This window comes from Seriola dumerili, unplaced genomic scaffold, assembly GCF_002260705.1.
Source record: "Seriola dumerili isolate Sdu_G_001 unplaced genomic scaffold, Sdu_1.0 BDQW01000017.1, whole genome shotgun sequence".
Lineage (NCBI taxonomy): Eukaryota > Metazoa > Chordata > Actinopteri > Carangiformes > Carangidae > Seriola > Seriola dumerili.
The window spans coordinates 10,100,149-10,220,334 of record NW_019174272.1 but is presented as its reverse complement, the minus strand read 5'-3'; the positions used below and the strand labels follow the sequence as shown (position 1 = coordinate 10,220,334).

The 120,186-nt window shown below is 40.9% G+C and overlaps 12 protein-coding genes and 1 non-coding gene across 20 annotated transcripts; 5 read left to right on the top strand and 8 right to left on the bottom strand.

Moving 5' to 3' along the window:
- The first annotated feature begins 1,825 nt into the window (after positions 1-1,825).
- LOC111231930 (adenosine receptor A2a-like) lies at positions 1,826-10,207 on the top strand. The gene is made up of 3 exons (XM_022759214.1): positions 1,826-2,091; positions 5,849-6,580; positions 8,089-10,207. Exons 2-3 carry the CDS (start codon positions 6,243-6,245, stop codon positions 9,098-9,100), a joined length of 1,350 nt encoding a protein of 449 aa, XP_022614935.1. The 5' UTR covers positions 1,826-2,091; positions 5,849-6,242; the 3' UTR covers positions 9,101-10,207.
- An 8,631-nt stretch (positions 10,208-18,838) lies between these two features.
- Positions 18,839-23,360, top strand: upb1 (beta-ureidopropionase 1). Its single transcript, XM_022754084.1, has 10 exons — positions 18,839-19,066; positions 20,221-20,392; positions 20,532-20,619; positions 20,717-20,811; positions 20,887-21,045; positions 21,137-21,306; positions 22,007-22,088; positions 22,207-22,249; positions 22,561-22,715; positions 23,113-23,360. Exons 1-10 carry the CDS (start codon positions 18,963-18,965, stop codon positions 23,194-23,196), a joined length of 1,152 nt encoding a protein of 383 aa, XP_022609805.1. The 5' UTR covers positions 18,839-18,962; the 3' UTR covers positions 23,197-23,360.
- Positions 23,361-24,293: 933 nt separating this feature from the next.
- On the bottom strand, positions 24,294-28,303 carry gucd1 (guanylyl cyclase domain containing 1). Its single transcript, XM_022754097.1, has 6 exons — positions 27,751-28,303; positions 27,527-27,611; positions 27,125-27,290; positions 26,925-27,016; positions 26,577-26,818; positions 24,294-25,610 (listed from the first exon to the last, which is right to left on the bottom strand). Exons 1-6 carry the CDS (start codon positions 27,755-27,757, stop codon positions 25,519-25,521), a joined length of 684 nt encoding a protein of 227 aa, XP_022609818.1. The 5' UTR covers positions 27,758-28,303; the 3' UTR covers positions 24,294-25,518.
- Positions 28,304-29,161: 858 nt separating this feature from the next.
- On the bottom strand, positions 29,162-33,256 carry LOC111229778 (P2X purinoceptor 4-like). The gene is made up of 12 exons (XM_022756252.1): positions 33,108-33,256; positions 32,802-32,949; positions 32,648-32,719; positions 31,682-31,754; positions 31,486-31,582; positions 31,312-31,392; positions 31,034-31,175; positions 29,983-30,119; positions 29,812-29,905; positions 29,649-29,714; positions 29,444-29,548; positions 29,162-29,294 (listed from the first exon to the last, which is right to left on the bottom strand). The coding sequence occupies exons 1-12, from the start codon at positions 33,248-33,250 to the stop codon at positions 29,262-29,264; spliced, it is 1,191 nt and encodes a 396-aa protein (XP_022611973.1). The 5' UTR covers positions 33,251-33,256; the 3' UTR covers positions 29,162-29,261.
- Positions 33,257-34,309: 1,053 nt separating this feature from the next.
- Positions 34,310-37,726, bottom strand: LOC111226840 (zinc finger and BTB domain-containing protein 26-like). Its single transcript, XM_022752139.1, has 2 exons — positions 37,681-37,726; positions 34,310-36,410 (listed from the first exon to the last, which is right to left on the bottom strand). Exon 2 carries the CDS (start codon positions 36,377-36,379, stop codon positions 35,033-35,035), a length of 1,347 nt encoding a protein of 448 aa, XP_022607860.1. The 5' UTR covers positions 36,380-36,410; positions 37,681-37,726; the 3' UTR covers positions 34,310-35,032.
- Positions 37,727-38,529: 803 nt separating this feature from the next.
- On the bottom strand, positions 38,530-49,117 carry LOC111226791 (sushi domain-containing protein 1-like). 6 transcript variants are annotated; one of them, XM_022752107.1, is made up of 18 exons: positions 48,761-49,114; positions 48,510-48,650; positions 47,471-47,626; positions 46,978-47,130; positions 45,682-45,861; positions 44,719-44,898; positions 44,388-44,567; positions 44,025-44,204; positions 43,726-43,905; positions 43,413-43,592; positions 42,569-42,733; positions 42,303-42,397; positions 41,968-42,154; positions 41,762-41,855; positions 40,537-40,792; positions 40,406-40,445; positions 40,190-40,283; positions 38,530-38,819 (listed from the first exon to the last, which is right to left on the bottom strand). In XM_022752107.1, the coding sequence occupies exons 1-18, from the start codon at positions 48,792-48,794 to the stop codon at positions 38,801-38,803; spliced, it is 2,514 nt and encodes an 837-aa protein (XP_022607828.1). In that variant the 5' UTR covers positions 48,795-49,114; the 3' UTR covers positions 38,530-38,800. The 6 variants fall into 6 exon arrangements, with proteins under 6 accessions (XP_022607828.1, XP_022607836.1, XP_022607835.1 ...); XM_022752115.1 differs by lacking the exons at positions 43,413-43,592; positions 43,726-43,905 and having other exon boundaries at positions 48,761-49,111; XM_022752114.1 differs by lacking the exons at positions 44,388-44,567; positions 44,719-44,898 and having other exon boundaries at positions 48,761-49,111.
- A 7,165-nt stretch (positions 49,118-56,282) lies between these two features.
- On the bottom strand, positions 56,283-59,512 carry LOC111229842. Of its 2 annotated transcripts, XM_022756329.1 has the most exons (5): positions 59,251-59,512; positions 59,011-59,174; positions 57,291-57,533; positions 56,968-57,177; positions 56,283-56,888 (listed from the first exon to the last, which is right to left on the bottom strand). In XM_022756329.1, exons 1-5 carry the CDS (start codon positions 59,487-59,489, stop codon positions 56,689-56,691), a joined length of 1,056 nt encoding a protein of 351 aa, XP_022612050.1. In that variant the 5' UTR covers positions 59,490-59,512; the 3' UTR covers positions 56,283-56,688. The 2 variants fall into 2 exon arrangements, with proteins under 2 accessions (XP_022612050.1, XP_022612056.1); XM_022756335.1 differs by lacking the exon at positions 59,011-59,174 and having other exon boundaries at positions 59,251-59,307.
- Positions 59,513-59,646: 134 nt separating this feature from the next.
- LOC111229835 (immediate early response 3-interacting protein 1) lies at positions 59,647-60,870 on the bottom strand. The gene is made up of 3 exons (XM_022756317.1): positions 60,722-60,870; positions 60,208-60,309; positions 59,647-60,096 (listed from the first exon to the last, which is right to left on the bottom strand). Exons 1-3 carry the CDS (start codon positions 60,810-60,812, stop codon positions 60,041-60,043), a joined length of 249 nt encoding a protein of 82 aa, XP_022612038.1. The 5' UTR covers positions 60,813-60,870; the 3' UTR covers positions 59,647-60,040.
- An 838-nt stretch (positions 60,871-61,708) lies between these two features.
- On the bottom strand, positions 61,709-72,920 carry LOC111228088 (mothers against decapentaplegic homolog 2). 2 transcript variants are annotated; one of them, XM_022753893.1, is made up of 11 exons: positions 72,791-72,920; positions 71,332-71,742; positions 69,788-69,877; positions 69,360-69,553; positions 67,635-67,769; positions 67,193-67,267; positions 66,258-66,311; positions 65,837-66,049; positions 65,529-65,666; positions 64,542-64,686; positions 61,709-63,967 (listed from the first exon to the last, which is right to left on the bottom strand). In XM_022753893.1, the coding sequence occupies exons 2-11, from the start codon at positions 71,565-71,567 to the stop codon at positions 63,844-63,846; spliced, it is 1,404 nt and encodes a 467-aa protein (XP_022609614.1). In that variant the 5' UTR covers positions 71,568-71,742; positions 72,791-72,920; the 3' UTR covers positions 61,709-63,843. The 2 variants fall into 2 exon arrangements, with proteins under 2 accessions (XP_022609614.1, XP_022609623.1); XM_022753902.1 differs by having other exon boundaries at positions 67,205-67,267.
- A 573-nt stretch (positions 72,921-73,493) lies between these two features.
- LOC111227422 (very low-density lipoprotein receptor-like) lies at positions 73,494-83,190 on the top strand. The gene is made up of 21 exons (XM_022752886.1): positions 73,494-73,577; positions 73,786-73,941; positions 74,321-74,536; positions 74,649-74,867; positions 75,363-75,578; positions 75,686-75,915; positions 76,524-76,653; positions 77,092-77,282; positions 77,578-77,764; positions 78,447-78,659; positions 78,768-78,951; positions 79,030-79,231; positions 79,420-79,584; positions 79,921-80,121; positions 80,579-81,128; positions 81,248-81,367; positions 81,620-81,727; positions 81,869-82,102; positions 82,261-82,642; positions 82,969-83,074; positions 83,167-83,190. The coding sequence occupies exons 1-21, from the start codon at positions 73,514-73,516 to the stop codon at positions 83,188-83,190; spliced, it is 4,098 nt and encodes a 1,365-aa protein (XP_022608607.1). The 5' UTR covers positions 73,494-73,513.
- A 2,964-nt stretch (positions 83,191-86,154) lies between these two features.
- Positions 86,155-90,182, bottom strand: rchy1 (ring finger and CHY zinc finger domain containing 1). The gene is made up of 9 exons (XM_022755854.1): positions 90,018-90,182; positions 89,425-89,544; positions 89,130-89,245; positions 88,499-88,577; positions 88,358-88,402; positions 88,195-88,253; positions 87,766-87,795; positions 87,250-87,370; positions 86,155-87,029 (listed from the first exon to the last, which is right to left on the bottom strand). The coding sequence occupies exons 1-9, from the start codon at positions 90,066-90,068 to the stop codon at positions 86,817-86,819; spliced, it is 834 nt and encodes a 277-aa protein (XP_022611575.1). The 5' UTR covers positions 90,069-90,182; the 3' UTR covers positions 86,155-86,816.
- A 364-nt stretch (positions 90,183-90,546) lies between these two features.
- Positions 90,547-90,617, top strand: trnag-ccc. Its single transcript has one exon. It is a non-coding gene; the product is annotated as a tRNA-Gly (tRNA).
- A 406-nt stretch (positions 90,618-91,023) lies between these two features.
- On the top strand, positions 91,024-100,125 carry LOC111227761 (nucleolysin TIA-1-like). Its single transcript, XM_022753463.1, has 12 exons — positions 91,024-91,216; positions 91,983-92,079; positions 92,323-92,421; positions 93,515-93,569; positions 94,076-94,163; positions 94,956-95,031; positions 95,270-95,378; positions 95,468-95,563; positions 95,929-96,013; positions 96,492-96,630; positions 96,986-97,137; positions 98,710-100,125. The coding sequence occupies exons 1-12, from the start codon at positions 91,188-91,190 to the stop codon at positions 98,846-98,848; spliced, it is 1,164 nt and encodes a 387-aa protein (XP_022609184.1). The 5' UTR covers positions 91,024-91,187; the 3' UTR covers positions 98,849-100,125.
- The last annotated feature ends 20,061 nt before the right edge of the window (positions 100,126-120,186 follow it).

Genomic DNA, 120,186 nt, shown 5'->3' with positions numbered 1-120,186 from the left:
TTATAGCACAGTGTCATTTAAAATGTCTGATTTCAGTCACTGCAGAGCTGCTGCTGACGGCTGTGAGTGAATTGTGCCTCAACACACCAAGTTCACTGTATTTATTTGCATGGTTTCCAATCCAATCATTGTAGCGAGGTCATTTGCTTTATTTGTGTGTATATGAATTTATTCCACAGACAGTGAGTAGCTGCACTGAGATAAGCTTTTTTTTTTATTCCACACTAAACTCCTGCCTTAACAGTTCAGCCGAAGCTTCTGCCAGTGAAACTGTGACACTTCATCTTTCCTCACCGGGCGCGTGTGTCGCCGTGGAAACGGTTTCTGGAACAAGGTGCTTCTTGTTTGTGCCTCTTCAGGAACACTAATAGTGAATGGTGGTCATGGACTATTTTCGGGGAAGTTGGTCGAATTCCCTCGTGCGTCTGGTGAAGGTGACTACACTCTGTTTTGATCTGGATCAGATGAAGCTGGTATCCATAGCAACACATCAGAAACCACAATTTGTACAGCCGCTTCTGACACTCAGTGATTTAAAGTTAGCACAAGAGCCTGCAGCAGTGGCGGCCTCTGTTTGTGTGCGAGTGAGTTATTTAATGACGTTTGAAAGCATCGGCTCTCCGTTGACGGATCCTGTGATGCCATAACGCTGAGGATCATCAGCCAACAGGTTTATTGTGTTCTGCTCGATTCCACCACTGGCCCACGTGTTTTACACAGAAACATGTGAGAGCCACAGAATGATTGTGAAGCCTCTCCATCCTGGAAGCGGAATGTGTTTTGATCACGCTGTAGTGATCCCGGGACTTTACGAGGTCCACCGTGTGCCGACGTGGAGTGATTGATGAACAGTGAGCCCGGCCTGCTGAGAGAGAGAGAGAGAGCAGACGGCACATTCCACCTCCACACAATGCAGCCACGAGGGACGTGTTACAGTGTTTGTTGATGCCCTTTAAGTGTACGGCTTTACCACGAGGCAAATGTGAACATGTGCATTATGACTTAATTGGGTCCACTTCATCATGCTACATTCATTTTTCTTTGTTTACTTGAAGATGCTCTGAGAATTCCACTGAACCTGCTTTAATTTGTCTTTTTGTTTCCATGTTGCCTTGTTTTTGTTTTTTTTTAACAATCCATGCTACATTCGTTTTTGGTGTGAAGTTATTTTTTTTTTCAAGAGGAAATCCTGATCACACTACATGCAGTGCTGAAATGTTCCCATGTCAAAGTTAAAGCTGAATGAATAAACGCGTTTGTGTGTGTGTGTGTGTGCGTGTGTGTGTTTGTGTGTGTCTGTGTGTGTAAAGGGACTAAGCTACAGTATTAAGTGCACACAATGATGATAATCAGTTGTAAAAAAAAAAAAATTTGCTGTCTGGTTTTATGTTGCTTTATTTTTTCTGGCAATAGTTATTAAAGACCATTTGAAGCAGCCATGTTTGTTTCATCACTGTCTCAGAAAGCGGTTTCAACTTTACCTCGTTTCATTTTTACAGTAAAAGATGAATGGTGTGAGATGTTTGAACAGTATGTAGACTGTGTCAAGGCTCTGGCACTGAGTAATAACTGGATACTTGGCAAAATATCTAATTATACTGGACTATTTGACTCATTGCTCTGAAGTGTCAGAGCAGACACACCGAGTTTAATGTGTCATGACAGACTCATCTGAACACAGGGCAGCTTTGAGCAGATCCGCCCCTGGAGAGGAAACGGACGCACTATCAGCCTGGTGTGTGTGCGTGTGTGTGTGTGTGCTTGTGTGTGTGTGCGTGAGAGAGCGAGAGAGAGATAGATAGAGGGAAGGAGGGAGGGCAAGAGCAGGTCTCATCTGTCTGAAGTCCATCACTATAGAAGCAGCATCACTTCTTCCAGACGGAGCCGGAAGCATCGATTAAAGCTTCAGCAGCGCGTTAAAATGAGCGGAGGGTTGACTGATGAAGTTTCACAAGTCTCTCAGCGGGAAGTGAAAACGATCATTTGCATGTTTATTTTAGCGCTTTCAACACCTCATCGTTAAAAGCGCTGTCGGATATTATAAGTTCATCAGTCACATCTGCATTTAGTCCGAACATCAAGAACAAGAAGGTGAGTCATTTTAACCAACACAATGTTTTGTTCTAGTAAAACCTGGATTTTAAATGTTGGAGTTAAGATGTATTATCAATTCGTTCAGAGTTAATGCGATCTCAGTCTTTATACTAGGACTACCTTACACATGTGGCAGACTAACATGAGTAGTGCGTGAGTTGTACAACAGCTGAAAGCGTGTAGTGACTGTGGTTAAAGTTGTCGGTTGCCGGTTTCCTCACCTGCACAGTTCAGCGCAGTGAACACAGCTCTCCTGCAGAACAGTGGGTCCGTGAAGTCCCTGAACCTTCACCAGAGTTTCAGAATTATTACTAAAGCTCTTCCTCGTTCAGATAAAAACACACTTGATCATATAAACCATGTGGTCTCAGTGTCCATCACCTTCATCGAGCTTTTAGGAGGGGTGGAGCACAATGTTGTGAATGCCGTTGTAACACTCTCCTAATAAAGAAAACAATAAAGCTGTGAATACAAGACTTAGACAAAGGGTGACTCTGCAAACCAGGGACTCAAGATGTAGTAATAATAAAACTAATGATGCATCAATTAGTTTATATTGTACTTAATTACTGCAATTTCTCTATAAAGAAAATCAGTTAATAAAAATATGAAAAATCAATTGACACATGATAATCCTGGGGATTTTGGTGCCACTCAAGAGTCTGGAGCCGATTGGTTTCATCACCTTCACCTTTACGTTCGAGCTAAATATTTATTTAGGCAGGTTTAAATCAAGCAGGACTAAAGTTGATCCAAATCAAATCCAGACTCGAGTCTCGTTTTAATCTGCAATAGAGGACAACGACTAACACCATCTCACATCTTAGAGGTTTGAAACATTATTTTCAGAAAGTCCCATTTATTAAAACTAAACCAAAAGTGCCAGAAGCACTGAAGATGCACAGTAGAAACAGTGACAAGTTGCAGAAACATGACAAGAAAGCCAACTCTTCAGTCACAAGGTTTTTACCACAAAAGGTTTATGTAGTGGAAAAAAGTTGTGTCTACATCTCCTCAGTATGATATGATGTTAAATGATGCATCGTTATAAGTCTCTTCTTTTCCATATTAAGGGCCCAGAGTGTCAATTACCACAACTAAATTCACACAAACAGGAAGTCACTGGGGGTCTACAGCTACTTGTTTTCAGGGCCTTATAGTGTGTTAATCTGACCACAGGGCTGAGTAGAGCAATAAAGACAGCGTTGCGTCACACAGATCTGCTTTCAGTATCATCTGCAGAGTTATTCTTTCTGACTCTGCGTGGAGCCTCTCGCTCAGAGGCTCTGCCGGAGCTGCTGGTGCTCATGGACACATTCTTGTCAACACAGCTGCCTGTGCTAGATGCTGCCAGTGGCCATGTTGTCACTTTGATCGTACATCATCCCCGCACAGTGACGGGGCGGCAGGTTTGATGTTTCCTGTGTTTCCTCTGAAATGGCAGCAGTTGGCCAATTGAGTGATTTGTTTTCTTGGTTTCTTTTTGTGGGCAAATTCACTCAAACTTGAATAGATTTGTGATGGCACTTTAATTCTTAATTCACATACTGATTATACAAAACATCTGAATCATGTATCTGAAGACAACCATACCTTCAAATTTCCCTTAAGTGGCCAACGTGAACCAGATCTCGTCCTTAAGAAAGACCTCACTTCCCCTGGTTTCACTATTAATCCCTGGAGCTTCACTGATGTGTTTCATAATTCCGTCTCAAGAAAGCTTGTTATTGTAGGATGCATTGCTAGCATGGGAGAATCACTGCTGTAGTTTTCAAAGATTCATTATTTCCTCTACTGTCCTCTGGGATTTTTGTTTTGGACTCACCGCTGCTGCATAAAACATTATAACACGCTGCAATATAACACCCAAACTCCACTGACATCAAGACAAATAAATACCCGGGGCTCACAGGAAAGAGACCAACACAAACTTTATTTGTAAGTCAAATAGAATGAACAAAAAAAAAACGTCCTGATAGCTATCATCCTTGAAATAACAAGTCTTTGGTATTAATAAAAAGGTCTCATCCGACCCAAAGGGAACAGCCTGACTGGGAGAGCAAAGACCTCTGTGTTCCAGCACAGCTGTTATCTCCTAAAACTCTGTATAACCTCAAGAAACATTCCCTCTGAGGGAATTCAGTCCCGCAGAAACAGCAGATTTCTATTTGTTAAGCCTTTTATGGCTGATATCAGGGAATCTAACTACACGTAATGACCAGGAGCCATTTTTATGTAACTTAGAAGATTGTCAGGAGTAAAGTTCTTCACTGTGACTGAAGAAAAGACACATTTACGGATCCCACAACAAGCACCGGCTGCAAATAGTGACTTAAAACTACTGTACAGTGATTTAAGATTTAAACATATTCCCTTGGATGACACATTGTTCATTACGATCCATGACGTCATACAGTCCTTCCAAAACATGCCTCAGAAGGTGTGTGCTCCTCTCTGTCACTGGCAGTCATCTAATTCTTCAATTAGCTTTTATTCTTAAACTTCCAATAACTAGAGCTAAATGACTAGAGGACTGAGGTACAGCTGGTCCCGTACAGGTGCAGTTTGGACTGAGGAGGCGGGACTCCGCAGCCCTGCAGGCAGTCCTGACAGGTGTTTCGAGAGATGTTCTCATGTCATTTTTTCCTTCCTGATACCTGAGCTTGTGTATTGGCTGATACTGAGTTCTAATCTGATACCATTGCATTTTTTTTTTTTTTTTTTTAAATACACAGCTGTAAACTACTGATCGTGATGGATGATGGATGATTGCTGTCATTGTTGCACGGCTCAGGTTAAACCCTTTGTAAAACATGAACAGATACATTAATCCTTCTTTTATTTTCTAATTTGACCTCCTATCTTAAAAAAAAAAAAAAAAATGAAATAAATAACACTTGCTACATGTTGTAACATGTTTCCAAATTGTTAACATATTGCTAATAACTNGTAGTTCTCCTCACATGAGTGCCACCCCATCAAAATGAAAGCCTTGCATTCAGTACACGTTGCCTTTTTACTGCTGGGACTTTCCAGTGTAACATGTTTCCAAATTGTTAACATATTGCTAATAACTAATGTTACTCTATTTACTGTAAATACTCTAAAAACAGTAGCTGCACAGCAAAGCTTCCTTTCTGTTTTAGGGCGGAGAAGAAGAATAGATTTCTGGGTAAAATGCTGTTTTATCTGGATGTGAGGCATTTATGATACTAGTTTCGTATTGGAACAACTCCAGTAGCTCTGATGACGTGTTGTCCTGAGTGTACAAACCAAACTTTTCAGTCTTTTTGTCGTTAAGCACTCAGGAATTCATGTGGGCTTTTAGGGCTTTTTAGCTGGAAAATCACATTGTCATTTTCTGATGAGATCTGTGAGAGTGAACCACAACAATAAAGTAATAAAACATGAGGCCAAAGGCCAAAACCAAAACAATTAGCTGAGAGATACAGCAAGAGCTGCAGTTCTGTCAGGAGCTTTACAGCCACATTGACACATTGATAATATCTAAAAAAAAAACCCAAAAACAACCTAAGTTGTGTAACACACAGTACATGGTGTTGACATGGTGAGTGTTTGTGTGTACTATGACTGCATCACATGTCTTGTCTAATTTGTCTGGGGACTGCAGATGAAAATGAGCTTTAACTCTGGGCAAACAGTAACTATGGTAAATATCTGATGCAATTGTGTGTCTGCTTCACTTCCTTCATTGTCAAAGCATTTCCTCTTTTTCATTTCTGCACCTCTTCAGCCATCAGCCAGCATCTCCAGCCACATAATGTTCCAGTGATCTGCGTTGTTGGCATCATCTCGGCCCCTTGAGAAGTTCATGGGAAAAAAACAGTGAGGGGAAGGACCTAAACAGAGAGGACCGCAGAGCATCTCTTTTCACCAGGAGAGCATGGAGGCGACTGTGCCCTGCGTGAGGACGACGGTGGAATGACAGATTATTGTGCGGTTGAATAAAGCTCTTCATCAGCTGTTTGAGCGGAGCAGGTGTGGAGGAGCCGCTGCAGCTGCTTGCAGACGCTGGTGGATGTTTGTGGAGGTGAGGAGGCTGAGCTCAGCGGCTGCCAGGCTGCAGCTATGGTCGTTGAGGCGAGGTTTCCTCCCTCCTCATCAGTGACCTCGCCGTTTGTCTCACCATGCCGGACGACCCCGCCGCCTCCGTCCTCTACATCATCCTGGAGCTGCTGATTGCTGTGTTCTCCGTGCTGGGCAATGTGCTGGTCTGCTGGGCCGTGTGCCTCAACAGCAACCTGCAGAGCATCACCAACTTCTTCGTGGTGTCGCTGGCGGTGGCAGACATCGCCGTGGGCGTCCTGGCCATTCCCTTCGCCATCGTCATCAGCACCGGCTTCTGCTCCAACTTCTATGGCTGCCTGTTCATCGCCTGCTTCGTCCTGGTTCTCACACAGAGCTCCATCTTCAGCCTGCTGGCCATCGCTATAGACCGATACATCGCAATCAAGATACCACTCAGGTCAGTGACCCGGAGGACACCAGTCTGCACACTTTGTTATCCGTCAGAGAGAAACAGTGGGAAGTTTGGTCCCATATTCTCATAAGACTCTTTAATTTAACTTTCCGGATTAGTTATAATGTCTCAATAAGAACTTTTGGGTTGCCAGGTTGTCTCACTTGAACCAACATCTATGTATATCTGCAAATTTCCCCACTCCCACTGTGGGACAAATTTAAAAAAAAATAATCTTATCTTCATTATCAACATGGACTATGCAGACTTGATAGAATAAAAATGATGTATTAACAGTGATAGCTGCACATTAGAGGGATTATTCATAAGTGAGAAACCCATGATCACAGAAAAACCACCAAAGAGATTAGTCACAGCCCGGCAGCACAAAAGTTCTGCTGAACTGTTTAATTAATAACTGATATATAAAGCATTAGTAAATTATTTATTAACTATTAAGAAGACTCGTTAAACCCTTTATAAAGGTTTTCTTCATCAGAAAATGGTATCAAAAGAAAAAAGATGTTTTAGGAAACAAAATAAGAATGTAATTTTTAAACAAAAAGAATGCATTTAAAATGTACCATAACTTGTTTTATTTCTTCTTCTTCTCCTTTCTCTGTTTCTTCTAATCTGTTTCTTACTCTCTTGCAGCGAAGGTCTCACAATATAACTCCATATTTCATTTCTATCAGTAACGACATGACTTTTGAACCAGAAAGTCTTGGCTGAGGAAGTGTGTCCAGAAATGGCGTCTCCCGCGAGGCCGTGTCCCCCCAGAGCAATCAGCAGAATATTGCTTTAATTGCTTATACAGACTGTGTAACCCTCCTCTGAGCCTCTGTGTAATCTTACTTTATTACTTTGCTGTTAAAACATGCCGCTTGTCAGACTGTTTATGTTGAACGTCAGCTTTGATTTAGCATTCAAATCTGCGAAGTATGGTACGTCTACAGCCATTAAACCTGTCACCTAATGACATGCCGACCAAAAAGGGGGATGCTGCAGCTCAGGCTGTGACCTCATCGTACTAAACCATTCACCCTCGGTCCCGCATCGAGCTCGGCCTTCCTTTTTTTCACACAGTCTCCTCCTCCTGCTGAAGATACGTGAGGGTTCGTCTATGTTGTTTTTTGCATCCCTGATGGGGGGTTGTTTTTGCAGCATTACCCTTTGCACTTTAACATCTTGAGAATGCGATGGAAACGAGCCAAATATCTCAGCTGCTCTCCCACACTTTGTTACGGGCGCACTCAAAATAGACTCTTCCTTTGAGGAGTTCTGAAAGACTTTGTTCATTTATCTTTTTTCTCTTTTAGTTCCAGGATGAGAAATGCTTCCACCGAGTAATCCAATCAGATGAGCCGATTATAAATCAGGAAAAATTCATTCACATGATATACAAAACACGATTAATTCAGAGTACAGTTTTTATTAGGGGTTTGCTTCTGGGGAAAACACATGCAACCCTAAGATGGTTTTGAGCTGATGCTCGATGTTTATATCGTCTCCAGGTACAACAGTCTGGTGACAGGCCAGCGAGCTCGAGGCATCATCGCCATCTGCTGGGTTTTATCCATCATCATCGGTCTGACCCCAATGATGGGCTGGCACAAGCTGCCCGGGAGCAGCAACAGCACCTGCAGCCCCGGCCTGATGAAGTGCCTGTTTGAGGAGGTGGTGGTCATGGAGTACATGGTCTACTTCAACTTTTTCGCCTGTGTGCTGATCCCTCTGCTGCTGATGCTGGCCATCTACCTGTGCATCTTCATGGCAGCCCGTCACCAGCTCAAGCTGATCGAGGTGAAAGCGGTTCATGGGGAGAAGTCGCGCTCCACGCTGCAGAAGGAGGTCCAGGCTGCCAAGTCTCTGGCCATCATTGTGGGGCTGTTTGCGGTTTGCTGGCTGCCGTTACACATCATCAACTGCTTCACCCTCTTCTGTCCTCAGTGTCCTCGTCCGCCGCTCTGGATCATGTATGTGGCCATTATCCTGTCTCACGCCAACTCTGTGATCAACCCTTTCATCTACGCCTACCGGATCCGGGAGTTCAGACAAACCTTCCGTAAGATTATCCGGCGCCACATCCTGGGCCGGCAGGAGCTGCTGGAGAGTGGCAGCAGTATGCGCAACTCCACCCACAACAGCATCACAGACTCCATCAGACTCAAGGCGAACGGCCTCAGCTTTCAGCTTTTCACTGAGCACAGCAGCAGCAGCAGCTGTGAGAGCTCCTACCACTGCCCTACTCAAGTCTCTCCTGTAGGGGGAGGCCTGGTGGCGGTATCCCACCCCCCTCTGTCAGTCATCATCTCCCACTGTCCTAAGATGGAGATGTGTCCATTGCAAGCCCTCAGACAAACTCAAATCCCAGTGGCTCCTCATCAGCAGTCTGAGGATGACTGCAGCGGACCAGCAGTCATGGAGGATAAGGACAGACAGAACCTCGGCTCTGCCCAGGTCGCATCGCTGTTCAACAAGCAGGACAGGAGGAGCTACTTCAGCGAGGTGGCAAAGGTGTCCTGACGCAGGGACGTCGATGTCAAAGGACTGGGATAAATCCCGATCCACAGTGGAATTGGGAACACTGTAAATTGATCATGGACAACGAATGTCACTGAGATAACTTAAATCTCCTCACCACAAAAAAACTGCCTCCACAATTTAAACATAGTGACTTTTTAATTTAAACCATTCTATTTTTAAGGTGCAGGCACTTCACACATCAGAAGCAGCTACAACATCACGAAATGCTTTCTCTTTCTCTTTGTGAATAGTTAGAGCTCATTGATGCACTTTGACCAGTGAATTTGTGAGACCGACCAAAGCTCAGCCAACATATAGGAGAGGGACAGTATGGAAAAAGCATTGATCGTCCCTCTTTGTTCAACTGCAGGTTGACAGATGCTCCCTTGTGTGTGAATCAGTTTGCTGTTACTGATCTCAACAGTCCTTTAGTTAAAGACAAATCTTGTTATTAAATTATTGATACTGTATTTTTTTTTTTAATTTCCAGGGATGTTGATGTAAACACTGTCTGATGGATTTCACCACAAACCACCACTGAAACATGAGCAGAGGATTATTTCTTAAACAGTAATGCAACATCACTTACAACATGTTTTAGCTTCCTCCCGTCCTGTCGCCCTGCAGGATGCACAGACACCAACCTGCCAAGCAAAGTTCATGCTTAGAGATTTCTGTCGTTCACATTATAATTTCAGCTTTTTCTGCAGCAGTTTATGTGCATCACCAACAGAAATGAATGGGTTATGGTTTTATTTTGAGCCCTGTGCTGTTTCTAATTGGACTAGAAAAATTAAGGACAGTACCTTCACCAATGATGGATAAAGCTTCACATAAACCTCAGAGTTGGTGATGTAATGCTAAAATGTAAGCTTTGTATTTTTGTGATAATGTGACTTGATTGTTTGCTTATTTAAGTCAAATTTATGATGACCTCTGACACAGTTTGATGGTAAATAATTTGTAAATGATTACATTTTAGACTTCAGTCAAACTCATGGAAGAATTTTCTGTTTCTTATTATTTCTGATGATTTCATCCTCAGTCCAGTGCAGCTATTACCTTCTGTGTTTTCACGAGGACACTGGCACAAAGTCCTGTCTTGAAATAAACCATTCCATTGTTTTCAAAGTGTACGTACTGTATTTACATCCAGCAACGGACATGCAATGTTCCCAGTCATTCAGTAGCTGTAGGAACGGTTCCAGGCTGCCCATTTGGCTTGTCACCAGACCGGCTCATGTTTCATATCAGATCTGCCAGTCCACAGAACTGAGTCAAAGATCTGGTTTGCTCATTCTGGGAAATGGTTAGTTAAGCACTCAAACTATCTTTGGAGTTCTTTATTTTCCCAGCTTTCATTGCAATTCCCTCGTGAGTTCAGGTTACAGGGAGCAGAGTCTACTTCTTTTTGAAAACCTCCCCTGGGGACTTTAATGCTTTTTTAAAGATTCACCACAGAGACCTCCTGAGTCCTCGTGCTCTGATTTGCTTGTCCCCTCAGCTGGGTCATATGAAGATTTCATTCAAGATTTTTATACTATTGCAGCTCTATAGGAGATCTGGTGAGAAAACTCAGTTGTCAGTGCAGAAGATCCATACATGCTTTCTTATCTATTTGTAAATCATTTAGTTTAAAGCTGCTCTAATAAATATTTTATATCAAAGGAATATTTTGACATTTTGGGAAATACGCTGCTTTCTTCCCTACGGTCACCAATCAATACTAACTATGGAGCTACAGCCATCAACCTTAATGCTTACCATAGTGGGAACAGAGCAAAGAAGTAGGTTCTGTAATGGAGTTTGTTTTTCTTGCAAACTGAATAGTAAACTTGGACCGACTCCCTCAGCTCCAGAATCAAGATGAAAACTCTCCGTCACAGGTATCACAGCAGAGCAGAGTCGGGTCGAGCCATTCAACGTATTAGTTCCAATCTGTGGCGGGAAACAATAAAACCTTTTTTAGTCGGTCTTGACATCACTTCCCAACAAGTAGCTATAAAGTCCAGAGTGTTGGTCTGTCTGTGTGTGGAGACTCCATGGATACAAACAACAGCAGTCCCTTGTCCTCTCATTTAACAGTCTTCAGCTCTGAAAAGGAGGAGAAGAAGAAGAAGAAGAGGATGCAAACTGTGTGTGTGTGTGTGTGTGTGTGTGTGTGTGTGTGTGTGTGTGTGTGTGTGTATTTGCCATCTCGACAACATGTAGGCCAGTACAGCCTCTCCCTCAACACTTATTTAACAGCCTCTATTGTTGCACTTTGTGTCCAGTCCAAGCTTGTTGCTCCCTGGGCTCAGATGCTTTAAGCTGCTGGAAGTGGCAGCACCAGAGGAGTCAGGAGCAGAAAATGTTTGTCACTATTCTGTTTGGAGGTTAGTAACGTTACTGGATATATCTATCTAATCAACGTGGGATTACATATATTTGAAGTTTGATTATTGTATTTGAGTTTCCTGGAAAACTGCAACATATAATAGATATGTTGGTAAATAGTTGCTTTGTTTCAGCAATCAGTATTTAGTTGTGAACTGTTTTTTTTTGCCAGAGTAAATGTCTGAGTACAGGGACAAGAAAGACACTTGTTTTATGAAATAATCAAAGTGCAAATTTTCTGCAATATTCTAAATGTCTCGACAGACAGCGGGATGGAAATGTTGAATCTCAACTGTAGGCTGATAAACTTCCTTCATCATCTAAAGGAGAGGTGTGGTCTGGACTTTAAAGGTGAAATTTGTTGTGGTATAATTTCCACTGGGACTAGGGGTCAAATGTCCCCCCTTACTTTTCAAAATACCATTTTGGCCCCTTCACTTTTATTGGTGGATTTTTTTGTATGAAAGTCTCTCTGAACCTTGTTCTCTTACTGACCATTGTCCAAGTGAGAGAAGATTTAAAGATTTAATGAAAATGTTGATGCTCATCTGAGTCTCAGTCAGTTATTACCTTGTGCTCAAAGCAAAAAGCTTCAGAGACAGCAGCGAGTAGAGCCGCGAGTGCTCTGCAGACTAGTTTTGCCCTCGAGTGTTCCTCTAAATTTGGCCCTAAGTTACTGGTGAAGCTTCTTGAGGCTAAAGCAGCACAGTCAAAGTTGTTGTCAGGTAGTACTTTAATTAGTTAATATTATGCTCTCAGTCTTTGACTGTCAGTCAGTCAAAGGTAAGGCAGTAAAGCTCAGTGCTCTTTGTTGTAGTCATGTTACATACATTATCTATCATAAAATAAAGTAGGTTTCAGTAGGTCTGCATTCACAATAGAGATGTTTACTTTGCATTTATTTTTTGTTAATACTGTCATTATTATAGAAAGCACAATAATCAATTCATCTGGTCTAAGACCACTTTCCCATTCACTTGAATGAATCTGTAACTCTGCACTATACTAAACTACACTACACTATACTACACTACACTACACTACACTGCACTACACTACACTACACTGCAGTATACTAAACTACACTACACTACACTACACTATACTACACTGCACTACACCACACTACACTGCAGTATACTAAACTACACTACACTGCACTATACTAAACTACACTGCACTACACTGCAGTATACTAAACTACACTACACTGCACTATACTAAACTACACTGCACTACACTGCAGTATACTAAACTACACTACACTACACTACACTGCACTACACTGCACTACACTGCACTACACTGCACCATACTATACTATACTATCTATTACTGATTTATTGCAGGAATACTAAACTCAACTGGCAACTGGGCTGGACCTGTATTAGCTAAACGCTTTATCATAAAGCACCTGAAGAACCAACTCCCATTTTTTATGTCAGAAAAAGTCAATTAGCAATGACTTGAATAAATCATAATATATAAATAATAAATATGTACATCTGGTAAGATTTGTAAACCAGTGTCATGTACTGATTAACAAACCACTACATTCTTTTTGATTAATTATGTAATAAGAACTAAAACCCACGACATTCTTGTCGTAGAGTGCGTGGACCTGATGGACAGCAGTGGTTCAGTGATGAACTTAGAGGCGAAGCAGCACAGCGAGGCTCTGGCCAGTAGCGTGCTGGTGGAGAGACAATGCTACGTCCTCCTACAAGTCTGCAGTAAGTCCGTCTACTCCGACCTTCAGCAGAACTTTAAATGTACAGATGCCCAGATAAATAAAACATTCTCTCAGTCTCTGGCGTGATTGGTTTGATTCCAAGTTTGAATAGGCTGTCTAAGATTTGGAAAAAGGTCAACAATGATAAGTGACAGCACAAACAAATTATGGTGCTTTTTAATGTTTTAGAGGTACCGTTAATGTTTGACTGACACAATCATTGTCATCTTGCACGGTATAATTGTAACTTTGGAAGGAGAATGTAAATAAACATATATAATAAAAGTTGTTCTTAAGTATATCATATTTTGATTTTGGTGGACATAGACTGTTTTGTGGGAAATGTCTGATGAACTATTCTTGCCTCTCTGTTTTATTGCACATTAAAGTTCATGACTTTACTTCCTTTCAGATGATGATACTGGGGGTCAGAAATACGTGTCTCTCCTAAACAACCACAGCCAGAGTCATCCTGAGTTTACAGGTAAATACAACCATCAACCACACAACAGAGGAGAACATCAATACTGAACCGCACTGACTGACCAGCAAATTTGAAATGGCTCTCTGAGGCCACCTGCTGGTGAAACCCATCTCTACAATTAGAAAGATTTCCACACAAAAAATAAGTTAATTTTGTTTGTCAATTCTTCTGATGCAGAGCTGTTGAGGAACCTGTCAAACCCAAACAAGGGGAGGGACAGAAAGATGAGAGGAGGATGGACACAGAGGAACAATCCGGCCAAACAAACCAGGAGAAAAAAACATCTCTGCAAATAACAAGAGCCACCAAATGAAGTAGTTTCTATGAGTCATGACACTGTTCTGTAGAAACCCTGAAACAAAACCTGATGCATTTACACATAAATAGACCAGGTATATCCTGTATTTATGCATCTACCTATTTAAGTCATCAGTAATAGGAATTTGGCAAATCTATGTTTTCCATTTTACCGACTGAGTTGTAAGTTCTGTAACGGTAAATACCAATTATTATACAACAGTTAGCAATATGATAATAATTTGATTGGACGAGAGGCATTACATGAGTGCTGAGATAGAGTACAAAGCACTGGGACTTTTAACTACGTGTATCACTCTGCTTCACAGGTGTTCTATTAGCTGTTAATCAGCGTCACATTAACGGTCGTTGTCTCTCTTAGATTGTAACAAACTTTGCAAAGATGAAAATGTTTCCAGAAATAACATTTGAATTAAATGATGTCTGGTTGTCAGAAGAGGATGAAAGGAAGAAGCCTGGATACTCCAGCGCACACCTGAGGTAACGTGTAGACAAAGTAGCAAGCTAGTTTGCACTGTGCAGGTCAGGAAAATGTTTGTGTTGCTTAGCAACAGTCCAGTGCCAGTCTATTTGCGGAACTATTTGTGTTGCCGTTGCCAAATAAATGATACAATTAACAAACAAATCATAATCTGTTGTTGCTTATTTAACTAAAATGGAGACAAGCACAGCTGATACACAGCTGATTACTGATATTCAGTACAACATCACAACTTCGAAAAGAAAAAGTTCTCATAATGACGGATACCATAAAATTATAGATTAACTGTTAGATTATGAATGACTGGTTGTTTCACATTTTTATTTCTGTTGGATGCAAATTGTTCGGTTTGTTCTCAGCTACACAGCCATTACATGTGGGAGTTATTCTATAAACTAGATTGTGTGGTACAATCTGCTTTAATTTAGCTGTGCATAACCTTTGACTGTAAACTCTAATGTTATAACTAGGCCAACTTTGAACTTATGAACAGCAGGTTGCAACACTGACAAACTGTACAGACTATGGCTATGTTCGAAATCACTCCCTATTTACTTTGGTGCACCACAGGGTGTAAGTCCATGAGCGAGCCAAGTGTCTGTGGTTAGTTCACATCTGTAACAACAGCAGGACAGAGAGGTGTTTAAACAGTAGAGATTACAACTAGAAAGTTGAATTTAAATGACTTTTAAAAAGAACATTTGTGAGTTTTATGGATGAAGACGAAACTGTAGTTTTTTTTTCTGTGCACACAAAGTAATTGTTGTTTGACTTTGTTAAAATCACAAAGGTATCTAATAGCAACTGCTGTGGTGTGCCTTAGAATATGGAAAACAAACTCCAGGATCATGCTTTATTAGGCATAGTGTTACAGAAGATAGTAGAGAAAAAGTGATGTCAATGTCAACTGTCTTTGTTCTTATATTTTTTATACGCTGTCAGCTCCTGCACCCGATGATACATCGCCTGCCCCTGTAAGGTCAGTTTTTTGTAATTGACCTCACATTTTGGTGTAACTGAAAATCTCTAACTCCTCCACATGCTACCTCATCATCTTCTCCAGGGAGTATTAGTCCTGGAGATCCTGGCATGTACTCTTGTGAATCCCAATTCCCTGCTCTGAAATGTTCTTTTCATGAGTTCTCTGTGTTGGTCTCTTCATTACAAAGGTTAGTTTTGATTTACTGTAGGTCCTGTCTCAGCTGATCCACATGTAACTCGTATTCCTTGGCTTTATTCTTTAGCCTAGCAACCTCAATCTGTGCTTCTTTCAAAGAAGTTGTGGCACTAAAAAGGGTTGAGTGCTTTTAAGTACCTTATGCTTGTATTATGTTTTTGAATCTTCCTTGGTACCACTTTCTGATAAGACACTCTTTATGAGATAAACCCTAATCTAACTAACCCTAACTAATCCCATATGCAAATGCAATATATGTACACACTGAATTTCCATATATGCAATATACAGTATGTTTCTATTGTATATGTACATATAAAAATTGTAGACGAAACCTAACCCTCCATATATTGACATATATATCTAGCCAATACAAATATATACGTTTATGTTTGTATGCTTATATTGTAGACTTATACTGTATGTTACATAAACACATATCCATCCCAAAGCCTCTCAATATATTTTCACATTATAAACAGTAGGGTCCAAAAGTCTGAGACCACTTTCCTTGAATAAGAAGATAGACATGTGTAAAATTAATGAGAAATAAATACAAAAAATAAAACATATATAAATATATAGATTTTTTTATATGTATGTTTTTTAATAAACTTGCATAAATGAATAAAAATATATAAACACATAATTTTTTATATAGAACACACATGTTGCAAGCTTACTGTATGTGTTCCATGTAAAAATGAATCATATAGGTATTTCTTAATATATGTACATATATTAATTGACTGTGAAGGAGTCACTGCTCCAGACTTGTTTGTGTTCTTGCAGATGAGCCCTCGGTCGAGCCAAGTCCAAGTCAGGATCCCCTACATATTTCAACAGTGAGAGGACACCTTTAACACTGTGTGTCTTTCTCTGCCTCTTCGACACCTTATCGTTCTTTTCCTGCTCTTCCTTTTCTGCCTACTCTAATTTACTTTTTAACACATCTAACTGTCCAACAGTCTACAGAACCCTTTTTATTTTGATCCTGGTCAATCAACCAATAAACAGCAAAATATTAGTTTGCAATTCTATGAGTGACAGTGGAATGTTCTTACCAGAAAGACAGAGGCGTTCTGCCTCTGTCTTTCTGGTAAGAATTCTGGTAAAGAGAATTCCTGTAAAGACAGACTTGTCGGTATCCTCTCTCACCAATCCTGCAGTGACTTGACCTCGTCCTCAGGCCTCTGATTCACACTCCTCACCCTCTTTGTTAGAACATAAATTCCTCTCTCTGACTGTACATTGCTGCTTTCTCCATCAGAATTGAGTCCGCTGTCGGTTTTCATTGAGGATCCTCTTCATGACACCAAAGTTGTGGTGGCAATTCATGTCTAGCAAAGACTTAGAATCCAGAACATGTCTTTGAGTTTTATTGGTACACTTGCAGGCGGGCACATGACCCTTCGCAGAGTCTGTGCCAGGCTGAGAGCAACTTCCTCTTACCATAAGCTTGGTTATATGGATGAACAGGAAATAGATGCAGCAGGTTATCAAGACTGTGGCACATTTACTTGCACTTGCAAAACAACTCTATAAATAAATGAGAACATAATTTCGTAACACAGCACTTAATTGCTGACCATAGCATTTAAACTGCTGGTTATTGTATTTTTCCCAAGTGGCAAACTCAGAGGCTGAAAAACGAAGCCAACACAGAAGTCCCCATAGACTCCCATGTTAAAATGTCCAACTTTACAACAGAAATAAACCTGTTTACAGCCTGGTACAGGCAACAAACAGGTTTGGTGTCTATGGCTAATTTCCTCCTTCATGACAACTGTATGGGGGGTGAATTTTTATATAATTCACTTGTTTACATTTTATTAAGGCTTAAAGTTCTGCATAATTGAGGGCATGGCCGCTTGGAGTGACAGGTGGGTGAGTGTATCCTTGCCACAAACATGGTATACACCAAAGTCCCGGCTCCACACGCCACCCTCCTCTTTGCCCATTTTTGGATTAGCCAGGAGTTAGGTGGAGTCAGGTTGTACCAAGATGGCGACAGCAGAGCAGCTCAAACTTTAAAACTGCTCTTCAGAAACCTATGGGTGACGTCACAGAGGCTACATCCATCTTTATTTATATTCTGTGGTTTTTCCTAATGCACTTTCTTAAGAACTACTTTTGGGTTGTCATTGTATTCAGTGTTTTTGAGTTGCAAGTGATGCCATCATTTATCATATGAATTTTTCCGAGAAACATTTGTGGTATTTTAAATACTTTACTGTAAATATTAGGGTAAAAATACAAGTAATACATCATAGGCACAGGGCTACAGCATTAGGCGTGAGAGAGATTAACAGAGTGCAGCAGGGATGACATATTTGTGGACCAACCCGGGAGTTAGCATGACCCTCCACAGTTGTCTTTCACAGGTGCTACTGCAGTAGGCCTCATTAAAGCTGACCACAGTAGACTATATGAGATACATCAGGAGAAAAACACCTGGACCAGCACAAATGGGAGAACACACACCACTGTCATATCAGTCATCACTGCCAGTTTAAAGTTTAAAGGCCAAAAATGAACCTGAACCACCTCCCTCTCTATGGTCACGAGGTCCTGAGTGTCCATGGAGCTGTTCAGGGGGTCAGCAGAGACACTTTTGACAGGAGTCCTTTCGCAGTTGCTCTGAAACAGCCACAGGACAATTTCACTAGAAACATTGTTGTCTTTGCAACACTTAAGGCATAAGGGAAACTGTCTCCTGTGGCAACTTCAAGCCACGCCCCGTCCCATACAGTGTGTTATGATTGGCTGGGTCGTACAAGCCAGCCCACTTTTTCTTCTTCTTTATGTTGCAGCTCATTACTTGGCTATCTGCAGGTCATTTTACACTGAAACCGCTGCAGAAGATACTTTATATATGTTTTTGGTTTTCAAAAAATCACAATTACTGTAATCTTAAAAAATGTTATTTTCACAATCACTTGGGTCGCATTAAAAAAAAAATCCTGCTCTGAATAATACTTAGTACAGTATTTGGGGAAACTTATTCAAGTTACTACTTGTCGCCTGCTGCCTCTGGCAGCCTAATAAAGTTGTGCGTTGCTTTTCTGTGTAAGCCAAACTCCGACAAACAGACTGACTGACAGTGAGTCAGCATAAGGCGGAGAAACTTGGGTCAATTAATGATCAACTTCCGCAAACTGCAGCAGGAGGGTTAAATCTGAACTCAGTCACAGTGCGTGAAAACACTGAGGATTATATAACGAGCGAGTCAGATAAAACGTGTAACGAGACCTGCACCTGCTGTGACGCTGTGAACCCGAAGAAACCGCAGACATGTCCGCGTGTGAGTTTGAATCCCTGGAGAAATCTCTGGAGTCTCACCTGCCGGAGCCTGAGCTCACCGAGGTCAAACGCATCTTATTCGGGAAGGAAACAAAGTGAGTATTTGGCAATTGCAGTGACCTAGACCTTTATACGTTATTGTCTTTCAAATGAATTTGTCCTGGGTAAATTATTCTGCAGCGAGGACTTCAGTCAGAGCTGCAATGTACAACACATACAACCTTTCACCTGGTCAAACACATAATTCCTCAACAAAAAGTTCAAAACTTCACACATGCAGTTTGTATGTCCTCACCATTGTCTATTTGCTACAAACTCAGTAATAAAAACAAACTAGTGCTGCAATTATCTTCATTATCTATTAATCTGTTGATTGTTCTCTTGATTCACTGGTTACTTGCTTGTCAATAAAACATCATAACCTTGATTATTGTACACATCTGGATTATTTTAATTATAAGTTTATCATATTGATTTGTGTTGTATGTGGTGCAATGCTATTTGAGTTTATCATATGATTTCATAATTAGTTGCTGTACTTTATTATTTCATATGAAATATGCAGGTGTAACATTTAAATTGGTTATTTACAACCCCTTCATTGTGGAGCATTTTTGGTTCCCATCTTCCATTGTTTGCAGTGGGACAGGTGTGAATGTGACAGTCTATTGGATGCACATGTCCAGCTAATAGCAGATTAAAGTTGAGTCAATTGTCCTGCCGTGTCAGTGGTGATTATAGAAGACAGTTAAAGAAAATTGTAGCCTGCTTGTCACCCACAGCCCAGAGAGCCTGGAGAACGCATCTGACCAAGAAATATGGGTGACAATATCATTAAATAATGACAAATGCCTGATATATGTTAATTCTACTGGTGAAATATTCAAATTGCTGATGTCCAGCCAACTGTCCAAAACTCAAAGACATTCAGTTTACTACAGATATAATAAAGAAAAGCAGTAAATACAACCAGCAAATATTTGTCTTGATTTTTCTTGATGACTTAACTAATTGATTATTAAAATACTTGCTGGTTAATTTTCTGTTGACCAAGCAGTCAAAGCCTTTGCTTACTTCTCACTACTGACACAAAGCCTGAGACACACAAAGACATTTTAACATGAAATAAAGTATGTATCTATCTATCTATCTATCTATCTATCTATCTATCTATCTATCTATCTATCTATCTATCTATCTATCTATCTATCTATCTATCTATCTACCTTGTGCCCATCATCTGTTACAGGAAGTTGGACCTCCCTCCGTGTGCTGTGGAAGCTGCTTCTGAGCGTGACTTTGAGCTGAAGGGTTACAGGTTTGAGGCTACGCAGGAACAGCTGAGGCCGGCCAGGAAGATCCGGGTTGGACTCATTCAGCACCATGTTGTTCTGCCTACTGACGCCCCCGTCATAGACCAGGTCAGGACTTAGACACATATTACAGACCAAAACACATGCTCAGAGAGACCTATGTGGGGTAGAGATGGACATGATACAGTAAGACATTTGATAGAATGGATTTCTTGAAGTGTTAATCCTCTGCATGTTCCCACCACAGATCAATGGCATGCACAACCGGATTGGTGAAATGGTGGAGGTAGCAGCCATGTGCGGTGTAAACATCGTCTGCTTTCAGGAGACCTGGAGTGAGTACTTTCAGGAGTCACAATCACAGCTGTAAAATGATATTGTAAATCAAATGTTCCCAGTAAAACAGACTGACTGACTGCTTCCTGTCCACAGCCATGCCCTTTGCTTTCTGCACCCGCGAAAAAGAGCCATGGACAGAGTTTGCAGAGTCTGCTGAAGAAGGAAACACCACACGCTTCTGCCAAGAAGTGAGATTACACAGGTGTGCCACACATATGATTCCCTGCAGAACATAGGTCTAAAAACGCTATTTCTATTATTAGCTGGCCAAAAAATACAACATGGTAGTCGTTTCCCCAATTCTGGAGCGAGAGGAGCTGCACAACACTCTGTGGAACACAGCAGTGGTGATCTCCAACTCTGGAAATGTGCTGGGAAAGAGCAGGAAGAACCATATTCCCAGGATTGGAGACTTTAATGAGGTTAGTGGGGGATCTCCGTCAAACTGTATGATCCACAGCAGCTGTGCAGAATTAGGCAAACTGCTTTGCTCACTGTGTTTTCTTTATGCAGTCCACATATTATATGGAGGGCGACACTGGCCACACAGTGTTCCAGACACAGTTTGGGAAGATAGCTGTGAATATCTGCTACGGGCGCCATCACCCTCTCAACTGGTTCATGTACAGTATGAACGGGGCTGAGATCATTTTCAACCCCTCAGCTACTGTTGGAGCCCTGAGGTAAGGGACTAAACAGAGGGAGTATTATTTCTGTCATGGCTGTATTAAAGGGATAGTTTGGGTTATTTGACGTGGGGTTACTCAGCTTCACTCAGCTGACCTGCAGCTGCAGTGTAATACCTAGGCGCGCTTGTGCTTAGGAATTCGTTAGTTCAGCGTTTGAAAAAATGTAGTACCAAAGGACGGGCGTCTAAAACACGTTTTTTTGTGCTGGCCCCGTGCACAGCAACACATTGCTCTGCCAGTCTGCCGGTGTTTCCTGCTGCCTGTCCTAACTAGCAGCGCGCTGATCTTAATCTACTACAGGTAACATACTGACTATGCATGACTACCTCACACCATTGCACGTCAAATAACCTGAACTATCCCTTTAACCTGCACGAGGGCCCCACACTCCTGTCTGTGCACTGTGTTCAGTATTCCTACGCTGGTAGAGTCATGTCTCCATATTTGCTGTGTGATTATTTTATTAAATATTAAGTAGGTCTAGGAACTTAAGCAGACTCCACCTACCTTAAGGCTCATGACAGTTGATAATGTGTTTTAGTAAGGCATATTCCCCAACTTCAGATTAATCAAATTACTGTAAATGAAATTAGTAATGTTATTATCACTTATTGCTGTCGTTATATATTGAAGTTGTCATTTTATATTATTATATTATATTTCCATCAACAATAAAGGTATTTCTTTTCTGCAGTGAGCCCATGTGGCCAATAGAGGCCAGGAATGCAGCAATAGCTAACCACTGTTTTACTTGCGCAATCAACCGTGTTGGGACGGTAAGTCCACCGTAATCTGTCTGTAATCACACACAGATCCTAATGTGTCTCTGATTAATTCACAGCATATGAAGTAATGTTAAAAAAAAGTGTCTTTGCATTCTTGTGTTTGATCCAGGAGAATTTCAAAAATGAGTTCACATCTGGTGATGGAAAAAAAGGTATGAGATTTACCTCACATAAAGATGCTTTTATTTCATTTAAATTGTGACTATGGTACAGTATCATATAGTGAGGGGATGTAGGTGAATATAAAATTACATTGTTAAAGAAATGTATGTGTGAATGTTACTCAACCATGAAACATATAATCCTGTAACCATGACGTTTTGTGCAGTGTATAAGTAATTGCCTTCAACTAGCCCACTTCATTTTACTTCATTTTTTCCCAGTCAGTCAGTTTTGATCCCACATACAGTGACTGTGAAGCTGTAGGAGAAACAGTTTAAGACGGCTCTCCTGACTTTTGCAGCTCACCATGACTTTGGACACTTCTATGGATCCAGTTATGTGGCTGCTCCTGACGGCAGCCGGACCCCGGGGCTCTCTAGAACCCGTGACGGACTACTGGTGGTAGAAATGGATCTCAACCTGAACAGACAACTCAGTGACAAATGGAGTTTTAAGGTAAATTCAGCAAATCCTCACATTTCAGAAGCTAAGATGGACCCATGAAATGTTGCAGTGTCAATGTCAACTCGTTGATAATTTAATGATTTCAGCTCTAACTTTGGATGTTGTTGGCAAGTTTAATCTATAAGCTCTTCATATGTTTTGTTTTTATATAAGCTATATGATATATGTAAAGTAATTATAGCTGTCAAACATTGCTGTGGAGTCAAAAGCACAGTATTTCTCTGAGCTGTGCTTATATACAGTAGTGGAGTGAATGCGGTTACTCTCCACCACTGCTAACAAAGCAACATATTCATGAATTGCACATATGATTTGAGGAGGCACTGATGACTGGATGCAGTTATTCTGCTGTGATAAACATAGCTACTGACTGTACTTTACTTTGCAGATGACTGGGAGGTATGCTGAGTATGCAGAGGAACTTACCAAGGCTGTTAGACATGACTTTAAACCCAACATAGTGAAGGAGTAGAAGACATCCCACAGATTTACTGTACATTAACCGGAGTCCATTTCAGTACTTGTGTTCATTTATTGTTCCGTCAAATCAAAATCTGTAACACGGATTCATTTTGCCACTGTTGATTCTCATAAAACTAAATTCAAGGTCAAACCACAGGCCTGTTCTTCATTTCAGGGTGAGTGAGTTCGCGTGCTTTCATTGTTGACGATTTGACAAACCCGAATTCTTCAGTTCTGAGCAGCAGGATTAAAGTTTTTCTGAAATAGTTGTCAGAGAATTATTATCATACAAATATTGCTGAACAGTGGCTATTGGAGCTACACCTGACTGTTAGGGGATAATGCCTAATGCTGCATTGCAACAGTAGCACAATAGTGATGTCATTTACATAGCTATTTCTATCTTCATGGTTGCTATCTGCTATAAGATACTGGTCATACCAGAGAGGAAAAATCTTTTTTATTTTTTTATTTTAAAAATGTTTTCAAGGTGAACCCCACATATTCTCATTTTCAGATTTGAGACACCGCTTCTTTTTCTTAGGAAGCACAAACAGAGAAATGTCGTTGTAACCATTGATTTAAATGACAGCATGAAGGACTGTGTGTTCATGTACACTGGACTGTCCAGTTAACTGTTATATGTTAGGGTGGTGAAAAACACTCATTTGTCATTTTTAGAACAAAACATTTAGTGACTGCACACAATCCCTCACATAACAAACTGACTTGGGGATACTATGAGCCGATCAAGTTATCAGACCAATAAAAATACAGCATTTAATTATGAGAATTCAATGGGGGTGGGGGTTTGTCATCAAGTTAGTTTCATAAATGATAAAGTTCTTATAATTTACTGTACAGACTTTAGGTTTTCATTTCATAATTAGAAAATGCTTGAGGGAAAATACAGAGGGTACTTCAGCTTCAAACAAGAGCACTTGTAAGAAAAAAAACAAACAAAAACAGATGAATGAAAGGAGAATTAACATGATCAATCTAGTGACATATGAAGAGCAGCTGTTTCTATTCCCTTAATAATGAGATTTACTGCTGTGATGCCTGATTAAACATCCATGCGCCAGGAAAACTGACAAAGATGGAGCATGTGTTCAAATCCTTTAATTGTAACATATAATAAATGCAGATCTATGTTTAATAAAAAATAAAGTTTGTGGTTTCGAATGTGCAGTTTAGTCTTACCAAAAAGCACAACCAGGAATTAACACTTTTTATGGATTCAGAAAAGCAATTTCATGGTAAAATGTTCAATTTAAATAACACATAATTATGTCTGGTATGAAAAGTGTAGTGCAAAAACGTATACATAATACCAAAAATAGAAATAAAACTGAGTGACAATGTGTAAATTAGCTAGTATTCACTGCTTTCCACAGAGAAAATTACACCTTTGTCCTTCCACATAATCAAAACAAGCAAACAATGCATTCACCTCACCAGTATGTTGCCATGGACACAAGCTGTTGAGACATTTGTTTTCCCTGTGAAGTGAATGAAACTGGTGAGTTCATGTTTCATTGTGTCCATCCGCTATCCATGTTCTTCTGCAGGCAGATTGAGACCCATAGACAGACTATGGGAGTATTGCATTGAACTAGTTTTTTCATTTGTTGCGCATGTCACACTTGAGGGCATTAATTACCTGAGACTCTCAAAGCACAACCACTACAACTCCTGTTTTCCCTGTTGATTGAATCATCTGAATAAAAAGTGAGTAGGGGGTGAGTTAGGAGGAATCCTACAAGGGCAAGTGGAGGTGAGGGCGGTGACTACAGATGAATCCCGTCAGACTTCAACACTGAACAGAACAATTACATTTTCTATACAAACTGTCGTCATCATCAGCCCTGAATTACATGAACACTATTTCCTGGTAATTCTAGGTTTTGATTCCCACATTTCATCCACTGTAGTTTCACAAGTCTGAAAGCCTCTGCTCAAAGTCTGACATTTCAGTAGATTCTATCTATGAGCAACTGCAGTCATTAAAATTCAACAAAGACAATAAAATTCATTTGAACTATCTGCTCATGTCAAAAAGGGAAATAAAAAAAATAAATAGATTTTGAATCCTCGCTGTTAATCTATCACGGGTCAAGTAGTACTGACGGTGTAAGAGGGAATAAGAGAGCGGTGATTCTGCAGCAAGTGTTAGAGATCTTTTTCCTGTGAGCAGTCGGGCTTATTAGCACCAGGGGAGGATAGTCCAGGGGATCTGCTGACAGTCCAGGACTGGAGACCTGCAGCAACATGATATCAATACAATGATGAGCTGAGGAAGAGTGAAATCCAAATCCATCATCACTGTCCATCAACTCTCCTTAAAGATGAACAGGATATCCTCATCTGTCCCATAGCTCCGCCGAGCCTCCTCAAAGTTACTGACGCTGGTGCAGCACACCCCTAAAAAACACACATAAACACACCTGTCAGTTCCAAACTGAACACATTACTCATAACTATCAGTCATGGGATTACAAAACCACTTTGGTCCAAAAATATCTCAACAACAATTGGCCGAACAGCCATTAAATTTCATACAAATATTCATTGTTTCCAGATGATGAATCCTACAAACTTTGGTGATCTCTTGACACTGGTGAAGGTTGGTGTTTTGAGTTAAATATCTCAACTACTATTGGATGGATTGCCACAAAACTTGGTACAGACATATTATTAGATAATATTTTATTCCACAAACTATTGCTTTGAATTAATTCAGTAATGGTTTCCAGTACATCCACAACTCAACAGTCTACATTGCTGCCAAGATCAAGACTTCGAAGCTGCTGACCGAAAATGGACTAAAATGTGCTTTCATGTAAGGCCACAACTCATAATTATTTTCATTTTAAATTAATGTGTGAATTGTTTTTTTATTCACTGGTTAATTGTTTAGTCTATAAGATGTGTGGAAATAATCAAAAATGTCTGTTCCAAGTTGTCAGAGCCCCAGTGTGGAGTAGTCTTTATTTATTGTTTTTTTTGTATGACCAACAGTTCAAAAGTCAAATTGTTGTGTAATGCATAAACATATGAAAGAGAGACAAGCAGGAAATCCTTAAAGTTGCAAAACTAGAAACCACAAATGTCCACAAGCATTTTTGCTTGACAAATGACTTAAGACTTCTAAGTGATTATTAACTTTGTTAGGAATTAATTCTCTGTCTATCAACTAATCTCTTTAAATACAGAGAAGAGAAACAGGTATTATGCCGTGTCCCGACCTCCTAACTTCTGACATTGTCTCTTGGTATTATAATTTCATAATATTTTTTTCCCTGTAGCCCATTGTTACTTTATCTGTTTTTTTTATTCAAATACATATACCACATTCAGCTTGTGCTTTGGATATATGAGATTACTTACTATCAGAATACGCAGGGTTGTTGTAGAAAATACAGCCTGTGGTCCTGTTGAAGCCACACACGACCACAAAGTGACCTTGGTACTCTGGCTTCCTACAGAAACACTTCTGACCCACGGGCAGGAAGCAGCAGTATTTGACAGGTGAGGAGCACAGTTCACACGTCAAGACAACAGCGTTGACCAGCACTATGGCAACGTGGCCCTGCTCCAGATGAGACTGGATTTCCTGAACGGTTACGGAACTACAGAGAGAAAAAAAAACACAGATACATTTAACGTTAGGTTTACTTTGTGTAAATCAAAAACAGGTGGCTTCTCCAAGTGAATAATAATTAACAGAAAACTCACCATTTCCTCACCACCACACCTTTGCTCTCTGCTTTGAGGAAGAGCTCATTCACTCTGTCTTCTTCTGTATCAAAATGCTTCTTATAAAAGGACTGCAAACCACACCAAGAGAATAAAAAGACACTGTCACACACACAGGCCTAAAAAAAAAATTCAAATAACTTCAAATTAGGACAGTACCGATAGCTAAGACTATGTACCTGATTCCTAAAACCCTTATCAACGCCCAGAGTCTGCGTGCAAAAGCAGTGTCTGATTCCTAGATGGCACATGAGGTAGGCCAGGTCAATAGTCCACACACTCTCTGTCAGCTTCAGCTCCCAGCATGCTCTCTGAAACTCCTCGTCACAGACTGGGTGGAGGTACCTGCATGATCAGACAGTAAAAGATGTCCGTGAATCCCTTTGAGTTAACTACAGTGCACACTTGTTGCACTTGTAACATTTACAAATGTAAGGCAGTTCAGTGTTACTACAAGGTACAGTTTCAATATGTTTTGTGTAGAGACGATTCATTATTACGAGGACATTTAGCTGAGTACATAATGCATAATGGTCGATATTTTATGATTGAATAAGTAAGCAACTTTACTGGGCACTTACTTCAGGACCATCCTGGAGCAGGCTAACCCACAATCCCAGTGGTACAGCTGCCGAATGACAGGCACATTCAACAGGATGGCATCCTCTGAGAAAACCCGTGGTGTCATTATTACTCTTTGTAAACAACTCAAACATTATTAAAAGTGCAAACTGACGATGCTATACAAAAGCAAACTATGTTAGCTCAGTTAGTATGGGTGTTAACATCGGTTCATGTCACTCACCTGTCATTCTGCTGTAATCTTTCTTTGACAAGCGGCCAACTAGCTAACTCCAGACAAGCTGGTCAGTCTTGTTTACAGCATTGAAAGCTGGGTTGGGTTTCCTCATCGAGGCTAACTAGAAGAAACCAGCTGCCCAACTGCAACTTTAGCTGTTAGGCTAACAGTACTAACTAGCCTGTTTCCTGGTTCGCTGCTGATACAGCGAGGCTAGCTCCTCCACAAGCACCACTACTAGACATACAACGACTAGTTAGTTAAACAAGTAAAGGATAAAAATGACAAAAACTCAATTTTGGCAAGTTTTTATGCCAGCGCTTCCATCTGAAGGGCTCCTCTGCCTGACTCTGTTGTTTGCTAGCATACTGAGAAGCCTCTTGTGTTTGGTCGTCAGCTGAAGCTGTGCTGCCCCCGTGCGGCGCGGGGGAGGCATCGGTCTGGGACTCAGACTTCATATATGGATACAGAGCGGTGACAAATTGAAGGAAAAAATAACATAGCCATAGTGTCTTAAGGTGTTGGGCTACCATGTCCAGTCAAATCACGTCAGTGTTCGTTTGTATAGCGCCATTTCACAACATAAGTTATCTCAAGGCACTTTCCAAATAGAGCAGGTCTAGAACTTCTCTTTAAATATTATTTACAGTGACCCAACAATTCACACCAAGAGCAGGTGACAGTGGCAAAGAAAAACTTCCTTTTAAGAGGCAGAAACTTTGAGCAGAAAACCGGACTCAGGGTGGGCTGCCATCTGCCTTGACCGGTTGGGTTGGCAGAAAGAGAGAGAGAGAGAGAGAGAGAGAGAGAGAGTAAAAGAACAAGACCATGCAATGACATGCAATGATAGTAATATTAATAATAGTGAGTATGGCAGTAACAGCAATAATAATGAAAGCTAATATCAGTAATAATAATAATTATTAATTATAGTAAATTTAGCAAATTTAGCAGCAGGTGTTAAACTGTATCATGGACGCCGTAGGTGGTTTGAAGTTGCAGATCCAAAGTCTACGGCTCTGGAGGCAGGAGGACCTGCAGAGAAAAATGTGCCACCAGACTAGCTTCAGTTCTCCTTGGTATTGATTCTCTGAACTCTATCGTAGGGATGAACACTATTCTTCCTAAACATATTCCCTCATTTGGTGTTTTGATGATGGTGGTAGAGAGCGCTGTGTAACATGTCGCCTTTCAAAATCTCCCATAAGTGTTGAGTTGGGCTGAGATGTGATGACTGTGAAAGCAACAGCATATGATGTTCATCATCTCTATTCAAGGGCTCTGACACAAACCATTCAGTGACCCCTTATGACCCATGGATAGATGCATTGTCATCCACTTATTTTTCAGGTTTTTCCTTTAATTTATCACCCATTTGTAATCTTATAACATTTCTTACTCATACTCATTCTTTACATTTTACATTTAACCCATTTTATTGAAGAATTCAAATTATGCTGAGGACAATTTTTTAGAGCAGGTTCAGATCATGCTGTAGAAATGTCATTGTGACCATGTTACTGAGTTCCATAGGAGGTGCCCATTGACATCTGTAGAAATAGAAAGCATCAGTACAATGATTGACCTTAAGAAAGTACAGTTAATCAATATCCTATTTAATATGAATTACTGCCAGTGAGGAATGTATGTATGTGCTGTATGTATGTGTTAATGTGAAACTGAAGGATTAGTCACTCACTGCTTCAGCCTCAGCATCCTCACTCAGATATGTGGCTTTAAGTTTGCCGTAAAGATCTTTTTTCTTCGTGCATGTCAACATGATCCAGTCAGAAACTACGGGAACCTGAGGTAAAATAATTAAAACACTCAAATTCTGCGTATCATCAGAAAACTTTGTGTGTGTTTTTTTTCTCCATGTTGCAGGACTGAACATGTCTACTCACCAAACTGAGGAATGACAATGCTGCACCCAAGTTCACTATAGTTGGTACAATACTAAACTTCCCAGCCTGCAAGATAAAAGAACCACCCCCAAGGTGTTGTCAATACAAAGAGAACAAACACTTAGATTAAGATGTTGCAACACAAGATGTATTCAGTCCTCACTGTTCCAAATACAATGACGTCAAACCGGATCCCGTATGCTTTGATTAAGGTCCTGGTTTCCTCTCCATCTGGAGCTTTGTAATATTTGGCGAACCTAAAAGCAATGTTCACTTTTTTCAGTTTCGTCAGCTCCATCCATTTATGATAAGGATGTGTCAGAAATAGTTTTACCTGAAGTTGTATCCAGGGGCCACATTATTGACAGGGTTTTTGTTGTCCAGCCTGTGGAAGCTGTACTTGGGGTAACACTTCCCTGCCCACCAGTCCAGGTCACAGCTCCAGTCAATAATAATGCCAAGGATGCCACCCTTTATAAAGGAGGTGGGAGTAAGTCACACTCGTGCAAGTAACAAGAGAGAGTCAAGTCTTAACCTTCAGGTCTCAAGAAAATCCAAGTTACTGTAATGAGAATCAAGAAAGTCAAGTCGAGTCCCTGCTGTAAGTCAAGCAAGACAAGTCAAGTCACTGCTCAGCTCAAGCAAGTCATCAAGCGAGTAAAGTTACAAAATATTCTGATGATCAACCTGTTAAGTTGAATCAGTTAAAGACAGTGGTCGTGAAAAGTTTAGTTTGTTCCACATTAATGAAAACTGTTGCAATCTGACTGATATTTATGTTACATATGTTGTGGCAGAGTCCAGATCTGTGACAGCAGCCACCCACTGCTACAGTTATCATTATCAGTCTTATCATTATCATTCCTCGTCCAAGGAGGTTATGTTTTCACACTGTCTGTTTATTTTTCTGCAGGATTACCTCAAAAGTCCTTCCTTGTAGGTCGCCAGGTTTGTTGACATCACACTAGAAATCACCTGATCATGTTTCAAAAACAAAATGTAACTTATCAATATCTAGAAAAATGCAAATGTTTAATAAAAAAAAGTCAAGTCCATTTGAGTCATCAGTCAAGTGTCAAGTCATGAAGACCAAGTCAAAGTCAAGTGCAGTCTTTTACCAGTTCTTAGTCAAGCAAGTTCCAAGTCCTCTAATTTGTGACTTATGTCTGACTTGAGTCAAGTCATGCGACTCAAGTCCCCCACCTCTGCTTTATACACAATACAATAACGTGTGTTTGAGTGCAGACAAACCAACACCGTAATCACTTGTGAAAGACCTGACGACTGGAAGTCAAGGGACATAAGAGATAAACATGTATGGAAGGTTACATGATACAATAATGAACATCTTGAAAAGTGGTTGTTATATTTAGTTGTGGGTGTACCTTCACAGCCATGTCTTGAAATTCCTCTCCAGCCTCAGAAACAATGTCTTTGAGGCGGAATATGGGGCAGTCAGGGTCTGTCGCACGGCTGAACTGACACCTCTTCAGGTACGAGGAGTTAATATGTGGCAGTATGTTTCTTCTGGAGGAGGAAGGAAGACATGCATGATATAACCGCGCACGATAAAACTGTATGTTTGCATATACTGTACTGATAAGAGCCGACAGCTCTCTACCATGTCTATCTCTTACCTTCGGAAACAGTGCACTGTACTGACCTGTGAAAGTTGAACTTCGGGTATGTTACGCTGTTTTTGATTAACACGGTAAAGTTCTCTGCTGCAGCCAGAAGTGCATGTCTGTGGGACAGGGAAACAACATGTCAAGCAAACCACGATCTACATTGTACTGTACTTTACTTATAAATAAGATAACATTGTATATATTCTTACTGGGGCAGCTCAGTATCTATTTCAAGAGGGCACCATGAGAACACTTGGCAGGTCTGGACAGTTGAGGAATAGTTGACACAGAGTCCTGATTGTATACCTGGGTGGAGAATAAATGCCAGCTGCTGTTTGGTGTATGGTATGACATAAATTTACCTGAATCATTTTAGCATTTAAAGCTGATAGATCAAAGGCCTACCATTGCCCCGAGGATCGCTGTGTCCCTCGGTACAGTCACAGTCATCCGCGCAAATCGTTGATGGACTTGGAAGCTTGAAGAGAAATGGTCACCTGTCAGCACATTAATCAGCGTCCAAAACTGTAGTAACCCCGCTGGCTGTGTGCATGTATGTAACATTTAGATGTGTCACTAAAGTTACTGAAGACATTGAATGTGAATCTGAGACTTGGGCCATGCCAGCACATAAAAACCTGGTTCAAAAGCTTAAACAATCATAGTTCTGAAATGATTCATGGATTCATTGATTTGAAAAAAAAAAATCAGCAAGAAAGTTGATAATGGATAAGACACATGTCACAACTGGAAAAGCACAGGTGTAATTCATACTATTAACAATAGCTTTTTTCCATTTAAGTCTATCAGTAGGCAGTGCCATTTGTTTTGCAAGACAAATCTTGATCTAATGATGGTTCTAAAAGGAAAATTAGGCTCTGTACCACATTTTATGACAATGCTCCCAACAGTCAGGACATTTCACTCAAAACCATAAATGTAAACCTCATGATGGCACAAGAGGAAAAGTCAGAGGAACACCAAAGTCAATATTATTAATAATATTGATTAATCAATAGGATTCATCCCCAATGGATGAATCCTATTGATTGACCAGGAACAAAGCGATGGACACGTCAGAACGGTAGAGAAACACTTGTTGGTTCTAGCTTTGTAAGTGTGAGGATTACATCATCCTCACGAGGATATTAACGGGGTTTGTATCATTGTTTTGACAAAACGAGCAATTCAAAGATGTAACCTTGAGCTCTGGAAACAAACTTACTCGTTGATATGTATTTGATATGCAAGAATTTACAGATTAATCAGCAACGAAAAGAAATAATTAGCAGCAATATTGAAAGATACATTACACATTTACCTAAACTGTGATGACATATTGTGAATCAACAAACCACATCCATGTCTCACCTCAGGACAACGTGTCTGCGTTTGTTCTGGGGTGACAACCATATTTGTCATCACAAAGAAGGAATGGTCACCCTGTTAGACACAAGAGCAGCACAAATGTCACAAGGCAGTGACATACTCAAAGTCATACAGTAGTAAAACACACACATAATACCTTAGGAGGGATAATGTAGTCAGCCACGTCCCAAAATCGGGGGTCCATGTCAGATGCATTGGTTAAGGCAAAACCTTTCACTTTGGTGGTGACACTGCTGATGACGGAGTCCGTCTCCTGGTAGGCCTTCTGCACCACACACACATACCTGCACGTTTACAGTAGGATTATACGTTAACAATGCAATCAGATCACAGGTCACCACACACTTACAACAATAGTTCCTCACTAGTTTAGCTTCACATTCAAATCTCACCAAATACCAAGCCAGTACAATGTTCTGCCACTGATTTTTTTGTTACTCACCCCACCACATACAGCACCACCAGCAGCTGCGTGAACCTGAATGCACATCCTAACCGTATGCTTGGAATAACCAGTGTTTTTGTTGTTTCATAATCAAACACATAATGCAGACAGCCCTGGCAGCAGCCTGCAGACGTGCTCATCGCTGCACCACACACCAGTGATGGACTGTGTCATAACGATAAGTGGACATAGCTTATTCAAATCATTGTATTCAAATAATAGTCACTGCATGAACATGTGACTTCTTTTTAAATGTGCTGCACTGTGGACATAAAGTATGTTAAAACCCTGTATATTTTCTTGGTAAGTTCAGACTGTACTAATAAATGAGTCAGAGATGATTCAGTGCAGATACAATGTCAGTTTGCACAAAGCTGGTCTGCATCAGTCACACACTAAGAAGATTGTACTTGGGTATTGTAGGGCAGATATTAATGACATCTGGTCAGGTTCTACAACTGTAAATTGGATATTTTGGCTTATTTCAGCACATCGTCACTTATATTTACTTCTGATGTTGTAAAATAACAAACAGATAATAAATTCCACTTTCATAAAATAAGTTTAGTTAAGAACTGTCTGCATACTGTGTGGCATCAATTTGAATATCTAAGTTGGTGTACGATGAGGACAGAGGCTACATGTTACCATATACATGATGAGAAGGGAACATGCCACACAGCCCTAACCATGGGTTGTTGATATCACCTGTCACTAACAATCAATAACATAGTGCCACTTAGGACACAAGTTACTGATTTCATGTTGTGAAAGGAGCGTGACAAGAGGGTGAAGCTGTCCCTTTAACATGCAGAAAGTGCACTGCTCTGTAGCAATGACGATACTCAGAGAATACCCTGCAGCAAACACAATGAAACCTTTGTTAAAACAACTCACCACACATTTACCTGCCACTTTCAGATACTCACACTGTAAACTCTAACTGATTAAAAAGCTTGTAAAACCAAGCCTCCACACTGAAGATGGTATTAGCTCAAACATTTATGCTCATTATTCTTCTGCATTGTCAATAAAAAACACCATAACAGTGAAAACACTAAAAGATCTCTTTTACTAAAGTCTTATTACTACACAATTTAACATGAGGACTGCAGTGTTATCATTTATATTTTCAAAATATTGATGAGCATGTATGTTGGAGAGAAGTGTGCAACGACATGAAGAGTGTGAAACCAACATAGGTTAAAAGTCAGATTTAATTTCATAACGCACATTAACTTTCAGGAACAGAGGACAGATACAATGTCACTTTAGTCCAATAGTACCTCAGATATAAAGCCTATATAAAAGAGCCAGTTCAGTTCACATAGACACTTTGGCATCCCATTTGTCATTGGTGTAGCTTGCCTTCAATAAAATATTGTTATAACCACCTTCTTTCAAGTTTCTTTTACTTATGGAGTCCTTGTTGTCATATTCACACAGGTAAGACAGAAAACTACAGTAGACTGTATACACAATATACAACTGTATAGTTTCATTTCTGCAATGTTTTTTCATTGGACACATTAGACACAAAGATATGTTAATAAAAGTAATGATACACAGTCATTATGGTATGTGATTCAGTGCTAAATTTTCAAGTATGATATGAAGGCATCTACAATGTACTGTATAAAAAAAAGAAGAAAAAAAGTCCACAGTAATGAAGCTACAGTGAAATGTAGATCAGGAAAACTTCATCTTTCATGTTTATGTTCTCCAGTTTAAGCCATCATTCGAAAACCAGCCGTCACATCTTTTATAATGTAATCGTTGGCTTAATGCTCCATCTTTGTATAAAGTGTTAAATTTACGATGACTCGTTTCACTGATGTCTCATCCGGGGGAAAATCTGCATCATAAACATTTAAATAACTGATAGTATCCAACAAATCTATTTTAAAAAATGCCCACTGATTTCATATTCGGCTAAAATCAAAGTCAAGCCCCCCATCGTGCAAGGTGCCTTCGTTTGCGTTGTCAAAGCTGTTCTTCCCGTGGATCTGTTTGAGGTGCTTGCGAAGAACTGGCTTATGAGCGAACACCATGTCACAGTAGTTGCAGCGGTGGGGCTTGTCCCCACTGTGCAGGTTAAGGTGATCCAGCAAAGAACACTTCTGAGTGAAGGTCTTACCGCAGATTTTACACTGGAAGGGCTTGATGCCAGCGTGGACGCGCATGTGTCGGTGCAGATTGCCTTTTTGTGTGAAAGTCTTTCCGCACAGGAGGCACATGAAGAGCTTGTGCATCTTGAGGTGGTTGGCGTAGTTCTCCAGCTGGCGGAAGACCCGGGCGCATTTTGGGCACTGGTGATACCACTGCAGAGGCTTGTCGTAGTTCCTCTGGTGCGTGCTGTGTTTGTCTGCAGGAGGGGAAGGAGGAGGGGGGGTGAACGGGTACCCGGCCATGCCAGGTGGAACCGCCATCTCACTGCTGCGACTGTCCACAGTAGAGTTGATGAGCGAATGCTGTGGCTCAGGGGAGTGGAGAGCAGCAGGCGGGCTGGTGGGGAAGTGGCTGGTGATGGAATTTTCTGCTACCTCAGACACAGACTCCACCTTTACTATAGTGATGTCATTCTCTGCCATACCCTGCCTTGGGCGTCTGCTCAAAATCTGGAGAGGGGACTTAGGCTGTATGATCACATCATCATCATCATCCTCGTCTTCATCACCGTCACCATTGTTGTCGTCCTCTACCTGATCCACCTCCTCCTCCTCCTCTTCCTCCTCCTCCTCCTCCTCCTCCTCCTCCTGATGGACCATCCGCATCTGAGTGCGCTCTTGCTCTCTCTGGGCCTCGGACGATGAACCTTCCTCCTTCTTCTCCCTCCTCACATCCACATCCACATCCACCTTCAGGTGAGGTGTAGCCTGAGGTTTGATGAACTTGCTGAGGGCCTGAGTGCACTGCTCCACAATGTGGCCCATTTGAAGGAAGCTGGCCACTGTCAGGTAATGCACCAGCTCCAGCTCTGGAAACTCCAGCTGGCCTGTGTAGCAGGACAGCAGCAGCTGCCGTCCCACCTCCGCCTCCTGAATCATGGAGATCTGGACTTCCCTGGAGTCCTGCTGAAGGATGAACTGGTCTCTCAAGAAAGAAGAGCCTGCAGCAAACACCACCTTATGACCAGGGACCTCCAGCTGGTTGATACGCACAGTGACATCACAGAACCGTCTCTGGTGTCGTAGAAGGTTCATCTTCTGCAGCATGGAGTCCCCAAACGTGGCGAACCGGAACTGCAGGATCACCTGGTTCTGGGCCATGGTGAACTGGAGACCAGCAGCAGCTGTGCACCTGTTTAGGACAAATACAGATTGTATAATCTCTCCTAAACGGCTGTACACTATAAATTGTGTCAATTTGAATTAAATGAATTTGAATCAACTATCAGCAGACAATTTATTATAATACATAATAATAACATAATTAAAATAAACTACATTTATAAAGCAATTTTCATAGAAGAGATATAGCTCAAAGTGCTTCACAATAAAAAATGAAATAGTAGCATAATAGTAACATAACATAAAATATTTCGCATAAGAATACACAACTGTTGTCCCTCCACACATTAAACGCGTAGGCGTGAAAGTTCTTCATTCTGCATGAAGAAAGACACAGCGGATTATAATTAAAGACAAAGATCTAATTAATATAACTACCACCACCTGCGTAAATCGCAGTCATGACCTCCATGACCCAATCTTCATCAAACCTAGTGCGTGCTGCTCTCATGGATCAGGTGAGACTGAGCTCATACAACCAGACTCTATTCAAAAATCTGCTTATTTAACACAAACAAGCGCGTCTGTAGTAAGCCCGCTGTACACCTTTATGTTTCAATACACCTATTTACGAAAGTCGCTGTCCATTCTCAGCTCGGCGTTCATAAACTCAAGCAAATGTTAATAAAAATGATTTAATTAAATCAACTTTTATTGCTGGCGCTAAACTAGCGTTGACCAGTCAGGCTCACTGAGACGTTGCCGAGCAACGTGAGCTAACAAGACGAAATATCGTTGAATAATGCTTACAGCTCAACATTGAATTACATAAAATTGTTAAATAAGCTTTAATAGATATAATGTTGGTAAGATTTGCAGATAAACAAGACGTTCATGTAAACTGTCTAATTATAAGCGGGGGTTTCCACTTTTGTTTTCGCTGTCCGAGTTGACTGACCTATGGCCGCCTCAAAACTAGCTTAGCACTACCGGTAATGTAACATTTAATTATTGGCTCTCTGGACGAAAAGGTGTAGCCTGTGTATTACTCTGTGGGCTACAGCAATAGAAAAGTTATATAGTACAAAGCGACCCTCCATACTTAACGTTAGCTGTACCCATGTCAACAGTAAATTACAAATCGCCTCCGTATGTCGCTTTGGCCTACTCCCCCACTCTTTAGCGAACATCTCAGGCTATCTGCTAACGTACAGCCCCGTAGCTAACCAACTAGCTACTGTATGTTTTTGCTGTTGTTGACACTGTAATAAGTGCTTTGTACCTGTTAACCCGTCTAAACAAACCCGTTAAAGAAGGTTTGTTATCGGTAGGATACTGACCTGTGTTGTGTGGATATGAACGCGCTGCTCCGGATGCAAAACCCATTTAAAGGCCCAGTACAAATGCTCCTCTCATGCCCCCCCCCCACTCCTTTGAGCTGCTTTACATGAACAGATTCTTTTTTAAAATTTTATTAGTAATGTCTCCCCAGTAGTGCCTAGTAGTAGTTTCTGAATGTCATTATTTCTGCCATGTTTGCTTCTCCCCTACCATAAGCTACATTTATCACTTTATTATCAAGTACTTTTAGAGCCCTCTTTGCCAGTTTCTCCGTGTGGTAATTTCAACATTAATTTCCAAAGAAAACTGTACCTCTTCACCATCCTGTGTAATCTTAAGAGCAGTATGTGTAATTTCTACTTGGAGATTTGTGTTGATGACAAATTCCTTGTTCTATCTAATGAAGACCAAAAATGATTACAATAGTCTCTTCAAAAAATACAGTTTGTCTGTCAGTCTATAGGAGATACATTGACTTTAAACTGAGGTGTAAATACCTCATAATTCAAATGACCAGTGCTGAGGGATCACACAGACATTACTTAATTTTAAATTTTAATCACAATTGAAAAAGGTTGGCTAAATATATAACTAAGACACGACTCATCCTGATTTAATGGATTAATTTACGCATTAATTAATCTGCAGCTGAATGATATAAGGGGCCTAGAGGTCTTCAGTAGCCCTGGGACATGCAGAGGATTTAATTTTGTCAGAACTGGTTTGGTTTGGTTGGTTTCAGGAGGTCCACAGTTTGACACAAGTTTGTCCCTTCACCCAGCTCTGACAGAGCCAGGAGACTGATGCAAGGTGGGACCTCTGACCAAGGGAGAGGAGGGAGCTTCAGGTTTAAGTTTGGTCAGGTCTGCTCTTTATTAATATCAAAGCCTAAACTGTCTCTGACATAACCATGTGTGTAAATGTGATCTTACTGCCTCGCATGTTGTATGTGAGGCAGTGAGGAGGATTTATGTCACACATAGAGATTGATGCACTTCAGACAGCATTGCTGCTAAAGGCAGAGACAAGGTTTACTATTATTATTATTTACAAAATGTACAAAATTATGAGTAGAAAATCAAGACATGTATTTCATAGATCATCAAGCATTGAAGGGTGTCATGTCCTCTTGAAAAACCTAAAAAATGACAGAAACAAACAAGTTATTAAACCATATTTAGGTCATTTTTAGGTCAGTATTTGACATGGACTATACATTTTTGTGTGTTTGCTGTGTGGGTGTATTACTTTTAGGAGGTTTATAGTCAAATGTCATCCATTATAGGCTCTATCCAATTGGTGACATGCTAAAACATAATTCCGTTGTGTATTTATATGCAATGACAACAAAGAATCTATCTATCTTATTATTTAAAATTGTAGTCAGTTACCAAATCCACTGTAATACCCACATTCATTGATCAATTACTTTTGTTAAATACTGTACTTCATTTTTTTTATTTTGTCAATGTTAAAGAAAATGAACTCAAGTCCTTAGTTCCAACGGTTGATCAATGGTTACAGGCATGGTCAGACAGAATGCAATTACAATTGGGATCAAAGAAAGTAAGTAAGAACAAAGGTATTTACATTCAGAGACCTCTTGCAGTGTAACACCTGAGAGCCCTGGGGCCGGTTTCACAAAGATATTTCAGACTGGTCTTTAGTGTTGGGCCAGTTGTAATTTTGCTCATAAATTACTAATGCATGTAAGACTGTTTATACAAAAACAGTTTGACAAATTTTAAGCCAGAAAAATTAGACACCTTACCTCCAGACTAAATCAGGCCTAAGACCAATGTCACCATGGTAACAATGAATGACACTTGTGCAGACCAGTAGCACCGAACAGCGAAAAACAGGAAAAACCTTTTTTTGGAAACCTAATTTTTCATTTTATTGTTTCACTCTTTGCTGAATTTCCCAGGTAAAACATCCTTTTAACCGTTGAATTCTTCCAAAAGACAAACATTTTCTGCTGGGTTAAATGGAGATGTGCTTCCTTGGTCAGTCTTTTTTTTTTTGTTTGAAAAAAGGTCTTAATTTACCCAGAATTCATTGTACCACATCAGTCCAATTTAAGATTCAAGAACCAAACTGCTTTGTGCAACGGATGAATTTAGTCGTTTATCTGAAGTCTGACTATCTGTTATACTGTATCTAAGACACAGCCAAAGTCTATCTTTGTGAAACCGGCCCCAGGTGTCAAAGTCCCGACTACCCAAAAGGGGTATTTTCTTCCTTATCAGCCAATACAAATGGAAATGTGATCTATAACTACTGCCAACAGTCATAAACACTTTTGGAAAAGTTGTATTTTAATGTAAATAATTTCCCTTGGATCTGTAATCTGTTTCATATGACTGTATCTGTTACTTGGCCCTGTGTTTAATAATGTAAATTATAAATGGTATCATTTGATCACACATATATTTAAGCTTTGAATTAGTATGAGACCACTGATTCATTAATTAACTATCTGAAATGTATACTGTGTATCTTCCATACCAGATGCAACTGTATCCAACCAAAATGGCCAAGGCCACCAGTCCTACTGACGCAGCAGCTGACAGCGATGAAACCTTCAGGACATAGGACGTACCTGGAACAAGGACATGTTTTATGTGAGTAGTTTGTACTGAAGCACTTTCTATATTGTTTTGCATTTTAAATTACTTTCCTGTGTTACACCACAGCAGTTGGGTGATTTAGGCAGTGAATTACCTCCTATTTTAGCCCACAGGACACAGGAACTTTTTAAAGCCTAGGAGAGAAAACAATCATATATTTTAATAAATCTGCTGCAGTTTCCCAGTCAACACATTTTTATGCTGTATAATAATTATTTCACCCACTGTTTTCCAGTGACTGACAGCTCGTAAGATGATATAATAGTTCCTGCCATTCTCCAGTGGTGCATTATAGAAGCCTCCATAGTAGAGTCCATCCCCAACAGTAAAGTTCATCTCTGTCCCGACCTGTGTGAGGCGGATCTGAGCAGTTATGTACTCTGATGAGGATTTGCTTTTTCTTGAGGGGTCTGGGCGTCCAGGACTGGAACAATCAAACAGCATGATCTCCTCTATAGGAAGCACAAACACTTGGTACAAGCTGCCAAAAGAAAAAAAAATCATTTTGAACATTCTCAGTAAAACATTTTAACTTGAGTATATAATGTCCATATTAATGTCGGATAAACATTTGAATAATTATTTAGATAAACTATGATCTCATTTACGTAAAGTAATCAAGCCAGCACATCACAACTGAAAAAAATGAAATATAATAGGTTTATTAGTATCATCATGTCACTTTTCAATGGCTTTATATTCACTTACAAATTATTAGGCTACTATCCATATGGTCATAAATAAAGATATGTTAACACATGAGTGACATAAAGGTAATGTGTCACATGCATGAACGTGAGGTGAATGTGAATCAACTGATACTGGATTTTGTGGAAGATACTCTTTTCAATGTTTGTGAGTTTAAAAATTCTACTTATGATATATCATTGGAAATTTTTTTAAAACAAACACATAAACACACAAACTGGACACGGATCCCTTGGTCTGTTTTTAAAGGACTGTGACCAGGAGGATACATATTAAACTTAACATTTTACAGTGTAAAAATCAACTTGTCAGTGCTCTGTGGTGGACAAACTGTGTAAAGGTGATACTGTTTCTAAATGATCTCAAATCTAGTCTGGCTTTTCTGTACTGACTTTTCTTGTTAGTTATCAGCTGACATATTCACTGATAAATGCAATATATTAATATGCCAGCTGATATGCCTGGCTGATTTACCAGTCTAACTCTAACTCTGCTTTTCTGTGGTGTTTGTGTAACAGTGAATGTCATAGAGACATAGTGAGACATTGAGTTTAGCCATGAAAACTGGTTGGAGACTGATTTGATATTCAAGCATGTTCAGTGTAGCAGTGTGAACATGTTATGAACCAGCTTTATAAATTAGGTGCATTAGATTCAAAGTATGAAGGTGCATGACTGTCTATTTGTTTCATTTCCTGCTATATAAGAGTCACATACTGTCCCGGGCCATCTTGGTTGTTACCTTATTGGGTCCAGTGTGTTGGCTGATCTGCGTAGCCTCAAAGTTGGTATTGGAGTCTCAAATTCTCTGTAGTAAACAACTGGTGCTGGAGGTACTGTCAAAGGTTATTGTGTTTAATGTGGATTGCTCAAAATAAAGAAAAAATAATATATAATTATATCATTTCCAGTGCAGTGCAGTAATGGGAGTTGGTGGTACAGTGATACCTGGTAAACTGGTGTTAGTGGTGATGGTGGCTGTGAATCTGGCAGATACTGCAGTGATGGAGATGCTGTAGTTTGTGACTGGAAGCAGGTTGAGACAGAGCTCCAGCTGGTCGGCCTTGGAGCTCAGAAGCCGCTTCCTCTTATCATGAAAAGATCTCTGGTAGTCTCTGGATCCTACGTACGTCACCTGGAATTGTTACATGTAATGTGGCATCAGTCAGGATCACAATATGACTGAAAACACCTTTTCCCTATGCTGACAATTAAGTAGAAATAATCCTCAAAGATAAATACAGCAGCTGCAGTGAGAGAAGGATGATGACATCTCCTGTTACCTTGTAATCTTCTGTATCCTCCTCGTACTTCTCTGCTTTCCAATGCAAACATTTTTCATTGAGAATATTCAGGTGATTGATAGGTGGCTTTATTTCTGTAAGAGATGTAGGAATGAAAAGAGTGACCAATCATTTGTCATTAAATATATCATCCCTTGACAAATACATTCTAAATGCAAACAAGCATCACACCCATTCAGCAGCTTTTATTTTTATTTAATTTTATTTTTTAATGAACATCAGCCTACATATGTTCTTTTACTCACCTATACATCTCAAAGTAGCTTCCTGCCACACCCCAGAGACGCCACACACAGAGACATTACTGCCCCTCCAGCTGTGATACCCCTCCACACAGCGGTGGATCACTACACTTCGTTTATGCCACACCACCTCTGAGTTGGCAAGGAAGGGAACCGGGCCACATTTAGCTGAAAAAAATATAGTGGCACTAAATGACTGATTACCTCAAAAACAGCAGCACCCAGAGAGAAACCCAAAGCATAAAATCACACATCTGCATGTCTGCCCTAAAACACACATACAACACTGAGCATTTATCGTTTAGTACGTATTTAACGTATCAGTGACGTGAATTATCACACATAATGACTGAACTGTTGAATAGATGAATGCTCATGTATAAGGATGATCACTGTACCTTGGCACTTCACAGATATTTTCCCCCACTCTCCTGATATTGAACACACTGACATATTATTTCCACTCTCCAGGTAAAATCCATCCACACACTCATACAATACCACGCTGCCCGGTCTGCTGGTGTGGTCCCACAGGAGGTTAGTATGGGGGAGGATTAGTGGGGGACCGCAGCTTATTTCTGCACACAGACATGAGTTAGCACAAACTGTGGATTCACACATTCAAATCCTGACTGCTGCAAAGAGGAGATCACTTTTGCTGTATTAATATGCTTTTCTCATGTTGGGTTACTTCTTCTTTTCAGTATTGGAGCAATGCACAGATACATGAATTTTGCATGCATTTGTAAATATGGTTACAAATATTCTAATGTTAAAAAAATCAATGAATAAAAAAAAGAGAATCAGTATTTTTTTCAGTGTATCTATGATCAAACATTGCAAACACCTTCACACCATAGATCAATATCCTCCCACTGTCCATTCTCTCCACATACTGAGGAGTTTCTCAGGCCCCTGGTGTGATATCCTTCATCACACTGGTAATACACCACGCTGCCAATGTGCGATGTGCCATCCCATAGTGTTTTAGAATGAGGTTTAAACACAGGCTCCTGACAGTTGATTTCTATAACAAAAACACAGCAAGTCATTATGGGTAGTTTGATAGATGTTCGAATGTTGCAAGTTTAGACACAATTCCCATGTCTTAGCTTAAAAGTGTTTCAATGACTTTCAGGGCAGATAAATGTCATTATCACCTTGACAGAGCAGAGAGGCCTCATCCCATTCTCCACTGGCAGAACAGACTGATACATTTCCCTCTCCAACACTGCGATATCCAGATTTACACTGGTAAACAACTTGAGAGCCCACAGTGGAAATTTTATCCCACAGCATGACTGAATGAGGGATGGGTGGGGGCGCACCACATCGAACCTCTACAGGGATGGAAATGACATCATTTAACTGGTTATTATTTGACTGTGGACAACACAAGAAGAAAGTAATACCAACCACAGTGCTGACAGTATTTTAACAATACGGAGCAAGTTGTTACCTTTGCACGAGATGTTTGGCTTTGTCCAGAGACCATCAGCTGTGCACAATGACACATTATTTCCTTCACTGTGATAAAATCCTATTTTACAGTAGTAAGTCACTGTGCTTCCAGGGGTGGAGCTGCCACTGCACACTTGCCCAGTGTGTGGCAGTAATGGAGGATCCCCACATGATATCTCTGGGACAGGAAATACAACATAAAACATTTCGAGTAAATTCTTAACAATTCCACATCCACTCCATTCAACACTTATTACGCATTTCACTTATGCTGACTGTGGACTGTGTGGGCATGTACACACTATTCAGACAGGATAAGTAAAAACACAGTTTCATCTGTCTCATACACTGATTGAATTACCTTGACATGACAGAGCTGGGGGTGTCCACTGACCGTTTTCATTACAGACTGATACATTATGTCCTCCTTTGCTAAAAAAGCCTTTTTTACAGAAGTAGAACACGGTGCTGCCAGGAGCCGTGTTACCGTTCCACACACGCTCAGTGGATTCACTTACAGGAGGACTTCCACACAAAGTCTCTACAAGGAACAACATACACCACAAACTTGTACACTGGAATTCAGATTCATTCACTTTAGTTTCAGGAAATTTAAAACGTAAACAGAAGGAGAAAGACACAATATCTGTTTGGCAAACCTCTAAAATGAAATGATAGAGCTGTGACTGTACCTTGGCAGAGCACAGGCGGCTCTTCCCACTGTCCAGCAGCAGTACAAATGGAGACATTTCCCTTTCCAACATTATGATAGCCAGAGTTACACTGATAAACCACCTCAGTGCCAATCCTTGAACTCTTATTCCACAGCATATGTGAGTGAGGGAGGGCAGGGGGCGAGCCACAGTCAACCTCTGAGAACCAAAGTGACACGCTGCATGAAGTAAGTCATGAGTCTACAGCCATGCTAGCAGCTCAGTGAGGCTGTACTCAGGCACAGCCCTGCACTGAACTAAATACTAATTCCCAATGGCGATGCTAACATGCTGATGTTTGTCAGGTGTAATGTTTTCCAGGTTCTTTATCTTAGTTTAGCATGTTAGCATGCTAACATTTGCTTATAAGAACTTAAGTCCAGCTGAAGCTGATGGACATTAGTTTTGCAGGTGTTTGGTCATGAACCAAAGTAGACAAATTACAAGTATGACCTGATAATGACACAAGATTTAAAGTTAAGAGATCATTTAAGTATTCACAGTTCATCCTGATGTCACAGTTCACCAAATGTCGTGGCAGTCCATCGAACGCCTGTTGAGATATTTGATGGAGTCTGGAATAAAGTGTTGCACAGACACTGTCATCCATAGACAGAGGCCACTAGCACGGCTAAAGATATTACATATGATTATTATTGACAGTTTGACAGTTTACTGACAGTTTATAAAGGTATAGATTTAAGATCACATAATGTTATGTATTTCACCTTTACCTTAGAGGCATTTAAATGACTGTCACGAAACCCAGAAAAGCAAAAACAATCAAATACACACTCCTTTGTGGATGATGAATGTTATGAGCCCCAAAGCTTAGAGAAAGCAAAGTTCAATCTCCGTGTCCTGATGACTGACCATGAAGGGTTAGCGTGAGAAGAGGAAGCTATGGAGAGAGAGACTTTATCTAAAAGAATTTTTTGTTACCTTCACAGACTATAGTTGATCCTCTCCACAGTCCATTAGCTCCACACACAGAGATGTTGTCTCCACTCACCCAAATGAAGCCTTCATCACAGACAAATGTGGCTTCGCTGCCGTATGTGGTTCCTGTGAAGGACAGCAGCACCGTGTCCTCCACTGAGGCAGGCTGGCCACAGTCAACCACTGAGTGAGGCCAGAACATAAAACACTCGATTTTAGATCCAGCTTTTCCACATTCAGGACAAGAAAAAGTAAGTGAACCCTTTGTAATTATCTGCATTTATGTATAAGTTTGTCTTAAAATATGGTCAGATCTTCATCTAAGTTACAATTATAAACAAACACAATTTATTTTAACTAATAACACACAAATGATTGTGTTTTGAAAACATAATTCAACAGTCAAAGTTTACATTGGTATGTGAATTCCTTGGCTAATGACAAAAGCTAATTGGAGTCTAGTTCATGGAACAATATTGGAGGTTTGGGTTAGATCTTTGAATTTTAAAACGTTTAGAGTTTGATGTTGCAAAGAAGAAAAAAGACATCTCAGGAGACTTAGGATCAAAAACTGTTGATTTGCATAAAGCAGTAGGAGGATTATAAAGTCTAAAAGAGTTTAGATATTCATCAGTCCGCTGATTTAGTACTGTGACTGTGGTGTAAAAAAACAACATGAAAGCATCATCCCAAAGGTGAAGATGGGTGGAGGGAGCATCATGAATTGAGGCTTTGCTGTGTCTGGACCTGCTCGACATCATCGACAGGAAAATGAATTCCTAAGTTTATCAAGGAATCCTACAGGGTAATGTCAGGGTGGCTGTTCACCTGCTGAAGCTCAGGAGAAGCTGAGTGATGCAGCAGAACAACTAACCCTAAACGTCAAAGTAAATATGCTACAGAATGAAAATCCACCTTTGGAGTGACCGAGTCAGACCTTAATCCAGTAGAGATGCTGTGAAATGACCTGAAGAGAGCTGCTCACAACAGAAATCCTATGTCATACGTCTGAGCTGAAGCTGTTCTGTGGGAAGAATGGTCAAAAATTCCTCCTGAACGTTAACATTTACTTACTTTACCCACCAGCCACGTGAACGCTTGATGGCTGTGTTCACTCGAAAGAGTCCATAGTTTCCATGTTATTAGCTCAAGCACATTGTGTTTGTCTACACCTGTGACTTAGATGAAGATCAGATCACATTTTATGATCAGTTAATGCAAAAAACCAGGTCATTCCAAAGAGTTCACATAGTTTGACACTATGATATATAACGTATAATGCCATTAGTGCAGTTTTACCTTTGCAGGAAGCCTTGTCTGTGTCAGGATGAAAAGGCTCGGCTCCATTGTGGACTCGGTATCCCAGCTGACAGCTGCACTCAAAGCTGCCCTCCATGTTCCTGCACTGACCTCCCTCTCCACACTGCCCTGAGATCCTACACTCGTCAATGTCTGCAGAGCCAACGAGAGTACGTGAATTAAAGACACTAAAGTCATCCATTTTGTAAAGGTCCAAACACTCATTTCAGAAAGAGTCACCGCACTGCAAAGATTTATTTAAAAGATTATGCGTATCTTTTGATAATAACTAGAGCCTGTAAATCATTTACATTCAGTTGTAAGCTTTTGAAGGACTGTTGTAAAATCATAACAAAATGCATCACATCATGTCTGTGAGACTCTATGGGTGTATTTATGTTTCACCTGTTGTGGCTCCCCTCTGGAGGTCACACTGTACAGGTTTTGGCCCGTGCCTTTAACAGCCCTGTAAAAAGCTCCAGCCTACACTCACCCTGGCAGTGGGTTCCATCATTTGGGATGAAGACGTCCATGTTGTTAGAAGGGCTGTAGCCAGACAGGCACTTACAGAAGTAGCTGCCATATGTGTTGTGGCATGTGGTGTGCTGCCCACAGATCCTACTGGCTCCTATCTGACACTCATCTTTATCTGGAAGAAAACAAAAACATTTATTATATTTAAACTTAGAAGAGAAGGAGCTGAAACATTTTCCTCTTTGTCCTTAAGCTGTATCATTGATTTTTACTTATGCAAGTGGCATAGTTTGAGGGATGGCAATGTCGGACTGTCAATCTGCCACTTTGGTGCAGAAATATCTAACAACAAAAATCTATAACAGCTATGAGATGGACTGCCATGAAAGTTTTCATGGTTCCTAGATGATGGATCCTGTAGGCTCTTGTTTTGGCCCCTTTGGAAACAAGCTGTAAACGCAACATTGACATCACCTTAAAAAATTGATATGTTGAACACATTAGCAAACAAAGTTGTGTTGTTTGTCGTAATTGTGTCTGTGCACCGACTCCAATGGGAAGTTTCTGGATCTTTAGCTGCTAAATGCTCCACCATGTTCACCAGGTAGTCACTAACTTTTGCATGTGTATTGTTTGGTGTGGAGCAGGTGGTAAACCGGTGGTCGAACTTTTTTGCTGAAAACATCCCCACCCCCAAGAAAACCTGGCTGTTTGTTGCCTCTTGAAACACTAATGTGGATACTGAACCAAAACCACTGTGAGTCATTGTTAATATCAAATATGAATTAGAGCAGTATTAAGGAGTGTTATAATAATATAATATAATATAATATAATATAATATAATATAATATAATATAATATGATATGATATGATATGATATGATATGATATGATATGATATAATATAATATAATATAATATAATATAATGTAATATAACTCCCTTGAATAACTTTTCAATGAAATCTTTAAAAACTGTTTAAAAAATTAGAGGTTGAGAAGAAGAGACGTACTTGACATGATAATTAAACAAAGACAAAATGACATTCCTTCCTACCTTGACAGTATGTTCTTCCATTTCCAACAAACCCGTACTTGCAGTTACAAACTTTGCCTGAGCCGTCTGCCTTGTCATCACATCTGGCGTTAACGTGGCAGGTGGCACACACATCCAGAGTTTGGCCTGCTGTTGGCACACCTGAGAGGACAGAGAGAGCACCAGTCAGTCAGTCTCTTCCACCATTCCCCAGTGAATGAATAGGAACCAAATGGGAGTGATGGGAGGAAAATTGTCATCTGTATTTTTACCTGCAAAGACACAGAGCAGAAACACCACGATCATTGTTCTGTTTCTCTGCTCAGTCGTCTGTGAGTCGTCCTGTCCTCCTCTTTACTTCACTACGCACTCGGCCTCCTCATCCTCATCTTCCTCTTTTCATTCTTCGCTTCCGTCTCGTGGACCACGGTGACGCTGAGCGTGCTTGATAACCAGGACTGGGAGGACTCTGTGAGTGGGTGAGCTCGGGTCACTGGGACAAATGGCTTGTTTTCTCAATGGTTTTCCAGCAGCCTGTGGTTTTTGTGGCTTCATCTGTCGCTCTCTGACAGTCAGTCAGTCAGTTGTGTTGATGACACACTCAGTGCTCACTCTGCTCAACCGCACACTCATGTTGCTGGGCTGATAACGGCTATATTTAGCCTGATGAAAGTGCTGGATGCCCCTTCACAAACATTTATTAATAAATAACTGTGTCATTCAGAAACACATTAAACTCACCATTACTATGTGTGTAAAAAATGACAGCTAGGTAAGGCTCTTAATTTACATGATGTAGACACTACTATTAAATACAACTTAATATTAATGAATGGCACTGCTATTGTAGACCGCATTTAGTGAACATCATGCTGCAGCTTAACCTTTGTCCAATGCATTTAAAATACTTTTTTAATGTATCAATTAATGATTAAAGTGGCTCAATTAATCCTTTATTATAACCCACAAACATATAACTGGTGCTTTAAGTCCTCCTTCGTCCTACCACAGGGTCTGTATTGGTGCTGGGGGGATGTCAGTTGGTGTGTCGTGGGAGGGGGAGATAAGTCTGCTGAGCTGCTATCTCTCTGCCCAGCAGGGTCCTAACTGGGGTCTCACTGTCACTCAAACCAGCAAGCTGCCGCCTCACACCAGTGCCTTCTGGACTGGACTGATTAACCCTGGTGTGATCCTCAGAGCAGCCAGCCTCCAAATCCAAGACCAGACTAGAGGGTATGTCTTTGTGTGGACCCGAATATGACCAGAACCGGACAGGATACAGTGTAAACACAAGTTGTTTCAGGGAGCTAAGGTTATTCATCCTGCACTGTGTCTATTCCTGCTCTTTATATTTGTGTTTACTATTTCAGTTAGAAACGCTCCTAGAAACTGATCTATTTATAGCAGCTGATTGTAGAGTTAGATCAAATCTCTGCTCTTCGAAGAAGCTCTCAAACACGGCAACATGAGTATTGTTTGAAGAATTATACTCTTTAATAAAATCATATATGAACATTATTATTATTACCAACATACCAAAACTAGAGCACATACAGACGCAGTGTGACAGTGAAATGTTCCAGGTTATAATGGCCGTTCTGTCCCCTACATGAATATGATTGGAGGTTTACGGCTCAGCTGGTTGCCACACATCTTTGAACGAGCCAGTGATTGAGAAGGCATGAATGAAACAGCTGATTCCAATTAGCTAATGAAAGCTTGACCTATCGCTGTACCTCATAGACCTGAAATGCATCTCCTCCTCTGCAACACAGGATTTTGTCTAAAATCTGTTACATCTCATGACTTGAAAGTGTGAACCAGCCTCAAAGCGAAATCGTGTGGTGCAGGTCGTCAGTCACAGTTCAGTCCTGCTTTCCCCAGAAGAAGTCAGGCTTCACATGGATTTGGGATTTTCTTAAAGGAGTGCTGTGAAACAAAGGGTCATCAGGGAGATTCAGCTCAGTTGGCCCCTCTCTCTCCCCTGGCTCCCACCCTGTTGCTTTGTTGCATTTAGTTTGTTTTTATGTTCACGTCCCCCTTTAGTTATGTAAAAGAACTAAAAACATACAGCATGTTTAGTGTGTGGTCCCGGGTTGTGACCCTCACCAAACACATTGTTTGTAACCTCTCTTTGAGGTTTGACAAACATGTTAAACGTATTTTCCTTCCTCATAAAACAAAACTGATATTTTGAATATTTAAAATCGTTGGTTGATTGCTTCTCTTCTTTGCGTGTTAGCGCCACCAGCTGTTGATCCGTGGAATAGCATAGCACCAGTACTGACATTGCATTCATTGCATTTGGGCAATGAGTGACAACCTGCCCATAGAAGCATTACTCCATAGTGCAACTAGAGGTCAACAACTCTGCCGTGTACCTATAAATGCAGGATCCAGTTAAACCTGAACAAAGATTGCTGGACCCACTCATTACATAACACTTTAGCTTCATGATACAATCATTGTACATTCTTATCATTATTATATTTTACAGTAATGTTGTGGACAGAGTTATTCCACATCCCATGGCTAAACAAATAATCTAACTACACACAAAATCTGGTAATTGGAGTTTCCTTTATTTGATGTTAGCACCCGATCTTTCAAGACCTTTTATGTAAGTATCACAAAGGCTGTCATTCAGATCAAATATTACAGGGACATGCATTTTTCCGTATATGAAAGCGTTATCATAGACGTCAGAGATATGTTTGTTAAACTTGAAAATGATTATCTTAACTTAAATGTGAATCCAACAGGTGATTTTACTGAAACACGTCACTGGCAGATGTTTCAGACAAAAATAATAAAACTTCTCTGTAAAAGCATCATCAGAAAATCTGAATAAAAGTTTTCACACGTCTCCTACTGTATGTCGTCATAGCTTTAAATATGCCCTGTGCTTCAACAGGAACACATGTAAACGCTCAGCACAGTGGTCTCTTTGGATGGCTTCACAGTCCTGATGTTGGAAGATGTCAAACCCGCGACCTCCTGCAGGGTCATAAAATGGTGCAGAAACAGCAGCGTTTCTTTTCGTGTGCAGTCTGAACCTCCTCGGGTGGAGGAGGTGCTTCAGGAGCCGGAGATTCCTCCTTACACTCTGACAGTGAGCCGCTGGAGGTGGACAACAGCCTCCCACACACCAGGTCAGCTGCTTTTCCATCCATGACGGACAAGTCTGTCACTGTTTTCTCCCTCAGCGACATGTCTCCATCATCATCGTCGTCGATGAGCACAAACTCTTTGAGGTAAACCATCCCCACCCCATGGAGACTGTGGTTCTCTGCCGAGTCCTCCATGATGTGGGCGTCCACGAAGGTCAGAGTTGAAGTCTCTGTCAGGGTCTCGTGTGGGTCCGTGGAGTTGTCTTCTGGCCCTGAGTAGGCCTGGCTGCTCGAATCCATCGTCCATGTGGAGTTCCTGTTCACACTCTCCTCCTTCATGCTGTACTTCTGCTCCTGGCTGTCAGAGATGATGTCTGGCATCCGGCTGGTGACCTGGTCTCTCCTGTTGTGGGAGCCGTTCTCTGTGGCATAGCCATTCCCAGGGTACATCTTAAAAGCCACCTTCTGGTAGTCATGGTAGACCTGCACACTGCTGCTCCCTGTTGGAGAAGACAGAGGGATGCTGGCAGTGTCGCCCTTTCCTTGCCTCTTCATGTATTTTCACTTGCTGCAGTGAAACAAAACAAGAAATCTCATGTGAAAGCTCGTTCTCGACCTCAAAGGTTGTAGGTTAGTCAGTGGAGATAGAAAACTACTGCCTTACTGTGTCGACTGTGGGATACTAAGCTCGAGTTTTGGACCTGATACTAGTCCTAAACGTTTAAAGCATCAGTATATACTATTTAATTTACCAGTTCCTTCTATTCTGCTGCAATTTGAGACTAACAAACTAAGCAGAGTACAGAGTACAGAGTTAGTACAGTAGAAAATATCTGTGTCTCTGAGAATATGTCTCAACATCTGTCGGATGGGTTCGCCTTTAGCTATGATCCATCTCCTCCTCCAGTGCCACCATGAGGTTCACACTTGTGGTTCTGAGTGAAATGTTTTCATAACTATTGTATAGTTGCCATGAAATTTGCTGCACGGATTCATTCATGTGTAATTAATCCAGCACGATCATCAGACCTGCAAAACTTAATGATCGTCAGCATGAGCCAGAACACTTAAGTGCTCCTTGTCATATACTCTCATGGTCTCTGGGTATATACTGGAGGGACAAACTCCTGACATACTTCCTGATTTGGCGATCAGCTGGTTTGAGATCTTATGATTTTCCTTGTCATCAAACCATTCAGTGAGACCGGTATGGCCTGTATTTATATTTGTTTTGTTTCTCTTCTCATTTATTCAGAGTTTTTCTTTAACTTTTTCTTTATGTGTCTTTCTGGTTGTTTTATGTCTCTGTGATCATTTTGTCTCACTTTCTAGTAGTCCTGAAATGTCTCATTGTAGCCGTGTAGAGTCTCTTTGCAGTCATTTAATGTCTCTTTGTAGTCATGTAGTGTCTCTTTGTAGTTGTGGAGTGTTTCTTTGTGGTTTTGCATCTCATCATAGTCCGTTAATCTCTGGTTGTTGGTTGATTGGTTTATTTTCCAACAAGACATGTTACTTCAAACAGAGGCTCTGGCCCCTGAACTGCGGGAATGTGGCTGGTAGGCCCATTCAGAAATCCTTCCATGTAGTATACATGTTATCATAATGCAGTATTAATATTGCTCACATCTCTAATTAGCACGGCAACTAGGGCAGGTAATAATAAGTGCAGTGGAGTTGTTTTTATGAACAATAGTGGACCAGTAAGAGAGAACAAGCTGTCATTTAGTATTGGTCTCTCTGAATAAATAAATGAAGCTGGTACTTTTAAAAGAAGCAAAAAATAACTTAAATTCCCCGAGGATCAGCTCTTTGAAGAAGGAAACAGATGAACTCCTCTAAAGTGCTCTACTCAAAGGAGTGTGTATGTGTGTGTTTCATCTCTCTAGAACACACACACACACACACACACACACCCTTCCCATCTCCACACAGAAACAGCGTTTCAGATGAGGTGAAGAATGCATCACCCTTCAGACCTTGGCTCAGGCTGAATGTCAGGTGCTTTAAAGGTGCACAGTGTCAAAATTAGCCACTAGCTAAATATTAGCAGCAGCACAAGGAAGTAGCTTGATAGTTTGATGCTACAGTTTTAAAAGAACACATTTGGCATATATAGTCAAGATAAATTAGATCTTTACAGTAAGTCCATGATTAAGAGACTTCTTTATGAGGAGGGTTTCCATTTTAAGTCTTTAGTTGCTAAATGCACTGTGCTCTGTATAGGAGCTTCACAGACTGACCCTCTTACACTCGACTGATTCATATGCATGACAGAATCGGGACTCTATAAATGAATAATAACAGCAATGTACATGTTCAAGCGGCTGTCAGCGTGCTCCACTCCGACTTGTGGTGGTGACTGAACAACAACAGATGAAAAATAGATACGATTTAAACCCACTCATTGCACTACTGCTTTAATTTGCGCTTGGTTGGTGGCTCTTTTGTCTCAGCTACTCAACTATGAGAGGCTGACAGCAGCTTTTACTGTGGCAGAAGGAACGTATACTAGCAGGACAAGGAAAAATTACATAATAATAATAATAATAATGATAATATAATAATCTCAAGTAGATATAGTTGACCTCAAAACAGTATTTATTTACATCATGTCTGTCATCCAGCTTTAATATCTTCAATTAACCCTGTCAAAGACCCAACATTCACCTCATTATAACTAACTTCATGGCCGACCACAGTTTGAAGCATATCATTTAAAAGTCTCCTTTCTAGAGCAGTATTTAGCTAGTGAGTGTCACTGCTCCCAGCTAACAGCACTATACAGGAGTTACACTGTCCTATACACCAACGAGACTATATATGAATCACAGAAGTGATTTAACATGAACAGCTGCAGGATCAAACGTGCAGAAATCTCTATTTTTCGTGAAAGAAACATTTAAAATTCAAGTATTTGAAAAATGCCTTTACCTCAAGCCTTCCACAGCTGAACCCTGCTCCCCAGAAGTCTCTGTAATGAGAATCACATGGCAGAGGTGGGATGACCCAGAGTGCGTCCCGCTGATCTCCAGTGCAGCTGCTGAAACTGATTCCTCCTCCACCTGGATGTCTATAAACAGAGATTCTTCACACACACACCCTCCCCTCACCCTGCACTACAACTGTGCTCAGTGTGTGTGTGTGCAGGGAGGCAGTCACGGGACCTTCCACTGATTGTAATTACATCAGCAATAATGCCTCCCTCCCTTTTGTTATGCAGGCTTTTGTTGTACTATGTGATTTTCTGACAGAATGATGTCCACATTTACACAGTTGCACAAATGAACACCTAGAAACCATCAGTATCTACAGCATATAAAGACATCCACTTTAGGAGAACTGTTCTCATTACATGAGAAGGAAAAGCAGGAGAACAAAAAGGTAACATACCAGGAAATACACATATTTACATATGGTACCAAAAAATGTATGAGTGTGAAAATAAAGTGCTGTCTCTTCAAAGAGATTTAGACAGATTAAACCTTCAGTCTTTTCTCCTCCTCTTGTACACATGCTGGAAACTATCTCCACGCTTCCTCTCTGAAATGTTGCTGTGGTGCAGGGATGCATGAAAAGCCACTTCTCTCAGTCCCATGCACTGAATGTGTTCCCATAAATAATACAGGAGGACAGAGCTGCACATACATGAAAGCTGCAAACAGGGATATGGAAGGGATCAAATATTGAAAAGTTGTCATGCCCTGTGGGGATGAGGTCTGCATTAGCCATGTATTGGCATCGGGTAGACATGGCATCTGACAAAGTGCTCATGTTCAGTACATCTATGAAACCTACAGCACAAAGTCCTGCTGATAAAATGAAGCAGAAATCTTTAAATTCAAATTGTTTCTCCGATGTATCATTATTCTCTCTGAACACAATAACAGCACAATGACAGTGTTCCTAGTAACTGATACTCCTGAATGTAAATAGGCCAGAATTGAGGCAATAGTTCAACATTGTGGGAAATACACTTTTTCGCTCTATTTCAGTCAGAAAATCAATAGCACTCTCATGTCTGTACAGTAAATATGGAGCAATAGCACGTAATTAGCTTAGCTTAGCATAAAGACTCAAAGCGGGGGGAAACAGTTAGCAGTTAGCCTAGCTTTACACATAGTTCAAAAATACATTTCCCATTCGTGGTAAAGTGGTCTCAGACTTTTAGACCCCACTGTGTATGTAACCAGAAAACATGGCCGTTAGTATTTTGATGTCCTTTGCTGTAGATACTGGTTCATGTGTAGGTCTAACAGTCAGATGGATGAGTCTCTAAATGTTCACTGTGATGGATTAAATAAAAAATGGTAAAACTGCAAACTCACAACACTGATGCAATCAACATGAAACAGCTGTACAGTCCATAGACGTTGCCAAAAAAGCTTCCAACATCAATATATCTCCATTACACAACAAAAAGCAACTACAGACTCTAGGATCTAAAATAAAAGCTTGTATCAGAGTGTGCGTGAGTGAGCAGGTTTCTCCACCCATTTGATGTTGATTTGCGTGATGTGTGTCTGCGCGTCAGTTTACATTTCTGTTGTAATTTGTCTAAAGTCTCATTGAAGAAAACAATCAAAAAACTGATTCAGATTGTATTTAAATGAGGTCCTCACATGGACAAGTTTATTACAGGTAAGTCTTATACAAAAGTCTGTTTTATTCAATGACAAGGCTCTTTTAAAACTGTCAAATGTACTGATTATATTTAAATGAAATCAGCCGTGTCTGTGAATAATACTCTAACATTATCAGAGGTATTACAGTGGCGCATTCAATGAAGCTGAAAACACCTTTAACAATAAAAGAGGCTCAGAGGCAGATACATCTATTAATACACGCTGTTATGAAAAAATGTGTCATTCAACTTTTGAAAAAAGGAAATTAACCCTACAATGTTTTATTTTCATATGAAAAAATGCTTGATGGTGAACAGTGATAAGCGGATTCTCCAGATCAGCCTCGTTGCACTTACTGAAATGCTGTGACTTCCACATTGAAACAGAGGTAAATGGAAACAGTAAAATATTTACATTTTATTGTGTTGACAACACTACAAAATATCAACACTTGATGATGTTTAATGATCATGTTAATCTAGAAATCAGCCCCACCAGGTGAGATCTGTTTGTTTCATGTTGCTGCATGTGGAAGCTGAGGCCTTGGGCGGAAGACTGACCCCCGTTTTCAGTCTTCTCCCAAAACCTGATCACCACTTTACCTGGTACCAACAGAGGCTCCTCAAACCGGGCGGTGACGTTTACTGGAGCTGTGATGACCTCGACCCCTGACGACACAATGACACGGTCTAAGTAAAAAAATATCTCAACACAAACATTTTTGTCTTTTCACATTAATGTGGGCACCTTTGTGTTTCTCTATTTCAGCCAAGCAGACCGACAGCATCCAGAGACCTGGTGCAGTGTGCGACCTGCGGCCAAAGAGCCTGGCCGGTAGAGAGAGGAGCCGGTAGAGGGAGCAGTCAGAGAGGGACCATACACACTGCAGCCGGGGACTCCAGGGGACTCTGAGCTCTCCCTGCTTCATGTTTTCTGGCACAGGCTCATCACATTGGCCTGTTAGAACAAGGACACATATGCACCCATGTATGTTATGGTGATTGGGTGAGCCTCATCTCTGTGTGGATAAACATGAAAACCTAAAAACATTCTTTAGCAGAAATACTCACTCTCACTGTGAGTCTTTGTTAAGCCTCTGCTGGCTCTGTGGAGCTTGTTTTTGGACAGCAGTGTCAGGACGCTCTCCCACACTGGGCATCCGGAACGAGAAGTGGCAGACAGACAGATGTCCACCTCCACTCCTGCATCAACTTGCCGGTACACCAGGACTCTGACCTGCAGTGTGAACGGACCCTTCTTCAGCTCATCAATTGGCTGAAGTGTTTTCAAACTCTGGCACACACGAACCAGACCTGCAGAAGTAATAATTCACAATTACTATCATGTCACCACTATTTCCTCACCTCTTATTATAAGCACACCAATGAAACACGAGAATCAGGGCATTGGGTATAAACTAAACATATTGGACTAATGTATTTTATGTTTGTTCTGGGTGGATGAGACATCTGCAAAAATACATGCAAGAGAAATATTCAAAAAACTATCTGGTTTGATCAATTTAGGCATAAACTTGAGTGTTACAACTCACATTTCTTTTGCTATCTACAGATCAGACACTCTGACTCTGAAACCATACCAGGGCTATGTTCACCTTTTGACACAGTAACGCCCCCTCCCTGCCTGACCCCAGACGATGGGCTGGTATCTGTGTTTATGTGATACCAGCGGATAAGGGTTGAAGTTGCTCACCGACTACACTATTCCACGTCCAGATTACACACTCATTGTGACAGAAGCAAAATGGCTGAAGGCACTTTAATCACTCACATTTTGGTTCTGTCACACACTAGATGATATTGGTCAGACACTTTTGTTTTGCTGTGTTTTATTTGAAGTGTTGATCCATTAGAAGATATGAGCCAATCAGAAGAGAGGAGGCTCTGAGCCATAGAGAACACTCAGAGAAACCAAATCCTGCAAGGTTGGATGGTGGGTCCAGGTGGGACATGGGGCATGGCTGAGAGCAGTGACTGCTTTGTTGTGACCAAAAATGAAGCAACACAGAAGTGCTAAAAACTGCACTTCTGCGACCAGCCGCTTGAGTCTGGCTCTAAAAGCGAGTCAATCCCCATAGACTCCCATGTTAAAATGTCCAACTTTACAGCAGAAATTAACACATTTACAGCCTGGTAAAAAAAAACTGTTTTGGTCTCTATGGCTTATTTCCTCCTTCATGACAACTGTTTATATAACTCACCTATTAACATTTTATTAAGGCTTAAAGTTATGGAGAACTGAGGGCGTGCCGCTTTGAGTGACAGGCGGGGGGTGGGCTATGCCTGCCACAAGCCGGCATGCACCGAAGTCTCGGCTCGACACTTGGCGCTCCTCTCTGCCCATTTTTGTACTAGCCAGGCGTTTGGTAGACTCAGGTACTGGCAAGTTAGCAACGACAGAACGACCCGCTCTGAGCTTTAAAACTGCTGCGGTCTGTGGTTGTGACATCACAAAGTTACAGAAGTCCTGACTGTTTGGTTTAAGGCTCAGTTTCTGAATACAGGCTGTGTGCATTTCTCTGTGGACTGAGCACTTTGATACTTTCACAGTATTAATATAGAACCTAGACCTGCTTTATGATCAAATAACACATGGACATCTACCTTTATAATAAATGGGACCTTTGAGATTCTTATCCATTACACAATAGCAGCAGGAAGGTGTCTGATTGGTGCCAAATTCATTCTGCAGCATTGAAGCAAAGGCTGGTCACACCAAACACTGAAACATCCAGACCTGTACATCAGGTATTCTTAATGGAAGTGTTACCTGCAGGGCTGAGCCTGAAGTTTTCATCAGTGAGCAGCATCAGCATCAGTCTGCCACACAGAAACTCAGGGAAGCACAGTGGGATGTCACTGTGTTCAGTGTCTGGATAATCCCAACCATAACCTCCTGCGCTGCAGAACCTCCTCAACACTAGAGTCTCCAGCCTCAGAAAGACAGACACACTGATTCAGTTTAACGCGGTTTCTCAATAACATTTAAATGGGAGTGGACGACACTCACCTGCACTTGAGGATCGTATAAACAGCTTCATTCCTCTTTGATTTCGTTGTGTGAAGGTGTCCTGTTCTCCGAGTCAGAGCTCTGAACAAATATTTGATGTAGAGGTACGAGAAACTTGGAAGTTTGTCGCTGGTGAGAACATTTGTTTTCAGCAACTTGTGAGAACAGTAAATGTCAACAACTAAATACACTGAACATACAGCGAGCGAGGCAACGCCGTAACTCTGCACATTTCCCATTTTTGCTTAAATGAAGTTCATAATGCAACACAGCGAGTTTAAGAGGCATTAGCACACATATATGTCAGAACCATCGGTCAGCCCTCTACGGCGAGCGCGCTGGGACAAACAATACCGATTCGACTATTTTAAGACATGAAGCTCGTTAGCGCACCAGTTGAAAAGTTAAAAATTCTTTATTGTATGACACCACGTAATACATATTCACAAACATTTTACAGTCGGTCACTCCATAAGTAGTTATAATTGGTATTTGGGTCTTCATTGATATATTTTCAGTGCTTATTTAAGTTTTTCCAAAAACAAAACACTGACGTGTAATTCTATCACTAGTCAAAATAGAGGGAAGTTAACCATTCTAAATAACTGGACTTAATTATTTTGAATTTCTGTGCTGTATAAAGGCCTTAACAAATGTTTCACGTCTTAATGTGGAATATCAAATGACAACATTCATACACAGGCTGACAGGAGACATTCCGTGTGTCAGAGAGATTAAATAGTTCCTGAGTTGATGCAGATGTTCTCCTGACATCTTCTCTCACTTCACTTCACCCAAACAGAAGCAGCAGCACGATGCAGACTGAATTGACGGCGATCAACGGCACTGCAGGGCAAGACAGACAAGCTTGGTATGAGAAAGTGTCACTGGACGTTTTTTTTTATGTCACTCATCATTAAAAAAAATTGTCTGTGTATACCTGCAGTGGACACCCACCTCTCATCACCGTCCTCACAGAGCGGACAAGGTTCATCAGCTGCACTCTGACGCCTGGTTCATCTCCAAATCCACCGACACTTTGGTCCACTCCCCAGCCAACTGATATGGATCACACACACACACACACACACACACACACACACACACACACACACACACACACACACAATTTGTCGTTATACCAGTAATTATATTTCACACCTTCAGGGAACTCTGTAATGTCTGATTGTTGGTGATTGTTGGTTTTGTCAATAAAGTTGTAGGAAACTAACAAATGTTCATTGGATTCATACAGCGGAAAGAGGTTCTTTGTCACCGTTTTAGCTTTTCATTAGAAGCTGGTACAACAACTTTGATCGACGTCAATCTTCAGTGATAAATTCGAAATGTTTCCATTTGTTCTTGCTGTGAAGTTACAAAGTAGTTAGCATTAGCCAGCCCAACGGCTAACCCAATTTCGACTTTCAGATGATACCTAAGGGCGCAAACAGTTCTGACTTCAGCCACTTACTTTTACTGAGAAATCTTTCTTCGTGCAGCACAGCGACAGCATTGACACAGAGAATTGCTGCTTGAATGAGAGAATATAAAGTAAATGCCATGTTGCCTCTTCAAGTTCCTAGCTGTGAGATAGCTGACAGTATTTATTTATGACGTAGCCTACGGTGGCTGAGAAAGGACAAACCTTTGCGCTTCTCATATACACACATACCGAGGTGCAGTTAAAACTGGAGTAAAAAATAGTAATATCACAATGTAAAAAACGACTAAGTTTCAATGGATATTCCTGCATTCAAAATGTAAAATTAAGATAAGCAAAAGCAAAGAACGTAATGTGTAAACCATAAAGTATCAAAAGTAAAGTAGATATGTTGCTGAATATTAAATTTCAGTGTCCTATTAAATTATATGACTGGATTATCAATGATTCAGTATCATGCAAATAGCATTTTAATGTTGGTGCTGTCATGGTGGAGTTAATTTAATTAACTCCAACTATAACAGTCAGATGTAGTTAGCAGAATAAAATGTAAATGTTTCCCTTCAAAATGCAGTGAACCAAAAGTATAATGTAGCGTACAAAAAATAAAATACTGAGGAACTTCCAGTTTGTAGTGAACTACAGTACTTGAAAATGCTGCTAAAGAGTGTAGCTGATGTCAGCCACCATATACCTGTGCTACTCCACAAACTTTAAAACATCAGTTTACTAAAGGATTATAGTGCAAGGTGCAACAAATTAAACCAAGTGAACACATGGTGGCTCTGTAACACAAGACTGTAACAGAAGCACCATGTTTTCACTTGTGAATTAATGACAGTTCAACAATTTGTGTGGAGACTTAATCTGTGCCAATACAGCACCTGCTGCCAATATTTATCTATATTTTCAGTAATAAATATCCCCAATAGCTGCAATCAGGAAAAACACACACATAACAGACTCATGAATCATGAGAATAAAAATCTTTATTAGTGTTTTATGAAGTCTGCATAATATGCCACACGCCTGAGAAGCTTATGGTCAGGAAAAAAAAAAAGAAAAAAAAAAGAAAAAAAAAAAAAAAGAGAACTGCTCTATCAATACCGCCCTCTACTGGTAAAACAACTGCGACATCTACTGTACTGACTGCTTTGCAAAAAGATTACTGTTAAATACACACATACTGTACTACTGTTATGTATATGTATGTCTGGTCCACGTCAGTTTTTGTAATGTATTTTTTCACATTCATATGTTGCAGGCCAAAGATAAAAACAATGTAACACTGGACCCTAACACATGGTTCAGTTCCCCAAATCCAAACTTCACTAGGTGCACTTAAAGTACAATCACTAGTGCCATAAGGTAAACACATTTACATCAAAAAGAAGGGAGGGGGGAAACATGTTAAACTCGCAACAGCCACGTAATGACAATAATGGCAGAGTTTAAGGTAATAAGTCTTGTTGTACATACTGTATTTTATAGACGGAACAAATACAAAACACACATTAACACAGAATGTCCCAGTGTGCAGGCACATTTGCTCTTCTTTTCCCGTGGAAGAAAACCGCTCTCCTCCCATGTTTCTGTAACATTTTGATAGCCAATTATATCTGGTTGACCTTAACCCGCTTGACTGAGCACCAAAAGGCTACAAGAGGTCACGTGTGTTTTTCAAAAAAAGTGAAGAGATGAATGAGTAAATGGCCATTACAAAGTTTTACATGCCTCTGGAATCATTAAAACCATTACAGGAAAGTAGACTTTGGGTTTCAGGCAAATCTGTTGTTTTGTGTACTTTAAATGCACCAGATTTCTTCGCAAAAACAAAGGATAGAAACAGGCTACACGTCATGTGGGGCAGTGATTCTTTTTTGTTAACCAAGACAAAGAGCTGCTATTTGGAAATGAATTCAAACTGAACCTTTTGGGTAAAATGAAGGAATGATCCATGCCCTCCATGTCACTTTAGAAACAACTGTGGTCTTGAAAATATTACTTCAATAAAAAGTGAACGACAGAAAAATTTAAGTATATTTATATATAAAAATACATGAGAATACAAAAAAGTAGCAAAACAATGGGGATATAGGCTAAAAACTGAATAAATTTATTGATACCTTCAATTTCTCCTGGTGAGACGTTTAATGCTTCACCTTGGAGAGCCCCAGGACTCCCAGTGTCGTGTCAAAAAGAAAAGAAAAGAAAAAAAAAAAAAGCTTTTACATAACAGCTGATATTCTCTGGTCCCTGCCCAGTGCACCCTGCAAAGCCTGGCCAACATCTCTCTAGCTTCCACACCAGGCTGCTCAGTGGGGATGATGGGTATAATTATAAAGAAATAAACTACAGCCAGACTGAGTTTGCAGATTGTTTGGGTTGTTTTTGATTATTTTTTAAACTAACATTCCTATTTGTCCATTAAGAGGTATGTCTTATAAAGACACACATCAAGAGTTATAAAAACGGCCGTTCTGGCAAAGTCAATTCAATCAAATTTCACAAAACACATTGTGGCGTTTTCCTTCAGAGGAGAACGGCCACCAAGGCCATCGTTTCTTCACCAAGCCTCCTCCCCCTTGACAAAAGATGGGGCCAAGTTTCCCAGAGAAAAGTAAACTTAGGTTCAGAACAATGGTTGGGGTGGGTTGGAACAAAAATCATTTTAGCATTCAAGCTCGTGTTACTTATACAAGCAATCTTCAATACTGAGAAACTATTCACAGATATTTTTGGTATTTCCCCTACTTCCTGGACTAAAAACCAATATACATTTTATTTGTACCACAAATAGATCTAATATTAAGGATTTGGGGAAAAGCAATTTAACAAGGTGCATGACATAGATGGGTAACAAAGTGCCAAATTTTTACTGAAAAGTCTGTATATGTATGTGTGTGTGTGTGTGTGTGTGTGCGGCAGTGTAGGTGCATTTGTTCATTTGTGTGTGTGTGTGTGTTGTGTGTGTGTGTGTGTGTGTGTAAAGTTTAAAGAGGGATGTGGAACCGGGCCACAAATACTATGAAGTATGTTACAGAAAATTCATTCTGTGGGGGTTTCCATTTTTTCATGAGAGGACTCACAAGTTTAGAATTTCATGATCTTTGTAATGGGCTGTGGTTTTTTTTGGGCGTTTCCTTAGCTGTTTAGGACATACTGGAGCAACGTGCAGACGGGGAACCCATCTGGGTTAGAACCTTGTCCAGCCACTGCAGGGGGCCGTTCAAATGCAGCTCTATCCAGCAAGGAGTGCTTGTGACAGTCTGCCGCCTGGGAAACAAAGGCATACAGTTTAATGGTTGGCACACAGGACCAAATATGCTCTACACTGTGCTTAAACTTATGTGCAGTGTGCAATCAGGAAGAGGATGTTGTGGTTTGTAAGTCTCTACTTGAAATCAATTGTGAAGGACAGGTATGTGAAAATAAATCTTCAATGATAACTCACATACAGCAAGAATCATACCTGGATTTAACTATTTGCATCACACGTGACAACATCTTACGGTATCATTAATAAGGACATAGGACACATTCTCAAAAAGAAAAACAAAATGATGCTACTACTGAGGAAGCCAAACTTCTTCACTCCAAGACCATCATGTATAACCAAGTCTGTTGAAGTTGAATTTGTGACGCATCAGTCAGAATCATTTCCTTAACTAAATGTTTCAGCTCAATTTTCCATGTCAGACAGACAAACAGTTATTATACTCTGTTAAAAATTGTCAGAATTAGAAGTAAGTTTTATTCATATTTAAAAATCTGTTTAATTTAAACCTGAACAGATATGAACCCTTTTGCAATGAAAACTGTTAACATATAGTTTGCCGGCACTGCTCACCTGTACTCGGCTCCCCAGCCTTTGACAAAGCTCATGCGGATGGTGCACATCCTGGTGAGCTGGTAGACCGCCTCAAAGCCCTGGTTGACTGACTGAGCCAGCAGGGCTGCAAATTCCTGGTTGTTGAAGATTTTTAGATTACAACCTAAAAGAGATAAACAGGGCAGCAGTTAATGTGGGTTTTCCCAGGGCCTTGACTCACCACACTGACATCTGGCTTTTGGTTGGCACTGATCTGTCTTTGTGCTTCTGGCCAGTTTTCACACAGAATTTTTGAGGTGTGTTCACCCTCACTGGCCTCTACTTGTCCTTAATCTGTAACAGTTGGGTTGCATGAACGTGCTGAATCAGCATCAGAGCCAGCAGGTGATTGGCCGTTCACCCAAGCCAATCCGTGAGATCACTCATTTAACAGGGTTTTTATTTCCTTTTCACCTTCAAGCAAAACTTTACAACTACTTTAAAAAAAAAAAAAAAATATATATACTACATAATTTAAATCAGCATTACAAGCACATGACAGGAGACTGACAGATCAGTGGTGCAGTAGTGGAGCAGTAGTCAGTACAGCAGGAGGTTTGAGATGAATCTACGTATGCTGTGAACATTTTTCTGCCATGGTTCTGGGTCCCTAATGAAGTCCTTTGTAACTAATATGAATCCAAGATGAATGAAAAAATAAATGGATGAACCACTTTTATCCACCATAAAGGAGGAAGCTACAAACTGTTGAGAGGATGTGGATTATTTCATTGCAAAAACACTGTTGATGGTGCTCATCTTTAAAGATCTTATTCATTACGGGTACAGTATGGTGGATCTGCTGGGCACATACAGTATGTTCTTCTTCAGCATCACCTTCAGAGCACCATATATTCAGTCCCAGCAATTATCAGGTTTATAATTTTATTTTGTTCAGTGACACCTTACTGCCAATTTCACCTAGTTTCTCTGGTTGCTACACAGGTGACATTTTCAGCATCTTACCGGGAGGAATTTTACACACTGTTGCCGGATGCCAGCCATACCGCTGGTTGCAGTTTGGACTCTGGACAAAGATGGCGCTATCACTCAGGCACTCGGCAAATACTTCCCCTCCAATGTAGTAAAGTCTAACTCCTCTTCCTGTAAAAACAGACAGAACATATTTGCTCATCTAGTACAACAAAGACTTGAAACAACGTGTGTGAATATGTTCAACTAGCCCAGTGACAGATTGAAAGCTAACTCAAACTATCAGAGGACATTGTCCCCAGATGCTACATAAAAGGAAGCCAAGTGAATCTCTGTCATACCTATGTGCCTCCGGGTCATCTCCACAGTGGCGTTCCTGTTGACATTAGACAGCAGGCCCAGGCAGAAACGCTCAGAGTTTGATGGATCTGTGAATCCGTCCACTGTCAGCGAGGGCTGAGAGGCGTGGAACGTCTCCCCCACACGCTGGTTCAGCTCATAGTAGGCTATAGAGCACCAGAAGGCCGGCTCCGAATAAGTCACCGGCTGCAGGTCTACAGCAGAAGATTGTGTAAATAGTTTATCCCAACAGTCTCTTATTGATACAACATATGTTGATGGAAAGACTTAGGCACTGTAAACGTTGTGTAGATAATATAAATTCAATCAGCTGTAAACCTGTGATGTATTTAATATACAGTTACTTGTGTGTTCTGTATTGTTTGTTTGTATTGTTTCAGATGGGAGGGATTTGAATCTTACCCATGCTGTGATTGACAGGAGACAGAGTGCTGGGCGAGAGCTCCGCTGGAGAACCTGACAAAGAAAACAGGAAGTCATTGAGTCGGACAGGGTCACAGGAGACCACAACATGGGTGACAGGTGGATTGGATCAAAGACGTGATGAAAGTGGAAGTTGTCTCGCAAAGGAATTCCAAAATGATTGTGTAAAACTGATCTGTCAACATTAGAGTGATGAAGACATGCCCTTTACTGTTACTATAACAACAGCCTCGTCTGTACATCCTACATCTTGCTTGTTGAGATTGTACAGTGTGAATAATAACTTATTTACAAAAAGAACAAAATGGATGATGTATACAAAAACATTAGGTAGCCTGCTGCTGTTATGGTTATCATTAACAGCACACTGAACATGTGAAAACACTCTGAGGCAGAGAGTTAAGCACCGGTTAGGAGGGTTATCACAGGAAAAGTGTTTTCTCTGAACTACAGACAAAAGATGTACCATGCTTCCTAAGTTTATCACATACTTTTCCAAAGGAAAGGTACTGAGGCTACAGAAACTTGATGTTAGGTATGAAATGGATGTTAAGAGTCAAAAACCAAGGAATTCATAGAAATGCAACTTCTCCAGTAAACATTCTCAAACTATCTGGTATTGCCATGAATCTTTGATCCACAACTAGCTTCTAATGTGAGGTAGGTCAGGTCAGTTGTAATTCACTTGTGAAACATACCGTACATAATCACCAGGTCAAAATCAGTATCTGCAGATAATTGATCTAAATCGATATAAAACATGTTTGTCGAAGCACAGGAAGTCGCTCAGCATAAAGCTTTGTGTTGCTGATTGTTTACCGTGCACTTTTTATAAAATACATTTACTTGGACCTGGTCTCGGAGGTGAGGCTGACAGAAAAGGGAAATGGACGGAGGTTGCTAGTCGAGAGTACCTGTGTCCATACTTTGATTCATCTGTTGGTCGCTGGCCTCCCCATCTTCACTGATGTAGCCAGGTGGAGGCGTTTCTGTTCAAATGATGAGGAGAAAAAAAGCTTTTATTCGTGATGTTGTCAGAATTTAAAATTACTGATTAACCTACTCAAAGAAAGGAAGGAAACCTATTTTTACTAATGTCATATTTTCTTTCCTGAACTGATGAATAGTGAAAACACAACTAAAGTATATGACAGGATTTAGAGAATCAAGTTTGTTTAATACAATATCAAAAAAAAAAAAATCTCTTTACAGATACAAACTAGAAACCATGTAATATGGTGCATAGAGAAACCAAAAATTATTTATTTACTCTCAGATTTCAGTTAGTACATTATGTAACCCTTCAGTGAAACATTTAAACAAAGTCTCTTCCATCTGACGCTGAGGTAAACTCACCTGGTATATAGTTGTTTGGAGGTTCAATTCCTGCAGGAAAATTTGTGTTCTCAGGTATGGAATGAGTGTAGTCATCCAGAGGTGGCAGCTCTGGCAGGATTTCTGAGTGTCTTGGCACAAGAACAGGAGGCAGCACTACAGTGTTGGGTAAAAGTAACAGAAGAGACTCTTATCAGTTATATGCCTTTCCAAAAATTGTTGTCAGTTGTTTTTATGCAAACTAGAATTAATGCCTCATGGTCGTATGCCTCCGCCAAGCAGTCAAGTTGCAGAAAATACAGTCACAATCTCCCCCTCTGTTCCCGAGTTACAGTGTTTAATAATGGCCAGAAGTGTTTTTGGTGTTCAGAACTCACAGTGAAGTTGACGTTGACTTATTGGATATAAAATGTCATCATTTCATAATTTTGTCCTGTTGGACATTTATATTCAATTGTGTCATAATTAGTGTATGAATTCTTGAAATATGGCCAAAACTGGTTTTGTGAGGTCTCAGTGACCTTTGACCACCAAATTCTGATCAGTTCATCCTCGAGTCCAAGTGAATGTTTGTATCAGATGTAATTGAAATTCCCTCTAGGCATTCCTGATATATCACACTCACAAGAACGTGAGTTCACGGTGAACTTTGACCTTTGACCACTAAAATCAAATCAGTTCATCCCTGAGTTCAAGTGAACGTTTGTACCAAATTTGAAGAAATTCCCTCAAGGCTTTACTGACGTACGTATAACTCGAAAACATAATGCCTCGGGCTGCAGCTGCTTCTACCCAGAGGCATAAAAGTTTCATTATTGTGGGAAAGACTTTGCAGCAGCATGAAGACAATGATGAAACGCTACAAGTCCCCAGTGAAACTTACTCCCACATTTTGGAAGATGCACTTTTTTGCTGTCTTAGTGAGAGTTAAATGCAAAGATTCATACCACTCTTGTATCTGTCTCCTAAATACTGTATAAGGCGATAGCCAGCAGGCACCTAGCTTAGTATATAGACTGGAAACAGGCGGAAACAGCTAGCTTGGCTCAGTCCAAAGGTAAAAATATCTGCCTACCAGCACATCTAACGCTACTAGTTCACATATTTTACCTGCTTAGTTTCATCTGTACAAAAAACACAGGGTAAACATGATATGACATTGGAGTTTGTGTGTGGGACTATTTCATGGCAGTCAGCAGTGACTTTATGTATACTTCTGGTTGTCTGGCAACCTGAAGATGACCACAAGACTCCAGGTAGTCACTGCACCCAGCCGAAGAAACAGTCCCCCACAGACTCACTTGGAAAACCAAAAATGTTTATATGGGTTGAACAGACAAGACATAACATGTTAATGAGCTGAATGAGTGTTTAAAATGGCTGGGGTCTCACTTAGAAAACAGTCCATATTAAAGGTTTACTGTGCGAAATAGCTGAAAATGGCGTTAGCAACATGGTGTACTCTGAATATAGAGGTGTGCATCACACACCGACCCATTTTTATATTTATCTCCAAGGCCATAACTGTCCCTGTAAGTATCAGAGTAAGACTTAAGTTACTGGCAAGTTAAAGAAAATGCTACATAGACAAATCGCCAATGTATTTAAAATGCTGATACTTAACATTCAGTTTAACTTTCCAAGCATCAGTGGGAACCAACAGATTTAAACAATCATGCCACAACCATTCAGTAGACACTGAAATACGAACAGATGTGTATGTTTTAGGTAACAAAGTCCTCTCACCTGGGGTCTCCACCCTCTGATAGTGGTAGGGGTTGATGCAGACCTCGTCCTTCTTGAGGTGGAAGGCATACTCACAGGCCTCGATGGCACGCAGCTCGTGGTGGCTGTGTAGGTCCGGCCATCGCCACAAGCGGCAGTAGATAACATGGGGAAGCCCCTTCCTGTGGGAGACCTGCAAGCGGCCATCCAGGGATCTGAGTGAATAGCAAACAAGAGATTGTGGTGAGATGGGTGGAAGATCCACAGGGGAGGGGGGGGGGTGACACATATTATGGCCAGGTAGGGGAGGGAAACAGAAGTATTGGATTGAGTGGTGACAAGAACGAGAAACAAAGATGTTCTCAATGTCTGTCACATCCAACATTGTAATGACAACTCTCCCACATCAAAGTTGTATGCAACACTACACAATAGTTGAGGATAGTCACCTGGTTTGGTCAGGGTAGCTGTATAGGCCTGATGTATCCCACTGTTCTATCGTATTTGGTGTACTCAGTCCCCATATTTCAGAGCAATTGCTGTGCACAGAGAAAACAACAAAACAAAAACAAAAAACAAATGATAAACATGGGACATGGCTCATTCAGAATATCAGTATGGGTAATGTGAACATTAAAAGGCCTCTTTTATTGGAGTCTTATGGCAAAATAAAGACATCAAATTCATTTTCAGCTGTGGACATGGAGGATGGGAACTTCAAATAAGAGAAGCCTTTTTGACAGAATTAAGGGAAAAAAACAGAACATGGAATCTGCTAACGCACACAATGAGTGAGACAAAGGGCATTCTTCAACAGTGTGGCATTGTATCAAACACTGAAAATAACTCAAAACCTTTTTTTCACTAGTCATTTATGTCACAACTTATCTGGAGACATTCAAACAAACACTGAAGACACACAATGGCACAAAAGAGGGGAAAAACAGAGGAGGCAACCTTGAAAGAAAAAATAATTCCATTTTCAGACATTCTCAAAACAGTCACAAGAAAATGGCCAAAAAATAAGAAATTAAAAACATGAAATGAGGACAAATGAGTAGTTGCTTCTGAATAACAGGACAATAACACATTCTACATGTTAAATGCTACAAATACACAACGACATATACTAGACTTAATTACTGGAGTGGGATCTCAACTACAATTCAAAATTGCAATTGTCTTGTTCATGACAGGGCAGGAAACCAACTTTTCTCCACCAGCCATAGCAGCTCGTAAATCCTACAATTCAACAGCGATTTTTACTATGGGAAACTAGGTGTTCAGAGTATCCAAATGTTGAATGAATAGCTGCCAAAGGGGCAAGCAGGGTAGACAAGCTCCCCAATCACAATCAAAATATACCAATGTGAGTATGGCTGGTGGCAATGGCCCAATCTGGCATTAGTTTTTGTTTGTAACCCACCCTCTCTCTCATGTAGACATCCTCTACTACTCCTGTCCTCTAAAAGAAATAATTTCATTCACATCAAGCCAGCCACTGTATCTCTACAAACGTAACAGTGCGGCCTAGAACAATTCTCAGGCGATAACAACCAGCCCGCTATCTATAGACATACAAACATCTGACATGGTTCTTGGCGGCACATCAGTAAGGAATGAATCTGTTAACACAGTGTTCCCACTGAACGTGAGTCTGGGCCACCAAGGCTGGCTGGCTGATAAAGACAACATTTTCTCTTGCCCTTCTCATTTCTCTCTCCCCATGAGAGTAATAGAAACTGTCTCAGAGTAAGCACACTTGTAAACAAACAGTAATTTGATTAATTTTCTGATTATTTTTAATGGCCAATTTATGTTCTACTATTTTGCATCCCTAATCAAATCCCTAAAAAAGCAAAGATTGCAATCTGCAGCCCATGTTCGTTTTCTTTTAGGCAGAGGTCTCAACTAAGCACACTTGCAGAACACAGGTGTAACAGCTTTTTCTGAGACCCTGATTTGAAGAGTAATCAAGTGTTGGGCAGTATACCTGGGGATGGTGACACACTTGGTGTTGCAGTTCTGTGTGGTGATAGCTTTCTCCAGCTCATCTAGCTGGCCTGTCCTCTTTAACTTCTTCACCAAACTCTTCACAGCCTTCTCGCACCATTTCTCCTCTTGCCCATTCTGCTCTCCACCACCCGCTCCGCCCTGGCCACTGGTCGACTTCTTCCAGCCCAGCAGCCTCTTCACCACAGGAGGGGTGAATGGCAAGATGGAGGACATCTTAGCTGGACAAGCTGGGAGTCTCCAGAGGACTCAACACAAGCTCTCACACACACAGACAGAGGGGACCTGGAGCTACAGTTTGGGCCCTTGCTCTGACGGGGCCCCTCTAGAGACCAGTGAGTCACAGGGTGGAAGCCAGTGCTAGCAGGGGATACTCAAAAGAGATGCACACCTTGGGAAAAAGTCACACACAATGTACATCGTTACAAACAAAACATGGAACAGAAAAATATCCACATCTAGCTGATCAAAACAATAAAAGGCAAGTGTTAATCAAGGCAACTTCGAACAGTGAATTCAATAGTAAGGCTGTCTTGGCAGTGTGAACGTAACACCAGTGCATCTTGTGTGAAGTTATGCATTTGTTGAACAAGTTTAACAAGCACAAACGTCCACTTGATGTTAGCTTGTCACAAACACTGCTCGACATCTAAGCTAGCTAACTTGCAAACTTACAAAGTTAACACACGGGGTGTGCCTCACACTGTCGCATCCCGTGCACGCGAGCAATCACGACCAGCTATTAATGAAGATAATGAACAGCACGGTGAACGCTATCAAATGAATGTGAACAAGGGGAGTATTTTGTGACAGCACCCCCCCCCCCCCAGTGCTAACAGCAACTGGCTTGGGAAGGCCGGCAGCTAGCTACCTGGTGGGGGGGCCTGCTTGACTCAAATCACAACAATAAGTTCACTTGCATTAGCTTGCTGAGTGTTTAACAGCAAAATGCTCAAATATTCTTAGCTAAACGCTTAAAGTGAAAAACTGTAGTCAACCTAACTAAGTAGATCGGAGGGACTTCATGGAGAAGTCCTCGTCTAGCTAGGTCAGCTAACGTTAGCCTAACAAGCTAGCTGCCAGCTTGTTATCAAAAATCCTTTTGTTGTGATCCACGAAAAAACCTCCTGTGCGCAACAGTCAAGTCGCGATACTTTGCTACCTAACGTCAGCTTGTCAAATAAATTCAAGCTATAATTAATCTAATCACACAAAATGTCACAATATGATTTTAACCGTTGTAATGTTTTATTTCAACGTAGCGGTTTGATGTTTGTGACTTTTACTGAAATATAGGCACCAAAATGAGTTAGCATCTTGGACGAACTCTTCCAAACTGAGCCCTGGCTCCCGCTGGCTAACGGAGCTAACGAACATCTCTCACACAAATCAACATGCTTCAAAGTCGAGAAAGCAGCTTAAAGCATTCCAATAGTTACCCCAGTTTTAAAGTCCAAAGCTCCGCTTTTTGAGAAAAATATGCGCACAGCCCTCTAAACGCCTTGTTAACAAAAAAACGCCTGAACTGTATTGTACTGCAACTAATTTTGACAAGGCTTATAGGCTCCTCTCAAGTTGCTACCAGTGCTACTGAAGCTAGTTAGCTAGGTTAGGTAGACCGGAAAACACAACAAACCTGATGACTACGTACGAGCGCTTAATCCCGCCTATTCAAAATCTGATTGGAGGATTATGAAAGGACCTCTGAATACTGGCGCATGTCCTTGACAAGCCTTATTGTTTATTTGACAGCATGGCTTTATATCTGTCATTCAGAGAGGTTTGGAGGTAAAGGCAATTTTGTTCTGCATTTTTACAGGACATTAACTCACTATTTGGATTTTTTGCATAGTAGATTAGCAGAAAAAAACAAAACAAACAATAACAAAACAAAAAACAAACAGTCAATCAATTAACTATATCATTTTATTCATATTTCAGGAAATCCAGTAGGAGTTTTCATAAATTTACCTGCATTTATGTATGACATAAAAACAACTAGGCCTACAGCTGCTCAGGTTAATATATATATGGAAAGAAGCAATGGCTCCTCCCCTCACTCAGGTGTTCAATCAGGTTGTATTGGCCTCACCTGGTACCATTATAAAATGCAACACTGTCGCCCTTGGCAGCATTTGTTCCGTTTTATTTAGTCTGTGGCGATGGGTGGATGGTTGTTTCTTTTTGTCTTATTGCAGTTGTCAGAGTTCTTGCAAGCTGAGCCAGGTGAACCAAAATAGTTTTTACACCCTCTACAAAAAAAACCTGATTATAGATACATCATAACTTATTCAAAATGTTGTTTGTCAGTTCAGAAAAACAATGAAGAATGTATTATCACCTGTTGTCTTTACTATTTTGTTTGTTTTCTTTAATTGTATTTTTTACTAATACATTTTGTCCTTTTTTTTTTCTTTTCACTTGATTTAAATAGTTGTTTCAGCTGGAAGCAGTCCTTTGAATTGTGGCCTTGGCTCTAAACGGTGCAAAGATGGCTCTGAGTGTGTCCTCTACAGCCATGTATGTGATGGAGAGCCTGACTGCAGGGATGGTTCAGATGAAGAGGACTGTGCGTCTGGATGCAATGGAGGTACAAGACTGAATCCACAGAAAATGCATGATGAAGTCAAGTACTACTTGCCAATACTTTGAGGTTTGTTTTGATCTATCCAGATGGACAGTGTTTTCAACATAAGAGTTTAGACGTCAGATTAGACATCCACTCCTCACAGAGGATTTAATGTGGAACTGTTGTATAAGACTGCATTACTTTAAGATAGGCGTACCTAATAAACTGGCAACAAAGTGCATCATCATATTGTGTCGTTAAGTTACTGTAAGTATTTTATTAAGCATCCAATCAGACATACCAGTGATTTAAATGCAGCCACAAAGGGCCTATAATAAACATTTTTTTCAGGCCAAAGCCATTACTTGTCTTAAAATGGCAAATGCTTGAATCTAAACAGATCAATTCCAGTGTGCCCATGGGAAGAAGTGTATAGACAAGGACCAGGTTTGCGATGGTGTCCCTCAGTGTCAGGACCGTTCTGATGAACTGCACTGTATGAAGCAAACAGAGGGCTGTGTTCACCACTGTGACAGCAAGAGTCGCTGCTTGCCTGCAAGCTTCCTCTGTGACGGAGAGAGGGACTGTCTAGATGGCACCGACGAGGCAAACTGTGGTAGGTTGAAATCATTTGAGAATACAGATCTCTTTCTGGAGATGATCACATCTATATTTAGGACTTGCACAGGATACAACCTTGAGCCACAATCTTTGTTCCTCTAAATCAGAAGACCAAGAGGACAGTGGGTATGAAAAGGAAGAAAAGACCAGCACAACCCCTGAGCCTGCTGTATCTGATGGCCCATCCACCATCATCAAGTGTCCTTTGGGTGCCATACCCTGCATGAACAAGGTAGAGTGTATCCTCTACAACCATGTCTGTGATGGGGAAGCAGACTGCAGAGATGGCTCAGATGAGGAAGAATGCTCATCAGCGTGTGAAGCAGGTAATCTGGTGGTTGGTCTGTGTAGGTTTGATCCCCTGTATGTGGGTTAAGAATGACTTTACTGCCCCCTAGTGAGTAGCATTATCATATTACATTTTAGTACGTCAGAATCAAAGACCTTTCTTCCAAGTACATAAAATATACAGGATAATGCTTCAGTGAAGTTGGTACAGAGACACCCAGCTATTTGGCTTCACATTATGTACTGACATTACATGAGGACCATTAGTAGATGTAACTGTTGAGCTGAATTTAGTCAAATCATATGGATCTGAAGTGATGTTGGATTGTATTGTCACTACAAAAAAATATTGCACAAATCATGCATAATTAGAATCATGTTTAACAATAGGATCAATATAGTGTCAACAGGAAGAGCTGGGAGATGTCAGGTATGTTCACAGGTTAAATCCACTGAAGCTGGGAACACGCCACACAATTTGAAGCTCGACTACAACCTGCCAGCTCCCTGATTAGTCCATGTGTGCTTTACAGACCAGTTCCAGTGTGCTCATGGAAAAAAGTGCATTGAGCAGGGCCAGGTGTGCGATGGTGTCGCTCAGTGTCAGGACCGCTCAGATGAACTGGGATGTGCCAAGCACATGGAGGACTGTGCTCACCAATGTGATGACAAGAGCCGCTGCATTCCTAACAGCTTCCTCTGTGACGGAGAGATGGACTGTTGGGACGGCAGTGATGAGGCCAACTGTGGTAGGATGTTGGTGAACTAGTAAAATTAATATTAACTAACTGGATTAATCGGCTTTAGTTTTACAGAACATCTGTGTCTGGGTATCTTTGTCTCCTCCACCTTGCAGCTGATGAGGACTGCAGTGCCACTGAGTTTAAATGCACCAGTGGCCAGTGTGTGTCAGCCACAATGCGTTGTGATGGTCACCCAGACTGTTGGGACCATTCGGATGAGGAGAGCTGCACCAAACCACCAGTCTGCACCACCAAGCACCGCTGCCTCCAGAGCAAGGAGTGTCTGGTGCAGGAGTGGATCTGTGACGGAGATCAGGACTGCAAAGATGGCACTGATGAGAAGGTGCGTGTTCAAGGCAACATCACAAGTTGTAAGTAAGTGAAGTGAAGTGTAAGTGAAACGGTGGAGTACCTAAAGTATCTTGGAGAAAATTTAACAAATCTAAACGGATTTTTGAGCAAACATAATGACAATAGTATACTGTATGTTATGTTCTTTGAAGACTTTTTCTCATACCCCTTCTGCCAATGTGTCCCATGCTGCAGTACCTAACTGTATACAATATATGCTTATTTTTATACTATATTGTTTTTCCTTAGTATGCCAGAAATCATCATGCTTTTATACATTTCATATGCATGTTTTCTGAGGTCTTCCTGAGACTGTTTCACTTCCATTCACAATTTTATTATTATTTTTACAGCTTGGAGCAGCTCCTCCATTTCCCCATGTGTAATCACTGTGAAAACCTGCTCAGAATTCATTAGTAGTGCAGATTTGGGACACAGCTGTATGGCTATCGTGAGGCAGGTGCTTGATGTAGGGCTTTGAAGCCAGGTACTCCCAGTGGCCTAAACATTCACCAGGAGACCCTGTTGTGTCAGTTTTCAAATCAAACAGTGAAATAACATTAGAGATGACTGTAAAACAATCCACGGGTTCCTCTGTAGGATTGTCCTGTGGCTCCACTGACCTGTGGCGAGTTCCAGTGGTCGTGTAAATCCAAGACCAAGTGTATCCCTTCAGCCTGGAGGTGTGACGGTGTGAAGGACTGTAACGATGGCAGTGATGAGACTGAATGTGAGTAGGTATACGATGTAAAACACAGAAAGAGGTGGAGTTGTTTTACCGACTAGAAACTTGATTTTTAAGTGAGATCAGGACATTATCTTAGCCTAGTAACTGCAACAACTACGGTTGGAATAATGTAATCTCACCCACCCTTTATACCCATGTTCCTGCCTGAGTCTCTTAACTATTGATTGAAGTAAAAAGGATTCATTTTAATTTCAAAATAAATTAAACATTACTTGTTGAAGTTCATCAGGATGTCTGAGCTTTCAGCAAAATAATGTACTCAGCTAGTTGTGAAAATGAGGGGTGGGGGGGGGGGGGATTTACTGGAGAAAGACAGTTTAAGGGTGTGAGAGCTGATAAAATGTTAACTTTCAATAATGGATTTCCTTTATCATTCATCATCAATTTTGGCTGAAAACCTGTAACGTGTGTGTGTTCCAGGTGGGGTGGTGGCATGCCTCCCCCACCAGTTCCAGTGTGGCAGTCAGGAGTGTCTGGATCCAGTCCTGGTGTGTAACAACATCACCAACTGTGCAGACGGCTCAGACGAGGGAGGCAGCTGCCAGATAAACTGTGCAGAGGCAGATAACAGCCGCTGCTCCCAGAGCTGCTACAGCACGCCACAGGGAACGGTGAGGACTCTGTATCTCCAACTTTGACTTCACTAATTAACCTCTCTCTCTCTCTCTCTCTCTCTCTCTCTCTCTCTCACTCTCTCACTCTCTCACACACACACACACACACACACACACACACACTGTCTGTCCTGCAACTCAGTGGCTTAAAATGGGAAAGTAAAGACAGATAAATGCAGCAGAAACTGAACTGTGAATGTAGCAATGAAATGAAGACTCTGGATAAACAAGCCTTGTTGTAAAAAAGACGAGTGTGCTGTAGCTCCTCTAATACTGGGTTCTTGCTGTGTAGCGTTGTCACTGTACAGCAGGGTTCAGCCTCATGGAGGACGGCCTGACCTGTGCTGATATTGATGAGTGTGACGGTCAGAGCCCAGCTGTGTGCAGTCAGCTGTGCATCAACACCCCTGGCTCCTATCGATGTGACTGTCACCCAGGCTACATCATGGAGGCAGGTGGCCACAACTGTAAGATCACAGGTAAAGTCCTGTCGGTGAGGTACAGAGCAGTGACTGGAGGGGAAGCGGCATAGAGGCAAAGTAATAGTTTGACACAGCTCACTTTCTTGCTGCGAGTTGGATGTGAAGATTGATACCACTCACGTTCATCTGTTAAATATGAAGCCTGAGACAGTTAGCTTAGCTTAGCATAAAGACTGGAAGCAGAGGGAAACGGCTAGCTTGGCTCAGTCTGAAGGTGAGACTTCACTTACCAGCACCTCTAAAACTCACGAGTTATATCTTGTTTGTTCCACAGAAAGTAAAAAAGGTGAAATTGTCAAGTAGCAATTTATATGCCAGACTATTTCTTTGGCTAGGTGCAGTGACTTGAGACCTGTGTACCTCTTTGACTGAGCCAGGTTAGCTGTTTCCACCTTTTTCCAGTCTTTAAGTTAAGCCAACAAGCTTCTGACTGTAGCTTTATATTTAGCAGACAGACATGAGTGGTATTGATCTTCTCTTTTGACAAGAAAGCAAACGAGTACATTTCCAAAAATATCAAACATTCCATTTTAATGTTTTCAAGTTTGTAAAAAGCTTTTGTCCTCATCAGCAAATGCATCTACTCAGATGATCCTTATTTCATTAATTTTAACAAACTGTCATAACTAAGAGGTCACACCGACTGGAACCAATTACATAATCTTGTTTCATCCCTCAGGTGAACCCCTCCTGTTGTCGTCAGTACAGACAGACCTCTTCTTGGTTGGACTGCGCAGTGGCAGTGTGGATGTGCTGTCCTCCTCTGCCAAGAAGGCCATCCTGTCTGTGGACTACGACTGGAGGGAGCAGAGAGTCTACTGGGTCAGTCTGGACAGTGAGAACATCAGGTGGTCCTCGCTGGACCAGAAGACCACGGGAACTCTGATTAAAGGTTGGTGCAACACGAATGTGGTTGGAGTATTGTCGGAGGAAGTCAGAGGAATAAATATTCAGTGTTATACACGAAAACACCTCCTCAAGACACCGTTTGTTGCCACAGGAATCCGGGCTGATTCTGTAGCTGTGGACTGGCTCGGCAGGAACCTGTACTGGATTGATGGGGTGAACAGTCAGATTGTTGCCATCAGGCTGGCCACAGGCACTCTGGAGTCACTGGACCACAGCGTCATCCTGGACGAGGACCTGGATCAGCCCCGCTCTCTGGCCCTGCTTCCGCAAAAGGGGTTGGTATGAATTTATTTTATTTGTAAGAACCTTTTTAAGACCAGGATTAAGTCTCTTTGTTTTTTTTTTTCTACCAGGCTGATGTTCTGGACAGAGATTGGTAATGTAGTGAAGATTGAGCGGGCTGGGATGGATGGGTCAGAGAGGAGGGCGGTGGTGAACTCCAGTCTGGGCTGGCCTGGTGGTGTGGCTGTGGACACGATCTCTGACAGAGTCTACTGGACAGATGAAAGACTCGGCGCAATTGGATCTGCGACACTGGATGGAGATGATATTCAGGTAAATCCTTTTTGAGAGGGGGGTGTTGCCATGTTGCCTTTGTTTTTAAGCTTTGAAAGATATATTTTTTTTTTCCCTATGCAATTTTTAGATGCATCTGTCCCAAATTTTGCTGTACAACCCTTTCCAAAGTAACAGCAAGTCAGATGCCTAAATAAAAATGCACGCTGCACAAATCTCCCTCTCAGATCCTCCAGATGAAAGAGACCACCAACCCGTTCTCGCTGGCAGTGTTCAATAACATGCTCTACTGGACTGATGCCAAGAAGCGAGTGGTGCAGGCTGCTCATAAAATCTCTGGCAAAAACCGTCAAGTTCTCCTGAAAAGACCCAGACAACCTTTTGCTGTGAAGGTGAGTAAACGGTTTGGAATTTAGAATTGGGTGCAAATGTATAATGGACACTGTAACTAAATTTGGATCACCTTCATGTGTGAAGTGCTCGCAGCAGCTCGCTAAATTGTGCATGCACAGTATGACGTTGTACTGTGTGTTTGAAGCCTTCTACTTCAACAAGATCTTGGCACGGTTTTGGGAAATTGAGGAAAAATCCTGGGATTGCTTGTGCAAAAATTGCAGCTGTGGAATTTTAGTGTACTAAGTACTAGATGTAATGTTTCAGCATGAATTGTAAAGTACAAAGTACAAAAAAGCAGAATTAAGACTTCTGTGTTCCCTGTTGTTTTGTAGATTATCCACTCATTGCTCCAGATGGGCAACCAGAGCCCCTGTGAGAAGATGGACTGTTCCCACATGTGTGTGTTGGCGCCGGGACCCAAAGCTGTGTGCAAGTGTCCCTCTGGTCTCTCACTGGCTGAGGACGGTCTGACCTGCTCCAGCCTGGTCAACTCAGCATTCCTGCTGATACTGTCTCCTTCCACTGTCACACAGGTTGTGCAAATTTACACCAGGTCTAATCTGTTTGGCAGGATATATTTTAAAGGAATCATTGGGCATCATAGGAAATGTGGTGTGTGTGTGTCCAACAATCTAAAACTCACTATTTAAAAGTAACGTCATTTTTATAATCTGTTCAAAAACAAATTATGAACAGATCCCTGGTTTAAAGGAGGGTTATGTGCCTGCAGACTATTGGCAGATGCTACAATTTACAGATGTTCCCTGAATGCCTCACATGCAGGCAATGGGTAGATGCTGGCTACAGCATACATCACTAGGTTTCCCATGAAGATGGAGTTTGAGGCAACAGCAGTGCGCTGTACAGTGTCCTTGTGAGGTTTATAGGGGGCCATCGGGGCCTTTGCCTCTCCCTCTCCTGTGCCTCTGCATAACTTACAATTAGACATCTGTGTGCGAAATGTATATTTAATCCCAGTGATGTCTGTAGATCTACCTGCAGTCTCGACACACAGCAGCAGAGCTGAAGGGCTGGCCTGAACACCTGGCCCTGCAGGTGCCCAGCGTCAATGAAGCTGCCATCATGGACTACAACCTACGTTACCACACCTTATTCTTGACGGATGATGGCACAACTTCACTCAGCTCCTTCAAGCTGAAGGACTCAGACTTGACCTCCCAAGGTCAGCTTCTCAAACTCCTGGGTGACGCCATCAGTGCCATGGCCCTGGACTGGGTGACACTTAGCGTCTACTGGAGCAGCAACAAACAGCGCCGCCTGCAGGTGACCTCCATCACGGGTGCCTACACTGCCGTTCTCATAAAGGAAGGGATTGGTAGAGTGGAGTCCATCGCCCTCCACCCTCCCAGTGGGAGAGTTTGTTTCACCAACTTGGCTCGGCAGGATATAGGCACTGTGGCTACTGTAGAGTGTGCTAACATGGACGGTGCTGAGCGGAGGGTGATGTGGAAGGATGCTGTCCAGCCCACATCTCTGGTTTTCTCCAGTAACGGGGACACGATCTACTGGGCTGACTCTGGTAAGAATGATTTTGGGTATAGTTGTGGAAAGATTTAAGTGTTTTCATGGACTGAAAGTTCTTTGGAACAAAGCTGTAATTTGTTTAGAAAAGCAGTAACATCATGGTTTCTGTCTCAGGTTTAGGGACCATTGGCTATGTTCAGCTTGATGGATCTGGATACAGAGAGTTGAAGGCCGGTGATGGCCTGGCTGCTGTGGCTCTGAGTGATGATACGCTGCTTTGGATGACTGTTAATGGTAATGTCTCATAGCATCTGCTTAATTAAATACACCTAATGCCATATTAGAGGCACCAACTTGCAGGTGGTGCTGTTCAACAAGCTATTCAAGACATTGCCTCCATAAGAAAATAGTTTCATAACATGTGCGTTTGAAATGCAACACATCATTGAAGGGTCAAGCTATGAGTGCTACTGAACCTGTAACAGCTTGTGATCTTTTCTGTATTTTTCATGGTGCTACATTTCTTTGTGTTGGCTTTTCCCTCAGACAAAACCAGGCTCTGGTACAGAGATGAGCAGCAGCAGAACAAGTTGTGGTTTGAAGTTGGCACAGAAGTGGTCAGCTTGAAGGCATTTAGCAAGTCAAGTCAGACTGGTATGAAAGAACCAGACCTCATGATGCCTGGGTCATAAAGCTGGTGTTGATATAGCTGGGAGTCACCCATTTTTATGGTTCTAAATGCCAAAAACAAAAATCACAAACTCCAGTTGATTGACAGTCTGCTTGTTTCACCAGGTTCTAACCAGTGCACAGAAAACAACGGCAACTGTCAGCACTTGTGCCTCGCCACCCCAGGAGGTCGGACATGCAAGTGCGGCCATGATCACGTCCTTGTGAATGCCACCCACTGCAGCCCAGAGCAGGGCTGCCCAGCTGGCACAAGGCCATGTCTGGATCAAGTCTCATGCCAGCCTGTCGAGAAGTTCTGTAACGGGCGTGTAGACTGCTCCGACCACTCGGATGAGAACTGTGAGTATTTATATATTTATACCTCCTTTTTAAAGGGTAATAAGAACTAGAGGATATCACAATATAGGTAAATGGATATAAGTAAGCTACACCTTGAACTGCAATGACTGAACCGGCATGGAGTTTTGGCTGAAACTACTGTTGTCGTCGTCTTCTAGGTGTCAGTCTGAAGCAGTGGTCAGGAATCAAGGTCCTTGCTCCCACGCAGCCTCGCAGCTCATCTCCTCCTCCTCCCCCTCTCCCCCCTCTGTCTGAAACCAATGACCTGAACACAACCCTGAATGTCAGCAGCCTGCTCATGAACCTGGATGCCCAGCAGTGCAGCCAGAGACACTGCAGTGGCAATGGACGCTGTGTGGACAACAGTGGGGACACTGTATGTGTGTGTTCACTGGGCTACAGCGGCGATTCCTGTACGGACCATCTCCTGCAGACCGTGCAGCGTCCCTTGGTCTATGGTGCCGCGGTGCTCGGTGCAGGAGTGCTGGTCATTTCTGTGCTGGCAGTGGTGATCAAGAGGAAGAAGAATGCTAACATGAGGTTTTTCAGTTTATACTAATTATTTAGAAACCGTTGTGTCTCAGACACAAAGATGGACAGTTTCCTTTTTATAAGACATCAACTTTTTTAAATTTAACTATGAGCTCTACAAGGCACAACCACACTTTGAGCTAGATGCTAACATCATCAGCTGATTAAATGTCAAGATGGAGGCCAACAACCAATTCAGTGTATTTTCTACATTTGATGTCTATGGGGAGAGTTTGTTTGTTTGTTTGTTTGTTTTTAAAAATGTTTTGTCACTTGTAGCAACAGTTGAATCTATAGAGGTAGCACAGGACTAAATTTGTCTTTCCTTCCTGTAGGAGAGCTAGCCCAGCTGCTATGAAGGATACAAGTATGACAGACCTGGAGAAGAAAGCTGAGACCGCCCCACCCACAACTGCCCCAGTAGATACAGAAAAGCCAGAGGTGGACCACCCAAGAACTCCATAAACTATCAGGGTCCCATTTGTCTTAATGTGCCTATGAGATGAGTGTGACTTTACCTTCTTTCTCTGCAGGAAGCGGTATCGTCTGTGGACTGAGGCTGATATATGGGCAAGCAATGTTTTAAATAAACAGTTTGCATTTTCCTCTGTTTCCTGTAAAGTTATTTCAGAATTGTTTATTTCTTAATTGTCTGTTATACACCCAATTTAGACTTTTTCTTTTACATGGACTGCAGCAGATAATTGCCTGAGTTATGGCAATGACATAACTGACAACATCGGAGGTCGATGGTCGGTGGTCTCTCCTTTTGTAAACCGCTTGGAAGAGATTCAGCACCGAGTATAACGAAGGACAATAAAGATGTGGCGCAGGATGTACTCTGATCCAGGAGGACAGACCACGACTGCACAAAATGCCACATGCCATCTAATGTAACTGGGGAGACTAAGAGGTTCTTGATCCAAAACACACTTGCTAATCTCTTTCCTTGTGCGACCTCTAGATGTCCTCAAGAAGTCGCATATTATGTGTCACAAAAGATGAAGGCAGCAACTAACAATTTTCATTATCACTTAATCGTTTGGTTCATGAAATGCTAAACAAGAGTCAAGTGCATGTCCCAGTTTCCAAAATGTTTCATCCCTCAACCATATGAACTAAATTTAATTTTCTCCAAATATGGCAACTTTCTTTGATCTGAGAGAGTATGTATGATGAGACATTGTGATATGTATTTAAAGTCTAAAATGGATTCTTCCCATTGTTTACTCCAAAACCACAAAACACATGTTTACTCTGCCTGTGAATAGGCACTTCTGGTGCAGCTGCTCATTCTCATTATCCTCAGTGTTTAGCACTCTCTAATTTCACTCAGTCTGGGGGTGTGATTTAGTGATTTAGATTTGATTGTTCATGAGTCGGAACTGGAATGAAGAATGCTAAAGACACAAACCAGATGATGAATCACTGCTTTATTGTACCCACACATCAACAGTCATATAAATGCAAGGCTAAGCAGAAATTAGCTCATGGTAGAGTTGGTACATACATCGGCATTAGTCTGCTGTATCCCTATGGTGTGCAGGGATAAGGGGACACTCAACCTATCCAGGTAGGAATGCGGAAAAGCTATATTATTCAAAAATAATAGTTTACATTCTCTACTATCTAATATACAATTGATATTCATATATTGTTTATGTAGCTAATTTTTATGCCAAAGTTTCAGTATATGTTTTTCTGAATGGTGGAATTTTAATCCCTACTTAAAAATACATCTCCATTACACATTCAAACAGTTAAATGAAAAAAAAGTTGTTGAAATGTTCTCTTTGTGCAGAATAGTGTTATGGATGCAGATATTTAAAACTGATGCATTAACATGTGAGCAGCATTTTAGCGGATCAATCTCGAGGACTGATTTAACTAAAGTATTGGATAGGTAATATGGAAAATCTCAGACATTTCTAACCATAATAGAGCCCTAAAATCTTTATACTTATAGCCAAGTATAGTTAGAAACATTTCACCTGTTTTAATGCAAATCAACTTGTCAAAAATGTTGTGGAAATAAGTCTCTGTATCGTGAAACATCAGCAGGCTGTGATAGAAATAGAAAATAGAATAGAAAAAGTTGATTTTAGAAGTTAATTTGCATTGAAGATAGGTTGAAATATCCCTGCTACACGTTTAAGTTTAAGGAACTAGTTGCTGACTAGAATGTCTTGATAAGGGAAGTTTTTAGCAGCTGATAGCAAAATGACTGTCAGTCGGGTAAAAAGTGTGATATCTAAAAGAGGAAATGTAGTGGAGGAGAAGTATATAATAGTATAGATTAAAAATACTGAAGTGACATACAAGCACCTCAAATCTGTTCTTAAGTGCAGTGCCTGAGTAAATGTACTTGGTCACATTACTGAACCAGTATAGTGCTTATGGTTTATTTGTTTCAGTAAATACAGGAAACACAGTAATGGCATTTCTATGGACTACACTTTGCGCTGTCGTCATGGTGACTGCAGCCATGTCTAAACCAGTAAGTAGCTCTTTTATTCTGTTATTACATCTATACCAATGTAAAGCAATGTAAGAGGACTTTCATGTCACCTTCCTTATTATAAAAACAGGTCTGTCTAAGTGAAAATGAGGATTCATCCAAGTCATCAGAGTCCAGAGACTCCAGTTCATCAGAAGAGACTGACACTCACATTCGGGATTCACAAGACCCCCTGCAGCCAGCGTTTACAGAGACAGACAGGCCTAATGCTAAAGAGCAGACCGACCCCCTGAACACTGCAGCCCTACTTCCCTCTGCAGACTCGGGGCTTTCTCCAGCCGCGCTCAACACTTCAGCACTGCCAGACCCTGAGGACCCTCAAACCTCCACTGACATTGATGCTTTACAGCTCATGCCAGAAGATCCTTCGCAAACTGCTCTCGGCATGGACATTTCTCAAGATATGCCTAATACGGATCCTGCACAGGACTCAATGAACACTGACACTGTGCACGTTTTACCAGACACAGCGGTCTCACTACACCCAGGGAAAACAGAAACTGATATACTCATAGGTGTTGGTGGACCAGCTCAACCACAAGTCATCACCACCACCTCCACTACGTACCAAGGATTCCCAAGGGGTGCCACTCCACCCTTTCCTCCACACATTATCAAACCAACACTTCCACCATTCTCCACAACCCCTCCCCTGCCAATCCCAATCGCCACCTCCCTGACTGCTAGTCCTGGTTCTTTCATTTTACAGTTCAGGACCCCTGAGCCGGATCCACCCAGAGGAGACAGCATTTGATCTAAGAAACTGTGATCGATTTCAATTTCAGTTCCACTTCAGGTTACTGGCTTGGCCCATGTTTGTTCTAGATATATGTAGCGTTTTCTTGATACTTTGTAATAGTCACTGCTATATAAATACAACTGAAATGTACTGATGTTTATTAGCTACAACACCATGTGATTAAATGCTCTTATCTCTAATTCAATGAGTGGTTCTGAAGAAAACACACTACAATACTGTTAAGTAAAGTTATGTTATGTTTTTATTGGGAGTTTGTATTACTGTCATTGTAAACATAACCACACTTCACATCTGCAAGTAACAAAGGATCATTTGTCACAGCAGCTGTACCAAAAACTACAGTAGGACATGTCTGTTATGAGAGGGAGACATCTGATTGCTGCATGTGTTGCAGTTGAAATTAGCATCAATTTCTGATCAAAGAGGTGATGGAAAATTAGATCCACACTCAGGAATTAAGTCAGATGTAGAAAAATACTGTTTAATCTTTGACTCACATGCAGAAACTGAAAAGTACAGGAGGTGCAGATGCTGCACTGAGGATGGTCCACACGCGGACTGAAACATCTGCATCTTTTTGAGGTTCGTTTACTGCACATATGCCCTGTGACTCCTTCCCTTTCACTCAGTCCATTTTTAAGTGATTGTGCAGACGATATTAATCATGTGGACTTATAACTGAGGCTAGTTTTTCATTTTCAGTTGTGTCTGACACATTTTCAAGCCTGGTGGAGTGGTACATATAGCTTTGCAGGCAGGTTTAGTGTATATGACAAGTGGACACACCTTTGTTCAAACAAAGAGCATTTCAATAGGATGTCTGGAACAGTTCCTGAACTTAACAGAAGACAATCACAACTGGTGAGATGCTCCAGCTCAATGTCACTGAATGATTGGCTGCAACACTAATGTGCTGTGGGTGACTCAGGTTGATCTTGCTGTTCGGGCTCTGTGTCAGTCTCTGCCTCATTCTCAGTGTCCTGCTCTGACTGTTGTTGCTGAGGCGGCTGGATGAGTCCTCCCTCCTGTGCTGTGTTGTAGGAGCCACAGCCGCTGCACTTTATGCCCAGCACGTGGAAAGGTACCGCGCAGTGGGCTTGGCAGTCATTACATATTATCTATAGTGAGGAAAAACAAAGGCGATGGATTACATGTAAATATAACCAAGTTGGATGATTACTAACAACAGTCACCAAGGCCCATTTCTATTTAATTGTACAAAGTGGAGTGAAATGAAATGCAAAACACCGGGCTAATTCATCAGTACTTCAAAACTTCTTCATTTAACATAAACAAAAGTATTACTTGGACATTTTATTGTATATATTAAGGTCTTACTTTGACAGTGGCACCCTGGTATTCAGTGGGCATCGGTGACTGAGCGATCTCTATGTCTATCTGATCCCAGTGGTCCTCCATGTTCCAGGCAGAGTGCATACACAGAGGGCAGCGATACGCTCTGAAACAAACAAGGAAAAAATAACATTTAGTGGAAGGCGTTATTCAGTTCCTTTAGTAACCAGGCTACTGTTACTCTGTCTATACGTGCAGCAGGTCGGTAATCAGGTTTATCACCTTCCCCAGACCTTATTTTGGAATCATGGTTTACTTATTCAGCAAAGTGCCCAGTCGCAGAAACCAGTTTTCTGCTTTACTTGATGGTTAAGAAATCAACTTACTGGAGAAAGCCAGCTGTATCCTGGTTACTTGATTGTACGTAAACACACTGACTGATGCAGGACTCAATTGTTTCAGAAATATTTATGTCAAACAAATTAATAATACCTAACTTTGAAAAAGACCATATCTTACTCAACTAAACAATTCCCAGGGAAAAGGACTTATTAGACATACCCTGTTCTGACCATGTCATCAAAGCAGGTCCTGCAGAGAATCAGAAAAACATGTTAACTGTTACATTTATCTCATAACAGATCTTCAAATATTATTACTACATGAAAATAAACCACTATACTTATTTAGGGATATGTAAGGCTTGACAATATAATATTTTGATTTAGTAGTCTACATCATCAACATTTGAATATCCTTTCAACTCTCTTCTCTTCATATTTAATTATATTATATTTCTTCTCTTATATTGCTAATACCATTGTACTATTAGATTTTTTTAACTGTGGTATAGAGAGTAACCACTCTGCTTTGTATCTGTCAGGCCTAAATCCAAGATTCTTGTATTTTTCCATCCTTGTAATTACAAATTATGCACAATTCAATCCCACAATCCTGAGCTACGTGTATTTAGGGAATAATGAGTCATACTTGTGTAAAAGATGGCCGCATGGAAGAACGTGAGCCCCAATTCTGGACGTGTGAATATCCTGTACATACAGAGGAAAATCATATCAAACTGTAGAGAAAGCAAAGGACTGAATAAATCCAACATCACTCTGTATATCAACCAATGTATTATGTGTTTTATTACCTCCATACACACTGGGCAGTTCTGCCTTGACACATTTTCAACACACTGAAACATAAAAAATAATAGTAAATAAAAGCAGTGATGATACTACAGACAAATACGATGTGTGTGCATCAGAAACAGGTGCAGGATAATAATCACCTTGTGGTTTCCCCGTAGATCCTGGGCTAAACACAGATTGCACTTCTCACAATGGAAATACTTCTCCCTGGGCCCAATCCTGTAGGGACCAAAACACAGTGGCACTGACACAGGTTTCAATCACCTCATGCATGAATAACATGTGAATGGATGCTTGAGGACGACACACAAACACTGAATTGTAGATTACTTCAATGCATGGAAGCAAAAACAAAACCGCCAGTGGCAAAGTGGGACAGAAAAAGTCATTGGCAGAATCACACAGGGATACTGCAACATTACTTTTTTTTTCTTTTTTTTTGCATTGACAAGTTGAAACATCAGTGTATGCATTAGTATAGCAGATTTGAAAACTCAGTGAATTACCAAATTACTGATTGTGGAGTCAGCTGATTTAGAAACACTGAAATCTAACATCAGGATGTTACAAACAAACATCACAACATTGAGATTTTGTCCTTGAATTAACTTGAATTAGTTGTGTAGAAAGAAAAAGACAAATACTGCATCCTTCTTTAAATGGGTCTTCGTCTTGTTATAGTAAGTATCTTCTACTGAGGTTATAATTTTACAAAGATATGTAACTATGTAGCTATATAACAAGTATTCTCTAAGCTCTACTGTTTCTCACCTGCATATTCCACAGGGTTGACAGTGGTACTGCTTCTTATCCTTGTCGAACAAGTGGCAAATGTCACAGTAATACTCCCCAAACTGCACATGGCACTGCTGGCAGGTCTTCTGTGCCTAAAAGAGTGAAATCTCACATTTGTACCATTGATTTATCTTGATGTGAGCTAACCACCACGTGCATGACTACAATATAAAATAAAGATCAAAGCGAACGTGAGATTAAAGATCACTGCTACAGGTGAGAGTGGAGTTGAAACATATCGGTTGCAGATGTTTTTTTTCCCTTCTGTTACCTGCTGCACTGTCTGACACGCAGAGCACTGCACCTCCCTGACTTTAAAGCGATCCATCTGGTGGTTTTCCTCTGCGTCATGACACAGCCGACACACGTACAGTTTACCACAGCAAGGCGCCTGCAGTGCATAGAAACATAATGTCAATCATACTTTTATTAGATGCAAAGCTGATACCGCAACTATTCTATATTTCTGGCTGCTACAACTCTGGAAGTTTATAGAAAAGCCAAATTAAAGTTTCAGTGACTTTTTAAAAAGGCCTACATATATGTTACAAACAACCAGCACGTATGACTGAGATGGTGACTGATAATATAATTTAACAGATAATCCAATACTAACAAAACTTCAAACCCCATTGTACTTTGTTATGCAGCTAACACATACGAACCATGAAGACACTAATATGTCATAAAGATACAGTTGTTGCGTTAAGTAAGCGTTTAGGTAACTAACTAACGTTAGCTATGAGCTAAAAGAGTAGCTCCAATCGTTATAGCAGAGTTACAGCTAGTCATATTTAACACCACTATGCCTCCATCTTGCATGTTATAAAAATATACACATTTCATTTGAAAAAGTTAACTCACTTTCAATAAGCAGCTGCGTGCATAATGCTCACAACCTACAGGAGAAGCCATGTTTTCTCCGTGTCTCTTCTTCGCGGCCAGTGGGAGGCTGCCCGCTTTTCTTCTTCTTTGTTTTGACAGCGTAGACTCAACATTACTGCACCCCTCCGTTTGAGATGCCTACCAAACCCGTGAGCAAATTGCTTTCATTGGTTAAGTGTTAAAAAAAATTGCAGTGACAAACAAGGTGATATGGCACAACATCTGTGGCCCCATTTCCCCTTTTTATCATATTTTATGAAATAATTTTCAGGTGAACCTCCGTATTATAGGTGGAGCTCAATTCACAAACTTCGAAGAGAGTCATCATTTAATTTCCCCGTCGTATTTAACATTAGGTCAAATAATGAGTTCGATCGCCGTTTGATACACTGCAGTAATAGATGTTTTCCTCTGTTCGTCTACTTTCTCCTCTGTCTAATAATTTATACTCTCCATTCCTAGATTGCGGATATCTTGATAATCTATGCCCTGACCGCAAGTGTTATGGGCGCCGCTGGTGTAGTGGTATCATGCAAGATTCCCATTCTTGCGACCCGGGTTCGATTCCCGGGCGGCGCACGAATTTTGCTCCAGTAACTATCAGCGAAAATTAAAATGTTACAAATGTAGCAATGAGAGTTATTGAATGGTAGTAAATAACGCCAACAGTCTAATCAAATACCTTGTATATTACCATTTACTTTAACTGCATCATAACCATTTCCCAGATGTGTCCAGCTGCTATTTCCTCAAACGTTTGGCACTTTTGTCAATTAAGCTATGACGAGGAATAGGTTAATGGAAATATAATTTTGCAGTTATGCAAGACTGCCGGTAACGTGCTATATGTGCAGTTTTTGCCGTACAGATGTGGAGGCACATCTTTGTGTGTGGGAGAAAGAGCGCTTGATTTTGGCTTCATTTCAGCGCGCAGGTTGACGCTGCTGACGCCGCTCCTCCGCCATCTTCAACTTCCTATTGTTTGCATCAGACTGAGGCTGTCTGCGGTGTGTGTGAGAGCAGAATCGGCCACCGATCTGTCATTAAATAGTTGATACAGCCTTAACGTTCGCGGTCGCTAAAGTTGAGCACAAACAATTTGTATGTCATTGGATTAAAGACCTCTCAGGACGCTACCACTAAACCTTGATGATGGAGGACGATCAACCCAGAACCTTGTGAGTAACAGCGGCCCTGTCTATGTCCTGGAATTGGAAGGCTCCGTGTAACTACGGCGCGTCCGAAATGTTTCCACGTTGTTGTTTCAATTAAAAACTGTAAAACCTTGTAATTTTGACACACATGGACATTTAACTCGCATTAGCATTTCATGTCGACAATACCTGCGTCTGTAAATGTATTTTGACAAAGGGGATTTTCGACATGAACGTAAAGTTCTGTTTGATTTAGCCGTAGAAATAGACGGAACCGTAACTCGCCTGAAAATGAAACTGAACGGCTAGTTAATGCTAGCTATCATTAGCTAAACAGTTGGAAGCTATACCGCCGCTTCTTCTAAAATGCACACGTCTTCGAGGAATAGCTATATCCCCAAAATTAGTCTTAATTTCTTACTAATAGACAGGTATTAGCTAGACCCTCACGAAAAGGATGTAATTTTACAAAACGCCGTTAGCTGCCAACCCACTTAGCATGAGGCCCGTTTATACCGGCTAGCGTTATCTTTAGCTAGCCGGTAGACAAGCCACGTCAACGGTCGGAGAGACGGCACAGGATAGCACCAGAAAGGGGGTGACCATACTGTAGTTGTTTGTGTAAAATTGAGACTATCCCCAGTGGTATTTAGTCCACGACCATTGTCGATTTTATGCTAAAATAAGGAATTGTTGTGGGTTGTAGCTAGCCCTGTTAACTAGCCTTTGTTTGCATGCTACTTCCTGTTTGACAAAGACTGAACTCCCTCATCTCTCTCCTTGTTTGCAGGTATGTGGGGAATCTGTCCAGGGATGTCACTGAGCCCCTTATCCTGCAGGTCTTCACACAGATTGGACCCTGCAAGAGCTGTAAAATGATAGTTGATGTGAGTGTTATTCCCTTGTCTGGTATATATTGTTTGACAATAAGAAATACAATCAACAGTGGCTGGATAGGTTGTGGTGCCATGAAGGTCTCAATCTACACATATGCTTGATACCGATATTCCTCTTCCAGTCTGTTATATCAGGCCTGACACGCCAAGATACAGTAGGTGACTCTTGTCATGAGTGACTAAATAGTCACTCTTGCTGTGGACTTAACATCAGTCTTGTTTTCCCGTTGACAGACGGCTGGAAATGATCCGTACTGCTTTGTGGAGTTCTATGACCACAGGCATGCTGCTGCCTCATTGGCAGCCATGAATGGAAGGAAAATAATGGGTAAGGTAAGCTATCGTATCTACAGGGTGAGTGGGGATGGGTGGGCATCGGGTGTGGGGATTTAGGTTGTGTGTCTTCCTAAAAAAACAAATAGTGAAGTGATAGCATTCATATTCCAGTACATAGATAGGGTTTTCCAACTGACAGGGGGAAGCTGCTGCAGCCAGGTTTCAAATCAGATGTTAATCATTTTGAAGATGGCCAGAAAGTAGTGTTTCTGTTAGAAAAATTGGTTCATTAGCTTATACCTAATGGTCTTGAATTCCTCCACATCTACCACCTCAGTTTCATCTGAGGTGGTAGATATGGAGGAACGTTGGCAACGTGTGACATTAATGTTTGAAGCTAATTCAGGTTTGAGAAATAATTGACAGAAACATAATTCAGGGCTCCACTGAACAAGCCTGTACAAGCCTGTGTCAAAATATTCAAGACCATGTAAGCTACATTGTAAAGATAGCATAACACAAATGTCAGGTTATCTAGAACATTAGAGCAAACCATTAACATTTTAATTTTACACTTTTAAAAGACCACAGGGCATTCTAAAAGAATAATTAAGTGGTGCTGGATGGTGTAATGATGAGTTGAGCTTCTGGAGTCAGTGTCAGACTGAGCAGCCACTGTTCAAGTGATTTGCATTGCACTGGCCACCGTTGCAGATGAGTTTTGTAACTTTCAGTGGTACCTGCATTTGTTATTATTGGCTTATGCCTCGCATTAAAATGCATTGCATTGATGCCCCATTCGAATCATACCATGGTTGTACTCTTTGCTCTTATGCTAATAAATTCCTACACCCAGCTGTGAAATTGTTTGAGTCACAAATAGTAGTTCCAGTTGTTCTTAATTTGGTGCTAAGTTAATTCAGGTACTAAGATTTGATACAAGAGAAATCTTCCTATACTTTGTCAGTTGATGTGCACTGGACAGAAGTTAGGGAAACGGCACCATATCACATTAAATAGATAGTACACAAATAAGTCCTTTTTAGTCAGTCCTTAATTCATACAACCTCACGTGGGAATTACCAGGTTTTACTGTAAATGTTGTAAACATACCCCACCTGGCCTGTTCTCTCTCTGCCCCTCTCCATAGGAGGTCAAAGTCAACTGGGCCACGACGCCAACCAGCCAGAAAAAAGACACAAGTAGTAAGTACAAGTGCTTGTCAGTGGGCATATACACTTCATTGGCAGTATATTCAGTACACCTAGTTAAGACTAATGCAACAGCTAATAAATCCCCTCTAAAACAGTTTCAACACAAACAGAACTTTATAACCTTTATGGAGGAGGATTTATTGCAGGACTGTTGTATTAGACTCCATCAATTTTAGCTAGGTGCTCCTAATAATAAACAGCCAACTGAATGTTTACTTTATGACATTAATACATTGTAAAAGTCTGATTCATAAATGAAAATTGCAGGGAACGATTTACACTGCATATATGTTTACATATATTCCTAATGTAGTCATTTCATTTTCTTGTCTGGATTGTGGTTTTCCCAGGATGACACTTGTTTTGACCTTTCTCTACTAACAAGCTGATAAAAATGCGCAAATACAGGCAGGAAGTCAAGATCTTGGAAAGACCATCAAAGCTTGAAATAGTGTGTATTAGCATATACCATGTTTAAACTGCTTTCCCTCCTACAGATCACTTTCATGTCTTCGTTGGAGACCTCAGTCCAGAAATAACTACAGAAGACGTCAAAGCTGCCTTTGGTCCATTTGGCAGGATATCGTAAGTTTAAAGCTAATATTTACCGATGAAGATTCAGAGCTGCAATTATCGGTCAACTAATTGATCGACAGAAACCTTTCAAGTAAAAAATGCCAAATATTCTGAGGTTCTAGTTCATAAGATTTGCTGTTTCTCTCTGTTTTATTTTATTGTAACTTGAATGTGTTTGGACAAAACGCAATATTTACAGACACCAATAAGGACTTTGGGAAAATGTGATTGCTGGTTTTGCAATTTTTTTGACATTGAATAGATAGAAACAATCAATCAATTGTAAAAGAATCAAAAGATTAATATATTACGAAGATAATTTTTAGATGCTGCCTTACAAAGAGAACGAAATCGGGTATAGACAATGGAAAATGAGGCCATGCTCTGACAATGGGGAAGTAATGTTTTTCCCATTTCTGCCTCATACCAATACAAAATGAATCATTTTAATTAAAGCTGAAACAAATAAGCCATTAGTTTATCGCTTTAGTATTTTTTTAAACAAAAATTTAATCAATTCACAGCGTCCATCTTTTCAAATGTGAATATAGGTTGTTTTCTTTATCATCTATTGATCTTTCTGAGTATTTTGGGGTTTTCATTGAACAAAACAGGCAGTTTGAACACGTCGGATTTTGGGAAACTGTGCAAGGAAATTTGATAAGAGCAAAGTAGTTAGTCAGTTGTAGCCCTAATTTCAGTTTGAGATTTCATTAAGAAGCTTCTTCCTTTTCATACAGTGGAGGCGTCATGTAGGGCTGCATGTTTCTGATGTTTTCCTGTTGGTGTGTTTGTCCACAGAGATGCTCGTGTTGTGAAAGATATGGCTACAGGGAAATCTAAAGGCTATGGCTTTGTGTCTTTCTTCAACAAATGGGTGAGTAGACATCATTGTGTTGATACTGCTGTTAATGGTGGGGTTCTCAAAGCGTTATTATTTCTATAAAACATTCTTGATAGAATAGAATCTTTATGCCTTGTTATATTAAAATAGCACATTGTCACATAGGTTACTTCTTAATTTGTGTTCTGTTTCTCTAAAGGAACACATTCTTGATTTTTGCATTACTAGACTCTAGCTTAATGCAATAACCAGATTCTTTCTTGGTTTCCAGGATGCAGAGAACGCCATTCAGCAGATGGGGGGTCAGTGGTTAGGAGGCAGACAGATTCGAACTAACTGGGCCACAAGAAAGCCCCCCGCCCCAAAGACGACCTATGAAAGTGCGTTATCATCGGTGTGCACGTTTTGCTTGCTTACGATGTTGGATTCACATGTTAACAGTGGCTTTGTCTTTGTATTCCCCTCCCAGATAACTCCAAGCACCTATCCTTCGATGAAGTAGTGAATCAGTCCAGCCCCAGTAACTGCACTGTGTATTGTGGCGGAGTCAGCACAGGACTGACAGGTGAGGAGTACTGATGATGAACCAGGGAGCAACATTCTTTCAATGACGCTAACTAACGCTAAAACTAACAACAAATTTATCCTATTAAGTAAAATCTGCGTAGCTATAGCTTATTCCTCTGCACCATAGGACTCAGTTAATGTTCTGACACACACTTAACTTAAACCATATGATTTCAATGGATGATATGATTATTACCTGTGTTAACTTTATGTTAGCCACTGCAATAGATTAGCTAAGTGTATTCCACAACCACCATAATCAAGTTGCCAGTATGCCACGTTTCTCAAGCGGCATCTGGTTTTTCAAGACACATCAGCAGATATAGTTTGATATCTGATGTTCCCTTTCTGTTTGACTTTCAGAACAACTGATGAGACAGACCTTCTCTCCCTTTGGACAAATCATGGAAATCAGAGTTTTCCCAGACAAAGGCTATTCATTTGTGAGGTATGTGGATGTTTCATATTAACTTCCCGCGTTTCTTTTTTCCCCCCTTTTTAAAGAAAGGTCAAAGTTCGACACACTGGCTCTTGATCCAGTCCAGGGTCCTGCTTACTTCATTGTAGAAGGGAGAGAGAACCTGCTGTAGACATCTGGAGGCAATGATATAACATGTTTTTAAATGATGTGACCAGCATAGGTTATATCTACATGCAGGATTTAGTTCGTCTGTTTTCTGTTTTTTATCCCACATATGTGGCATTTGTGAATTCCGCTGCCTTGTATTTATTTTTAATGACTTGCTGATGATGTTTGCTAAACAGAAGTTCTGTACATGTTTTGGTTAACCAGGCAGCCCATATCATAAGTATTGATGGTAACAGAGCATATCTCCAGCAGGGGTGTTGTCACTGTTGCTGAGTAAATATCTGTGAAATGAGGTTCAGCGTTTCCTTAGTCGCTCTCTCCCTCTGTTTTTGTCCAGGTTTAACTCCCATGAGTCAGCAGCCCATGCCATTGTGTCAGTGAATGGCACTTCAATAGAGGGCCACATAGTGAAATGCTACTGGGGTAAAGAGACCCCGGACATGATGAACCCGATGCAGCAGATGCCTATGCCCCAGGTAAATATGCAATGTACTGTACATGCATAAATTAAACGGCATCTAAATACTGTCTCCATAGAGATTATAGTGTAGTAGTAAGTCTGCCAGTAAGTGCTGACAGTGTGTCCTGAGTCTGTCTAACTTCAACATGAGTTGATTCGAAAACCATATCCGTGGAAGTGTTTAACGTCACAATGAGAAGTTATTTAACAAGCATTTTGCCCCCATCATTTACTGTATTTCATATTAAAGGGGGGATATGAACTTTACACAAAGCAGGCAGTGATTATTTAAACATATTTCAATGGGCTTAATCTGTTGCTACCATGAACCACACTTACACCCTGCCTGTATATTGTACTGTATCCTGCAGCAAAACAAGATGGGCTTCGCTGCAGCCCAGCCCTACGGCCAGTGGGGCCAGTGGTACGGCAACGGGCCCCAGATTAGCCAGTATGTCCCGAACGGGTGGCAGGTCCCCACCTACGGTGTCTACGGCCAGGCTTGGAATCAGCAGGGCTTCAAGTAAGTAGCACGGTGTGCACAGGGCTCCCCTTCACCGCCTCCTCCTACTCCGGCACCACCAGAGTTCCCCTTCAAGACCGGGGCCGCGAGAGCCAGCTCTGGCCACAGGAGGGAGCCATGACCTCCCTTCCCCAATCCCACCTCCTCCCTCTTCCCCTCACCAGCCCCTCATCTTGAGAAGATTGAGAAATAAGAAAACACACAAACACACACACAGAACAATCTGAACTTTTTAATTTTGGTGTTAATCATGTTGCAGTGTGTTATCACAGCACATCCTAGTTACTGAAGGGTTTTGTTCCAAAATGTTTCTGTCAATTGAATTACAGTTCATAATACTTCAAACCTGTCAGCTAGCCCGTAAATGATTGTAAGAAAACTGCCTTAAACAAGCTAAAAAAGTATTTTTATGCATTTCAGTAAATTTAAAGATAATTGACAGAAACAAGATAAATGCTAAAAGCTCAGAACAAAGTTTCACTGTCCACATCCAGGGAGAGTTGATTGATGAAGAATGCGTTTCCCTTTTTGTAAGAGTGCCCACTGTGTGTAAGAACTGTGTTCTTTAAGGCTGTTCATTTGTTTTGTATGTCTGTTCATGTTAGAGCTTTTTACATATTTTTCTTTTTGATTTCGTTGATTTATTTTTACATTTACCTGAGGATTTGATTTGTATATGGATGTCAGTAGGACATGTTAAATATCATTTATAGGTTATCAAATTTTGTTTTTGTTTAGACAGCCTATGTGCAGTGATGCTTTGTGCACTCAAGAAAAATAAAGGAGAGGCCATATGTTGTTGACAGTCTAACAGTCTTCTTGGTGAATAGGTGTATAAATAGGCTCTGTACAAAGGTGTGAGGTAGATGTAACTGAAAACAGTGTGCGAGTGTCGAATGTACAGTAAATGCACAATTCCTAAGACGGAGGCGAGGCCTTTCTTGACTTGAAATTTAAAGATAAAACTTTATCCTGTATAAGCTGTCTATTCTCCACACTGAACTTAGAATTTAATTTTATTACACGAGTTATAAAAGACTTAAAATACATCATGTGAATTAGGTGAGAACGTACGTGTACTTTGTGGCCAAATGTAGAAGTGTTGCAAGAGAAGCGAAGATGATCTACATGTCTGTACACAGTGTGGCTTATCTGTCTATAGGCTGCATACAGCTGTTTTAATGTTCTTGGTTATCAGCAGTCGGGGGGTGGGGTGGGGTGGGGGTGGGGGGGGTAGAGAGGAATATTTAGCTTGCTGCGCTTAGCCTGTATGCTCTTTGTCTGCTTGTCCACCCATGTTTAATCAAATGACACTTTTGGCCCCTCCAAAGAGCCCTCCACTTTCTGCTAGCTTGATTTTTGCCTAGCCTGCCTCACCCTCACAACCTCTGATAACTCTGTTTGCCTTCTTGTTCTCATTCTAGCCTGTCCAGATTCTAGTAGCTCTAATATAAACCGTCCTTTGCTCCCTTTCGCCTTGTCTCCTCTAACCTGCTGGCATTTTGTCCTTCTGTCTCTCTCTCTCTCTCTCTCTCTCTCTCTCTCTCTCTCTCTTTACCTCGTTTTTTGCAGTCACTTACCGGCCAGTGCTGGGTGGACTGGCATGAGCGCCATCAGTAACGGTGGGGTTATGGAGCCTACACAGGGATTGAATGGGAGTATGCTAGCCAACCAGCCTGGTATGGGAGCTGCTGGATACCCCACACACTGATAAGTGGGCAGGGTGGGAGATTTGTCAACCATCAGCCTCTTATTGGCTGTACGGTGCCCCGCGGGGCTGTGTAACACCGCCTCCATTTGTGGCAGGACTAAGACTTTTACTGGGATGTGGATCCTAATGGGAAGGTTGACGTCTATAAGAGATGTAAATGGGATTTCATGGGGGGGTTGAGGTAATGGGAGCCAGGGAGGAGCGATTTGACCCACACAGGTATTTACACCCTTTGTGGAAGGCAAGACTGGCCATGAACCAGGGCTCTTACCATTTTTAAGTTAACTGTAAATGAGTATAAAACTGTAAAGGAGAAACTTTTGGATTTTTTTTTTTTCCGGGTTTTACAAATTGCTTCCATTTTCACATCTTTCCTCTCAGACAGCCACTGAGGGGTTTGTAATTTTTTTTTTTTTTTTTTTTTTTTTTTTTTAAAGAAACTGTTAAAGTCTGAGTCGTGCTAAGTTATGACGCTTAGTTATTATTTGAGGAATGGAAATGTGTTTAATTTGTCCTCATTTTCTCTTGGATTAAAATCAATTGCAGGGATTGTTGCCACTGCTGTTTCTCTGTAAGGGCAGATAAATATTGCACAGTTTTTTCCTCTCTCTTGTACATGGACAAGTTTGACTACCAAGAGTGTTTCCTTTTTGCATTCCATTTCTCCTTCATATCTTTCAGACAGCCTCAAATCTTTTCGCCACTTGTAAATAACCATCCATTCATTCATCCATTCATTCATTCATTTGAAACAATGTAAGTAAAATGCTACTGTTAACTGTGGGTGCTTGCTTTCTCTTTTGTTTTGATAACTCGACAGTTAACTCCAACATTGTACGTAGCAGAGTGGCACTATGAAACGTGACACTGGCACAGTGCAACACTCATGATTCTTCCATGCAGGGATAAGACAGCATTGCCATGCAGTGCATACTTAAAATTTACACAATTCAAATGTTAAAGGGTGAACATGTTTGACACTTCTGATGTTTTTTTAAATATCTATTGAAACGCCAGTATTTTATATCAAAAATCTGAGTGGATTCAACCTTTACACTTGCTCTTTTTGCCAGAGAAATGGGGAGGCCTACATTGTAACTGTTGCCTTATAGAGCTGGTTTCTTTTAGCTGACAAGATCCTCTTTTTAATTAGGCAGTGCCTACAGACATTTTCAGACCCTTTTGTTTAGAAAGGTGTTAGCCCTGAGAACTGATGACTCTGCTACTGTAATCAATGTTTTCTTGCTTTGTCCAATTAAAATGCTAATGCACATAAACCACACAATGTGTTAGGTTTCCTTTTTCTCATGGACAGCTTCTTACTCTAGGAAACATTAATGGATATTTAATTCAGAAACTGCTTTTCTAACTTAAATATATTTTTTAGCTTGACTGTTATTTCTGTTGTATGAAATGTTTTGCTTTGAAGATCTCAGAAGCTGAAAGAGGGTGTACGGCCTTTGAGGCCACCAGATTCATTTCTCAAACTATTTGTATAAAACTCTAAAGAGACACTTTACTACAAGAGTCTTATTCATTATCAATATGTGCTTCAACATTAGTATCTATGAGGTCTGGGAAGCTGGGATGTTTATGAGCTGCTTGACAGTCCATCAAAGTAAACATATGAGTAAAAAAACATAAATCAGTAAACATTCACTGTCACTATTGACAAATTAGTTAAGAAGATGACACAGAAGAGTAATGAATGATACAGTTTCAATACAGTCAAGGGAAGTCCAGGTATTGTGCATACTGGCTCACTGGAATACCTCACTGGGACACTTAGTAGAAATGAGCCATCATTCATGTTAATAATGACACCTGTGCTTTTCCTCCTCTGAAAAGTCAACATGCTTGGTGTAAAAAAAAAAAAGTCTGCACCGGGGGCCTGGGAACTGGAGCACCTGAATGCTGAATGGAATGCAGAGATAATAATAGTAATTACACCCGTGCTCTTCACAGCAGACATTTTGACTTGTCTTGGCACGAAGTTAGTGTTTTAATCAAGGATAAACACTCACACTGTGCCCTGTGTGTTAAATAAAAATAAACCAGAGTAAACAAAAAACAGATGTGTAGAATTTAGTCTAAATGAAAAACAATGAAACAGTAGGAGTTAAAGATAAAAATGATCAACCTCACTGACGTTATTACATTGTGGTTTCAGGTATTAATGATAAAGTTTATTGCATAAAGGGATAATAAAACACATGCAGTGAAACATTAATCAGACTTTACAGTTTCACTGTTCTCTGTTACAGCATCTGCAGTTCTGGAATAAACAAACCTCTGGTTCTGGTTTTATAGATGGGGAATCTGAAACTGATGCCTCGGGGTTGGGACTCATGCAGGTTCACCAGCACACACCGAACGTACAACACCAAAATCATCATGTTTGTTATTTTCTTTCAGAATAAAATTTCAAAACTAATTTGAGGTTTAGTCCACTGGGTCTCAGTGGACTGGGGTATGAGATACTGCATATAACAGTGAGGTGAGATCTACGCCAAACATCAGCTTTGCCCTGAAAGTCACATGCAAAGCGAAAGCTGCCTAAATATAAACTGTGACCTGTGCTTTCAATCAACACCTACAGACATTTCCTGGTATTTCTGGATTGACTTGAAAACATCTTCCTGATGTAGAGTTGATAAAAGGCCAGGCCACATGGAGCCTCACAGAGTCCCCATGTGGCCTGGCCTTTTAGCGCCATCTACTGCACACATGAAGACTCTGTGAGTGTCCATGTGTGCACTAGATGGCGCTCTCAGTTCATGTTTCCTGCCTGGTTTTGTGGCGCAGGTGGCTGGTTCTGCCGTGATTTAGCACAGTGTCACTCAGACCATCAGTCAGTCTGCCAGCATGTCAAATGACTGTCTGTCACATTGAGGTGTGTGTGTGTGACAGAGAGAGCAGGCAGTACTGTGCATGTGTGAGGTTACGTAAAACTTTTATTTTGTCTTCCTGTCATTTGTGTGTTACCTTTTTAAAACTTGTCTCACTCTTAAGAAAGTCTCTCAGTGAATTAATTAAACACTATATATGTATATATGTATATATTTATATATGTACTATGCTATACTGTAGTATACCATACTATATATATGTATGTGTGTGTGCCAGCTCTCACAGTCAGAGCTATTGGGTCTTGGACAGCCGTACAGTCTGGTTGGCTGGAATAACAGGCAGCAAGAGCTGACAGGCTGATAAATGGTTTGTCTCTTCACAGCTGCTCGGCCAGGACCCGACTGGGCTTTAATGGACGGAGAGTCTGTTAGAGAGGGAGGGAGAGAGAGAGAGAGAGAGAGAGAGAGAGAGAGAGAGAGAGATGTCAGGAGATGAGTTAGTGAGCAGATTACAGATGAAATCAATCAAAGCAGCAGTACTCACTTCCTCCTTTTGTCTGTCCTGCTTCCTCTCTCTCATCTTTTTCTACTTCTGGTTTTTGTGGTAGTTTAAGCAAAAATGACGAGCTCAGTCTTTACTGTGAATCATGATCTCGCCGCGTTTAAGTGTCCGACCTTGTGGGGCAGAGAGAATCTACTGTAGACTCAGTTTAATATTTTGGAAAAGTTATGTTGTTGTCGATGTTACAGACTACACTGTCTCTTGTGTGTCTTTATCCATTATTGTATAAAGGTAGATGTCCATGTCTTTTCTGATCATAAAGCAGGTCTAGATTCTGTATTAATACTGTGAAAGTATCAAAGCGCTCAGTCCACAGAGAAATGCACACAGCCTGTATTGAGAAACTGAGCGTTAGTACGAGCAGTCAGGACTTCTGTAACTTTGAGATGTCACAAGAAAGCAGTCACCGCTCTGAGCGATGCCCCAAGCCCCGCCCACCATCCAACCTTGCAAAATTTTCAGTATTTACTTGAAACCTGCTATAAAGAGGGGCTCAGAGCCTCCTCTCTTCTGATTGACTCACTGGCCTGTTTCTAGAGCTCCAGAGAGAAGCCTGAGAGAGGAGATGTAAAACTACATTGAGATGGTTTTTGGTTCTTAAACCACAAATATATCTTCTTATGGATCAACACTTCAAATACAACATGCACAGACCTTTAATGCATCGAGTATCCACCTTGTATGACTGGGACTGGGTCAATTTCACAAAAATAGATTTGGTTTATGTAAATTTAACAATTACTGTCAACTGAAACTAAAACTAAAAAATAGATGAAATAAATGCAAGGCAACAAAGACATTATAACAAAATGGCAGCCCATATAGAAATGTAATATATGACATATATGTCCCTATATCTAGAGTGATTTCTCTATATATGTCACCTATAAGTGGGTTATACTGTATCATTTTCACATATATACAGCACATCCTCTGGATACATGAAGATATAAGTATAATAACTGAAATTTTTATATGTACAGTACATTTATTAAATTTCCTTTTGTATGAATTTTTATATGGTACAAATGTTGCGACCATATGTGTTAACAATATATTAGGCTAAATTAAATATATATTTGATTTTTATATTTATTTATTAAAACAACATACATATAAGAATTCCATTTCCTTACATATGTTTCCCTTATTAATTTCTTCCCATTCTGGGTCCCAGACTTTTGGACCCCACTGTATATAATATTAACAGATATTGATGGATATATATTACGTAACATATGTCTACAATACAAGCATACGTGTATAAACATACATGTCTGTAATGGGTTTGACACGTATGTCAATATATGAAATTATTCCAGTTTATAATAGGTTCTATATATAATTTTTATATATGTGCTTTTATTTATTTTGTACATAAACAGTATGTCATATAGAAATTCAATATATGTACATATTTTATATTTACATATGGTAGTCTTGAAACACCTGAACAGTCTACTCACATACAGGAGAGACCAAGGAGCTGAGGATTTCTGAGCTGAAGAAATGTTGAGGGCTTGAAGGACACAAGGTGCCTGTGAATTGTTTGAGTGAACAGCGTCTGTGTGTGTTTGTCTGTGTTTCCATGCAAGTGACAGCTTGCGGCAGTGGCTGACAGCAAATAAACATGTTCCAGTAATTAACCTTGACAGGCCCAATGTGGTGCCAACAGCAGAAACCTGCTAATGACACAATTAATCCATAATTAAGGTATTCTGTCACACCACACTCACACACATACTCACTCAATGAACATTGTGTGTGTGTGTGTGTGTGTGTGTGTGTGTGTGTGTGTGTGTGTGTGTGTGTGTGTGTGTGTGTGTGTTGAGGAGATTGCTGCATGTCTGCCCATTCCAGTGTGTGCTACAATGAGAGCATGAAAGTCACTGGATGATACTTTGTTCAAAAAGCTCATTGACAATTTTTAAGCTTCTCTTGTGGCGCTCAAATAAAATGTGTTATCCCTATAGCTTCTCATTGTGTCTATGTTCATTGTGTTATAATTAAAGGTATAACGTTTTATCAGTGGACAACTACATATATGTGTATATATATATATATATATATATATATATATATATATATATGTGTGTATGTACATAATTAGTAATTATTATTACTAATGAGCTACTGGACACCTGAATTTCCCCTAGGGGATAAATAAAGTATCTATTACAGCGTGGCACTAACCTGTGGACCTGTGCAAACTGACTGCAGGGAGCCATGAAAGTTTCTGTTGTGGAGCAGGGGCAAGTAACTGAACTCAGTGACATGTAAGAGTGGTAAAGAGGGCAAATGTCGTTGTTATTGCCTGACATTAAGACTAAGCTGATGTTCATACTCCTTGAACTCAGGTGTTTAAGTTTCCTGCTGAACACAATAAATGTTAAATTATTTTACTCTTCACAAAGTATTTATAAGTATTCTGCAATGATTAGAAAGTTATCATTTACGAAAAACTATCATTGTAGTTTTCTGTAAACCTTGTCTAAATGTGAAAGTAGTGGCTGAATAGTGGCAGTAGTGTTGAAGCAGGTAAGCGGAAGCTACAGATATTTTAAAAAGCAATTCCTCTTGTACTTAATATCTCATGTCTCTCTGGCCCCATCTTCTCCTGTGTAAGTCCCCTGAGCAGACTGAATCCTGGCACCTCTGTCCCCTCTGTTGGTGCAGCAGTGTAATGTAGTTACTCTGCTGAGTAAACAGCTCTTTGTTTCATGGACTTCCACAGGGAGCAGCAAACTGTGAACACCGACCATGACTCAGTGAGTCAGTTTTTAATAAAAACTACAACTGCAAACATCTATGCGGAAGTTAGATCTGAAAACATAGACGGCATCCCAGCATTCATCTCTTATGTAATCCTTTTTTATCATACTGACTAAATAATGATGATAATAATATGTCAACCAACAGTCATTGATTTGTTTTAGATTATAGGTTATGTGAGTATTGGCTGGATTCAAAGTTTTTGTGGTAGATATTAGAAACAGCAACTCTGCCCTGGTTTAGTTTTTACTGAATTTATGTTCCTGTTTAATATTCCAGCACAATCTATTCAGCACACTCCAAGGACATTTCTAAGAGTTATACAATACATCCAGTATAAGATTTATGCCTGCGGTAAATGCTACTAGCTTTAAATAAACTAATACATGATTCTATAATAAAATAAAAAAACAACATACATGTTCCAATTTAATGTAGGAGACTGAATAAGCTTCATGTCTTAAATTGTGAGTTTGCAAGTGTGTGTGTGTGTGTGTGTGTGTGGCAGATGGGACTTGTATTTGTCAGTAAATAATCGTAACATCATGTTTAGACATGACACACTGCAATTGCTGTTGCATTACATAGTTGTAACCCAGATGTCAAATTTAGTTTGACAGTACCAACACAATAATCCCAGTATCCTTAAAGGACCTGCTGTCACATGCATGATGACATCACCATGACATCATCAGGGTTATTTTCTCAGCCTTAAAGCTCCTCCAGAGCCACAGCAGGGAGAGACTATACAGCTGCTTTCTCAGGCTGGGTAATAGTTCTCATGAAAAGTGTTGGAGCCTTCCTTTAAAAATCTCAATTTGAAGGTTCAGTTGGTATTTATCCATGCAAATAGTATTGGTTGTTTCAATCATGATTGCACATATAAAACAATATGCATGAACTCACCCTTTAAATCCAGACTAATGAAACTGGGCCAGCAGCTTTTAAAGGCAGAGTGAGGCGGGTGTCAGCGCAGGTCTTACAGACTGTCAGGTGTGTTGAGTAATAAGAAGAGGAGCATTCATCATATCAGACTGGCTGATATCCTGTTTTCATAAAATGTCAACATTGCCCTGACATTTGAGCTAACCATTATATCAGTCCAACTTTTCTGACGCTGCACAAACTTTACTGTGCCAAGTCTTGTTCAGATCTCTGCCACCCTGTTTATAACTTTGACAGCTTTATTATGTACTTCGTATACAGCTTCAGCAGCAAGTCAAATTTCTGGCATGTGTAAATAGACTTACAAGTGATTTTGTGGCTGTCAGGGTGTTCGCCAGACAGTCATGACTGATTTATAGGCAGCACGTCAAACCCAACCTGAATAATCCATCAGGCAAATAAAGATGAAACTGTGCTCTCAGGTACACTCCAGCTGCAACTGCTTCCAGTGTAAACACACACACGTACACACACACACACACACACACACACACACACACACACACCATTGTACACTCACTTGCAGAAACACCACCATGCCCAGGTCAGGACAGTTCTGTGTTTAGAATCTGGCTATAATGTCTGTGTGTGGATTTATTACTATGTTTGTGTTTATGTCTGTGCAACTGTTTGTGTTTGTATGTGCATGTGTGAACTGTTCAACCCACATGCTTGTGTCTGTCTGTCTGTTTGTCAGGGTGTGTCAGGCTCAGCGCTGACAGGTGTGTGTCACCTCATCATTCAAGCTGTCAGCGCCGCAGACAGACAGGGAGGAGATGAGACGCCGATGAAGGACACCGGTTGGCTGTCGCTCAGCCCGAGCCACTTCCTGTGCGCTCACAGTTTGGAGGGAATCTTGGAGAAGTCCTATGTAGGACAAAGGCAGCCTGCGGCTAGCTCCCCCCATTACCACTGTCTGTAATGCTCCAAATGAAAAAAAAATCCCCCATCTGACTTGACTCATCGCTCATCACTAGCACAGAGAGAGTAAGAGAGAGCTCCATGGATCAAAGACTTGGTGTCACATCCCCCTCCCCTTCTTTAAATTCATCCAAAAAGCCAGAGCGAGGGCTGTATGTATGTATGTGTGTATGTGTGTGTGTGTGTGTGTGTGTGTGTGTGTTGGAGCAGCGCAGCTTGCCAAGCTTCTTGACTTGAAGCGTGTGTTTATGTACTTTGTCACTCAGGAAAATGAGATGTGTAAATCCAAATGTCAGCAAAGAAGAGGAGATTTCTGACGGCGCTGAGCATCATGTTCCAGATTTGTTCTCCTTCTTCTCCTCACTGTTGGCCCAATGGATGCTCTGCTGACAGCTTCATGGCTGACAGAGAGAGGAGAGAAGATCTGAGCACTTACAGAAAGAAAGAGGAAGAAGGAGGGAGACGATGGTGGAAGATGTTTCTTGAATGCACAAACAGACACACACACACACACACACACACAGGAGGGACCATATAACAGCCAAGGTCAATGCTGCATGTCCGAATGACTGTGTTTGACAGTATGTACTTACTTCTTATGGATGGTGTGTGTGTGCGTGTGAGATGCTTTCAGAGTGCAAATTGAACGGAGGCCTCTGCAGTGTTTGGGTGACACAGTAATGGAGGGTTGGATATGTATGTGGATTGTGTGTGTGTGTGTGTGTGTGTGTGACGCGCCTGTCGTCAGTGTTCAGTGGCTCTGCCATTCAGCGGTACATACACAGGGTTGACAGCTCCCGCTTAAATGTGTCACTCGACATTACCCATAAAGCACCACCAGAGAGAGAGAGAGAGGAGAAGGGTGGGTGGAGTGGAGGATGGGGTGGTAGATATGTGTATGTGTGTGTGTGTGTGTGTGTGTGTCAGTGGGAAGGAAACTGAAATTCAGCTATAGAACACTTTGTCTTTTTTCTTTTTACTTTAATCTGTATATTCTCAGCCATTAACCAAATGCTTCGACTCAATTCTGGTTCATGTTCTCAATTTTCTCAAATTTAGGACTAGAATTACCCAAGGGCCTCTGAGAGAGGTCTTGTACCCCCTCATACAAAATGAGAAACAGTTACTGTTATATTTCCCTTCTCAGAGAAATGCAGTCTTGGAGAGAGCCACCTGTAAAGAGTTTAGATGTCAAATATTATATAGAGAATTACTGTCTATCCTGCATTGATTCATTGATTCATTCTAGAGGGAATCACTGCTGCTCCAAACCACAGAGGTCATTTAAATTAGCTGAATGCAGGCCACCCACACAGACATGTAATATATGACATATATGTCTCTGTATCAAGAGTGATGTTGCCATACATGTCACCTATAAGGGGATATATATATACACATATATACATCCTTTGGATATATGAAGACATAAGATTATAATGTATATGAAATACACATAGTAAAATTTACAATATATTAAAAATATCTATATGATGAATATTTATATAGTATAACATGTTGCGACCATATTTGTTAACACATATAAATCAATTGATATATGTACATTTATAAAAACGAAATATATAAGAATTCTATGCTTATATATGTTTTTCTTATTAATTTTGAACATGTCTATTTTCCCATTCTGGGAAAGTTTTCTCAGACTTTTGGATCACATACATTAACAACAGATCCCATGTTTCAGTATTTAAGAACATACAGTGGTAAAAAATACAATTACCATTAGCAACCAGCTAATTTGCCTGAAATAAAACAACAAATTACAACAACAAACAAACAATTAGTATTTCATAGTTAGAATAGATATACATGAGTGAAAAATTTTCCCACAACCCTTTCACAATGGTCAAAAAACTACACAGCCATAAATATATTCTGACACAGAAGTCACAAGATGATGACCATATCCACTAATAATAAGGTTTGTTAGCATCCTGAAGCAACGTGAAAAAGACCCACTCAGTGGTTTTTACTTCGGCTACTTTTTAACCAATCTTACCTGCGGATGCATGTGTGGTTGTTTTACTTTCTGAAGGAGATAAGCATGTTGAAACTGAGCGATCCATCTGACTATTCCTTGCAACATCTGCCATTGTTTGACACTTCATCTATTAACACTGAAAGAAAAGCCCCCTCTTCCTGTTTTCCTGATTTCTCCTGTAGAGTTCCTAGGAAAACTAACATGGCTAAATGCAATGTAAAGAATGGTAAATTCTTCTCAGTAATTGTCTTGATTGTAGAGTAATTATTCTAATTCCTCAACTAATACAGTGATGATTTACTGTTGTTAACTGTGATAAATGTAGTACCCTTAAAGAACATTTGTTTGAGTGTTTTCCATATGAAAATGAACCTGTTGTTCTCCCCCAGTCATTCATGGGTAGAGTTGTTAGCAGCCTTGTAAATTTCATTAACTAGACTGTTTGTTAAAAAGGTTTCTTTCTTGCTCTGTTTATGGTTGTTATGGAGAATTGACACATACAGTAGGTGTTTGGCTGTGCAAAGCGGTCAGATCAAACTGGATTATGGGAGTTAAGGGCCACATGTCAAAACACGTCTTTCAGTCTGCCCCGGGGCGCCATAACAACAACCCCCATCCCATGAAAATCCAACCACCACCATTCTTCTCATGTCACTCAGTCCCTATCCGAGGGCACAATCAACTCTCTCAGCTCCATTTCCTGCCAATGTGCATGCTGACATGACATACACACACATACACACATACACACACACACACATGCATGCACACTCACAGACACAAAAGGTAGAGAAGATCAGTTACTGGCAGTGCCTCCAAACATGCACAAACTAGCATGAAGTCTTACAGCTGTAAGTGTTTTGTGTGTGTGTACGTGTGTGTGTGTGTGTGTGTGTGTGTGTGTGAAAGAGTACAAGTCTTTATATGGCTGTGTGGACATGACACCACACCATCATTGTGAGGACAAGTTGGCATTGTGAGGGCACTGCTACTGCTACCGATTATGGTAAGAGTTGAGCTAAGGTATTCACTTGTGGTAGTTGAGTACTAGTACTAGGAAATGCATTATGTCAACGAGTGTCCCAACAATGACAGAAAGACCGACGTGTGTGTGTGTCAGTCAGCTGAAGCACAGCAGAGCTTGCACAGTGAATCAGTTAAGATAATCTTCATTGTCAGTGTTATGTTTGGAGACATAACTGGTTTTATGAGAATGTGTGTGGGTTTCTATGTCATGTAGAGCAATTTTGAGATGCATTCACAGGCATTTCACATTTTTCATTTATACTTCACTGGATAAATTTAATTGTCTTTTGCAATTGTTGTGTATGAGATTCGATTCCTTCGATCTAATTTTGATGCACTACACTCGAGACCATGCTGCATATCAGTGGTGACGCAAAGTGGGGAGGATGTGAGGAGAACCTAACATTAATATTTACACTATTTTACACTAGTTGGCTCCTTATTTATACTTTATTCTGTTCAATGAAAAATAAGCAGTAAAACAATGGCCTAGAGGATTTCTTAAAAACAATCAGTACAGGCTTTTAATGGGAATAAAGATTGCATACGCATAATGTGTCACTAGAGGCTTATCAGCCCAACAACGGGTGACGCAGCACCCACTACATCGCAGTGGGAATTTTACACAACACCCTCTAGTTTAAAAGTTTTTTAAAAATGGAATAATTAAAAACAAAGCAGAAATGAAGTGTCGCCTGTCTGTGGGAGGTTCCACTCACTTTACATGTTGGGAGATTATCTTCATAGCTGCTGTGAGGCCTGTTGTTGTATCTAGTTTATCAAGAATAAGAGAGAATAAAGGCTGGCTGTGCTCTCTGGATCTTGTAAGGCTCACTTGACTCACTTCAACATCCTCCATGCGGTGCAGCCCGCAGCAGTCTGTCACCCATACCTGGATCCAGTCGCAGGCTGCCGTACAGTACTGTAGTCCCGCTGTGGTCAAGCCTGGACAGGCAGCGAGACCTGAGGCTGCACCAGCATCCTGCCACTTCTGTGCCCCAGTCCAAATCTATTCTTGCTGTTAGTGTATCAATCCTTCAGGGCTACTACACTGAGCTAACTGTTGCGTTGGCTAACACAGGTAGCTAACTACTGCTTGATTAAAAAAAGGGAAACATAAATCTGAAAAAAGGGACTTTGCTCTGTGTTTAAAAGGCCAAAGTAAAATGTAATTTTTTTTAGTGATGTGTTTTGTATTTGTGTTTTGTAAGTATTTTACAATTTGCATGTTATAATTTCTTTTCTAACATACTGCTGCTGTATGAATCTATCACCAGTTTGTCACGCACACATACAATACAGTGGTAAAAACTGAAGATGAAATTTGGAAATTATCATTGGGTCAATATTGTATTCTGGTTGTTAATTGGTTAGGGAGGACATCATTTTCATTTAACATTTTTTAGCCAGTAACAGATTAACATGACAAAAAATGAAGTACATTAAATTGACATGATGCTTGTGCCTTCATGTGTGAATATATGTCTAATGGGGTTGGAGCAGTACTGACATATTGCCTTATATTCTCTTTTAGATTAATTACTAATTTTATGCAAATGTCTGAATGCCTTTATAGAAAGAGTAATGGCTGTTGATTAGCAGTTTTTTTGTTTTTACACAACATAAATGGCATGTTATGTTTCACTTGTAGTGAAATCCAACTGACCTCTGCTCCCCTCATTACTGTGGAAGGCCTATAACTGAATTTTGCACACCGATATACGCAGCAGATACACCTGAGCGGACACTTAGAGGACAGGGTGAAGTGAATTTGTGATAGTCGTTTGTTCTTCAAATTCTCTCACTTTGTCTTTGCTGTTTTCTCCTCGCTTTAACTTGGCAACTCATTTTACCCCCCGGGCAAAAACAGTGCAGACGCCACCAGACACCAGATTTCCTCCACTCCAGAGGAGGGATGAGGGGTGCTTTGCATATTGTTTTTTTACTTAGCTGAACTTCTGTTTTCATTTGCAGGAGTCATTATAGAAATCAGTATTCTGTTCAACACCGCCAATTCTCATAAGGGGCTCAGTGTGAAGTTTTGATCCTTGATCACATAAATCACAAAAACAGGATGTTGTAAGATAGAGTATAAGGGAAATGTATATGTGTGAACTGGTTTGTAGTTTTGTGCTGCTGAAAGAGTGAAATGGTTTCCACTGAAGGTCAAAGGGCAAAACATGTCACTAACACTGCAAGGGGTCAAGAGATCAACTCTCAGTTCAGCCATATTAAAAATGTATGCATTAATATTTCAGGGAGGCCCTTTGGATAAATGGATCATGGATAAAATATTATGTTTCTATCTCATATCCCACTCTTAATTTCACTGAGAAAAAAGTGATACTTTGAGATGCAATATTTCAGCTTCCATCGTGACAGTCTCAGACAGAGAAGAAGGCGAGGACGAGCTGAAGGAGATAAAAGTGATGGATGGAATGCTAAGTGGATATTTTACTCCAATGTAACTGCGTCGTGACGGTGAGGATTATGACATGACACACAGCTGCTTGCTGGGCCTAAAGCAACTGATTGACACATGACACACGGGAAGTCAGATAAGTCGATCACTGAGTGAAACAACATGTGTTTGACATCGTCGTCTATGAATTTTACATGAACCCTCTGCTGCAGTGCTGCACTTACACAGGGATGGGTTGGCTGGTAGGGGGGTGGGGCAATGTTGGGGTGCGGGCTTCTATTGAAATCTGATTGGCTGTGACCCTTGGCTCCCAGACTCTGAACATTACTGGTAAATGGTTTGTTATTGCTAATGAAGAAAACCCAATGAAAAAACCTGAAATTAAGGGAAAGGAACACAGGATCATATAGGTAACTAAACTGTTTAAAGTGACATCATTAGGTGAGTATTTAAGTACAGTGCTTATTTGCCATAAAGGCTAAACTTTGATTAACATTAATTATCAACCATTGGATTAGCATTGTTGACATTTTCACAGTACAGATCACAGTTATTGTGAAAACTCACTAAATATTCATGCCAAAAAATAATGTATTGCTCAATAAACAAACAAATAAAGTAATTAGATGTAACATGTTATGTTAGATGTTACATGTTATATATTATAAATATTATATTGTAATTGATTAATTCAGGAATAGACAACATAAATAAATAATAAAATGCATAATAAAGATAAGATGAAGATAAATAAATGTAGAACTGCAAAAACACAATAATTTAAAGACTTTTAATTACCAGCATTTATATTAATTCACTCAATTATGCTTTTTATTTTTGAATCTTTATTTTCTAATGTATTCATTAAAAATATTAATTTATTTATTTGATGAATAAGTCATTTTTCATCCTCCATATATCAGATGTGCTTTCATCAGGACCCGTATCATGACTGTTTTGTAACTGTGTGAGTATACGTGTGGGTATAAGTGTGGGCGTGTGCTCTATCAACGCAGAAACAACAGATATCTGAGGTTGTTTGTAACGTATGATGTTGGTTTGATCTCTGGCATGCTATGTTTGGGTGTAAAATGCAGTCAAGTGTTAGATCTCATCTGATCTAGACGCAGCACAACAACACCACCCTCACCACACACATACGTATGCTCATAGGCCACCTGAGGTAAGATCAGATGAGATGCACGGCTGCCAAAGACAACAGGGCTGATGGTCCTGGGTGGCATATAAAGTCTACAGTCTACGTGTGGTCTCTCACAAACTTGCACAATCTCAGTTCGACTCCTACACACATTCATACTACATGCCTGTATGTGCATCGCTTTCTCTCCTGTTTTCCTCTCCCCCCTCCCTGTTTCTCCTTCCCAATGCTCATTTCTTCCTTCTCCTCCTCCCCTCCCTCCTCCTCCTCCTCCTCCTCCTCCTCCTCCTCCTCATCTCTGCCTGCCGTTAATGTGGGAGTGATTGAGGAGGCCTGTATGAGCAGGCTGACAGAGCTCATCTCTGGCCCATGATGCATGGCTTCACTGGGCCTCCCCGCTGCCCCATTACACCCTGATTAATTGGCCCTGCTTAAGTCAATAACTCATCCGTTAAAAAACAAAAAGCTCCAGTGGAGAAGAGGAGGAGGAGGAGGAGGAGGAGATGGGGAGAGGCAGTGAAGGACACAAGAGGAGCAGGCAAGTGAGAGAGCAAGAGAGAGAGAGAGAGAAAGTGGGAGAAAGAAGAAGGAAGAAAGACGATGTTTAAACTGCACTTCCAAGCTTTTAAAAGCAAATGTTTTGTAGACACCTGTCATATAAAGTATATCTTTTCCCATGTTAAAGTAGTACCCCACTGTGAATCTATTTTAAGTATCAGACATTTAACCTGCAACTGAGAGGTAAATTGATTCCAAGGTGTTGTCAGCTTGGCTCAATGCCTCCGTTTCTACCTCTACATTTCACCTTTATTTCATCTTTTTGCCTTCGTGTGTGCGAGTTCCAGCCACAGCAGTCGACGCGGAGTCGAATCAACCACTGTCAGTCATCAGTGTGGGCGACAAATTCAATCCTCTCTTTCATTGAGAGGAGGCTGAAATTTGTCTTAAGTTTCCTCTGAGATCATCAGTCAGATCATGTGTCTGTTGATGGAGACAGATCCACAGCTGCTCATGATGTAACTCATCACAATTTAGCAAAACCAAGTATTACCTGCATTGTGAGTTACTTAAGTCAAACTTTAAAGTTACAAATACTCTGCTATGATTAATATTTTGTTTAGCATGGTTTTCCCACATACAAAGACTGAGGCTGGAAGCACTTCTACACTTACTTCTGGATCAGGCTTTGTGCCCTGCCCACCACATCTGCTTTTGCTAGGTTGACAGGTGGAAGAGCAGAGAGTATGGTTAGAGCAGGAAACATCAGAGAGACTCAGTCAGACCCAGACTCAGATGAGGAGTCTGTTGAGACCAGAATCAGAGACTAGCAGACGTATCAGAACCGTTAGCGTAGTTGGCATCTTTTGATGTTTATGGTGTTTGTTAGCTTGTAACTGGCAGTGGCTGACACAGGCCCTGTTCAGACCTGGTATAAACATCTGTCTCGGGTGATCCAATCACAAGTGGACAGCTCTAAGTTCAGGTGTGAACACACTCAAGACGTATTGAGGACGCATTTGAGATCCGATCACTCAGACCACATTCAGAGGTGGTCTGGGCCACGTGTCCACATTCTTTTAGCAATGTGAACGCAAATGTGTCCTGGCCACATTGAAGGGCCGACTACTCTAAGCACATTGGCTAAAAACAGCAACACATACCTGTTTGTTTGCATATAAAGCGGGGAAGTGAGATCCGATCACAAGTGGTCAATCCAGACACACGTGGAGACGCATTTTAAAGCCAGGTGTGAACTGACCAACTTGTGATGGGATCACTGAAGACGCATGTTAATACCAGGTCTGAACAGGGCCACAGTGTTAGTGGTTGTACTAATGCTAACTCTCTCTCTTTATTTTTTCCTGCCCTTCGTCACTACACGTTGATAGGATTGGTTTCTGAGGTGATATAACGTATGATACTCTGACTGTATGAATCTGTTTTTATGAGACATTGGTTCACTGCAGTTCTAGGGTGGAAATACTCAGTCATGGTGTTTGTTGACTGCTTATTTCGCTAATGATATGTCTTGTATTATATAAAAAACACCACGTTAACAAGGTGAAACACTTGATTTTCATTGGAGGGGGTCTTTAATGTCTGATTTAGATTTTGGAAATTCCCCTATAAACACGACCAGGCCACTGCAGATACTGTATCATAGTCGGAGTATGCACATTTATGTGAATGATACATATGGGGTTGAGTGTCCTGGATGCATATTAAAGCATAGTCAAAATCTGTCAGGCAATCTGTCTCCTTCTGGATGACTGCAGACGTTACTATGCTTCAGTTGACAGAATGACACACTCTGTCTCAGACTCAAACATCCAGACGTGTTTTGTCTTTTAAAAATGCAACATTCATAAGCAATAACTCAGAAATATTAAACACTGGTTAAGTTCACTTCAGTGCACTGCTGAGAGGGGACCCAGTGCCGCCTTTACTATATGACTAATTATTTAAAATCCATGGCATGTTTAAGACTCATCATCTTTGCTTTCAGCCACATATCATGGTTTCATCATCAGACAGGATTTTCCCCTCTCCTTTTTGATTGACACACAGAAAACCATAACCTGAGTTTTTGAAAGGAACAGAGTGGCTTTCACACAGATTTTATTCTCACCATGCATCCAAAAATACTTGTTTCCTGCCACAAGACAACACCATTTATCACAGTTTGTAGTAAACAAGTTCCTCTTTCAACACTGACAGCTCCGATTCAGAATGAGCTGGTGATTATATATCCCTTGAAGTTAAATATCACAAAGTCCAATTACATAGCACTGACTTTTTAAAATCTGGATTTTACATATGCTAATGCTATGCTATTATCCATCATGTTATTAATCATAACCCCTCTAGTAGAGGGTACACAACTCTAGTCACAAACTGGGGCTTCAAGGTGTCAGCTTCTAAGAAATGAATAATAAATGGATCTTTTTCACAGCAGACATTTTGGTTTGTCTTAGCAGGGAAACACAGGTGCAATTGATAACATAAAAAACGACTGGATGATGTTTAGTTGGGCTAATTCCAGGGTCCTGGTATTCTGCATGCTGGCTCCTTTCTTCACCTGTGCTTTGTTCTGGTTTGACAAGTCAAGTGACAAGTGTTTATTTAAGTGTCTATGTTTTATGCACAATATAGTCCCATGAAAAGAGTCTACAATGGAAAAAGGAGCGTCCTGTCAGTGATGACCCAAAATGATTCTCATTCATAAGTGTTCAAAGTATCAACTTAGTTTTTAGTATTGAGTATAAGTACACTCTTGTTTATTATAGAGTGAACACTTAATGAGTGTGTGACACTTAAGACTCTGGAGACAGTAAGATTCATTCAGCCACACCCATGCATAGGTCAACATAGGTCAACATAGGTCAACATTACATGTAATTTTAAGAAACATAGTGCAGCAGGTCTCCCCAACACATACACTGACCGGACGATCCACTCTCCAACAATGTCACATGTGGCAGTCATCTGTGGTCCACTTACTGCATTTAAAGGAAGGGTATGATAAAGTAACAAGCAGCAGCTGATCAATCAACTCACCTGGCACTGCTCTCCTGAGCCATCTACACCTCTCTCTCTCTCTCTCTCTCCCTCCTGCAGCTGCATGCCGACCATGCCCATCCTCACACATGGCTTTCTACTGTTCTGTCTATTGGTGTCCTTTCTGCTTGCTAAAACCCTGTTTTCTGCACAGACTCAGACACAGACACACAGACACAGACACACACACACACACACACACACACACACACACACACACACACACACACACACACACACACACACACACACACACATACCCTTCCCATCCAGCTGCAGCCCATAGATCACAGACCTGGAAAGCAGATTACACCTAATCACCACAGACACTTAGATCACCGTTCTGATCAAATAACAGCTCAGCTGTAATGTCAACACACACACACACGCAGATATCCACTCGCTGAGCGATGGATCTGAGAGCAGAGCCTCTGTTATCTTTGTTATGGTTTGGAGAGCTGACATGTTTGACAGCAGTGAATGTAAGTAGCAGTGTTATGACATGTCTGAGCGACCATGAAAAAGGCCAAATACTGTAGGCCCAGGCCCGGGCCGCCCTTCACGCTGGCCCTGACATGGTGGAGATAAGAGAGAATAAACACAATGAACTGCACTGATCTCCTCCATTGTCTCTGCACTGAAGAGGCTTTTGTTTGAGGACATCTCTGGATTTATTGGCTTGTTAAGTGTGTGTGTGTGTGCGCGTGCGCGTGTGTGTGTATGAGAGAGAGAGACAAAAACACACATAGAGGCCGAAAAAAGGAAAAAGAATAAGATTGAACAAGTAAGTTGGTCATCTTTCCATCTCCCCATGTACAATCATAACCATCTTTTAATCTTCACCCTCCAGCAGATAACACAGACAGCCTGGCTCCTTCCTGCTCAGCACACAGATATGGCTTATATCACACACTCTGTCTCTCTCGCTCTCTCTCTCACACACACACTCACACACACAGAGGCAGAGCGGAGCTGTCACAGCACACATATGAGCCTCGCTTGGCCTCTGAGGAAACACGGCCCGGCTCCCAGTCATAAATAATAATGGGATTGGCTACATGACATGTTGAGTGATGGGGCCCCTCTCAGAACTCATTTACATGGCTTTGTGTAGCAATCATCGGCCCCCTAATGTAGCGCTAAGCAAATGAGCCTTTCGGAATATTGTGCAATTTATCGCGAGTCAACTGGCACCAGGCGGGCGCTCTATAAATCATGCTCGAACACATGCCCCCAATGACAGCTAAATCAACATGGAGTAATTGCTTTGAAATGTGGAGGAAGTGAGCAGGCAGGCTGGACAAAGCGGTCTGGTTAGTGGAGAGGGGTGGGGTTGGTGTTGGGGGGTGGGGGTGGGGGGGTTGTGTTGCTAACCTCACTGTGACTCTGGAAATGTAACATACAGATGTTTTAGAGAATTGTAGAAACCTCCCGGGAGAGTGAATAGGCGAAGGCCCGACAGCAGGTTTGAGCAGTTTGACTACAAAAAGTTGTTGAGTGCTCTGACTGACCAGCAGAGGGAGTGACAGCTGACTGGAGAACACTTCACACACACACACACACACACACACACACACACACACACACACACACACACACACACACACGCACACACATGCACCAACAAGAAGCTAGTAAGCTTGTGGATTATTTAGTGAATGGCCGTCAGCTGCTGTGAATGAGTAACTGAATTGTGTATGTGTGCGGAGGAGGGCTGTTTGAAGCTGTCAGCACCTAGAGTTAGGGATGTGTGTGTGTGTGGGTGTGTGTTTTGTGCGTGTGTGTGTGTGTGTGTGGGTGTGTGTTTTGTGCGTGTGTGTGTGTGTGTGTGTGTGTGTGTGTGTGTGTGTGTGAGAGAGAGTGAGCGAGCAAACACAATCCTGTCCATCAGTGTCCATTACCCTGACAGCAAGTGAGATTAATGACCACAGGGTCAAAGAGAGGCACACAACCCCACCCCATGTGAACACACACACACACACACACACACACACACGCACACGCACACGCACACACACACACACGCACACACACACACACACACACGCACAAACAGAGGCACATGATCACAAAAACACTCACACTTGGACATTCACATACACACAACATCATGTTAAGGGGTAAAAGTGATGAAAATGGTAAAAAGTCAAAATGAAACTAACTTCACTGCTGTTATTTAAACCTCTGACCACTGAACGCTGAGTTCAGCACCCATTACTGAAACACTGTGTCTTTCATTTTTGATTAATCGAGAGAAAAGACATTGTTTTCCTTTTTCTTCCCTATGTTGTTCTTTACATACGGCTTTGAAGGACCAGTGTGTAGAATTTAGTGGCCTCTAGTGGTGCGGTTTCAGATTGTAACCTTCATCTCTCCCTTTCCAAGCGTGTCGGAGAACCATCTGTGGCCTTCAGGTGATGTAAAAAATCAAAAGGCCCTCTCTAGAACTCAAGTTTGGTTTGTCCATTCTGGGCTACTGTAGAAACATGGCGGTGCAACATGGTGGGCTCTGTGGATGATGACCTGCTTCCTATGTAGATTTTGAAGGGCTCATTCTAAGCTAACGAAAGCACAGAGATTGTTTATTTTTGGGTCATTATACACTAATGAACATAATTATGAATATTATATTCCATTTCTGCCAATAGATCCATATACACTGGTCCCTTAATAAATAAATCTATTTTTGCCGCAGCAGAGCAAGCTGAAATCACAATAATATATGATATATTATATTATAATTAATATAATAATTATAATTACTCACCTAAAAGACGTGGAACAACACAAGCGTTCATTTCGCATAATTTTTCTGTCCACCTATTATCTATCTCTAACGGCATAACTGCTCCACTACGAACAACTAGTCATTAACTTTTCTTCTTGTCTGCTGTTTGTCTGGAGCTGGAGGAGTTTATTTTTTCTAAAAATGACCTGTTGTTGCTGGAAACTGTGTCAATTAAAGTGGAGTCTGCAGGGCAGTACACCAAAACAATTAGCTAAAAGAGGCTAAAAAAACAAAAAAAACATTCATTAGTGCAGCTTTAAGTTTTTTTCTGAATGCAAATTTGTGTTCATTTAGGAACATGAATAGTATAGAAAATAGCTCTATAGAATATATA

Excerpts from the sequence above, each read along its gene's own strand:
- LOC111227761 (XM_022753463.1), top strand. The coding sequence starts at position 91,188 with ATGATGGAGGACGATCAACCCAGAACCTT. Across the intron at positions 92,080-92,322 it reads GCTGTAAAATGATAGTTGAT|ACGGCTGGAAATGATCCGTA; the intron begins GTGAGTGTTATT and ends TCCCGTTGACAG. Across the intron at positions 95,379-95,467 it reads CCCAAAGACGACCTATGAAA|ATAACTCCAAGCACCTATCC; the intron begins GTGCGTTATCAT and ends TTCCCCTCCCAG.
- LOC111231930 (XM_022759214.1), top strand. The coding sequence starts at position 6,243 with ATGCCGGACGACCCCGCCGCCTCCGTCCTCTACATCATCCTGGAGCTG. Across the intron at positions 6,581-8,088 it reads GCAATCAAGATACCACTCAG|GTACAACAGTCTGGTGACAG; the intron begins GTCAGTGACCCG and ends TATCGTCTCCAG.
- LOC111226840 (XM_022752139.1), bottom strand. The coding sequence starts at position 36,379 with ATGGCCCAGAACCAGGTGATCCTGCAGTTCCGGTTCGCCACGTTTGGG.
- LOC111226791 (XM_022752107.1), bottom strand. The coding sequence starts at position 48,794 with ATGATCGTGGTGTTTCTGCTCTGTGTCTTTGCAG. Across the intron at positions 45,862-46,977 it reads AGACAAGGCTTCCTGCAAAG|TGGTTGACTGTGGCCAGCCT; the intron begins GTAAAACTGCAC and ends GGCCTCACTCAG. Across the intron at positions 42,155-42,302 it reads AGGATACAGAAGATTACAAG|GTGACGTACGTAGGATCCAG; the intron begins GTAACAGGAGAT and ends TAACAATTCCAG.
- gucd1 (XM_022754097.1), bottom strand. Across the intron at positions 27,291-27,526 it reads TGCTCCAGGATGGTCCTGAA|GTACCTCCACCCAGTCTGTG; the intron begins GTAAGTGCCCAG and ends CTGATCATGCAG. Across the intron at positions 27,017-27,124 it reads ATAAGGGTTTTAGGAATCAG|TCCTTTTATAAGAAGCATTT; the intron begins GTACATAGTCTT and ends TGTGGTTTGCAG.
- upb1 (XM_022754084.1), top strand. The coding sequence starts at position 18,963 with ATGTCCGCGTGTGAGTTTGAATCCCTGGAGAAATCTCTGGAGTCTCAC. Across the intron at positions 20,620-20,716 it reads CTGCTTTCAGGAGACCTGGA|CCATGCCCTTTGCTTTCTGC; the intron begins GTGAGTACTTTC and ends TCCTGTCCACAG. Across the intron at positions 21,307-22,006 it reads GCTACTGTTGGAGCCCTGAG|TGAGCCCATGTGGCCAATAG; the intron begins GTAAGGGACTAA and ends TCTTTTCTGCAG.
- LOC111227422 (XM_022752886.1), top strand. The coding sequence starts at position 73,514 with ATGGGTGGATGGTTGTTTCTTTTTGTCTTATTGCAGTTGTCAGAGTTC. Across the intron at positions 73,578-73,785 it reads GTTCTTGCAAGCTGAGCCAG|TTGTTTCAGCTGGAAGCAGT; the intron begins GTGAACCAAAAT and ends TGATTTAAATAG. Across the intron at positions 81,728-81,868 it reads TAGCAAGTCAAGTCAGACTG|GTTCTAACCAGTGCACAGAA; the intron begins GTATGAAAGAAC and ends TTGTTTCACCAG.
- rchy1 (XM_022755854.1), bottom strand. The coding sequence starts at position 90,068 with ATGGCTTCTCCTGTAGGTTGTGAGCATTATGCACGCAGCTGCTTATTG. Across the intron at positions 89,545-90,017 it reads CACGCAGCTGCTTATTGAAA|GCGCCTTGCTGTGGTAAACT; the intron begins GTGAGTTAACTT and ends TATGCACTGCAG. Across the intron at positions 88,254-88,357 it reads ACTGCCCAGTGTGTATGGAG|GATATTCACACGTCCAGAAT; the intron begins GTAATAAAACAC and ends CTGTATGTACAG.
- LOC111229778 (XM_022756252.1), bottom strand. The coding sequence starts at position 33,250 with ATGAGCACGTCTGCAGGCTGCTGCCAGGGCTGTCTGCATTATGTGTTT. Across the intron at positions 29,715-29,811 it reads ACGTCATTGTATTTGGAACA|GCTGGGAAGTTTAGTATTGT; the intron begins GTGAGGACTGAA and ends TTTATCTTGCAG. Across the intron at positions 29,549-29,648 it reads CATTGTCATTCCTCAGTTTG|GTTCCCGTAGTTTCTGACTG; the intron begins GTGAGTAGACAT and ends ATTTTACCTCAG.
- LOC111228088 (XM_022753893.1), bottom strand. The coding sequence starts at position 71,567 with ATGTCCTCCATCTTGCCATTCACCCCTCCTGTGGTGAAGAGGCTGCTG. Across the intron at positions 69,878-71,331 it reads AAGTGTGTCACCATCCCCAG|CAATTGCTCTGAAATATGGG; the intron begins GTATACTGCCCA and ends CTCTGTGCACAG. Across the intron at positions 69,554-69,787 it reads AGCTACCCTGACCAAACCAG|ATCCCTGGATGGCCGCTTGC; the intron begins GTGACTATCCTC and ends CTATTCACTCAG.
- LOC111229842 (XM_022756329.1), bottom strand. The coding sequence starts at position 59,489 with ATGGGAAATGTGCAGAGTTACGGCGTTGCCTCGCTCGCTGTATGTTCA. Across the intron at positions 59,175-59,250 it reads TATACGATCCTCAAGTGCAG|GCTGGAGACTCTAGTGTTGA; the intron begins GTGAGTGTCGTC and ends TGTCTTTCTGAG. Across the intron at positions 57,178-57,290 it reads AACAAAGACTCACAGTGAGA|GCCAATGTGATGAGCCTGTG; the intron begins GTGAGTATTTCT and ends TTGTTCTAACAG.
- LOC111229835 (XM_022756317.1), bottom strand. The coding sequence starts at position 60,812 with ATGGCATTTACTTTATATTCTCTCATTCAAGCAGCAATTCTCTGTGTC. Across the intron at positions 60,310-60,721 it reads AGAAAGATTTCTCAGTAAAA|TTGGCTGGGGAGTGGACCAA; the intron begins GTAAGTGGCTGA and ends GATCCATATCAG. Across the intron at positions 60,097-60,207 it reads TGTGAGGACGGTGATGAGAG|TGCCGTTGATCGCCGTCAAT; the intron begins GTGGGTGTCCAC and ends CTTGCCCTGCAG.